General features: G+C 36.5%; 2 protein-coding genes across 4 annotated transcripts; one reads left to right on the top strand and one right to left on the bottom strand.

Annotated features, from left to right (window-relative positions):
* Positions 1-778: 778 nt before the first annotated feature.
* On the bottom strand, positions 779-12,793 carry ENY2 (ENY2 transcription and export complex 2 subunit). Of its 2 annotated transcripts, none has more exons than XM_032610301.1 (5): positions 12,643-12,793; positions 11,150-11,226; positions 7,305-7,375; positions 5,923-5,997; positions 779-3,348 (listed from the first exon to the last, which is right to left on the bottom strand). In XM_032610301.1, exons 1-5 carry the CDS (start codon positions 12,646-12,648, stop codon positions 3,272-3,274), a joined length of 306 nt encoding a protein of 101 aa, XP_032466192.1. In that variant the 5' UTR covers positions 12,649-12,793; the 3' UTR covers positions 779-3,271. The 2 variants fall into 2 exon arrangements, with proteins under 2 accessions (XP_032466192.1, XP_032466193.1); XM_032610302.1 differs by having other exon boundaries at positions 12,715-12,793.
* A 202-nt stretch (positions 12,794-12,995) lies between these two features.
* On the top strand, positions 12,996-102,174 carry NUDCD1 (NudC domain containing 1). 2 transcript variants are annotated; one of them, XM_032610400.1, is made up of 10 exons: positions 12,996-13,224; positions 24,442-24,596; positions 40,997-41,182; positions 45,007-45,187; positions 48,564-48,746; positions 52,583-52,787; positions 55,889-56,033; positions 60,655-60,780; positions 98,419-98,578; positions 100,803-102,174. In XM_032610400.1, exons 1-10 carry the CDS (start codon positions 13,107-13,109, stop codon positions 101,093-101,095), a joined length of 1,752 nt encoding a protein of 583 aa, XP_032466291.1. In that variant the 5' UTR covers positions 12,996-13,106; the 3' UTR covers positions 101,096-102,174. The 2 variants fall into 2 exon arrangements, with proteins under 2 accessions (XP_032466291.1, XP_032466292.1); XM_032610401.1 differs by lacking the exon at positions 60,655-60,780.
* Positions 102,175-121,896: the final 19,722 nt, after the last annotated feature.

The following is a 121,896-nucleotide window of genomic DNA, read 5'->3' as shown; positions in this document are numbered from 1 at the left end:
AGAAGACACATAGTAAATAATTACATGTTTTTAGTTTTTCCTAGGAGTAATGTGAATCCATATTGCTTTTTCTGATTACCCAGATTGCTTTTTATAATTATCCTAATAATATTTACAGTTTTAAAAATTATTTTCATTCTTTCCAGGTCAGCATTATCAGATCTGTTGAGCAGATGAGGAAACTGAGGCAGAAGAGTCAGCCTTACCTGATAATTCAGTATAATAGATGAGACCACAGTTCAAATTGTCTGATTGCACCTCTTAGTTTTCTTGGAAGATTCATCCAGTGACTTTTGTGTGGTTTCTAATGGTAAATATGAGGGGTTTTTATGGAGTCACTGAGTAACATGAGATAGCCATTTACAAGAAGGGTTAGCGTGCGCACACACACACACACACACACACTGGATCATTTCCAACATCAGCTACTGAGCAGCTGTTACAATTCTCTTGAGTTGGATGGAGTCTTTTTTCAAGTTATGAAATGTCCCATATCCAATTACCAATCCCCAGAAAACCCAGGCCCTGGCTTTGCACTGTGCAACCAAATGATACACTTGTGATGCCAGAGCAAAGTGATTACATAAATAATTTACTTAGGTCTTCTTTAATCGTATACAAGAGAAGCTTATGGTAATCTTAATTAGTATTTTACTCACCCAGCACAGTCATGTAACAGTAATCTTCTATTGAATTTCCAACACTGAGCACGAAAGGGTGCAAGATTTTTAAAGAATGTGTTCCTAGTTTACATAAATCAGTGATGTGAGTCAAAATATACACAAAGTCGGTTTATTTAAAAGGTATCAGTGTTCTAGATGCAAACTATAATTTCTAAGATGTCAAAAAAAACCCTAGAGGTGGTGGGGGAGTTCTCAGCATTATTATTTTAAATCTAGGCTCTTTAGTATTTTGAATTGCTATTACATATTTTCGATTCAGCTATTTTTGTTCCATTTCAAAATATTTTCATAATAACTTGTTTTCCATTTTCTCATATTTGCTTTTGAGCTATTAGAAGTTATTTCTATGAGCAATTTTTGATTCGCTTTCATATACAGTACTATGAAATAAAAACTCATTTTTAACATTTATGTACCATTTAAGATTGTTTCCTTTTTGATAATCGGTAGCAGAATGGTGAATATAACTATCATTACTTTGGATCATTGCTTTACAAGAGAGGCGAAACAAAAAATTCTTTGGGGTAGTTTTATGATTTTTTTTGTGTGTATCTTGGACTCAAAATTTACATAATTAAGTCTAGTTGGTTCAATGACTACACTTAAACTAGAAACTCATCGGAAATATAAAGTTGTATCTCTAGAACATGAACCAAAAATTAACATAAAGGCTTTCCTCAGCTACACTCAATTGTTACCTTCTTTGGTGCTCCTATAATGTTCATTCACTAGTGCATTCATATATTCCTTTGTCCATTCATCCACCAATGAGTATCATACAAAGTAAAAATTAGTCATGTTTCCTTCCCTCCAGGAGATGCATGTTGAAGTTGGAAAACCAGTGTTGAAATTAGGCACAGGTGCTTCTTACAGAAAAACAGTGGTGGGGAATCTAAACCAGAGCAAGAAACGTCAGAATATTTCGGCAATGACTCAAGCTGAATTTTGAAGGGCAAGTAGGAATGCCGTAAGTAGAAAGGCTTTCCATTTTCGTGGATTTTCCAATGTATTACAGATGTAACAACTTGGTACTTTTGGGGACTCTTTACCCAGAGAAATAAGTAAATGGCAGATCAAGAAGGGCCTAGGTGGTACGGCAGAGCTTGAATTTTACCTTGCAAACTAAGAAGTTATTGAGAAATTTCAAGTAGGGGAATAAAATGACCAGGCTTGAATTTTAGTAAGGTCACTTAGGCAATAATGTGGAAGATATATTGGAGGAAACATGGAGCAACTGGAGTGCGGAAATATTAAGAGCCGACTGAAGTAATCTGGGCTTGAACTAAGAGGGCCTAAGTTAAGCAGGCAGGGGGACAATTTAGTCTTGCTACACTCAAAATGGTCTGGATCAGCAACACGAGCATGTTTGAGAAGCTTGCCTGAAATACAGAATCTTGTGCCATATCCCTTACCTTCAGAATCAGTATTTTAACAAGCTCCTCAGGTAATCTGTATGTCTGGGAGGCACCACACAGTAGGGGCCGTTACTGGAGGAAAAAGAAAATCACTGTCAGGTGGGGTCAGTTTGAGGTGTTTATGGAACATTCAAGGAAGCTAATCCATAGCAGTTGAGTATATGGATCTGGAGGCTGCGTTGGAGATGCAATTTAACATTTATCAACCTGTTAGTATTTGAAGCCATGGTCCGACCCAACTTTCCTGGTATCTGCCCAGGAAATTATATCATTAGGCAGAGGGCCCAGAGGGAGCACTAAGAAACACCATTATTTAAAGTTCCATACAGCAAAAGGTATCCACAAGAAACAGAAGGAGCTTCCAGTGGTAGGTATAAACAACGTGAGCAGTGGGAAGAGTTCCAAGTGGCCGGATGGTCAACATTCTTGTTTTCCAGCAGAGGTCACACAAGAATAGACAAAAGTCCATGGATTTGCCAATCTTGATGTCAGAGTAAAGCTATGAGTGGAGATTATTTCCCATTAAGTTCTTTCTTGACCTTAGTAAGTGGGGATGCAATTTAGTTTCTGCTTTCGAAGTTCAGATGAGTAGAGTATGTGAGAGGAGCTTGATATGGAGCCAGTTTGCAAATGTTCTCTCTTCCAATAAGATGGTAAATTCTTTGAGGAATAAGGAAGGCACATAAAGATGAGTAAGACCCGGTCCTAACCCTCAGCGTTTATAACAAATAAGAAATAAGATATCTGTAGTACAAGGTGGGACATATATTATAAAATATTATAGGAATTCAAAAGAGGCATACACTACATCCAAACAATCAGAAGAGGCTGCTTACCTCTCCTCAACTGTTATTACAGAGATGTGCTTACTTAACATTTACATACTTAACACTTAAACTATATTCACTGCTTGACTTTTTCTCTTAACAAATCTGATGAATTATTAATAAAGTCCCATTTATTCCAAAATCCAAGGAAACTTCAAACTCATTCATGAGATATTTATTAAAATAACACATTTAGGGAAAAAAATCAATACAATTGTATACATCATTACTGAAAACTGTATACCATCATACAAAAAAGGATTTTATTTTGGGAAATCAATTCCTAATTTATGGCAAGTTTTACTTTCAGAAATAAAACCACAAAACAACACAATCTAATTCAATCTTAAAGGCTGGCATGCTGAGCAAGGAATGTTCTTATTCTTTGTAGGAGCTCCTTCTTTACACTGTCAGGTACCAGGGCTGAAATATAAAAATAATAACATAAGAGTAAAGAAGATCCCAATTAATATATGTCAATTTGAGATTTGGTATTTTATTCAGGACTACCAACAAAATAATTTCAAAAGTAACCCTTATGCTTCAATAAAAAAATAAAGACATTTGAGAAAATAAAGTATATTTGCAATTCATTATTTGAATGAATTATCCAATACCTAAAAATATATTGCACATGTGAAAATTCTCTAAACTAGGAATAGAAAAGGCCTTTTTTAAACAGAGGCTGTAAAAGATTGATGAATTTGATTCAAATGCAACAACTTAATAAGCTTGGTCAAAATTACCATAAACAAAAACAAAAACAAAAACTGAGAAAACACTGCTAATCTCTCTACTACACAATTTCTTCAATTTGATATGAAAAAGATCAGCAGGCTTACAGAAAAATGAGCAAAGGAGATGAAGAAAAGGAGAGGCATATAGTTCTTGAATGTAAAAGTTTAACCTCACAACAGAAATGAAAATTAAAACCACATTCAGATAGCATGTTTTACCAATGAGACTGGCTAAAATCCAAAGGTCAGTAATGTATGTATTGGCAAGACTGAGGGAAAACTGGCCCTCTCATATTAGCTGGTGGGAGAATAAACTGACAAAACATTTTGGGGAAGGTAATTTGGCAATACTGTATTGAAATAAATGCATATACTTGAATGAGCAAAGATGCAAAAGCTTCAACAGTAGCTGTATTTGTTATAGGATTATTTTAAAAATTTTGAACCATGTAACTGTATTATCTACTCAGAATATTAAACTAAAAATGGGAAAATGGGAGTTCTCTGGTGGCCTAGTGGCTAGGATCCCAGGCTTTCACTGTTGTGTGGCCCGAGTTCAATCCCTGGTTGGGAAACGGAGATCCTGCAAGCCGTGTGGCATGGGAAAAAAAAATAATAATAAAGGAAAAAAAGCCCTGCTCTTTGAAATTTAAATTAATATTAAATGTCAATAAATAAATCTACACTATTTCCCCCCTTTTTGGCTACTAAAAATAAGAACAATAGGGAATTAACTATACGGATACTCCTCTTTATAAATTTACTGTAAGCCTGCCTAGAAATAAAGACTGCATAATTAATTCAAGTCCACTGCAAATGTGATCACTATGTATGTTAAATATACTTTTAATCAAAATTATGGTGATGGAGAACAGATCAGCTGCCTTGGGGTTAGAGATGTGGTGTGACTATGAAGGAACAGCTTGAGGGAGTTTTTTAGAGTGAATCTATACATGTGTATAAAGTTCATAGAACTGACACTAAAAAAGGGTCAATTTTACTGTATGTTAATTTAAAAAATAAAAACAAATACCTCTCTTGACAATAAAAAGAGCACTATGAAAATAAAAGAAAAGATTTATTTTTACTTCTCTTTCCTTTTTTGCTCATTCTCTAGCAAGGGAGCTACAACGGATTGAAATGTCCAACACACAAGTATTGAAGGAGAAGCAAAGGATGATTTCTACCCTGTTAACAGATTAAGTTCTTAAATGTTAACAGATTAAGCATAAATTACAGAAGAAAAGTAGAAAAAGAAATTATAGAAGTTTATTTTAAAACATAAATCCATGGGGAGAACAATAAATACTTTTTCCCCCTCCTTTTCCTGAGACATGATTGACCAAAAAAGTCATGTTGTTTAGCTGTAAACAGCCCTAAAAAGATGGCTGGAAAGGACCACAAGATGTTGTCGCTCCTTCCACATGGTAGCAGTTCAGGGGACTAGTATTCCCTAGTAATAATTTTAAAATCATTTACTTTTCACACTTAAATTCTTTTTACTATTTCTGTGTGAGAAAATAACTAACAGGTCATCTAATTTACCTGCTTCCACTTATAATACAACTCTCCCTCCCCCCACTGATTTCCTCAAATGAAATGATGAAAATAATCTCGTTACACTTAATTATATGATGTAATTCCTGACTTAATACTTATTACATATAAATATTTTGTTAATAGTTTGTTAATATACTACTTCCTCTCTTTCCTTTGGCTTCTCTAAACAAGGTATTAAAGGGAGAAATTAAGAAGATAGTTGAAGTATGAGTCTTAAATATGAATTACCCTGACCATGAAGTTATGGAGCTACCAAATTCTTAATTAGACATTCAAGAAGACATTTTTGTTTATTTTTAATAAGGAAAGAGAGCAATGACTCAGGGGCTGGTGTAAAACTCTGAATTATTAAATATCAGGCTAAAGTTTACAAATCCTAGCTTCAGGTAATATTTGCCTCTACAAAATCCTGTATTATAAAAATGATCTGTTCTAACAACCACATCAACTTACATTTGTGTACTGTTTTAACAGTGCAAAAACGTTTTACACCTCTTAGTTGTTTGTTACTCAAGACCATGCACAAAAGTTGGTGAGGCAACTATAACTCTTCCCAAAGAGGAGATGCAAGTACCCACATAATTTTGGAAAGGGTGCTTTTCCTTGTAAAAAGAAAGAAAAGCTGCACCAGCAAAAGAGAGAAAAAAAAATCATGTCTTAGCCCACAATTCCTTTCACACAATTTGTATTCATTCCTTACCTCTGCCTTTTGGTGTGATTTCAGCCACCAAGTCATCAACAGTAACGTGTTCTAGTCCTTTTTCTTTAATTACCTCTTATGCAAAAGCAAAAAACAAATCATATCATTTAAAATCATTATCTGTAAGAAAGATTTTCATAGAGGAAGGGTTAAGATCATGTTTTTAGAGTACAGACTGGTCTTTAAAAAAAAAAAAGAGGACACTTCTTTTTTCTTTTCTAATGAAGGTTTATTTCAACCTTAAACACAGTATGTATTCACCAGATCCAAAACATAAAATAATTATAACACTTAGAATGAATCTGAACTGTAAATTCAAATCTAATATTTGTAAAAAACTGGAAACTTACAACTGCACAGATCTTATTTCACGATAATCATATCAGCTCTTGAATGTATGGAGGGGAAAAAACTATAATTTAAGTCTAACTTGTAATTTCACAGCCCCAAATTAAAATATAGAACTCCTTTGCTCCTTTCTCTTCTCTAAGCTGGGCCAAAAGAAGGAGAAGGAGTTTACACTTATTGGACCCCTATTATGTGCTGGGTGCTTTGCATCATTTAATATTCACGATAAGCTGACAGGCTGGGCATTTTTCCCACTTCAGAGGTGAGGCAAGTGAGGCTTAAAGATTAAATAACTCATTCAAACACGACTTGAAATCCAGCTCTAGTCTTACCAGTGAAGGTCTGTATGACCTCAAAGTCTATGCTTTTATTAATTTGGCACATTGCCTTCTTCCGGTTAATGATATAAATAGTTTCTATTATCATTTGTAGAAACCAATACGAGAATTCATTATAAATATCCAGAATTCCAGCATACCAAAAGCTGAGCCAGAAAGGAAGGAGGCTCATCTTAGTGACACTTGTAATTGTATCTAATGGCATAATCATCAATACCTAATTGCAATTTAACAAGCTCCCATTTTATAATTTTAAAAATACATGTAATTTTCTAAGAGCTTTTATAGATGATTTTTTCAAAAATAACACTGTTAAAGATAGGAGATATAATTCCTGTAAGTCTGCCAACCGTAAAGTGCTCAATGTGTTAAGAAAAACAGACTAGGAATAATTAATGTTTCACTTTGAGTAGGCACAGCAAAAAAGGTGGGATTCCATATTCCATGCCAAAGGAAATCTTGCCTCACTTGTTTTAAGAGAAACAAAGAAAATTTCTAAAAATTAAGGAATAGGTCTACATATTATCACTGAGAGGAGGTAATCTATTACCACAAGCTTCAATTTTCTATTTGTTTAAAATTATGCTTGAGCACTCAATATATCTTAAAATACTGACTATAATTTTTCTAATGCATTCCAAACCAACACAGCTGAGAGCTATGGAATTAGCTTATCTTCTAAATGAAACAGATTACCTTTACAGTGTGCCTTCAACTGATCCTTCCAGCCACATTCAATTAATTTAGCTCTCAGCAACTCTTTGAGGCTGTTGAAAAAGAAGTGTTTCCAAATTAAACTACAATAGTGTTCAAGTGTACAATATCTTAGATAGGAATGCTTGAAGCAAAGCTTCAACTGTTCAACTAAAAATCCCATCTTCCAGTTATAAAACTTTAACCATGGCCTAATCTTGGTTCTACCACTAAAAAGTTCTTTGGTCTTATGCAAGTCATTTAAATGCTGGGCCTCATTTTTGTCATCGGTAAAATTCAATGAAGTGGATGGGGTACAATTCTTAAGAAACCCTACCCTCTGGCCTTCTTACACACTTTCTACTTCCCTCCACCAACAGGAATATTGTAGGTTTTGTACAACTTCAGAAGGGTATTAGTTGAGTTTGAAGCAGCTGTACTTCTGAAATCTTCAAACTCCAAAATCCATTCTTTAACTACAAATTCTTACCCATTAGCTCTCTTATTGCCCCGTTATATATCTAATCTCAGACTTGCCCCTCCCTTTTTCTCATTGTCCTTCTAAATTACACATTAACTATGGTATTTCATTAATTCTAAGACTGTGTTTTCCCACATTTTAACAAGTCAGTAATTGGCATGCCTATCATAATTTAATTGGCAGTATTTTCTTTATTCTTAAAGGTTAAAAAAATATTGGTGGGTATTACAACTAATGGCATCATGGGTGCAATAAAATATTTTATCCTTCTGCAAAACCTAGTCTTATAAAACCTCAATCTTCAACCTAAATCACCTCATTTCTCAGCTTAAACATGTCAAGTCCCAAACCAAACTGCTTCTTTTTCAGTATTCCTAACATCCACTATGTGACATTTCCATCTAGATGTTTAAGTCATTTAATCGTAACAGGGACAAAACCCAACTCTTGCTTCTCTTCCATCTCAAGCTGTTCTCCTTGTCAGACTGGCAACTCCACTCTTCTGGATCCTCAGACTAGAAACCTTGGCAGCATCCTTCACTCAGCAATTTTTATTTATTTATTATTATTATTTTTTGCGGTACGTGGGCCTCTCACTGTTGTGGCCTCTCCCGCTGCGAAGCACAGGCTCCGGACACGCAGGCTCAGCGGCCATGGCTCACGGGCCCAGCTGCTCCGCGGCATGTGGGATCCTCCCGGACCGGGGCACAAACCTGCATCCCCTGCATCGGCAGGCGGACTCTCAACCACTGCGCCACCAGGGAAGCCCCACTCAGCAATTTTGATAACACTAACATCCAACCCATAAGCACATCCTATTGGTTCCAGTTTTAAAATATATACCTGAAATCCAAATGTTTCTCACCACCTCTGCCATTACTACCTAGTTGAAGCCACCATCTTCTCTTGACTGGACTGTTGCCAAAGCCTCCTAACTCGTCCCCCTGCTACTTCCCTTGTACACGTCCTTCTCCTCTCACTGCTCAAAACCCTCCAGTGGCTTCCCAATTTACTCAGAATACAATTTCAAGTCCTTACTACAACCTAAATGACACTGCAAGGTCTGTTCCCTCCGAAGCAATGCCTCTGACTTTACTGTTTCTCTCCTTCACCCAGCTGACTCACTCTTATTAGTTTCCATGGGTTCCTCAAAATGCCAGGCAAGGGAACTCCCTGGCTGTCCAGTGGTTAGGGCTTGGCGCTTTCACTGCTGGAGCCTCGGTTCCATCCCTGGTCCGGGAACTAAGGTCCCACAAGGCACACAAGGAAAAAAAAAAGTGCCAGGAAAGCTCCTGTGTCAGGACCATGGCTCTTAGGAGTCCCCTCACTCCCTCATATCCTTTTGATCTCAGTGGAGCCTACTTTTTTTTTCTTATCCAAAATAACACACCTGATTATTCTCTGCTTTATTTTTCCTCTAGAACTCATCACCATCTGACATATTACACATTATTTTCTGTCTCCTCCCATTAGAATGTAAGCTGTGTAAAAGAACAGGCTTCATTTTGTTCACTACTATATCTCCAGCACCTAACAGGACATGGCATATGGTAGAAACTCAGTAACTTTAAGCTGCATGAATGAAAACAGATAAAAAAACAGTAATACATAATACCCTACACCCATTATTGGCAATACTATCCTCTCAGTTTCCCAAGGCACTGTTCTAGAGGCTTTCTTCTTCCTCATTCCTCATGTCAAGGGTTGCTGATTTTACTTAAAAAAAAAAAAAAAACCTGTAAGTTCTCCTTTCCATTTTTGCTGTTTTCCACTTTTAACCTATTATCTTCTGCAATTTATCTCTAGCCCTTCAAGTCTATCCTCCATACTGCCAAAATAACATTCCTAAAGTGCAAATGTGATCTAGTCAGTCCCTTTCTTAGAATTTTTTAATGACTCCCACCACCCAAGGATAAAGTCAACAACAGATGTTTTTGCAAACTACCACCTATTTTCCTGCCATTTCTTTGACAGTAAAAACACTCCACAACTCTCGGTGTAAGAAATCCGGGTAGGGCTCTAGCAATGGAAATGTGACCTAGGCAACGCTGATTATGAATGGCCTATTACCTTAAGTAGGACGGTAATCTAGCTAGGTCCTTTGCTGAAACTACTAGGAGAACGGTAGTCTCAGGTGGAGAGATGTAAATTTTGAACCGCTAATTTCTGCCACCTTGTGGGTAGTGCCTTCTTGAGAATAAAGCCAACAGAGAGGAAAGCAGAGATGAGAGACGGAAAGACAGACATGTTGTTGGCAACAATTTTTGAGTGCCTGAAGCACCTTCAAGCCCTAGACCTTTAGTCACACGATCTTATATAGAAATTGGCTGAGCCAGTTACTGAGTTCAGTTTCTTATCATTGTGAATGGAAAGATTTCTGATTATACAAAAGCCACATTTCTCCTGTCCACTGTCTTTCACATTTTAACTGCACAGTTCCCCAGAATATTATCATATTGTAACAAATCTCTTTGACTTTGCATATTCGGTTCCATTTGCCTAGATTGTCCTTTCTCCTTTACTAGGTTGGGGAACTGCGAATCCTTCTTACCCAGCTGAAGTACCACTTCTACTATTCTGTGAGAGCTTTACTGATTACCTTAATCCCCAGGTAGAACTGAGAGATCCCTCTTGTTCCTTATATATATTTCTCTCATACAATTTATCACCCTGCTCCTGGAAGACTTTGATTCCTTAGACTCTCCTCTGTACTTCCAAACCTGTTCATTCTTCAAATATTTACCTGGCCAATTATGTGCTAGGCACGATGCTCGGTATACAGTAGTATTTCTGCTGTCAAGGAACTCAGATTCTATTGATACAAACTAGCAAAGGAGGTGATTATAATACAAAGTGATTAAATACTATGATGGAACAAGGTATTTGGGAGTTAACAGATTTCTAGAAGAGATGATACTTAAATTAAGACCTGATAATGAACTAGAATTAGTTAAAGATGGGGGGAAGGAAGAAGAATGTTTCAGAGAGTAGGAATAGCACACATTGCTCTGAGGTTAAGAGAGCCTGGTAACTGAAACTGGTTCCATCATGTTGTCTCCCTGTTAAAAAGTGGGTAACATTTTATCTTCAATTGTAGTTATCTGGGTATGTACTTTTCTTCTCCATTAGATTAGACATTTTTTGAGAGAGACTCACTTCCTGTTCATCTTTGTACATGATCCACTTCCCTCCAAGTCTTGCAATATTGAACAGACCTAAGCATTTTTAACAGATGTTAGGAATTGCTTTTGATAATCTCAATTTTCTGTAATTATTTCCACTGACATCAGTTTTGTTACTTTTTAGATTCTTATAACTGTAATTTAAAGATGTTAAATGTAATTAATTAACACAATCGATTACTTACCGTTCTCTTTCTCCAGTTTCTATCAACTTTTGGTTAATTGCTGCTCTCATCTGCGCATCTTTGTTCATCTTGCTAACCTGAACATCAACATGTATTTTCAGATATAGAACACTTACAAAGCATTTTCTTCTAAATCCTCTCAAGCACCTCAACACATTTAACAGTCTGTCTATCGACTGAAGGGGTGATAAATTTCAACAATGTGTTAACAAGGTCCTTACTCCTAATATTATTTACTGCATCCCAAGAAGTCATGATCATGACTTTACAATTTTCTTCCCCCATGTACCCTTTATTAATGAGTCTCTGGATAATGACAATTACTGTAACATTTATTAAACACTTATGTACCTGGAACTGAGCTAACGCACTGAGTTTTTAATCTCATTTAATTCCCAGATCTTATTCTTTTATGCAAGTACTATTAACATAGTTTGTATTTTACAGATGAGGAAACTGAGGCACCGAGATAGAAAAGTGGTGAAGGCAGGACTTGAACTCAGGTACTGTGACCCCAGAAGCCGCAAAATACTTTAACCGCACATAATAACTGACTGCTAATCATTTCTGCATCTTAATTAACTGTATTCAAAATTTGGGGGAAGCTATATAACCTAAATATCAATAGCAGAGTAAGCACAGTTTGTGAAAAATGAAATTCCTGGGTAAGGATCTGAAGTGCTTTACTTTACTTTCCACTAGTATGTACCCAGAATTACAACTGCCAAACTAGCTGTAAGTATGTGTGTGTGTATATGCTCTTTATCAAAGCTTGCTGGTTGGGTTAAGAAGAAAACAAGTATCAAACTAATTCCTAACTTAGAAAATTCTCAGTTTTCAGTAAAAACGGACAACCAAAACGGTGTAAAAAGGACAGGGAGGATAAACTGTAAAACTTGGAATAAGCTAACGTTACTCCACTTATCTGTCACCAACTTGAGACTACTTTTGTTGTCCCCAACCTCGCCGCCTCTATGAAGACTCAAGACTGGCAGTGAGTTTTCAGAGTTGTTTTTTTTTTTTTTTTTTTAATGGAACAGGAAAAAGGAGAGGTTGAGAAGTGACTAGGATATGTTTGCTTTTGCAGTTGGAGGCTAACATTTTCAAAATAATACTAAGGTCTAGTCCGTACCATTAGCAGAATACTGAACTTGATCTTGCCTTGGCCCCCAAAATACGGAGAGTGACCTTGGACAAGTCAGTTCTTAAAGGCCTCAGTTTTCTCACTGGTAAAACAAGGGCGCTAGGGGATCCCTCCCAGTTCAGACAGTCTTTGGGAAAACAGAATAGGGCGGAGACAGCGGGAGAGGCGGGAGGGGAGGAGCCAGAAAACAAAGCGAGGACTGGCTTCAGGCCAACTCCGGTAGCACGCCCTGTCGGAGAGCCCTACAGGCCCGCGAGCGCGGGTCGGGGAAGCTAACGAAAGACAGCACATCGAAAGGAGCCTGGGCTGGGCCCGGGTCCCGGCCCTGAGGACCACGGGCATAGCTCACCACCATCACCGCGGGCGAGGGCCGTCCCTTCCCAGCGACGAAATGACCCTTGCGCTGACGACCGTTACCTACCACACTCTTCGGCTGCCCGGACCTAGACCCTCAGTAGCTCGGGCACCTAAGCACACAGAAAGCTAGCACACGCATTTCCGGGGCGGGGTCTCGCCACCCTGCCTATAATGTGAGAATTTAACCAGCGCGGGCCGCCTCCTGGTCGCTCAGCCCTCTGGGTAAGAGAGTCCAGATCCTGCTGTCGCACGGGCATTAAGTTCACTAAAAACTACATATCCCAATATGCAACAGAGCTAACTTCCCCGTGGGCACTACATTACCCAGAAGGGATGTTACGCCGCAGTGTTTTCTGGGATGGGAAGCACGCCGCCTCCCAGCCACGGTAATATGCGTGAAGCGCGGACCTTTCAACCCGAACTTTATTAATTCTCACGCTAGGCCCCTGGAAGGCGATGGAGGTGGCCGCTAATTGCTCCCTGCGGGTGAAGAGACCTCTGTTGGATCCCCGCTTCGAGGGTTATAAGCTTTCCCTCGAGCCACTGCCCTGTTACCAGCTGGAGCTTGACGCAGGTGGGTAGCGGCGGTGCCCCCTAGCACTCTGTTCCTTTCTCCTTTTGGCTTCCGAAACTCGACGCTTCCCGCATTTTCTTCTTTTCTGACTCCGGGTAGCCAGGCGACCGTGGCCTTTCTCACGGCCTGCCGGGCAGGGGTGGACCAGAGTGGCTGGTTCTGGAGAATGATGCCCATCCCCAGCCCCCGAGGGAGCCGCCTTCGAGTGGCTCTGCCGTATCGGGACCCTGGGCCGGCTCTAGGCTCCGCTGCCCGTGCTCCGAGGTCCTGCATGCGGGTGCTTTCTGGGCTCCGCCCGCCTGTCGGTCCTGGCCTGGCCCCTGCTGCGGAGAGAGCTCAGGGCAGGCTTTCCTCCTGGAGCATTCCCTGTAAACGTGTGCGTTGAGAAGTCACACCTCTTTGGAGGACCTTCTGCTTCTGTTTCCTCTGGCCGAGACCCAGTTCTTAGAAGAGAAACTCCATTGCAGTTAGGAGCGTTTTCAATTACCTACGGGCCGTCAGATTAAGGACTTTATCGTAGATTACATCTCGAGAAATATTTGAGGAAAAGTTGGTTTAGTACCCACACTTCTACTATTTGTTTTGTTTATCTGTAGGTGGCGGGAATATTCATCCTTGTTTTTACAAGGTATGTCATTTTTGTTAATGATAAAGAGCTCAAAGATTGCATTTTTAATACACAGTCCTGCTGATTCTGATGCATGTTGTCAGTGGATCACACTTTGAGAAGTAATCTAGAGTTAATAAGTTTTATAGAATCAAATACGTGTTTATTCATTTAATATATAAATTATATAAGTTCAGAAATCTCTGTTGAGAGCCTGTTTTATGTTACATGTTGATACAATCAAGATGAATATGACACAGCCAGAAACATAAAAATGCTGTTGTCTAGTTAGGAAGAAAAGTGTAAGCAAATAATTATAAGACAGTAAGGCAGTGATAGGGATATGTACAAAACATATTGATAACGTTTCACTATCTTTCCCAAACCAGCCTGGGACATCTGGGAAAGCTTCCAAAAGAAGTTGATATCTAAGTTGAGCTTTAAAGACTAGGTAGTTGATCAGGGTAAGAGAAAATGAGCTTGATGTTTCTTTTCATTCCCTTCCTTTCTCTCTCCCACCCCATATAAATGAATGATACCACCATGTTAGTTAGCCTTGCATTAAAAACCACCCCAAAACTCAGTGGCTCAAAACAGTAAGCAGTTATTATTGCTTACAAGCCTACAGGTCAGCTAGGTGGTTCTAGTCATGACTGTACTTTCTCATGTTTGGGGTTTCTCTGGCTGTAGGCTGGTTTAAGATGATTTCAGATGGTCTTAATCCTTCAGCATGCTGGCACAGGGTTATTCCAAGAGTCTTGTCTTGAAGAGTTTTTCAAGCTCTGATTGCAGTAAGTGTGCTATTGTCCCGTTGGCCAAAGCAAGTCGTATAATCAAGCTTAGAGTCAATATGGGAAGCTCAAACCAAAGGGCATAATAGGTTCAGGGAAGCATAAAAAATTGGGACTACTAGTGCAGGTTGACATAATTGCTCATGCGAGAGTAACCTTTGGTGTATTTCTTCTCTTTTATCCCCTATTGTTTCTCAGCAAATCTAGTCAGCTCAAAATCTTGACTTCTCCATGCCTCTACCGTTGTGCAAATCCTTGTTATCTCTTACCTGAACTATAGTACCTTCCTGACTAGGCTTCCTGCCTTCGATTTTGGGCTCCTTCATTCCATTCTTTGGAAGGCAGTACTTATAGTTTTTATCGATAACTCTACATTTGTTTGATATCTGTTTCCTCCAGTAGACTGTGAGCTCCATGGATACAGTGGTGTTTCTCTTGTGCTTGGCATAGTGGGTACTCAATACAATGAGTGAATGAAGAAGAGAGGTTGTTGAGGTCATTCCATTCATGGGAAGCATGAGCAAACGGAAAAAATTAGATTGTGTGCAGGGCACTATTGCTGTATTGCCTGAGCAAAATATCTACTGGGAAAATGAGAGGACTTAGGTGAGGGCACGTTTTGTCTTTTGGACTTTATCCTGTGAGTCAGTGTTTCCCAGACTTTTCCATGGGCAATTACAATAAATAAAGTTCAGCTGTCATTGATTTATCAACTTTTTAATTTGCTAAGTGCAGGTGTTTCTTAAGAACTGTCACATACTCACCCACCCTTTCATAAACAAAAGGATATTTTGACACCAAAAAAGCAGGAAGCAAAATCTCACAATAAATAGTCCTCTTAATCGAATACATTAACTTTAAGAAAAACTGAGTTGTTCTTTTTCGCCCCTCATTTCACCGGTGTTGGTCTTAGATGCTGTTTGGGATGCACAGGTGGAGGTGATGAGGTGCGATTTAGGGTTTTAAGTGTGGAAGGGAAGTGGCAGGTTTGGGGATTCAATAGTTCACTCCTAGGCTCTGTGGAGATTGAGTTTGGAAGATGAGGGGAATGGAGATGGGGAGACCAGCTTGGAGGCTTTGCAACAGTTCACATGAGGAGCTTTCATTAAGAATTAATTACTTGAGAAGGAGGATGAAGAAGAGGTTAATTCTTTTAAAAACTGCCATTTCTAGAGGTATTGTGAGGTGTGATTGAGCTACTTCTCCTGACAGTTTGATTTCTTTTATAACCAACCTAAGGGGTTCATGTTAATTCAGCAGACTGTTGGTGGGCACCTGTGGTGTGTGAAGCTTCCCAATTGGGATGTGAGAATGAAGATGTGGTGTCTGGTCTCAAACTGCTTGGAGCTTTGAGTTTTATTCTCTTGTCTTAAATGTTATTAAGTTGTTCTGAAACCCCCTATGCTACATAAACAGTAAATGTCACTTTGTCTTTTTCTTTTCCAAAGAACTAAGCAAAAAAACCTTTTGTATAAAATTGTAACTGCCCTTTGAGCCAGCAGTTCCACTTCTGGACATTTATCTTATATTTTTTCCCTAGACTCTTCATTAAGTAAATGTATATATTTTCCTCCTATATTTCACCTAGCTAACTCATACTCTGTTCTTTCATCTTGGTTTACATGTTACTCAGATTCCTTTCTTGACTATCTAGTAAAAATCTATACTATAGAATCTATACAAATTACAATCTGTACTTTTCCACAGTACCTGATTCTTCATAGACTTTATCACACTTTAGCATTTGGTGTTTCTCTGCTATATCCATTTCTCTGCTAAGACTGCTAGTTCTGTATTGAGGGTCCTGTGTCCGTCTTTTTCAGTGTTTCATCTCTGGAGCTGCAGCATGACTGATGAATAATAGAAGATTTTATATCACAACCTAAACAGCTTTATTGAGCTATAACAATAATCTACACATATCTAAGTGTATAGGTTGATAAGTTTTGACATATGTTCATATACACTCATGAATTCATCACCACAATCAAGATATTAAACTTAGGGCTTCCCTGGTGGCGCAGTGGTTGAGAGTCCGCCTGCCGATGCAGGGGACACGGGTTCGTGCCCCGGTCCGGGAAGGAAGATTCCACAGGCCGCAGAGCGGCTGGGCCTGTAAGCCATGGCTGCTGAGCCTGCGCGTCCGGAGCCTCTGCTCCGCAAAGGGAGAGGCCATAACAGTGAGAGGCCCACCTACCGCAAAAAAAAAAAAAAAAAAAAAAGATTAAACTTAGCTACCATCCCCAAAAGTTCCCTTGTGCCTTTCTGTAACTGGCCCTCTGTTCCTCCCTCTCCCCTCTCAGTCCCTAAGCCACGACTGCTCTGTCACTGTAGATTCGTTTGTATTTTCTAAAGTATTATATACATAGAATTACACAGTATGTACTTTCTTGTCTGGCTTCTCTTACTCAGCATAATTACTTTGAATTTATTCTTGTTGCATGAGAGAGAGATTTTGAAATCTCTGGCTATAATTGTGGATTTTCTCTTCTTCCTTGCAGTTCTGTCAGTTTTTGCTTCATATATTTTATGTTGCATAAACATTATTGATTATTATGTTCTCTTGATAAATTGACCACTTTATCATTATGAAAGAACCTTTATATCCTTGGCGATAGTCTGCCCTGAATTCTCCTGTTTGATAGTAAAATAGTCACTTCGGCTTTCTTCTAATTAATGTTACCATAGTGTATACATATATATCTTCCATTCTTTTACTTTTAACCTATTTGTGTCTTAGTATTTAACATGCATTTCTTTCTTTTTTTAAAATTTATTTTATTGAAGTATAGTTGATTACAATGTTGTGTTGATAACATACATTTCTTTTTGGCAAAAATAGGTCTTTTTTATTCAAACTGATAGTCTTTATCTTGTGATAAGACTTTTACATTTAATGTGTTTATTGATTTTGTTAGGTTTGGGTCTTTCATCTTGCTGTTGGTAGTCTGTTGGTCCCATTTAGTCTTTGGGAGAATGGAAGTTTCCTGCTTTTCTGCCTTCTTTTGGATTGAGTATTTTTAAATGAATCCATTTTTATCACATTTGTTGGCTTATTAGCTATAGCTCTTTGTTTTGTTATGTTAGGGTTTATAGTATACATCTTTAAATTATTACATGGTGCATTCAAATGATATTGTACTGTTTCATGTGTAGTATAAGAACTTTACAAAAGTATACTTCCATTTCCTTTATGCTATTGTTGTGCATTTTACTTTTACATATTACTATAAACTTGTAATACGTTGTTATTATTTTTGTTTAAATAGTTAATTATCTCTTAAAGAGAAGTAAAAAGTAGAGAAAAAATCTTATATATTTACATTTCTGGTGCTCTTCATTCCTTTATGTAGATCCATATTTTTATCTGTATAATTTTCCTCCGCCTGAAGGACTTTTAACATTTCTTGCAGTGTGGGTCTTCTGGTGATTAAATATTTCAGCTTTTGTATGTCTGAAAACATTTTTATTTTGCTTGATTTTCAAGATACTTTTGCTATGTGCAGAATTCTAGGTTAACAGCTTTTTGCTTTCAGTACTTTAAAGATGTTACCCTTGTCTTATTACTTGTATTGTTTCTGATGAGAAATTGTATGTTAGCCTTTGTTCTTTTATGCATACTATCTTTTTCTTCTCTGGCTGCTTTTAAGACTTTTCTCTTTCATATTAGTTTAGAGCGGTTTGATTATGTTGTGTGTTGATGTGGTTTTCCTCATGATACTTGTGCTTGGGGTTTGTTGAACTTCCTAGATCCATGGGTTTATAGTTTTCATCAAGTTTGGAAAGTTTTCAGCCATTATTTCTTCCAGTTTTTTTTTTTTTTCCTCTGTTTTCTCCTTTGAGGAATCTAGTTACCCATTTTTGGATTACTGGAAGTTAACCCCAGCTCATCAATGTTCTTTTTATCTTTTTCTGTTTTTTTTTTTAAATCTTTCTTTGGGTTTTTTTGTTTGTTTTTTTGGCCCTGCTGCGCAGCATGCAGGATCTTCGTTCCCCGACCAGAGATTGAACCTGTGCCCCCTGCAGTGAAAGCATGGGGAGTTTTAATCAACTGGACCACCAGGGGAGTCCCTTAAATCTGTTTTATTTTGGATAGTTTCTATTTTCATGCCTTTAATTTCACTAATCTTTTTTTTGCAATGTCTATTCTGTCATTAATCCCATCTAGAGTATTTTTCATCTTAGCTATTGTAGTTTTCATCTCTAGAAGTTTGATTTAAATGATTTTTAATACCTTTCATGTCTCTGGTTGTCATTTGAACATTTGGAATGTACTTTAATAAATATTTTAATTTAAATGTTTCATTAAACATTTTAATGTTTTAAAACATTTTAATGTTTTGTTCTGCTAATTATAACTTCTGTGTCAGTTATGTGTTGGCTTCTGTCGATTGGGTATTCTCATTGTGGGTTTTGTTTTCTTTCCTCTTTGCATGCCTGGTAATCTTTGGATGCAAAAAGTTGTGGATTTTACCCTATTGAGTGTAAGACATTTTTGTATCCTTATAAATCTTCTTGAACTTTGTTCTGTGATGCAGTTGAGTTACTTGGATTAATTAGATTAATTCCACTAGGTCTTGCGTTTATGCTTTTTTAGCCTTGTCTGGAGCAATGCTCAGTCTATGGCTGATTATTCCTCACCACTGAGACAAGACTTTTCTGTGTACTCTGCCTATGAATTCGGAGTTTTCTCTGGTCTGCCTAGTGGGAACAGTGACAGCTCCTAGCCTTGTGTGAGTACCCAACACTGTTCCCTCTAATCCGTTCAGATGGTTCTTTCCCTAGTCTGGGGTTGTTTGCTCAGACATATGCCATTAGTTCTCTGCTGAATATTTGAGAGAGACTCTCTGCAGATCTCTGGAGTTCTCTCTCTCTATGGCTCTCTCTTCTCTGGTACTCGGTCCGATGAACTGTAGCTGTCTTGGTCTCCCCAGACTTTCAGCTCAGAATCTCAACCCAGGGAGCTGGTCTGGTTCTAGCCTCACTTTCCCCTCTTTGTGCTGTGGGCTGGAAACTCACTCATGGCACTAAGCTGGGGCAGTAGTAGAGCTCACCTCATTTGTTTCCTCATCTCCTAACGATCACTATCCTTAGTTGCCTGTTGCCTTGTGTCTTGAAAATTATTGTTTCATGTAATTTTGTCTGGTTCATTTTATTTGTCTTACTGGTTGTTTTCTGAGGGAGGGATAAATCTGATTACTATTATTCCATCTTGGCTGCTCAATGCATATTTTTAAGGGAAAAATAATTGTATAGAGTGGTAGAGCTAGAAACAGAATTAAAATGGGTTAATGAGGGTAATGAGAAAATGGGAGTGTAGACTCTTTTTTAGAGAAGTTTGAGAAGTACAGGGTGGGAGAGAGCTCTGCTTTGAGTGCAGAGCGAAGAAGAGGAAATCTTTTCATGTGTTTTGAGAGTGGGGAAGTTTTCAGCATATTTAAGTGGAGGAGAAGGGGCCAGTGGAGAGGAGATAACCTGAGGAGAGGCCTAGAAGAGGCAGGAGAGATGGAATCATAAACAGCTTGTGAGAATTAGCCTTGGGAGGGAGAAGAGGAACTGGAGATTAACAGTTACTCTTTTCTTAGGTGTCACATAGCAAATACTTCACATAATTTAAACTTGTCAATAATTTCACAGGATAAGTATTATTAACTTTTATTACTGTGAGGAATCAGGGTAGAAAGTTAGGTAACTTAACCTTAGCCATCAGTGGCTAACCTGACCCTACAGCTCGTGCTTTTTCTAATGCACTTTGTGGTCTCTGGGCTGTTTCTTCAGGCAGGGAGAATAAAAGCGGGCGAAGGTTTAGGCTATAATTGGAGTAAAGGGAGAGAAGAGCCATGTAACTTATTTATGTAAGTTTACTATAAAATTCATGCCTACTCTTCTGGAGGAAAATTTGGGGAAGAGAAGCTGTGTTATGGTGCAGAAGCATTGTATAGAAGAGTAGTGGGAGCAATGCTGCTAATTCTAGCCCTGCCTTGTTCTGTACATTTGCTTCAGAACTAATACAAACCTGTACTCTTGCTTTTTACATCTTTATATGCAAAGAGCAAACACAGTAACTAGGTGAACAGAAAACTGATCAGTTTTTAGAAGATAAATGGTCTAAGAAGTGACCTTTATGAGTTAACGTTCTTTGGCCCTTCTCCTCCTTTAAAAAAAATACTGTACTTTGCTTATGTAAGTATTAGATTGAATCATATTCAGTTGGTGTCAAAAGAGTTGAATATTGACAATTTCATGTGGTTCAACCTAACTGTGTATTTTGAAAGGACAAGAGCAGTAATTGTGACCATTGTTAGCCCGATTAGGACACAGGGATCATGTCTGTTTATTTACCAGTATTTGCCCAATGCCAAGCACCATGTCTGGCAACATAGTAGACATTCAATAAATAGTTTGTGAATGAAAAACTATAGGTTTTTGAGGTTCCATGCATGTTTTATAAGAAATATAGGTAAAGATTAAGGGAGATTCCTTTTTGTTAGGCCCTAAGTTCTTTTCATAGAATAAGAGAGAAGGCTTTTTCAGCAAAGCTGTTTTATTTCTAATGTAAGATAATGTTAATAAATATTTACTACAGTGGCTTCTTAGCCCTCTGTTTAAAGAGGTTCCTCTTCTTCAGTCATATCAAAGATCAAGCTGGATTGGAGACTCCCTGCTGTCCACCCCTCCCTTAGTCTTTACAAAAGAGCCCCATCAGTGGTTAAGCTCTGTCACATTCTGGACATTGCTTTTCTCCTTTCATTTTTCTCTGCCTGCCCTTTATACTCAAGTTGATTGATAGGGTAAATGCAATAACTTTTCCTTCTCATTTGGGGCCAGAGAGGTGGCCTTTTTCTGAGCACTGTCAGCTTTGCAAAATAGGCAAGTATGTATGTGCCCTTCATTTGTGTCCTAATAACCTACATAAATTAAATCTTGTCAGAATGCAGCAACCTAAGACTTAGAGTATTTCATGGTTTCCTAATAATGGTTTTCCAGAATCAATACAGTTACAGACAAGGTGTTGTACCAAGGCAAAGGGCTAAGAAGTCTCTGGCTTGTTCAGGTTTGGTCAGGGGTCTTTGGTACAAATATGAAGAAAATGTATTTGTTGTATCATTGCCTGATATTACTGCTTTGGAACATTCTGTTACCACGTACACTTCCTGCAGCGTCGAGTTGAAGCCACACAGTGGTGCTAGAAAAACAATTAATGATTGTTTCCCTTCTAATCAGTGAATATGTATTTTTAACTTCCTTATAAAATAAACACTTCCTTGAGTCATGTAATAATTTCCTCAGCCTCTATCAAATCCATCACAAAGTTATAATGATTTAACCTCTGATAGGTCTCCAAATTTCAACCATCCTTTACCTGGATGACTGCAGTAGCTTCCTGGTGGATCTTCCTGGGCTTACTTTGCTTTGCTCTGGTCTGTTTTCCATAGGTAGTTGTAAGTAACCTTTTTAAAATTTTTTTATTTTTGGCTGCGTTGGGTCTTTGTTGTTGCGCGTGGGCTTTCTCTAGTTGCGGCAAGCGGGGACTACTCTTCATTGCGGCGCATGGGCTTCTAATTGCAGTGGCTTCTCTTGTTGCAGAGCATGGGCTCTAGGCACGCGGGCTTCAGTAGTTGTGGCATGCAGGCTCAGTAGTTGTGGCTTGCGGGCTGTAGAGCACAGGCTCAGTAGTTGTGGCGGGTGGGCTTAGTTGCTCCGCGGCATGTGGGATCTTCCTGGACCAGGGCTCGAACCCGTGTCCCCTGCACTGGCAGGTGGATTCTTAACCACTGCGCCACCAGGGAAGTCCCTATAAGCAACCTTTTATACATTCGAATCTGGACTTTACTCTCCCGCTTAAAAGTTCTTAAATGAGCTCTTATTACATTGAGTTTATCAACAATGATAAATAAAGGCAAGGCCTTTTGTGATCCAGCTTCTGCCCAGTTCTCTAGCTTTATTCACCTGTTGCCTTTCCTTGTGCAGTTCTCCATGTTGCTCTGTATTTCAGCCAGTCTGGCTGACTTTTAATTTTTTGAACACAAGTGTTTCCTTCTACTTTTGCCTGCTCTCATTTTGCCTGTGATAAGTAGTTTGTGTGTGTGTGTGTGTGTAGGGATGTTTCTTAAGTTAACTCTACCTTGTCCTTTGTAGCTTGGCTCAAATTTTTTAAAGCCTTCTTTAATCTCCCCAAGTAGATCAGCTTCCAGTGTTATTTGTTCTCACAGTATCCAATACTTTTCCTTTATAACATTTATTACAGTTTAATTATATATTTATTTATTTGACTAACGTCCATTTCCCCACTGGATCATAAGTGTTAAGAAGGTAGATTCTGTGCTCTTTTCCCATCATTGTATCATTTGTGCCTATTAAAATATTTGCTAAATAAATGAATGAATAAATGTAAGTCAGCCAGGCCTCAAGGCAGGTAATAGAAGTACAAACAGGTGAGCATTTGGGGAAAAAAGATGAAAATACTTGCAATCAGAATACAGTAAGGTGAGCTTCATAATTAAGGTAAAATATTGGCCCAGCATAGTCTACTTATGTATCTCCTGTTGGAGCAGAAATTAATTCTAGGTCACTGGTAGCCCTGAACTATAAGTTTCTCTCTACATAGAAGGGAAGGAGGAGTGGGAGGCAGAGATCAGGCTTGGCAGATTTAAAATTACGGGAGCAGGACTTCCCTGGTGGCGCAGTGGTTAAGAATCTGCCAGGGTTTGAGCCCTGGTCCAGGAAGATCCCACATGCCACGGAGCAACTAAGCCCGTGCTCCACGACTACTGAGCCCGCATGCCACAACTACTGAGGCCTGCGCGCCTAGAGCCCGTGCTCTGCAACGAGAGAAGCCACCGCAGTGAGAAGCCCATGCACCGCCACGAAGAGTAGCCCCCACTCACCACAACTAGAGAAAGCCCGTGCGCAGCAGCGAAGACCCAATGCAGCCAAAAATAAAATAAATAAGCAAATAAATAAAAAGGAAACATAAAATTATGGAAGCAGCTAAGAGAGTAGATCTTAAAAGTTCTTATAACTAGAAGAACAGTTGTAACTATGAGGTGATGTCTGTGTTAAGTAAACTTATTTTGATAATCATTTCACAATAAATACATAAATCATTATGTTGTGTACCTTAAACTTATACAATGTCATATGCCAACTACATCTCAATAAAGCTGGAACAAGGTAAAATAAAGTTATAGAAGCTTCCAATGCCCTAGTGGAAAAAACACTGTTCTTTAAATAAGAAACCTTGTTTCTGTTCCAGATATGATCACTGTTTTGTTCTGTACTCTTGGGAAAGATGTGGTATAGCATTAGAGAAGTCACCATTTGCACTTACATTTATTTCCATAATTATTTTATGGGATAATAAAAACATTCTCTTTATTTCTTAATGTGTGGTAAAAAATGAATGAGGTGATAGAGGTAGAGCATTTTAAAAAGCACACACTTTATAAAGTGTACTTAATATTTGCCCAGAAAACAGGAAATCTTTCAATTTTATGATTTCTCTGTTCTTTTTATTTATAATTACAAGGAAGAGGTACCTAAAAGAAAAGAGTGTGGTATGAAGAGCTCTATCTCCTCTGGCCACTGTATTCTGAGTTCTGTAAGGGCAGGGGCCTTGTCAGTTTTACTCACTGTTTATCCTCTGCACACAGTGCCTAGTAGGGGCCCAGAAATTGTTTTTGAAATGAAAAATGTAGTGAATTGTCCTGAGGCCTTGGTAATTAGTATTCTGTGATTTTTTTGCCTTGTTGGCATTCTGCAGAAAATAACAATCTGAGGCAGTACTCTTGATGTTTGTTTATTTTTCTTATATTTCAGCTGTGGCAGAAGTAAAACTTCGAGATGATCAGTATACACTGGAACACATGCATGCTTTTGGAATGTATAATTACCTACACTGTGATTCATGGTATCAAGACAGTGTCTACTATGTTGATAACCTTGGAAGAATTATGAATTTAACAGTGATGCTGGTAAGAAAAAAATTTGTAATACTAGGATTTTCCAATAAATTTGTTACTTAATTTTCCCTTTTCATCTAATGTCTAGAGAATTGAGGTACACATACCTTTAATATACGGAATCCTATCATCAGTTTATGTAAGGCTTCATTTTGTTTAATTCAATTTTAATTTTTCCCCTTATTCCTGTTACTTAAATTTACTTATTCCCCTCCACTCTTACCAACAGGCAACTACTCTGATGTGTTGTATATCTCAATATTGATGTAACTGCTTTTTCTATGTGAGTAGTTAATCCTATGACAGTGGATTTATCTGTTTTTTCCTTTTAGTTAATTTTTGCTTTATGTATTTTTAAGTATGTTAATTGGGTGCAGACATTTTATCAATAGGATTGTTTTGTCTGTTATGCAACGTCCTTTTAACATTATAAAATACTCCTCTTTATCTCTGGGCTCTGGGAATAATTTGTCTTGAAGTCTTCTGATATTAATATAGCTGTCCTGGCTTTTTTTGTTTGTTTGTTTAATTAGTATTTGTCTTTTTCTTTCCGTTTTCTTTGAATTTGTCAGTGTTGTTATTTTTAAAGTGTGTCTCTTGTAAAGAGCATATAGTTGGGTCTTGTTTTTTATCCAGAATGACAATCTTTGTCCTTTAATTGGCTTAGTACATTTATATTTAATGTCATTACTGATATGGCTGGGTTTATGTTACCGTTTGCTAATTCTTTCCATTTTGTCCCATCTGCTCTTTGTTCCTTTGTGTCTCTCTTCCTATCTGTTTTTTTAATTCATCACAGTTTTTCTTTTTAAAAATTTTTTTTCTTAAAATTCCACTTAATTTTCTCTTTTAGCTTTTTATTTAAACCTGTTTGTATTATTATTTTTAATGGTTAATGTAGAGATTGTAGTACTCATCCTTAATTTATCCTACTTTGCCTCCAATTAATGTTATTCCACTTTAAAAAAAATGTAAAAATCTTATGGTATTATAATTCCTTTTACTTTTCCATCCTCTGAGCTATTGTCATACATTTTATACTTCTTCATATGTTGTAAGCTTCACAATACATTGTTAATGTATTTGCTTTAAGTAATCAGTAGTCTGTCAGTAGCTTCCTGACTATTCTGCTCCTTTCAGCTTTCCTTTGTGTTGCATCTACAGAATAATCTATCCAGTTTGCTTGTTTAATCTTATCACTTCTCATTTAAATTCCTAAAATATTTCCTTTATGACAAAATCCACACTTATTAATATGTAATTTTAGAATAGATAATGCATTCATGTGATTTAAAAAACAAGAAATTTAAAAAGGTATTTAGTAAAGTCTCTCTGACCCCAGTTTTATCTGTCCTGTGTTCAGTACCCCTTTTCTCTCCGTAACTTCTTCTTATTAGTTTCTTGTATATTCTTCCAGAGGTGGGGTTTTTTGTGTGTGTGTGTGTTTGTTTGATTCTGATTTTCCTAGCAAGTATAAGCATAAAGTGATGTATTTGTTTAAAAAATACAAACTCCTCACCTTGGCAAATGCAGCTTATAATGCCCTTTTCTCCAGCCTTGTCTTTCACCACTTTGTACACTACATTCTAACAATACTAAACTCTTGCAGTTACTGAAACATGCTCTGTATCCTTTTCCCTCCAGCCCTTTTCCCACATAATTTACTCTACCTGAAACATTCTCTCTTACTTGTGTGTCAGGTTGCTTCCCAGTCTTCACTTGAGTTTCAGCTAACTATTTCATCTAGGAGACTTGATGACGTCCTCCCTTTGTTCCCCCAGGGATATTCAAACCATTGGCTCTCAGATCTGCATGGACTTTGAATTCCTGCTAGGCCAGGGGTTGGCAAACTTCTTCTGCACGGGGCCAGATAATAAATGTTACAGGGTTTATGGACCAGTCTTATGTCACAGGTGCTCAGTTTTGCTGTAGTAATGTGAAAACAGCAGTTCACGATATGTAAACAGTGATTGTGGCTGTGTTCCAATAAAACTTTATTTGCAAAACCAACAGGCTAATTTGGCTCATGGGCTATAGTTTGCCAACACTTGGTCTAGGCTGTGGGTCTTTCTTATATTTCTGTCATCCTAGCAGCCAGCAGAAGCCTTAATCAGTATGTTTATACAATGGATAACAGTTGTTTAAAGCTTGTTCTTACTCTTTGGAGTTGGCTTTTCATTCTTTTTTTTTTTTTTTTTTTTTGTGTTACGCGGGCCTCTCACTGTTGTGCCCTCTCCCGTTGCGGAGCACAGGCTCCGGACGTGCAGGCTCAGCGGCCATGGCTCACAGGCCTAGCCGCTCTGTGGCATGTGGGATCTTTCCGGACTGGGGCACGAACCTGTGTCCCCTGCATTGGCAGGTGGACTCTCAACCACTGCGCCACCAGGGATGCCCGGCTTTACATTCTTGATAGGATCTTTTTATTCTTCAGGTACAAGTATGAGTCTGGTTTGTTGAGATAATTTTACTGAATAAGAAAGATTTATTTTTCTTCAACAAACATGTATTGAATACTGCTGCATGCTTTGTAGCCACACACACAAATAAATTGATAATGTCACAGCGGAAGTAAGGATAAGATACAGAAGTAGTATGGAGGAGGAAATAGTTTACTGCTATGCATGGCTAGGAGAGGGATGTGGATAGGGTCACATTTTAGAGCCAGAAGCTTGGTTTCATCAGTTCACTCATTGATAATCATGATTTGGGATACTAATTCCAACTTAAATCAAAAGATTGGAAATCTAGAATTAAAGTTCATGACTGCATTTGCGATACTGTAGATAAGCAGTGTGGACTGGTCAGTATATTTTTCTTCTATTGCAGAGTTTCCATAGGAAATAAAATTATTTTATTTATTTATTTATTTTGAGGAGACTATTTACAGCTTTCTTTTTTTTTAATTTTTAAATTTTATTTTATTTACTTTTTATACAGCAGGTTCTTATTACTCATCAGTTTTATACACATCAGTGTATACATGTCAGTCCCAATCGCCCAATTCATCACCCCCCCACCCCCACTCCATCCCCCTCCGGCTTCCCCCCTTGGTGTCCATACGTTTATTCTCTACATCTGTGTCTCAACTTTTGCCCCGCAAACCACTTCATCTGTACCATTTTTCTAGGTTCCACATACATGCATTAATATATGATATTTGTTTTTCTCTTCCTGACTTGCTTCACTCTGTATGACAGTCTCTAGATCCATCCACGTCTCAACAAATGACCCAATTTTGTTCCTTTTTATGGCTGAGTAATATTCCATAGTATATATATACCACATCTTCTTTATCCATTCGTCTGTCGATGGGCATTTAGGTTGCTTCCATGACCTGGCTATTGTAAATAGTGCTGCAGTGAACATTGGGGTACATGTGTCTTTTTGAATTATGGTTTTATCAGGGTATATGCCTAGTAGTGGGATTGCTGGATCATATGGTAATTCTATTTTTAGTTTTTTAAGGAACCTCCATACTGTTCTCCATAGTGGCTATGTCAATTTACATTCCCACCAACACTACAAGAGGGTTCCCTTTTCTCCACACCCTCTCCAGCATTTTTTGTTTGTAGATTTTCTGATGATGCCCATTCTAACTGGTGTGAGGTGATACCTCATTGTAGTTTTGATTTGCATTTCTGTAATAGTGATGTTGAGCAGCTTTTCATGTGCTTCTTGGCCATCTGTATGTCTTCTTTGGAGAAATGTCTGTTTAGGTCTTCTGCCAATTTTTGGATTGGGTTGTTTGTTTCTTTAAAATTGAGCTGCATGAGCTGTTTATATATTTTGGAGAGTAATCCTTTTGTCCGTTGATTTGTTTGCAAGTATTTTCTCCCATTCTGTGGGTTGTATTTTTGTCTTGTTTATGGTTTCCTTTGCTGTGCAAAAGCTTTGAAGTTTCATTAGGTCCCATTTGTTTATTTTTGGTTTTATTTCCATTACTCTAGGAGGCAGATCCAAAAAGATCTTGCTGTGATTTATGTCAAAGAGTGTTCTTCCTATGTTTTCCTCTAAGAGTTTTAGAGCATCAGTCTTACATTTAGGCCTCTGATCGATTTTGAGTCTATTTTTGTGTATGGTGTTAGGGACTGTCCTAATTTCATTCTTTTACATGTAGCTGTCCAGTTTTCCCAGCACCACTTATTGAAGAGACTGTCTTTTCTCCCTTGTATATCCTTGCCTCCTTTGTCTTAGATTAGTTGACCATAGGTGTGTGGGTTTATCTCTGGGCTTTCTGTCTTGTTCCATTGATCTATGTTTCTGTTTTTGTGCCAGTACCATACTGTCTTGAATACTGTAGCTTTGTAATATAGTCTGAAGTCAGGGAGTCTGATTCCTCCAGCTCCGTTTTTTTCCCTCAAGACTGCTTTGGCTATTCAGGGTCTTTTGTGTCTCCATACAAATTTTAAGGTTTTTTGTTCTAGTTCCATAAAAAATGCCATTGGTAATTTGATAGGGATTGCATTGAATCTGTAGATTGCTTTGGGTAGTATAGTCATTTTCACAGTATTGATTCTTCCAATCCAAGAACATGGTATATCTCTCCATCTGTTGGTATCATGTTTAATTTCTTTCATCAGTGTTTATAGTTTTCTGCATACAGGTCTTCTGTCTCCCTAGGTAAGTTTATTTTTATGTATTTTTTTTTTTTTTTTTTTTTTTTTTTTTTTTTTTTTTTTTTTTTGTTGCAATGGTAAATGGGAGTGTTTCCTTAATTTCCCTTTCAGATTTTTCATCATTAGTGTATAGGAATGCAAGAGATTTCTGTGCATTAATTTTGTATCCTACTACTTTACCAAATTCATTGATTAGCTCTAGTAGTTTTCTGGTGGCATCTTTAGGATTCTCTATATATAGTATCATGTCATGTGCAAACAGTGACAGTTTTACTTCTTCTTTTCCAATTTTATTCCTTTTATTTATTTTTCTTCTCTGATTGCCATGGCTAGGACTTCCACAACTATGTTGAATAATAGTGGTGAGAGTGGACATCCTTGTCTTGTTCCTGATCATAGAGGAAATGCTTTCAGTTTTTCACCATTGAGAATGATGTTTGCTGTGGGTTTGTCATATATGGCCTTTATTATGTTGAGGTACATTCCCTCTGTGCCCATTTTCTGGAGAGTTTTTATCATAAATGGGTGTTGAATTTTGTCAAAAGCTTTTTTCTGCATTCATTGAGTTGATTATATGGTTTTTCTTCTTCAATTTGTTGATATGGAGTATCACATTGATTGATTTGCATATATTGAAGAATCCTTGCATCCTTTGTCATGGTGTATGATCCTTTTAATGTGTTGTTGAATTCTGTTTGCTAGTCTTTTGTTGATGATTTTTGCATCTATATTCATCAGTGATACTGGTCCGTAAATTTCTTTTTTTGTAGTATATTTGTCTGGTTTTGGTATCAGGGTGATGGTGGCCTCATAGAATGTGTTTGGGAGTGTTCCTTCCTCTGCAATTTTTTTGACGAGTTTGAGAAGGATGGGTGTTAGCTCTTCTCTAAATGTTTGATAGAATTCACCTGTGAAGCCATTGTTTGTTCCAAGATTTTTAATCACAGTTCCAATTACATTACTTGTTATTGGTCTGTTCATATTTTCTGTTTCTTCCTGGTTCAGTCTTGGAAGGTTATACCTTTCTAAGAATCTGTCCATTTCTTCCAGTTTGTCCATTTTATTGGCATAGAGTTGCTTGTAGTAGTCTCTTAGGATGCTTTGTATTTTGACGGTGTCTGTTGTAACTTCTCCTTTTTCATTTCTAATCTTATTGATTTGAGTCCTCTCCCTCTTTTTTTTGATGAGTCTGGCTAATGGTTTATCAATTTTGTTTATCTTCTCAAAGAACCAGCTTTTAGTTTTATTGATCTTTGCTATTGTTTTCTTTGTTTCTATTTCATTTATTTCTGCTCTGATCTTTATGATTTCTTTCCTTCTGCTAACTTTGGGTTTTGTTTGTTCTTCTTTCTCTAGTTCCTTTAGGTGTAAGTTTAGATTGTTTATCTGAGATTTTTCTTGTTTCTTGAGGTAGGCTTGTATAGCTATAAACTTCCCTCTTAGAACTCCTTTTGCTGCATCCCATAGGTTTTGGATCGTCGTGTTTTCATTGTCATTTGTCTCTAGGTATGTTTTGATTTCCTCTTTGATTTCTTCAGTGATCCTGTTGGTTATTTAGTAACATATTGTTTAGCCTCCACGTCTTTGTGTTTTTTACCATTTTTTCCCTGTAATTCATTTCTAATCTCGTAGAGTTGTGGTCAGAAAAGATGCTTGATATGATTTCAATTTTCTTAAATTTACTGAGGCTTGATTTGTGACCCAAGATGTGATCTATCCTGGAGAATGTTATGTGCACACTTGAGAAGAAAGTGTAATCTGCTGTTTTTGGATGGAATGTCCTATAAATATCAATTAAATCTATGTGGTCTCTTGTGTCATTTAAAGTTTCTGTTTTCTTATTTATTTTCATTTTGGATGATCTGTTCATTGATGTAAGTGAGGTGTTAAAGTCCCCCACTATTATTGTGTTATTGTCAATTTCCTTTTATAGCTGTTAGCAGTTGCCTTATGTATTGAGGTGCTCCTATGTTGGGTGCATATGTATTTATAATTGTTACATCTTCTTGGATTGATCCCTTGATCATTATGTAGTGTCCTTCCTTGTCTCTTGTAACATTCTTTATTTTAAAGTGTATTTTGTCTGAGAATCGCTACTCCAGCTTTCTTTTGATTTCCATTTGCATGGAATATCTTTTTCCATCCCCTCACTTTCAGTCTGTACGTGTCCCTAGGTCTGAAGTGGGTCTCTTGTAGACAGCATCTATATGGGTCTTGTTTTTGTATCCATTCAGCAAGCTTGTGTCTTTTGGTTGGAGCATTTAATCCATTTACGTTTAAGGTAATTATCGATATGTATGTTCCTATGACCATGTTCTTAATTGTTTTGAGTTTGTTTTTGTAGGTCCTTTTCTTCTCTTGTGTTTCCCACTTAGAGAAGTTCCTTTATCATTTGTTGTAGAGCTGGTTTAGTGGTGCCGAATTCTCTTAGCTTTTGCTTGTCTGTAAAGCTTTTGATTTCTCCATCAAATCTGAATGAGATCCTTGTAGAGTAATCTTGGTTGTAGGTTCTTTCCTTTCATCACCTTAAGTATATCATGCCACTCCCTTGTGGCTTGTAGAGTTTCTGCTGAAAAATCAGCTGTTGACCTTATGGGAATTCCCTCATATGTTATTTGTCGTTTTTCCCTTGCTGCTTTCAGTAATTTTTCTTTGTCTTTAATTTTTGCCAGTTTGATTACTGTGTGTCTTGGTGTGTTTCTCCTTGGGTTTATCTTGTATGGGACTCGCTGTGCTTCCTGGACTTGGGTGGCTATTTCTTTTCCCCTGTTAGGGAAGTTTTCAACTATAATCTCTTCAAATATTTTCTCAGGTCCTCTCTCTCTCTCTCTTCTCCTTCTGGGACCCCTATAATGTGAATGTTGTTGCGTTTAATGTTGTCCCAGAGGTCTCTTAGGCTGTCTTCATTTCTTTTCATTCTTTTTTCTTTATTCTGTTCTGCAGCAGTGTATTCCACCCTTCTGTCTTCCAGGTCACTTATCCGTTCTTCTGCCTCAGTTACTCTGCTATTGATTCCTTCTAGTGTAGTTTTCATTTCATTTATTGTATTATTCATCTCTGTTTGTTTGTTCTTTAATTCTTCTAGGTCATTGTTAAACATTTCTTGCATCTTCTCGATCTTTGCCTCCAGTCCTTTTCTGAGGTCCTGGATCACCTTCACTATCATTATTCTGAATTCTTTTTCTGGAAGGTTGCCTATCTCCACTTCATTTAGTTGTTTTTCTGGGGTTTTATCTTGTTACTTCATCTGGTACATAGCCCTCTGCCTTTTCATCTTGTCTATCTTTCTGTGAATGTGGTTTTTGTTCCACAGGCTGCATGATTATAGTTCTTGCTTCTGCTGTCTGCCCTCTGGTGGGTGAGGCTATCTCAAAATAATTTTATTTGATAGCTTACTTGACATGAATCAGAGCAAAGACTAATATGTCTTTGATTCCTTTTCCTGTCCTATTGTCTAGCTTCTGTGGACACCTTAGAATAATTTGTTATAGTTCTTTATTTGGTTTAGTCTCTCTTTGCCTGTCTGTTGACTCATTAAAGACACTAAATACACACACACTCTATATACACTATATACTGGATAGTGTATGCACACAGCCAGATGCCCTGTAGACATACATGTGTGCTATATTGCTCATACATGATCATACACATCCATACTCTGCATATGCATAGTTAGCATTTTATTGTGTGTTTTAAATTTAAGGGCTTTTACTTTTTTTTTGAGATTCCGTTATATTTTGTTTAGAAAGACAGATCTAAAATCTGGATATTCTTTAAGAATATTTACTTATGGAGCCTAACTCAGTCACATAGTCTAATTTAATACTATTCATTCAACATTCAAAATGTTTATTGAATATTGCTATATGTTATGCATTATTGTAGGCACTGGGAATGCTGCAGTATACAAAGTAAAGTCTCTTCCAGTTTATTAATTTACAGTAGTATATGAACAGCTTCCTTCCCTCTCTTCCCCAATTTGAACTTAACATTGAAATAACAACCTCTTTTGTATGTTTGTACATGTTCAAAGCAATGTACATCTTCCTAATTATAGTGTACATTTAAATTTGTTTAGTTTCCTGGTAAAATTGGAAAGTTGTGTTTTTTTCTCCTCTTCAAAAGCAATAAGGAAACTATAATTTAGAATGCATGACTTCTGGGAAAGTTTCTACAAGGTGCATTCTTTCCTAGTTCTCAGTTGTCATTCTCATCCCTGAATTGTTTTAGCACTTCATATGTATTCTCTTTTTAGCAATTGGATTACAAAGTCCTTGAATTATTTAGTCAAAAAGATATAAGACCCACTCTAAAAATAGTTTATTAGACCCTCTATCAAAAAGACCTACCATATACCTATGTATACCTTTTTTGTTTTTTTCCCCAACTGTTAAGTGACAACTGTATGTTTGAGTGAGAATCCCCTGACCTGAATGTTAATTTTTGTAAGTTATATCTCCTGGGCTGGCAGGTGTCCTCAGAGAGGAGTCCTCTGGTTTCTTGTCTGAGAAGTATTAAGGCCTGATTTTGGCTTTCTGGGATCCAAAGGAAAGAAAAGAGTTTGTAGTCTCATCTTTTAATATGTGGGGATTTGCTGATTCCTCTGTTTTCTTTCATTGGTGTCCTTTACGCCTGTACTTAGCTAGGCCTGATGGCCAGAGTCAGTCTAGTTAAAACTTTCATTAGAGAAATCTCCAGTGTTTTGCTAGAGTGGGTAGTTTTTTTTGTTGGGGAGAATTGACTTTTTTTTTTTTACCCAAGAACATGGTATGTCCTTTCATTTATTTAGATCTTCTTTTATGTCCTTAAATAAGAGTTTATAGTTTTCCCTTGATCTTATGCTTATTAAGTTTATTCTTGAATATTTTATGGTTTCTGCCTCTCATTAATATAGTTTTTTCTGTTTTCTTTCCTAGATGCTTATTGATAAAGACTATTTGTTGTATAAGCAGTCACCTTATTTGACAATTGAGTAATTTTTACCTACTCCCATTTAGGTTTTCAAAGTACATAGACAGTTCTATCCTTAGCAAAAGGAAATGGTTTTATCTCTCCTTTTCCAGTATTTATGAAAGTAGAAATAACATTCCTGTGTCATTTTATTTTTGTCTTATTGAGGTTAGTAGACAGAACCTCTGAGACAATGTTGAATAATAATGTGGACTGCAAGTATCCCTGTTTAGCTTTTGATTTTAATTGTAATGGCTTTTAAATTAAGAGAATACTTAGTTTTAGATAAATAGCTTTTATTGTTCTAAAGTTGCTTCTTTGAGTTTCTGTTTCTGTTTAATGTTTTTATTATGCCTGCTGAATTTTATTGCATGCCTTTTCAGAACCCACCTATTAATGATTGTGTGCCTTTTATTAATTTGTCAATGTAGTGAATTAAATTGATATATTGTAGTTTTAAAATTCTTTAATTTCGTAATTCCTTAAGTTCCTGGAATAAATTATTTTTGGTTAGAGTGTGTTATTCTTTTGATACATTATTGGTTTCTATTTGCTGACATTTGTAATATTTGTATTTGTTTTCACAAGTTATATTGGTTTTTGGTTTTGATTTTGTTGATATCTGTCAGATTTTGATTAAAGTTTTTTGCTGGCTTCCTTGAATTGGAGAGCTTTTTGGAACTGGAATAGTTTCAGATTGGAATAATCTGTTGTTTTTCTGATCAGCAACAAAGGCAATTGACTTGCTCTTTGAACTGCGCTGGGGGCAGGTGGAGAGTATTGGCTGCTAGATACTTACTGACTTTTTTTAAAGCAGAAAACAGTTCTAAGATACATTTTATTGTCTGATTTTTTTTTTTTTTTGAGTCAAAGGCACACATGCACAAATCCCAGAGAGGTTCTTTTCTTGTGGCTGATTTACAAAAATGACCATCCATGTTAATCTGGGCTAAACACTATTGTGGTGAAGATGAAGGCTGTAGGGCCCAGGAAAGGAAATCCACAAGTTGCTTGACCGTTAGGTTTGTCAGGAGCCAGCAGGTGGCAGCAGTTCAACACACAGGTTTATAGAGGCATTACACTTCTAAGTCAGTCTAACTTGTGGTTTACAATTGTTAATTTTAGAGAAATGTCAATTGGGAGGAAGTACAGTTAGGAAGTAGAAAATTCCTTAGGAAAGAAAAATAAATTGTGTTTTAAAATTTGGTTCTTTATTATTTTGTCATTTTATTATGATATTAGGGCTTATGTTAAAGTAATGTGTTCTGTTTCTTAATATTTACGGAATTAATTTTGTCCTAATTTATTTTTCCGTTTATCTGAAAAACTCATGTTTTTGCTACTAAAGAAGAGCGTCATCTTGTGGTGTCTCTTTAAATTGCATGTAAAGATGGAGAGGAGAGTTACTGGATTCCATTTGAAGCATGCCTTTGTGAGGTTGCTTGTTAGTCCAGCTCAGTTGTATGCCAGTATGTTCTTATCTAGACCTGAATCTAGCTTATTTTCTACAGCTGAATTTATTAATAGGGAGCCAGTAATTTACCTGGTTAAAGAAAAACGAGTGGAGTAAGTTCTTGGAACTGTGTGTGCTTAATGCATTATTGAAAGCTTTGTGGTACATAAAGACGTTACTCAGTCAAATTGCAATTAATTTAAAACACCCTTCCTTAAAGCTTTAGCAAAAAAAAAAAAAAGGGTGGGGGCAGAAAAAGGAAGACTTTTTTTTTTCTTCCAAATAAAATTAATAGTTATTAGTGATAAAAGCCTTTCTCCAGAAAAAGATCACTCCCTTTTAAAAGGGCAAATTTTTAAATGTCAATGTCTAATAATACTAGTAAATGGCATCCTTATTTAATTTAGCTTGACCAGTTTTTTGAGTAGTGTTTTCTGTAAATGTACATGTATTAGAAAAATGCTTTGTTAGTTCAGAGCTTGTCTCCTTGTAGCTGTAACTAAGAGATCCCCAAATGGTTTTGAGATGTTTTCATAAATATGTACAGTTTATGAAAGCAGTACTTATTTACTGTTTAGTGTCATTTATATACAATATGTGGACATTGAGATTTTTGTATTATGTTTTGTTGACTCAGGAATCTAATTAAAATACTGCGTAATATATTAGCCTGAAAGAAAAACTGAATATGGTAGTTTCGTTCATATTAGGGTGTTTTTTTATGGCCGGATGGGGAGTTATTCTATAAGTTGCATTGAGTTCTGGGGTATCATTTGTTTAGAAAACCTCGAGAATTGGTTTCTTCTCAAGAAAGTGTGGAATACAGGAAAGACCAGCTTTTGGAGTGTGGTCAACCAAGATTTGACTATTGGCCCTGCCATTTTCTAGCAGTGGAATTCCAGGCAAATTATTTAATCTTTTTGAACAGAGTTCTTTTTTTTTTTTTTTTTTTTTTTAAATTTATTTATTCATTTATTTATTTTTGGCTGTGTTGGGTCTTCGTTTCTGTGCGAGGGCTTTCTCTAGTTGTGGCAAGCGGGGGCCACTCTTCATCGCGGTGCGCGGGCCTCTCACTGTCGCGGCCTCTCTTGCTGCAGAGCACAGGCTCCATACGCGCAGAGCTCAGTATTTGTAGCTCACGGGCCCAGCTGCTCCGTGGCACGTGGGATCTTCCCAGACCAGGGCTTGAACCCATGTCCCCTGCATTGGCAGGCAGACTCTCAACCACTGCGCCACCAGGGAAGCCCTGAACAGAGTTCTTTATCTTCTTAAAGTGGGATAATAATTTCAACTTCATAGGGTTTGGAAATAATTAAATGAGATGGCAAAAAGTCAAAGCACTTATTTAATACAATACTGTACATTGTAGTCATTCAATAAGTGCTCCATTTATCAATGAAATTTTAATTCTTTTGCAATTCACCTGTGAAATGTTAGAATGATTTTCAACAGCTTTGAACATAGTTACGTTAATTTTTTTTTTGACTGGAGGAAGAAAATGATTGGGTGGGACCAGGACATTATAGATGCACATTACATAAAGCTTTATTATTAGGACACTGTAAAACTGTTATTGAAGGTTATTCAGAAATAACTTAGTACTCTAATTTACACAAGAAAATCTTTTATTGGTACAGTCCATTTAAAATTAAAATGTACTCTTTGAGAATTAGGTTTCAAAAATCAGGAACATTTAGGTTCTTTCACATAAACTATCTTATAACTTTGAGATACTGTATGTTTTCTTTTGAATTTTAATTTAATTTTGGCTTCACATTTATAGACTTGAATATCTTAATCATTCTACTAGATATTGCACTCATTTATCTGATAATTAGATACCTAGCAATCTCAGTTATGTGGAACCTTGTATTTAAAAGAAGATGGCTTAAAGCCACCTTTATAATTGAATATGAAATGAAGAATAGTGGCTTCCTAATAATGCTTCCCTAGATTAGACATAGTGAAGAGCATGTAATGGAGGAGACCACTAGAAACTTTTACTTTGAAACAACTATTCTGAGGAAGGAGTTCCATTTTATTTTATCTTATTCACATCCTTTAATTATGTATATCACATGTAAATTATTCAATATGGAAAAAAAACAGTCAAGCAATGTATTTGAAGCAGTAATGGAAAATTCTTCTTCACCCCCAATCTCCCTTACCACCAGTTGCACTTTGATCTCATTTTCCTAATAGTCAACGCTATTAACAGAATAGCATGTGTCTGTCTACAGCTTACTCTGTGCTGTCATATCGCAGTGTTTGTTTCAACGTACATGGATTTATACATATTCTGCATCTTTTTTCCCAGTTATTATCTTGGTGATCTTTTTGATGTATTGTAAATCTACTTCAGTATATTTAACAGTTATTTGGTATTCCAAAGGATGATTATTCCACAGTTAACCATTCCTCTGCTAATGCTCTCCAGACAGTGATGCCAGGTACACATCTATAGTTGAACACATTGGATTTATTACTTTTTGCAGCAGAGGAGAATGCATACCATGCGGAACCATAGGGTATCTCAGAAGATGTTAGAAAGGACTTATTGTAGGATTGAGCTTATATTAGATGATTTGGGGGGAGGATTTAAGAGACGGGGGCTTTGCTCTGGATTGGATACTGTCAGGAAACTGGATAATTCCATGATGGATATCTTAATAAGTCTTATCCAGAAGGAGGGAAGAAGACTGGGCCAAGGCTCAAGCTGTGGTTAGTAATAGTGGCATGGATTAGGGTCCTGTTTGTAGCTTTGGCAATGTACATGTTTTATCTGTGTTCAGATACCATTACAGGGTGATGCTGTTTTTGTCTTGTTCTGTTATGGTGACAGAGGTCACACAGCGGTCTTGTCTGATGACAATGTTCTGTGAAGTTGTTTATATTCATCAGGAGAACATAGCTGTTAGTGTCACCAGCTCACAGCAAAACCAAGGCCTAGCTGATACTACCAGGCTAGCACTGGGATGCCAAGGGCTGCTATTTTCTTACTTACTGTTGATAAACAGCTAGGTTGTATCTTAGTTTTTATTGACACAGCTTTTCATTTTCATCGTTAAAATAAACATTCTCGTTATATGGACCTTAGTGTACATGTGCAAGTATTCTTATAATATAAATTCCTATAAGTGGAATTATATTAAATGGTATATAATGCATCATAAAATTTGATTTATAATCATTGCTGAAAGCCTATACTTATTTCTGTTCCCACCAACAGGGCACCTTAGCCAAGAATAGACATTAACAGTCTGAGATTTTTTTTTTCTGGCTAATAGAGGTATCTTATTATTTTAATCATATATTTTTTTTACTAGTGAGTTTGAGCATTTTGCTCATTTTTTTTAAAGCAATAGTTTTCCTGTTCATATTCTTTTCCCATTAAAAAATTTTTGATAACCTTGTCTTTCTTGTTGAGTTTTAAGGGTACTTCATATGTTATAGATATTAATACTGCTTTATATTTGTGGCAAGTATTCCTCTCCCTACCTCCTATATGTCTTTTATTTACATAGGAAGGCTTTCTCCACCTTGAGATTATTAAAACATTATTAATCTTCTAGCACAGTTATTTTACTTTTCCCTTAAGGCATTTATTTTATTAATCTATCTGGAGTAAGGAATATTTTTGTGTAATTTTTTCCCTAGAGATCCCTAGTGTTCCACTATCATTTGTTGACCAGTCCATTTCCTTCACAGTAATTGGAAATACCACATCATGTTCTAAATGCCTACGTAGACATCAGCCTGCAGGAAAATTTCTCTTACTTGCCCTTCACTTAACTAACTGGGTTAACTGATATTCTCTATTCTCTTTGAATAACATACTGACTGAAGACCACGGTAAGCTTAATGTTTATTGCCAGTAGGCTACTCAGTACTATGCTGTTACAATTCTGTTTCTGTTAGTTGAGATTTACATCACTAATACCCAGATTTTGTCATTCTAAAAACTTTATGCCAGCTGTGTTTGTCGTTGCATTTTCATTATTTAATGCAATATTATGTAAATCAGTAAAATATGAGTACAGAAAGAAGGAAAGTTGCTGTTTTAAAGAAAATTGCATGCTTTAGAAAGAAACAGTGGGTCACTAAAAAACTTGAGGCTAATAAGGACATAGTTTACTTAAATTTTTTTAATATGTACATATATTGATCTAAACAGTTCTAGGAGTAGAGAATGAAATACATGAATCAAGGATTATTTTTGTACTGCAGGAAAACCTGTTAACTAAAAACTAAAACAACAATAAAAAATTAATTGAGGGCTTCCCTGGTGGCGCAGTGGTTAAGAATCTGCCTGCCAATGCAGGGGACACGGGTTTGAGCCCTGCTGCGGGAAGATAGCACATGCTGTGGAGCAACTAGGCCCGTGAGCCACAACTACTGAGCCTGCGCGTCTGGAACCTGTGCTCCACAACGGGAGAGGCCGTGATAGTGAGGGACCCGCGATGAAGAGTGGACCCCGCTTGCCACAACTAGAGAGAGCCCTCACACAGAAACGAAGACCCAGCACAGCCAAAACTAAATGAATTAATTAATTAAAAAAAAATTAATTGAATTGAATACAGTTTGGTGTATGAGAGGAAGTTTATTTTCTCAGTTGTAGCCCTTTTTATATATTTTCTTGTAAAACATTTTAATGATGTGTAATCCATCTTACAACTTTATATTGTAAGGACATATACATGATAAAAATGTGTCAACAAAAACCCAAGCTGTTAATAACATAATACAGCATTTTCATACCACAGGAATGTCCGTGTAGGCATTTAGAACATGATGCAGTATTTCCAATTAATTAAAAATACTGATCATTAATTTTAAACTTAGAAGAATGAAGACTAGATTACTGCATTGTATTAGTTTTCTGCCATATTGCTATGTAACAACTTACTTCAGAGCTTAGTGACTTGAAACAAATGTTTGTCATCTCACAGTTTCAGTGAGAAATCAGAGTGGCTTAGCTGGGTGGTTCTGTTCCAGGGTTTCTCAAGAGAATGTAGCCAAGGTGTCAGCCAAGACTGCAGTGATCTGAAGGCTTTACTAGGGCTAAAGTGTACACTCCCAAAATGATTCACTCACAGGGTGCTGGTTTTTGTCAGGAGCCCTCACTTCCTCCTCATGTGTGTCTGCCGTGTGCAATCCAAGAGAAAGCAAGATAGAAGATGTAAAGTCTTTTATGACCGAGTCCAAGACGTCACATACCGTCACTTTTATTTCTTCGAAGTGAGTCAGTGGGACAGCTCACACTGAAAGGCAGGGAAATTAGGCACCTACTCTTGAAGAGAGCGTAACCAGTGCACTGAAGATATTTATTCTGTGTGTGTATGGGTCACGGAGAGGGCGGGATTCATTTATAATGTTCGGCTTCTTTTTAGGACACTGCCTTAGGAAAACCACGAGAGGTGTTTCGGCTTCCTACAGATTTGATAGCATATGACAATCGCCTTTGCGCATCCATGCATTTCACATCTTCTACTTGGGTTACCTTGTCAGATGGAACTGGAAGATTGTATCTCATTGGAACGGGTGAACGTGGAAATAGTGCTTCTGAAAAATGGGAGGTGAGTTTTTTTTTTTCTTCTTTAGACTTAGCAAAGTCTGGAAAGTATATTCAAATTAGATCTTAATGATTTTGAAATAACACTTTTTTAGGGATAGTTTACATGTGACCTCTTGACTTGTATAATATATAATGTTTTGGATATCTTTTTAGTTAAATTATAAAATGTATACCTTTTATGAAACTGATATATTAGCTATTCCTGTTTTGATCTGGGGTGCGTGCAGTTGTCAAGAATTGCATTTGCTTTTCAGCAAATACCTATTGAGTGTTTTATAAGTGTAAAGCAGTACACTAAGCAATGATGCTGCCATCTTCTTCTTCTTGAAGAGTTGGCCAGAAAATTGCATTGTCATGTCTTTTCTCCTCTACTCTTGTTTTATTTGCTGGTATGTTTAAGGGCCCAGCACACTGCTGCACCACTCTGCTAACTGTCTGGTATGTTTAAACTGGTCAAATAGTAACTATACCAGAGTATTCCCAACTTAGAAAAATATACTGTAGAATAAATAACTATAGTTACGTACCAGTCTCCAAGATGTCATTTTTACTTCAGTTTTTTAAAAACAATGTAACAGACTTAAATCTGAGGGGCAGGTGTTAGGATTTTAATAGTAATAAATATGGAATTATTTTCTCTAGAGCCACAGTTTTTGAAGGTAGAGAAGAATGACACTGAGTTGTGCTAATAAGTACAATGTGATATTGCCACTGTCTAAATCTCAGCAGGTGGCCTTTCGTTCTGGGTAGCTAAAGCGATATGAATTTAATATTTTACATCTTATAAAATATTTTTATCAGACCAATAGATGCCTACAAAGACCAGGCTTTAATTATTTGAGAAAAACCAAGAAGGCCTTAGTGGTTTACCTTTCTTACTAAGTTATACCAAATGCTATACTTCCAAATTGTAGTATGTTCAAAAAACTAAACAAAAAACACAGTAAATTATCAGAACAACAATAGCCTGTTTATAGGGGGCCTTTGTAGTCACAGTTTCAAATAGTTATTGGACATTGTGACATTTTCTGTTCTGGCCTCCAGTAATAACTTTTTTTTTTTTTTTTTTTCCTTGCTGAGGCAATGTGGTATATAGCACAGCTACCTGAAATAGTTGGAAGGAATTTGGAGAATGATGGGCAGGAGAGATATGAATGAGAATTTATCTGTTATCAAGCCGTGTGGATTCTGTTGGTTTTCAGTAGTAAGAAACACACTGACCTTGTTCACCTTCAGATTAAAAATAACACCACATATTCCACCAGAAGGAAATTCATATGGGTTTATATTTCATTTGGTTTTTGCTGTGTATATCTCCTTGGCACATATTAGGCCTTCAATAATATTTTGTAAATGAATTCAAAATTTAAATTCACTCCACATCCTCTTCAGTATTTGTACTATCATAATGAAATCAACACTCTCTGGGGAGGTGGGGGGAGTGGGAAAGGGATGGGGCTTGGGCATTACTGAGGTGGGAGGAATACTGAGGGATATTGGTCGCTTTGAGAGAAATAACTCAGTAGAGTTTTGAGACTTTGGGGGAATTCATGTAAGAGAGGAGGCTAAAAGTGAGCATGACGGGGGCATGGTAGGGCCTAAGGGGGCCAAGCAGGCGTGGTGGTGATGACTCAAATGTAGAAAGAGAAATAAAAGAAGGCAAGGAAGACTGCCTGTTTCCAAATGTGTGGCCTCTAATGTGATGGGGGTGCTATATATCAACAATATCACAGTTGATTTGCTAGGTTTGTTCAGAAGACTGGAAACTTCAGCCTAAGAATTTTTAAGGGTCCAGACATCTACTCCTCTGGTCTCATGAGAGAGAAAGAAGAGAAGGAAATAGTAAACTGGCTACTTGTGCTTGGTAGAACTTTCAATTTTTTCTCCCTGTGGTTTATTTCTTCTTTTCCCCCAAACAAAAGCAGAACCCAGTCAACCAACTATAAAAAACCATGTCTGTCATCTCTGTTTTGAGTATTTGAGGTGTTTTTGGTTTTTTATCCCTGCTTATGGAAGACTTTAGAATGGATTTCAAAGCTCTACTATTCGAATAATTTTGGCAGAGTTGCTCAAACACAAAGAGAAAATGATGACATTAAAGCACACTTTTTTTAAAATTTTCTTTTACTTTTTTTTTTGCGGTACGCGGGCCTCTCACTGCTGTGGCCTCTCCTGTTGCAGAGCACAGGCTCCGGACGTGCAGGCCCAGTGGCCATGGCTCATGGGCCCAGCCGCTCCGCAGCACGTGAGATCCTCCCGGACCAGGGCACGAGCCCGTGTCCCCTGCATCGGCAGGCGGACTCTCAACCACTGCACCACCAGGGAAGCCCTTCTTTTATTTTTTTATTGAAGTATAGTTAACTTACAATGTTTTGTTAGTTTCTGGTATACAGCAAAGTGATTCAGTTTTACATATATATATTCTTTTTCATATTCTTTTCCATTATAGTTTATTACAAGATACTGAATATGTTCCCTATGCTATACAGTAGGATCTTGTTGTTTATCTGTTTTATATATAGTTGTTTGAATCTGCTAATCCCAAACTCCTAATTTATCCCTCTTCCCCTTTGGTAGCCGAAAGTTTGTTTTCTGTGTCTGAGTCTGTTTCTGTTTTGTAAGTAAGTTCATCTGTATCATATTTTAGATTCCACATATAAGTGATGTCATATGGTATTTGTCTGACTTACTTCACTTAGTATGATATTCTCTAGGTCCATCCATGTTGCTGCAGATGGCATTATTTCATTCTTTTTTATGGCTGAGTAGTATTCCATTGTAGGTATACCACATCTTCTTTATCCATTCATCTGTCAATAGACATTTAGATTGCTTCCATGTCTTGGCTATTGTAAATAGTGCTGCTGTGAACATTGGGGTAAAGCACATTTTTCTTTATAAGGCTTTCAGGTAGGAGCTGATATGAGGGGATTCCAGATAATGGGTTTAAAAAGAATAAAAAAGCTAATTTTTGTCTCAGATTAGTATTCAGCTATTTATTTTTTCATTTATTTGAAAAGCTTGTTTAGAAATTAGTCTTAAAACCTCTCCTATTTGGTATTTAATAAAAACATAATAGTCTTTTAGATTATGTGTTTGTCTTATAAAAAGAATTTGATAAGATTTTGTGTGTCTTTGCATAATGCTTTGATTCGCTTTTTAAAAAGGAGCTTCAGTATTTAAATAGAGTTGGTGGAATTATACCTTTTAAATGTAAGTGGGCTCTTTTGTTTTTGAAGAACAAGAAAGTTTTTGTGATTTGTTCTCTAATTCCTTTGACTCTTACCTTTGTAAATTTCCAGAAAACAAAGACAAACAAACCAAACCAAAAACAAAAGGAAAAAAAGCATGCACACACCCACTCACAAATACTCACGAACTGTATTCAGAAACTAAGAGGAAGAAAGCAGAAATAAATCAGAGATGAGACAGGGGAAGAGATGCAGTAATGCATGTTGACTTGCTCATGTCCTGTACAGAACATTCTTTAAACTTGACAATTCTTTTCTAGAAGATTGCTTTTAATTCCCTTTCTCCTTTAGATGCTGTTTGGATGCCCTGTTGTTTTCTTTGTTTTTAAGCCAAGAGTACTGATCAGTTTTTTCTGTTAAACAATTAGATATTTTCCAAAAGTTCTTTCTTCAAGCAATATGATTTAAACTTGTAAGCTTTATTTAAGGGCTTTTTTCATTTTTGTATCCTTGTAGTAAATATGGATAGTATCCGAATTATTTGTTGGATTGTCAGAATTCTGTATATTTCCTCTGTGCCGTATACATTCATCTAATACATTTTTGTGAGTGTCATCTTTTTTCTTTTTTGTAGATTATGTTTAATGAAGAGCTTGGAAATCCTTTTATCATAATTCACAGTATCTCATTGCTGAAAGCTGAAGAACATTCGATAGCTACCCTGCTTCTTCGAATAGAGAAAGAGGAATTGGATATGAAAGGAAGTGGTTTCTATGTTTCCTTGGAGTGGGTCACTATTAATAAGAAAAGTAAAGGTAAAACAACAAAAATCTGATCTCTCTGTAGTGGTTGCCGTAATTTAGTAGGTTTTGAAATGCAAAGAAGTTCCTGTAAATGCTATTTGCTTTTTCTTAGGCACTGTGTTATGATTCTGGTACCTGCCACCCGGTGGAATGAATATTTATACATAGTTTCTCCTTAGGTGTGGATTATAAAAAAATAATAATGTGTTTCCATAGTCAGATGTGCCTTTTTGTGTAAAAGGAGACACTATTACATAATTTTGGAATAATTTAAGTGTATATTTTTAATATATACAAAAGTGTATGTTAGTATGTATACACACACACACACACACACACAGACACAGACACAGACACAAGATTTGTTCTTCGAAATATTTAATGTAGTTTGTTTTTTCTTTCCAGTGTTGTAGTTTTATCTCTGGAGGAACACAGTAACTGAAAACTTTAGATTACGTGTTAGAAAGTGTCTGTAAAGGGCTGGATGGTAACCATTTGACTTATATCATAACTACTCAACTATGATGTGTGGTGCAAGAGCAGCCATAGATGAATGCATAAATGAATGAGTAAGGCTGTATTCTGGTGTTTATGGACACTGACATTTGAATTTTATATAATTTTTACATGTATTTAAATATTCTTTTGATTTTTTGTGATTTAAAAATATAAAATTCATTCTTTGGCTCACAGCTTTCTTTTCTTAATATCTCAGTTCCTCTTGTCCCTGAATTACTAACATAATTGTGTTACTTTTTATTTTCCCTGAACATTACAGAGCAGTGTTATATTTCTAAACTCTTTTGAGTGGAACATTTGATAAGTTATATTTTATGGTCAGGTAAGTTTGAAAATATGGGCATACGATATCTCCATTTCACATTAAGCATATTCAAGTTTCTAGAAATTTTGAGTAGAAAAAATTTAATTTTGTCCCAGCATTTCCCAACTCATTTAGCCATGGAATAATTCACTTGAGACCTACTGTTTTCTGTCCCACACATGTTGGGAAAAACCATCCAGTAAAATATACAGTGTCTAAGTTTGGGTCTTTAGAGGAAGCTAGGACTCTTTGCTGTGCATGTACCTGTGGAGGAAAAATAGGAGTTTTTATTTCATTCATGAAATGAAAAGTCTATTCCTAAATATGTATGAAGTGAATGTGTGAATGTAGGTGAGGATTTAGAGAAAAAACACTGACAGATGTTTTAGAACAAATTGTATTATTATGTATGTATATGTGTTACTATGTGTAACTCATGACATTGAGTTATGATTTTTGACTGTTCATTATGAAGCTTACAAGCACTACCCACTGTAATAAAAATTTGTTACCCACAGTAACAATATAAGTAAAGGTACGGACTCAACTGAAATGTTTGGGTACTTTTTAAAGCAAAAAACAAAGACAAAAACCCCTTATTTTCATAGAATAAGTTCAGTTAATTTACCAGAAACTCAGAATACAGTTAATTGTTTATATCTTAAAAATTCCAAGTACAGTTATTTATATTTGGTTATAGTAGGCAGATAGATCTATATCTGAATGTGTATAAAAATCATTTCTGCCATAAACATATTTCATTTAAAAAAAAACCCTTATCAGTAGCTAGAATGGGAAGAAAATAGTCCACACCACACTTTTTCTGGTATCATCAGTTTGTAGCTTTTTTCAGAAGACACTTATCATATACTGGCTGAGAAAGTAGACAGGCTGTCGTCAAGGAACGGGTAGTTTTTTTCAGAGGTTGATGTTTCAGGTAAGGCAGTCACTTTTATGATTTAGAGCACTGCTCTCCAATAGAAATTTTTCCAAAATGGATGTGTTTATATGTGAGCCACTCAGTGTGATAGCAGGTAGCCATGTGTGGCTTTTGAGCACTTGAAGTGTGGCTAGTGTGACTGAGGCATTGAATTTCAAATTTTACTTAATTTTAATTAAATAGCTACTCTGGCCAGTGGCTACCACTTGGACACCACAATGTAGAACAAATTTCATCAGACCCAGTATTTTTTTTTTAACATCTTTATTGGAGTATAATTGTTTTACAATGGTGTGTTAATTTCTGCTTTATATCAAAGTGAATCAGCTATACATATACATATACATATATCCCCATATCTCCTCCCTCTTGCATCTCCCTCCCACCCTCTAGGTGGTCACAAAACACCAAGCTGATCTCCCTGTGCTACACGGCTGCTTGTAAAAGCTATCGGTTTTACATTTGGTATTATATATATGTCCATGCCACTCTCTAACTTCATCCCAGCTTACCCTTCGCCCTCCCCATGTCCTCAAGTCCAGTCTCTATGTCTGCATCTATTCCTGTCCTGCCCCTAGGTTCATGAGAACCATTTACTTTTTATTCCATATATATGTGTTAGCATACAATATTTTTCTCTTTCTGACTTACTTCACTCGGTATGACAGACTTTAGGTCCATCGACCTCACTACAAATAACTCAGTTTCGTTTCTTTTTATGGCTGAGTAATAGTGCATTGTATATATGTGCCACATCTTCTTTATCCATGCATCTGTCAGTGGACACTTAGGTTGCTTCCATGTCCTGGCTGTTGTAAACAGAGCTGCAGTGAACATTGTGGTACATGCCTCTTTTTGAATTATGGTTTTCTCAGGGTATATGCCCAGTAGTGGGATTGCTGGGTCGTATGGTAGTTCTATTTTTAGTTTTTTAAGGGACCTCCATACTGTTCTCCATTACAGTCCCACCAGCAGTGCAAGAGGGTTCCCTTTTCTCTACACCCTCTCCAGCATTTATTGTTTGTAGATTTTTTGATGATGGCCATTCTGACTGGTGTGAGGTGATACCTCATTGTAGCTTTGATTTGCATTTCTCTAATGATTAGTGATGTTGAGCATCCTTTCATATGTTTGTTGGCAGTCTGTATATCTTCTTTGGAAAAATGTCTGTTTAGGTCTTCTGCCCATTTTTTGATTGGGTTGTTTGTTTTTTTAATATTGAGCTGCATGAGCTGGTAAATTTTGGAGATTAATCCTTTGTCAGTTGTTTCATTAGCAAATATTTTCTCCCATTCTGAGGGTTGTCTTTTCATCTTGTTGATGGTTTCCTTTGCTGTGCAAAAGCTTTTAAGTTTCATTAGGTCCCATTTGTTTATTTTTGTTTTTATTTCCATTTCTCTAGGAGGTGCAGACCCAGTATTTTAAAATAGGGATTTATTTACAGAATATTAGGTTGTAAATTTTTTTATCCGTTTTATAAAAGGTACCTAATAGTGTGCTTTTTAATAGTACATTTAAAATATTTAGTTTAAATTAGAATTAATATACAAATATATTCAAATATTTTTATTATATAGTTTTTTATTTGTAATTTTTTTGTTCTAAAATGCTTTATTTTCTTACAGATAAAAAAAAATATGAAATTACTAAGCGTAATATTCTCCGTGGAAAGTCAGTGCCCCATTATGCCGCTATTGAGCCCAATGGGAATGGTCTAATGATTGTCTCTTACAAGTCCTTTACATTTGTTCAAGTTGGTCAAAATCTTGAAGAAAGTAAGGATGAAGACATGTCAGAGAAAATCAAAGGTAATTTTACTTCGAATATCCATAGAGCTCCTGTGTAAAATATATATGATTTGTCCTCCCAGCTAGGTTATGAGTTTTACCAGGTCAAAATAGGTGCTTAATTTTTCTTTATTTTCCTTTATATTTCCCAGAATGGTCTTTTATAAAATATACCACCTAAGTAGTGTGAACTGTTCAATTTAATACTTTTGTAATTACCAAAAATGTTTTTAAAACCTATATATTATCTTACCTGATTAGATATTTAATAAATACTTATTGAATGGATAAACAAATACTAATGTCTACTTGTTGTTGGTGTTTGAAAATCCAGCATATTAGTATTGTCAATAATAATTTTTAAAAATAAGCTAACCTCTGTTCATTATAGGTGTCCTAATTACATGTTCTTATCTTTCATACTAAACTGAAAGAAGGTTCCTTGGGGGTAGAATCACTAAGTTTTCTCAGTGTTGCATTCATTCATGAATGCATGAGTGAATGAATGAAGGTAATGTTTTAGAATGAAAAGAGTAAAAAGGTCTTTCAGGAGAAATTTATATTTGTATACAAAGAGTACATATTCTTTAAAAGTATTCCAGAGAACATTTTTCTATAATCATTACTGTTTATATTTCTGGTATTTATAGCCAGGGACTAGTATATTTTACTTAACAGAGATTTTCACAATATTTAACAATTATATATATTACTCTTTGAATCTACCCTTTTTATTACTTTAACAACTTAATTATTTAAAATAAAAATTAGTTTCACTATTTTTATAAGTATATTTTTATATATTTTTATAGCTTAAAAAATGAATCCTTCGAAAAGTATTTAAAAATACTTTTCAAGCACTTAATTTATATGTTATATAATATTTGAATATGAAATAAATATTTGAAAAATACTTTCTCCAGGTTTGTAAACATGTACAACTCCAATTATAAGGGTTGTGCTTGGTAGCGTTTTATTTAGCGTCTTGTGATGTTTTTATGTGAGATGCCTTTCTGAATAAATTCTACTATTTTGTCTTAATTATAATGTTAAACTCTCCTAAAGTCTAGCCAGAGCAGCTATCCATATCTCTAGACCACATGCGCTTTAGAACTCCTTTGGTGAGCGATTGTGGAAGAATGAAAGACTGCCTTAATCCTTAGAACCAGTCTGCCTAGTAGCTAGGACCATGTGGTTCCAAGACAGATTTGCAGGCTAGTTGGGACACATCATGTGTTTAAATCACTAGCCACTAGTCCAGTGTTTCTTTTGTTGACATCTCACACTATATTTTGCATTCCTCCTGAATTCGTTTTTCCCTTTTAGTGTAAACCACAAGTCCCTTCCATTTTTCTGTTGCCTTTCTAATAAATAGCCCTTTCTTGTACCCACTTTCTCTTGGGAAATTTCTTCTGTATTTATTTTATCATTGGACTTTCACAATAAGAAAGGAAAATTGTTCTAATTTTTAAAAATTATGCATAGTTTGTTAATTAGTATGCTTTCTTTTAAGCACTCTTTTGAGTATGTATACCGGTTTCATTTTCTATAAACTTCAAGAAGACTGATATTATCTATTACCTATTTGGTATTGTCATGATATTATAAATAATGATATTTTCTTTGAAGACCTAATACAGTCTATAGAGGTATAGAAAGGTACTCAAAGCAACCAATAATGGAAAAAATTATTTAGGTGTTTGTATAGTTTTGATGGAGAGGGCAGTAAGAAAATTCTGGCTTTCTCTTTAGTCTATGTCCATGGCCTTAATTTATACTAAAAGCTCATGTGATTTTGCAGGTTCCTCCCATCCCCATATCTGGCAGAAATGATATATTGCCTGATTATTATGTATAAACTGCCTTGTTAATGTTTGTGGGAGACGAGGGATGAGTAAAACATTTCTTAGAGAGCTTATAGTATGTCTTTTAAGCTATATTTCAAGCTTTTTCAGTAAGTTTTTATTAAAAGTACTTCTAAAGGCAAAAGATAGAGGATCTGAGACTTAAAGGAATGCGATGCAAGTTAGATATTACCCCGAAGTAACAATTTTATCCTAAAAATTCATGCTTTTTTTTTTTTTTTCCGGTACGTGGGCCTCTCACTGTTGTGGCCTTTCCCCTTGCGGAGCACAGGCTCCGGACACACAGGCTCAGCGGTCATGGCTCACAGGCCTAGCCGCTCGGCGGCACGTGGGGTCTTCCCGGACCGGGGCATGAACCTGTGTCCCCTGCATTGGCAGGGGGACTCTCAACCACTGCACCACCAGGGAAGCCCCCCATGCATTTTTTAAAAATTTATTTTATTTTTGGCTGCGTTGGGTCTTCTGTTGCTGCGTGTGGGTTTTTCTCTAGTTGTGGCGAGCAGGGGCCTCTTGTCTTTGCGGTGTGCGGGCTTCTCATTGCGGTGCTTTCTCCTGTTGCAGAGCATGGGCTCCAGGCACGTGAGCTTCAGCAGTTGTGGCTCGCAGGCCTCCAGAGTGCAGGCTCAGCAGTTGCGGTGCCTGGGCCCAGTTGCTCTGCAGCATGGGGGATCCTCCCAGACCAGGGCTCAAACTTGTGTCCCCTGCATTGGCAGGCAGATTCTTAACTGCTGCACCACCAGGGAAGCCCGCATGTTTTATATTTATTTCTATATTATCATATTTGTTAAAAGAAAAATTTTAATATCAGATAAAAGTGACCCTTCCAGGAGACACACCATGCTTATGCTATATCTTTCAGAATATCAAGTACCCCCCCAGGTTTTAACATAAAACCACACAAAAATAAAAAGAATAATAACCCACATTTAGTGAGAGTTTATAATATATTTAGCTAACAGAATTGATATTAAATGTTTTACATGCATTAACTCATTTAAATGTCACCAGTCAGTCCTAAGAGGTGTGTAATATTCTGTTACACTGTTTTACAGATTAGAAAAATGAGGATTAGAGGTATAGTTGTGTATCAGAATTATTAAATGGTTGAACCAGGATTCAGACCATGGACTAGCCAACTCTGGAGCACTAGTTCCTAACAGCCCTGTTATATTCCTTTCTGATGAGTGGATAGACAGATTAATGTTTATGGATGCCATTAAGCAAATATTTATTCATTTTGCATTTAAGCCCTATTTTCCTACTTCCATGGTGATAGTATGATGGGTCTCAAAGTCTCTTTAGTAGATAGCTTTTTATGAGACAAGCTGAGGAGTTAAGAGAAGGTGATGAAGGGAGGATTCTTTTATTGGGAACTTAGACAAAATATACTGACAGCCCTTGAATTTGCTATGAAATTGCTTTCATGTTGTGAATGAGGTAGAATAGCCAATACCTTTATAAGGAAAATATCTTTTATTTTTGTGTGGACATGTATCCCACCAAATAACAGTAGTCTCCTGTATCACAGAGTTACTATATTGCTCCAACATTGGCAAATCAAGGCTGTGGTGAAAGTTTCAGACAGGAGTTTTATGACATATTTGGTATTCTTTTGAACTCGGAATCCACTATGTGTGTGTGTGTGTGTGTGTGTGCGTGCGTGCCTGCGTGCGTGTATATAAGAGGAAGAGGGAGAAGTAGGGAAGTAGGGATACTGAGAGGCAGGGAGAGAAGGAATGGGGATGAAAGAGTTGCTATGATTTGTACTTTATGAATGTGTATCTCTTGGAGCATGAGGTAATCCTGGAACAGGAAAATGTCAAGTAAATTGCTACAACTCTTTAAGTGAAAATTCCCCATGGACATCTCTCTGTTTGTTCATAATTATTTTTTTGTGAGACGATCACTAGAAAATATGCTAAGATAGGTTTTCTTTTGTATGACCTAGTCTCAGCTTTTTAATTACATAATGCATTTTTCTTTTCCTAAAAGAACCTCTGTATTACTGGCAACAGACTGAAGATGATTTGACAGTAACAATATCGCTTCCAGAAGACTGTACTAAGGAAGACATTCAAATACAATTTTTGCCTGATCATGTCAACGTTGTGCTGAAGGGTCAGAGGTTTTTGGAAGGAAATCTCTATTCATCTATTGATCATGAAAGCAGTACATGGATAATTAAAGAGAATAATAGGTATTTTTATAGTTTTATTTATATTTAAAATTTTATTTTTTATTATTTCACTTTTTCCTTGTTTTCTTTTTATACTTTTTGCAGTGGTTACATCATAGGGGAATACTACAATAGGTCCATCATTATTGCTGATTATTTTTAAGATAGATTAAAAATGGAATTACTGTAGTTAAGATTAAAGATACTATTATTGTTTACATTATACTGCGTGCTTTTCATTACCAGCTCTGGATACAATAATAATAATAACAGAAACAATAATAATAATAAATAGGTGAAAGTGGTCATTTATTTAAATTTGTGCTTTTTAAACTTTTTGATAGAAATAATTTTTTTCTATTAACTTTAATTTGCTAATTAGTGGAATGCTACTCTGCAATATGAACCTCAAAAACGTTACGTGGACTGAAAGAAGCCAGAGACAAAAAGTATGCCCTGTGCAATTCCACATAAGTGAAGTTCTAGAACTGGCAGAACTAATCTATGGTGATACAAATCAGAACCGTGGTTACCTCTAGGGTGCAGGAGGATTGGCTGGAAAAATGCACAAGGGAACTTCCTGGATGTTTCACTATCTTTATTGGGTTATACGGGCGTATGCATTTGTCAAACAATGAATTCTACACTTAAAATCCATGAATTTCATCTATAAATTACACCTCAGTAAAAAGAATATGTAAATAAAAGGTAAACAAAGGTTGTGTCTTGTAAGACTCTAATCCTCTGTCCCAACTACCGTTCCTCTTTGTAAATCTATTGTTCCAGATACTTCATTCCCTAATCATTTGGATTAATAAAATTAGTCTCTTTCATTTTAGATCAAGTCTTAGTAATTATTGAATTCAGTGATGGTTAATGAATGGTATTAGGCACTTAATTTTTAAAATGGTCAAATTTTGTCAGAAGTGGGTTAAAATTAGATATTTTTATTAAATATAATTCTTGGTTAGTGGTATTTTACCCATCCATGTGAGTCTTGATGTGACTCTGAATTCTGCTAGTCTAAGAAATATATATCTAGTTCAAAATTGTTTTTAAATTAAGCAGATACCCTGAAATCATTTTATTAATGGAGAAATTTGGTGACTTCATTATACTTTTTAATGTATTATTTTAAAAACTCAATATCTGAGAGTTTCTTTCAAAAATATTTTATATTTCCATATATTCTATTTAAACATATCTTACTAGTGTGTGTGAGAGATGAGGATAGCATTTTTAAATTGGCAAACCAGCTGGAACATACTGCTAAATATAAGTCATCAAGCAGGAACCCAGCCAAGGTTTAGGAGAAGAGCTGGACCTTATGCAAATAGTTTCGGCATTTAACACATGAATATAGACCAGTGTTCTTTTTTCATTAAATTTGAGGTGCTTGATTACTATTTTATGTTACAAAAGATAATTACAGTGCTGTGTTGGTGGTATCATTGGTTTAAAAACACATGATTTTTTGGTACTTGATTATATTATTCATCTCATTTTCAGTAGTTAATGTTCCTTGTAGTTTTGGAAGGATTTGTTAACTAATCTGTAGTTTATTATGTATGGGGCTGTGTGTTCCTTTTTGCTTGGATGATAGGATGTGATTCTAGTTTTAAAATGTAGAAATGCATTTGTGCTAAAAGAGTAACATTGACTAGATATGCCAATTTAATGATGGTTCATAAATTCTTTATAACTAAAACTGTACGAATTCTAACTTCTTTAGCTAGCAACTAAGAACAGTATTTATGCATTCTGGTCACTAGGTACAAGTTCTTTAATAGTTATTTACATATATTTTTTCAGAGAGGCAGAATAGTGCAGTAGTGAAGAACATGGACTTGGAGCCAGACTGCTTTACTAGCTTGTGACCTTGGCAAGTTACTTAACCTCTCAGTGCTTTCTTTTCTTACTTGTAAAATGGAGATGATAATAGTGCTTACTTTATTTGTTTGTGGTGAGCAGTAAATGAGTTAAAACATGTAAAGTGCTTAAGATAGCACCTAGCTTACGGTAAGCATTAGGTAAGTATAAGCTGCTGTCATTATTTTTATTATCATCATTATCACCATTATCATCATCATTCAAGATTAGCTTTCTCCTTAGAAAATGTAACTAAATCTGGGCATTATTGACCATGGTGGTAGTTTTTAATGCTAATGATAGGAACTCATTACATAAGAAAGATATTATTTTGTATAGTCTCTTAAAATACAAGAAGTTTTAGAAAATTTTAAAGTACTGTAATTAATTCATGAGGTAGTGATAATAGCCTTGAAAAAGAATATCTGATAAGTTTGCATGTTCTATTTGATAATTACGATAATAGTTACTGTCGTGTTCTTGCAATTGTTTCCTTGCAATTGTGTTCCAGGGCATGGGTTAGTATGGCCCACGTGTACCAGAAATGGCACATGGAAAAGGTTGCTTTGCTGTGAAACAGCTACCACCAACATCACTTTTCTCTGTATTATAGCAACAGCCAGCTTACCTGGATTTCCTTTCCTATTCAAGAGGCACGTGGGCAACTCCCTATCCCATGTCCACAGTCTGCCCTGACTCAGCTCTCTCTCCCTTTTCTGCTGCATCAGTCCTTAATCTTTGTGTTCCCCGATGGGTCCTTCTTTATTGATTTAACTAACCTTCCTGATATTTAGGTTAATAATATATTATGGCTACTAGTTTGTGATAATGAAAGTAATTGTTGGCTCCACACAACAAAGAGGTACCTTTAGTTATAGGCCCTTTCCAGTTAACTTTATGTGCCCCCCCGACCATTCCCCAGTGAAATAGCTCATAGATTCATGCTGCTTGCATTTTTCTATTACTGAAGATTGGTAACACACAGCACACCTGAACTGCAGCAGTACTTTCTGAGTGGTGTTACTCTTCGCAGTCACTCCAGTGGTGCCTTCTTGTCTATTAAATCTATATTGTTTACCCTTGGATGATAGGTTTTCCATCATATGCAGAATGAAAATGAACATGATTTTTGGTAAAACATCCTCTGGACATCAGAGGGGTAATTTCTGTGGAAGATTCTTCTGTTTGGTATTGGCTGTATAACTTGTATAGTTGCTTAATGTAACATTACTTTTCTCATCTTAAACTTCTAGCTTGGAGATTTCCTTGATTAAGAAGAATGAAGGACTGACATGGCCAGAGCTAGTGGTCGGTGATAAACAGGGGGAATTTATTAGAGACTCAGCCCAATGTGCTGCAATAGCTGAACGTTTGATGCATTTGACCTCTGATGAACTGGTAAGCAATTGCAATAGCAGTGTGACTTCCCAAGGATCCAGAAGTATGTTATGTGAGGATTATACCATGTTTTTCAAACATTATTTTGCTTTTCCTAATGTAAGAGACAGATTAGGTATCACTGACTAGTGTTTGAATATGGCTTAAATTTCTAATATATATTCCTTATACTGTGTGAATATATATATGTGTGTGGGCATGTTGTACATATAGGGTGGGTGTGCATGTATGGTTGTATGTATATATGTATCTCTCGCTCTCTCAATATATGTACAGAGAGAAAAAAAGAGATATATAGTTGACACTTGAACAATGCAGTGGTTAGGGGACCAACCGTTGTGCACTCAAAAATCCAAGTATAACTTTACAGTTGGTCCTCTGTATCTCCTGCTCACATCCTCAGATTCAACCAGTTGGATATTATATATTTCTGTAGTATGTATTTTAAGTGGACCTTTCCAGTTCAGACCCATGTTGTTCAAGTGTCAACTCCATCTCTGTGTATATCTGTATTCTCTTTTAGAAGAATTGACTGACCAAAGCTGACAGGGACAAAAATTATGATTTTACCCCCTACCTTGCTAATAATCTACGTGTAGTCATTGAAATTTTCTGGGTGCTCTTAGAATATCACAAGGGGTGTTTGTGTGTGTGTGTGTGTGTGTGTGTGTGTGTGTGTGTGTATACATATAAAACATACAACTGTGAGATTTTTGTTGAGTATGTTCCTACTCCGATAACATTTAAGATAATGTTAAGAATTTGAACAAATTCAGCAATACACTAGAACTTCAGTTATGTTCCTTTACCAAAACATTATCAGCAAATTTAAAATGTCTGATTTATTGCCATCTGGAATTATAGCAATGAGGAAGATTATATAAAGAAGTATTTATACTGTGGGGTTAGTTGCATCCTAAGGTAGAAAGGAAAGATTAGAATATTGAAGGTAAATGTCTCTGACCAAAGAAAACATGACCAAAATGGAGAAACCAAGTTTCACATTTTCTAGCATAATGGAAAATTTCAAGAATCACTGGAATTCATATGTATGACTATAGAACTTTGATTTCATAGCCCTCTTGTTACAAGCCATGCAGACTGCCTTGCTCTGTGTTCATTCAATATTCAGCAAGTATTTATTGTGATAGGGCTCTGGGGATAATTATAGTGATAGTAGTGGGGGTTTGTTTTGAGATTGTAGATAATTGCTACTAACTGTCTTTTAAACTTGATGATTTCAAATGAATATTCATATATATGAGTAACTTATTTATGCCTAAACACTAGTGTGTTTGTTACTTTTAAAATAAAAAACAGAATCTTGTCATCTCTAACTGAAGGCAGTTTTGTGTTTTTCAAATCTTTATTCTTTTTCTTGCCTTACTGCCTTGATTAGAACCTCTAATCCACTGTAAAATAGGAATGGTGAATAGTGAAAGCAGATATTCTTGCTTTATTCATGATCTTGGGGAGAAGACTGAATTTTCACTATTAAGTATGATGGATTCTTTTTATCACTTTGAGGAAATTTCTTCTATTCCTAGTATGCTAAGAGTATTTATCATGATGGTCATGATGTATTATTATTCTTTTTTACATATCACTGGTTTGGTTTACTAATATGTTATTAAAGAGTTTTACATTTATGTTTGTGAGGAATATTGGGGCCTATGGTTATTGTTTTGTTTTGTCTTTTTACTGTCTTTATCTACTTTTGGTATCTGGGTAATGCTGAGTTCATAAAATGAGTAGCGAAGTGTTGCTATCTTCTATTTCTGGAAGAGATTGTGTAGACTTGGCATTATATGTTCTTTAATGTTTAATAGACGTTGCCAGTGAAACTATCTGGACAGGAGTTTTCTTTTTTGAAGGTTTTAAACCATGAATTTAATTTCTTTAATAGTTATAGGATTATTTGGGGCATCTATTTCTATTCACTTTATTTTTCCTTTTTTTTCAGTTTCCAATTTCATTCATTTCTGTTATTACATTTATTTCTCTCTTTTGCTTGCTTTAGATTTATTTTGCTCTTTTTTGAAGGTGAAAGCTTAGATGATTGATTTTTGACCTTTCTCCTTTTCTAATGAAAGCATGTAATGCTATACACTTCCTTTAAATACTACATTAGCTGCATCCCCAACATTTTCAGCCTGTTTTCTTAATCCCGTTACTGATTGATTTGATTTGATGCTGGATTTCAGTTTTTTGCATGGCTGGTTTATTCTTTGTTTGTTCTTAGTCCTAGGGTGGAACTTTTCATGAATCTCAACTGAAAGTCTGGAATGTTTACCAGGGTTTCTCCTCCTGTGTGGGCCCTGATCTCTAATTTTTGTCTCCCAAGCACCTTGATAATTATCAAAACTCAGCTTTTTAGCCCCTTATCCTCTGCTTTCCACTTGTCTTTTTCAGCTCAGCTTGAAATAACAGATAACTCTAGGAAAGCAGCACAGTCCTGGGTTCTCCTTGCTATTCCCTTTTCTCTATAATCTTGTCCTGTTAAATACTGGCTGCTTTGATAGTCCTTAGCTTTTAATTTTTGCCCTCCCATCTCTAACATATGGGTAACTGAAAGGAGAAGGGAGGGAGGAGTGGGGAGGGTGCTTTCTTTTCTGCTGGATGTATGTATCTTCTTGAGACACTGTGACAAAATGGCCCCAGCTAATTGCTGGAATTACCTTCTCAGCCAGCCACTGCAACCAGAATTGTTTCATTGGTACTTAGAAAGGAGAAGACAGCTACAGCTAGCTGGGTGCTTTCTTTTCTGCTGGATGTGTATATCTTCTTGAGATAGTGTGCCAAAATGGCCCCAGCTAATTGCTGGAATTACCTTCTCAGCCAGGCACTGCAACCAGAATTGTTTCCATTGATACTTAGAAAGGAGAAGACAACCACAGCTAGCTGGCTCCATATCCCAGCTGGAAAATGGACAGATTTGATAATGTCTGTAACTTCCAGACATTTAGTTTCACAGACTCTCTGGTCCTTTCATTAGGTTCTCAGTAACATGACTGCATTTTGGCAAACTAGTTGTGTGGACATTTTATCAGTTGTTATAGAATTGTATTTCTGTTATATGCATGTGAATGTATAACTTATCTTTTAAGTGATCCTTTTTTACTCTTTGAGGGATATAAGACCAAACAGTGATTTTTGCATTTCAAACAGTGAACATATTAAAATTACTTTAATGATTCCATTTATCTCTACTTTTGGCATATTTTTCACGATACCTCTGTGTTTTTGTTTGGGTGGACATTTGTGTGTGTGTTTAGTGGTTGTTCTAGAGTTTATAGTATAACATCTTCACCTTATCACCATCTATCCTCAAAATATATCACTTAACTCATAACTTAAAAACTTCACAGTATATTTCCATTCCATCCTTTGTATTATTTTTGTCATTTTATTTCTGTGTTATAAACTTCATGATATGTTATTATTTTAACTTTAGTCAGTCAGTTTTCTTTTAAAGAGATTAAAAATGCAGGGTGAAAAAGCCTTATATTGATCCAAATATTTGTCATTTCCTCTTTTTTACATTCCTTTGTGTTGATTTAGATTGCCATCTGGTGTCATTTTTTTCCTGGCTGAAGAACTTCTTTTGTCATTTCTTGCAATGTAGTTCTGCTGGATAAATTCTTTCAGCTTTTGTTTGTCTGCAGAAATACATCTTCCTTGTCTGCAAAAATACTTGAGTTCCTTTTTTTAAAGCTATTTGTTAAGCGTGTAAGTCAGTGCTGACAGGGTTTTTTTCCCTTTCAGAACTTCAAATATACTCCATTGTTTTCTGGCTTGTGTAGTTTCTGATGAGAAGTCAGCTGTCATTTGTAATTTTGTTCCTCTGTCAGTAATGTGATTTTTCCCTCCTGTAACCACTTTTAAGATTTTCTCTTTATTACTTGGAGAATAATTTCATTTTTCTCATTTTTAGCAATTTCATTGTAATGTGACTTGCTCTGTGTTTTTTTTTTTTCTCTTAATGTTTGTTATGCTTGGGGTTCTTTGACCTTCTTTAATCTGTAGGATTATAGTTTTCATCAAATTTGAAAAAAAATTGCCATTATTTCTTCAAAATTTTTTCCATTCCTCTTGCACTCTTCCAAATACTCATATGTTAGACCACTTGATATTGTTCCACAGGTCACTAGGGTTCTCATCTTTTGTGTGTGTTTTTATTTTTTGTCTTCTCTGCTTCATTTTTAGATAGACTCTATTACTATTTTAGATAGACTGTTACATTTTAGATGGACTCCAACTCACTGGTTGTCTTTTCTTCTGCAATGTCTAATCGGCTGTCAATCCCATCTAATATTGTGTTTTCCATTTCAGATACTGTATTTTCATATCTAGAATTTCAGTTTAGTTCTTTTTTATATCTTCCATATTTCTCAATGTGTTTGTTTTTGTTTACATCTCTGAGTATATAGAACAAGTTTATAATAGCTGTTTTCATATCTTTCTCTGCTGATTCCATCATTCTCTTTTTTTGTGTCTGTTTTTAAGTTTTTATTGGTCACGAGTCTAAAATTTAATATTTAATTATTGCTGTAATCTTAACATTGTTGAGTATGAAGAAATTCATTCTCTTGTTGTTATTTATTTTCTTTTATGGTCTAAGAATCCAAATCCAGATAAAGGTAAACCTCCTTGTAATGCTCAAGAGTTAGAAGAATGTGATATTTTCTTTGAAGAGAGCTCCAGTTTATGCAGATTTGATGGCAGTACATTAAAAACTACTCATGTGGTAAGTTCTTGATAATGATATTTCTAAAAATTTGTGAATAAATAAAAGTTATTCAGATGAGATGATAATTGATTGACTAAATACTATTTTGCAAAGACAGGTTGATTGTCAGTTACTGGCTGTGACGTAAATTTCTTCACTCCCTAAAGTAGCCATCACTTTATATCGTCATCCCTAATTAAACAATGTTGTATGTTTGGCACTACTGCATATTGATATCTTTCAGTGGGCTTTTTTTTGTGCAGTTTTTCTATGTGTAGTTTGTGCCTGTAATATATAACAACTTAATATCTAACTTTCCTCTCACTCACTGTCCTCTCCTAACTTTTTTTGGATACTTAACATTTTTTTAACTAATGGCTGGGTATTACAATACTCAAAGGTGTTATAAAAATGAGCATTTTTTGGATTATACCTATGTAGACAAATGAGGTGGAATGGCATAAGACCAGTGGGTAGAAAGAGGTGTATCATTCAAGCTTGTACCAAAATTACTTACTCTTACGATTAATTTCTGCATCTGCTTTGCTCTCCTATAACTAACTAACTCCAATAATTTCTAAAAAGCACAGAGATGACATTTTGCTTACCACAGTGTACCTAACACCCACCAAAGGTTCTGATTCTGATAACTGCTTAAAAACATTTTTAGACTGATCTCTTGGTGACAGTCATAGAAATAGAAATTGTTTCAGGTGCATCTTGGATCTCAAGAAATTTGCATACACTTTTATGTTTCCCTTCTTTGTCAATCACTCCTCTAACTGAAGAGTAAACAAAGTTCTTGGTCATATTATTTTATGCAATCTGGGCATTGATCCAAAGCCCAGATGATCAAAGTCGTTAGATTTTTTTAGGCGTTTTGCTTCTTAGATATTGTTTAGTTCTGACATAATCCCATAGATAACTCCCTTAATGGTGAGTGAAGAGCCATTACACAATTATTCTTACTTCCTTGGGTTAGATTTTAGAAAATCATTCTTAAGTGTGACTGATGAAAGACTCTTCAATCTGACTAACTGTAGATTATTTATTCTTGAAGAATCTGGCCTTTCTTCCTAAAGTTATAGTCTTAGGAGCTATAACTTTTAGGTACTGTTTCCTGCCTAACTTTTATAGAGAAGACACCTGATCTTAGATGTCGTAAAATGTTATTGTTTAAGCTTAGCTTCTCCAAGAATTTCATTTCATTTTAGTATAGCACTACTAAGTAGTACTGATCAAGTAGTTTAATGTTGGTCATTGAGAGGCATCTAGTTAATGATACCTCTCTTTATTTGCTATGTTTAAGCATACTAAAAATTAAAACCAAGGAGTAACAGAAGGGGACCAAAGTAAAACATTTATTATTTACAAATTAGGGTACAAAAGCCCCATCTGCTGACTAAATCCTAGAATTTAGCAAATTTAACCTTAGTCACAGGCAGTGCCAAACCAGATCTGGCTGACCCTGGTGGCGCGGTAGAAACATCTTATTCCCTGAGGCCTCTAGCTCCTTAGAGGAAGAAGTTGATACTACTACTTATATACTTATGTAAATATATACTCTCTTCTGTTTTTCTAAGCTTTGTTGAAGTTCTCACTTTGTTCATTCTTCTCCCAAGCTCAGTGGGCATCTTTATGACCATTATTTTGAACTCTTTATCAGTTAAATCACTTATCTGTTTCATTAAGGTCTCTTTCTGAGGTTTTATCTTATTGCTTCCTTTGAAAGATATTCCTCTGTTTCTTCATTTTCCTTGACTTGCTGTGTTGGTTTCTATCTGTTAAATAAAATAGCCATCTCTCCCAGTAAAGACGTGGTCTTATATAGGAGATGAGCCTTATTCTTCAACTCTGCCCCTAGTTCTTAGTTGCCTCTCAGACTTTGTGATTGTCTGAGCAGCTTTTTTTTTTTTGGCTCCCCGTAATTGAGGGTGTGCCAAGACCTGTTAGTGTCCCAAAACGGACGATCTCAGTCAGCACCTGAATTCAGGCTGGTTGGAAGCCAGACCCTCAGGCATCAGGTTTTGAAGTACACAAATGTGTACAGTCCTGTGGGATCTCAAACATAAGTCAGCCCCACTGTCCACCAGAGCCAGATGGTCTAGAGGTATACCCTGGGCGACAGTCGCAAAAATTGGGGCACCAGATGAGTATGCAAGCTCCTTTCCTGGAGATACCAGTGACTTAAGAGTAAGGCAGAAGGAATGTGCGAAGATGGCAGTCACTGGCCTCTGTCCACACAGAGCAGCAGCACCTCAGTAAGCCTCTAGGTGTGTGTCACACCAGAAACCTACCACTACTCTGAAGCTTTAGGACAAGCAGAGAGGGTTTTTTCACAGAAAGACTGGGGGTGTGTTTCGGTCTGCCATCTCCGTTGAGCCCTGTAGTTGTAGTCAGCCAGGAACTGTCTCTAATTGCTATAGTCCCATGGCACCAGGAATGCGAGCCTTACTGGCTACCAGAACCAGGCAATCAGTGAGCATCCCCTGGGCAGAAACCACAAAAATCAGAGCACCAGATGTGTGTACAGGGTTCCCTCTGGGAGATTACTGGTGCTCTGAAGTGAGGCAGAGGAAGAGTGCAAACGATGGCATTTACTTCCTCTCCCTGAAGTATATTTCAGATGTGTGTTGAATTAGATGCTTGCCCCTCCTTCATGGGAGGAGGTGAGTTCAGTATCTTTCTGTCTTGAACCAGTATCTCAATTGAGTTAAATTTGAGGCCAAAGTTTCTTTTTATAATGGTAAGCACTTTGATTTTTCTATCATTAGTCATTTTTTATGAATATAAGGCAAAGATTCAGTGAAGTAAAAATGCATAAACATTGATGTTTGGGAATAAGTGGAATGGTAATAACTGGAACAACAATTAAGTACTAAGTCCATCTTCTTTCTGAAGACAGATTTGGGGACTTCCCTGGAGGTCCAATGAAGGGGGTGCAGGTTCGATCCCTGGTCAGAGAACTAAGATCCCACGTGCTGTGCGGTGCGGCCAAAAAAATAATAATAATTAAAAAAGTAAAAATAAAAAATAAAGACAGATTTGGTAGGTCAGTGTATTGTATGAAAGTCAAGGTCTGTCTGGTCAAATGTAGCTTGTTCAAAAATAGTTTCTTGGTGTACCTAAGAGGATACCAGTTGGCATGTCATGGGGGAAGGGAATGAAGGAGGCGCCAATATTGTGGATATTCAGTGGTACATCCATTTTAGGCATCAGATAGTACTATATGGGTAATTCGTACTCCTTTCTGCAATGTTTACTTCAGATTTATCTTCTTGATATCATTTGTCATGACTTTGGACAATTTGAAATTACCTGTACATGGAAAGGTCAGTATATGTCCTTAATTTAGAAGAAAAAAAAATACTGTAACAAAAAGGTCAGAACTCTATATTGTAAATGACAGATTTTCCAAAATATAAAATTCCCTGAAAGAAATGTAAATTAGGGTTAGAATTTGGCATTTGGAAAGTAAAATGTTAAATGAATATATGCAGCAGCAGAATAAAAGAGAAATATTAAATTTCAGAAGTGAAGGAGAAAAGTAATAAGATGTGATCACTGGGGTGTAAAGCTCAAATCAGAATTTAGATACAGTTGAAGATGAATTATTTTTGCTTTTTTCTAGAGCTGTGTTATCCAAAATATTAGTCATTAGCCACATAGCTTTTGAGCACTTGAAATGTGGCTAGTTTGTTTGAGATATGCTGTAAGTGTAAAATACACAACCAGATTTTGAAAACTTAGCATGAAAAAAAGAATGTGAAATATATTATTAATAATGACTTTTATATGAATATTCATGTTGAAATGATAGTTGGTTATGTTTGGTTAAGTAAAATACATTTATTATAATGAATATATCCCATTTCTCTTTTTTTTTCTTTTAACATCTTTACTGCAGTATAATTGCTTTACAATGGTGTGTTAGTTTCTGCTTTATAACAAAGTGAATCAGTTATACATATACGTATGTTCCCATATCTCTTCCCTCTTGCGTCTCCCTCCCTCCCACCCTCCCTATCCCACCCCTCCAGGCGGTCACAAAGCACGGAGCTGATATCCCTGGGCCATGCGGCTGCTTCCCACTACCTATCTACCTTACGTTTGTTAGTGTGTATATGTCCATGACTCTCTCTCGCCCTGTCACAGCTCACCCTTCCCCCTCCCCATATCCACAAGTCTGTTCTCCAGTAGGTCTGTGTCTTTATTCCTGTCTTACCCCTAGGTTCTTCATGACATTTTTTTTTCTTCTTAAATTCCATATATATGTGTTAGCATACGGTATTTGTCTTTTTCCTTCTGACTTACTTCACTCTGTATGACAGACTCTAGGTCTATCCACCTCATTAAAAACAGCTCAATTTCGTTTCTTTTTATGGCTGAGTAATATTCCATTGTATATATGTGCCACATCTTCTTTATCCATTCATCTGATGATAGGCATTTAGGTTGTTTCCATCTCCGGGCTATTGTAAATAGAGCTGCAATACTTAAAATTATATATTTGCCTTGCATTTTATTACTGCCAGACAATACTGATTTATAGAGATCAAATTAAATATAGCCTGAACAATCAAAAGATGATAGGATGTTTTTAAAAAATTACAGTGAATTTTGCAGATCAGGTGTATTCATCATTTACTGCTTAAAACATGAGAATGAAACAGTTGAAAAGAATATTTGTAACTTATAAACTCACTGAGACAGTAAGCAGAGGAAGTACAAACAGGAAATAATTCTTTTAGGTTAATGTCACTAAGAAAGGTAGTAGAAATGGCATGTATTCAGTATACTAATTCCTTCAAAAAGATTAAGAATTAATATCAAAGGATCAAGTTTATAGAGAAGGAGGTACATTTAGAAAGTCTCTAAATCAGTGGTTCGCAAGCTTTTAAGCTCCTTGAGGTACTGAATTTATAATTTACTTGATTATATCAAACTTGACTATATTAGAAATGAAGCTATGTAATAATTTCCCCCTGCCTTCATGCTCAGAGTAGGTATATATCTCTGTAACAGTGCCTGAAAGTGGGAGGAGACAAATCCTAGTGCTAGTTGTTACTATGGGATGGACCTGAGGCTCACCATTAGGTTGGTGAGGAGGTATTCTCTTCTGGAAGAGTTAGAAACAACCCAGAGCACCCATTCAGGCAGCTGTCTATGAACCATATTCCCTGGAAGCAGTCTGCACCCCTCTCCCCAAGTCTTCCTAATTACCAGGCAGTAAAAATAGATGACCATTTGTTGCCTGAATGGCCATACAATTTGGTCAGAGGAATTTGCTACCAGTACCCACAGACTTACCTCAAATTGTATAAATTGAACCATAAGGCCCTCATATTTTTTCTTTAAGAGAGCCATGTCTCTATCAGCATCCCATCTTTCTCTCCAAAATCGCAGTGCGTTTGAGATTTTTAACTTTCCTATAAACTAGCAAGTTAGCCTGCCATAGTTTCATAGATGCTGGTAAAAGACATGAGACTCTTGGGTCAGAAACAAAGGACAGTTTATTACTGACAGCAGTAATATTAGCTAGAGTATCAACATTTGGACCAATTCCCAGTGCCCCAGTTCCCACAGTGTAATATGGGAGATGACAAGAAAGCTTGGCTGACCTTGCTCAGGAGAGAGATTATGTTCATGCCACTGGACAGTAAAAAAAGCCTGCCTTTTGCTCTGGAGGGAGGCAGTTTACCTTCCACAGTCGTTTGCTTTAAAAACACCTTGAAGTAGGGCTTCCCTGGTGGCGCAGTGGTTTGAGAGTCTGCCTGCTGATGCAGGGGACACGGGTTCGAGCCCTGGTCTGGGAAGATCCCACATGCCGCGGAGCGACTAGGCCCGTGAGCCACAACTACTGAGCCTGCGCATCTGGAGCCTGTGCTCCTCAACAAGAGAGGCCGCGACAGTGAGAGGCCCGCGCACCACAATGAAGAGTGGCCCCCACTTGCCGCAATTGGAAAAGCCCTCGCACAGAAACGAAGACCCAACACAGCCAAAAATAAATAAAAAAAAAAAAAAAAAAAAAAAAACACCTTGAAGTAGTAGTCTAGAACACATTAGTGCTTCTGCTAGAAAGATGTGCAGAAATGAAAGAGTCCTTAGGATAATTGTCTCCCTGCAAGTTAATGTTCAGGTATCACAGTAATACTGGTGTCATAATGAGTGTGATTCACCTGAAAGCACTTCAGTTTCTTTGAGGGTTATGAGAATTAATGGATAATGTCAATTATTTGTTGCCAGTGGTTATTATTGACATTACCTGTGACGGACCTATTTGAAGTAGTCTTCAATTCCATTTTTACCTTCTGTTCTCTGAAAGGAAAGATAATTTTAGTTGCATATCACATATTTCTTGATTCTTAAAGTTTCTACACAGTTATCAAGCCCTCAGTCCACTAGAATTTAGCCTTTCCCTTGAGATATCAATGAGATTGTTACTTGACTGACAGAATTTTTTCTTAGAATATGAGTTCATATATACTGAGCATCTCTACAGGAAGAAACTCTTCTTAGAAGTTTTTGTTTTAGATAGAATATTTAATAAACTTTCATCTAGAATCTTAAAGGACAAGGATATTTTCAGAAACTATCCTAAGTGACAATCCCAATTGGAAGACCTTTTATCAGACAACCTATGGCTCTTTTCTTTCTTTATTCAGCAGCCTTTTTCCCAGGATGATTGCCCCTCACACACCAGATAAGGGAAATTCCCTTATCTGGGAATTTATAGATACTTGACAATAAATGTAGTTTGTTTGTCATTATGGGCAATAAGCCTAACACAGGAATACAATTAGCCTGATTTGTGACAAGGATAATACTACAATATAGTGGGGAGAAAGATGGTCAAAATAAATGGCTCTTAGTCTGTTAGATATCCATAGGAAAAATAATTTATTGACATTTACATCACACCATATGCAAAAATCAATTACAGATGGATTGCATGTCTAAACATGAAACAGTAATTTAATAAAGCATATAGAGGAAAACAGACATTTTTGCGGCGCAGGTAGAGATTATTTGAACAGGACATGTAAAACACTAACTGTAAAAAAAAGATGTTCAGTTGGATCAAAATTAAAAACATTAAAAATATGTTTATCAAAAGATGCCATTATGAGAGTGAAAAGGAAAACTTGCAATGAGAAGATATTTGTAATACACATATTTGACAAATGGTTCATATCTGGAACAGGGTCAGTAACCGTACTGGTTACCTACAGCCACCTGATTGGTAAAAAAGTTTTATTGGAACACAACCATAGACATTTATTTGTATATTGTCTGTGGCTTCTAATATACTACATCAAGAGAGTTGAATAGTTTTAACAGAGACCATATGGCCTTTAGGCCTGAAATATTTACCATCTGGCCCTTTGAGTAAAAGTTTGCTGATCCCTTCTTTAGACAGTACTATACTGGCTTGATTCTGTAGCTATGTAGTGAGTCTTGATTTCAGATAGGGTTAGTCTTGATCTTTTTTTTATTTTCCTAAATTGGTTTTGTTTTTGTAAAAACTTTACAATCGGCTTTTCAATTTATACAAAAACATCTGCTGGGATTGTCACTGGGATTGTGTTTAATTTGTAGGTCAACTTGAGGAGAATTGATATCTTAATAATATTGAGTTGTGTCATTCATGAACATTGTATGTCTCTGTTTATTTACGTTTCCCTTAATGTTTCCTAGCAATATTTTGAAGCTTTTAGTGTTAAGTTTAACACCAGTATTTCATATTTTGGAAGCTGTTGTAATTAGTATATTTTTTTAATTCCCAATTTGTTTTGTCTTTTACACAGAAATAAGGTTGAGTGACTTTATATTGTAACTTATAAATTCTTGTTCCAGTGCTTTTTTGTAGATACGTCAGTATGTTTATGTACAGGATAATGCCTGTGAATTAAGATAGTTAACATTTCTTTTCAGTCAGTACACCTTTTATTTCTTTGTCTTGTCTTATTGTACTAGGTAGGACATCAGATGCAGCGTTGAATTTCATTGATGGGAGCAGAAATCCTTGTCTTATTCCTATTCTTAGGAAGAAGGATTGAGTGGTTTACCATCAAATATGACGTTAGTTCTAGGGCTTACATATGTTAGGTTGAGGAACTCACTTATAGTCTAGTTTGCTGAGATTTTTATCTTTTTAATCATGAATGTGTGTTGAATTTAAGTGCTTTTGGGGGCATTTGCTTGATTATATGGATTTTCTTTCTGTTAATATGTTCAGTTTTATCATTTAATTACAAAATTGTAACAGCATTATTTTAAGGATTTTTATTTCTATATTCATAAGGGATATTAATCTATGGTTTTCCTGTAATTTCTTCTTTAGATAACAGTAATGCTGTCCTCATACTATGAATTGAGAGGTTTATTTTCTGAAAGAGTTTGTATAGGGTAGATATTATTTGCTCCTTAAATGTTTGGTAAAATTTATCACTGAAATTACCTGTGCCTGGAGATTTTTTGTGGGAAGGGTTTTAGTTACGAATTTAGCTTTGTTAGTAGATACAGAGCCATTCCGATTTTCTCTTTCTTCTTTAGCTTGTGTTGATCGTTGTTGTCCTTCAAGATATTAATCCATTCCATCCAAGTTGTTGAATTATTGCAGAAGTCCTCCAGAATACTCTCTCATTGTCTTTTTAATGTTTGTAGGATTGTAGTAATGGCCCCTCTATTTACTAATTATGGGTTTAATTTACTCTTTTTCTAGTTTCTTAGGTGGAAACATAGGTAATTGATTTGTAGCACCTCTCCTCTGATAAATGCATCTAGAGCTATAGATTTCCATCAAAGTATCACTTAACCTTCATTCAATATATTTCATTTTATTTCAGCTTAACATATTTTCTAATATCCTTTGAGATTTCTTTGACCCATGTTTATTTATAAGGTGGTATTTTAATTTCCAACTATGTAGGGATTTTTGTGATGTGTGTGTATACAGGTTTTTTTTTTTTAAACTGATTTCTCCTTTAACTTCATTGTGGTTAGGGATAACCAGTCTTTTAAAATTTATGCAAACTTGTTTATAGCTGAGTATATACACGGTCTCTGTAGGTATTTTTTCCATATATACTTGAAAATATGTATATGCTGTGGTTGGGTGACTTCAATTTGTGTTTGGTCAAGTTGTATTAGGTTCAATAGCTGAGGTTTTTTTTTTTTAATTTTTATTTTATATTGGTGTATAGTTGATTTTCAGTGTTTTGTGTTAGTTTCAGGTGTACAGCAGAGTGATTCAGTTACACATATACATGTGTCTATTTTTCAAATTCTTTTCCCATTTAGGTTATTATAGAATATTGAGTACAGTTCCCTGTGCTATACAGTAGGTCCTTGTTGGTTATCTATTTTAAATATAGTAGTGTGTATATGTTAATCCCAAACTCCCAATTTATCCCTCCCCCCCCACTTTCCCCTTTGGTAAAGATAAGTTTGTGAGTCTGTTTCTGTTTTGTAAATAAGTTCACTTGTATCATTTTTTAGATTCCACATATAAGTGATATCATATGATATTTGTCTTTCTGTGTCTGACCTACTTCACTTAGTATGATAATCCCCAGGTCCATCCATGTTGCTGCAAATGGCATTTCATTCTTTTTAATGGGTGAGTAATATTCCGTTGTATATATGTACCACATTTTCTTTATCCATTCATCTGTCAGTGGACATTTAGGTTGCTTCCATATATTGGCTATTGTAAACAACGGTGCAATGAACATTAGGGTGCATGTATCCTTTTGAACCATGGTTTTCTCTGGATATACCCAGGAAAGTGGGATTGCTGGATCATACGATAGCTCTATTTTTAGTTTTTTAAGGAACTTCCATACTGTTCTTCATAGTGGCTATACCAACTTAAATTCCCACCAACAGTGTAGGAGGGCTCCCTTTTCTCCACACCCTCTACAGCATTTATTATTTGTAGACTTTTTGATGATGGCCATTCTGACTGGTGTGAGGTTGACACCTCATTGTAGTTTGATTTGTATTTCTCTAATAACTAGCAATGTTGAGCATCTTTTCATGTGCCTCTTAGCCATCTGGATGTCTTTTTTTTTTTTTTTTTTTTTTTGGCTGTACCGCATGGCTTGTGGGACCTTAGTTTCCTGACCACAGATTGAACCCAGGCCCCCAGCAGTGGAAGTGCCAAGTCCTAACCACTGTACCACCAGGGAATTCTCTGTATGTCTTCTTTGGAGAAATGTCTATTTAGATCCTCTGCCCATTTTTGATTGGGTTGTTTTTTGATATTGAGCCACATGAGCTGTTTGTAAATTTTGGAGATTAATCCCTTGTCGGTTGCATTGTTTGCAAATATTTTCTCCCATTCTCTGGGCTGTCGTTTCGTTTTGTTTATGGTTTCCTTTGCTGTGAAAAAGTTTTTGAGTTTAATTAGGTCCCGTTTGTTTATTTTTGTTTTTATTTCCATTACTCTAGGAGATGTATCAAAAAAGATACTGCTGCAATTTATGTCAAAGAGTGTTCTGCCTATGTTTTCCTCTAAGAGTTTATAGTATCTAGTCTTACATTTAGGTCTTCAATCCATTTTGAGTTTATTTTTGTGTATGGTGTTAAAGAATGTTCTGATTTCATTCTTTTACATGTAGCTGTCCAGTTTTCTCAGCACCACTTTTGAAGAGACTGTCTTTTCTCCATTGTATATTCTTGTCTCCTTTGTTGTGGATTAATTGACCATAGGTGCGTGGGTTTATTTCTGGGCTTTGGTATATCTTTCCATCTGTTTGTGTCATCTTCAGTTTCTTTCATCAGTGTCATAGTTTTCTGACTACAGGTCTTTTATCTCCTTAGGTAGGTATATTCCTAGGTATTTTATTCTTTTTGATGCCAAGGTAAGTGTTATTGTTTCTTTAATTTCTCTTTCCGATCTTTCTTTGTTAGTGTATAGAGATGCAACAGATTTCTGTGTATTAATTTTGTATCCTGCAACTTTACCAAATTCATGGATGAGCTCTAGTAGTTTTCTGGTAGCATCTTTAGAATTTTCTATGTATAGTATCATGTCATCTGCAAACAGTGACAATTTTACTTCTTCTTTTCCAATTTGGATTTCTTTTATTTCTTTTTCTTTTCTGATTGCCATGGCTAGGACTTGCAAAACTATGTTGAATAAAAGTGGAAAGAGTGGACATCCTTGTCTTGTTCCTGATCTTAGAGGAAATTCTTTCAGCTTTTCACCATTGGGTATTGATATTAACTGTAGGTTTGTCATTTATGGCCTTTATTATGTTGAGGCATGTTCCCTCTATGCCCACTTTCTGGAGAGATTTTATCATAAATGGGTGTTGAATTTTGTCAGAAGCTTTTTCTGCATCTACAGAGATGATCATATGGTTTTTTTTCTTCAATTTGTTATTTTGGTTTATCACACTGATTGATTTGCAGATATTGAAAACTCCTTGAATCCCTGGGATAAATCCCACTTGGTCATGGTGTATTATCCTATTAATCTATTGTTTCTAGTTGTGGCCTTTTCTTTTCCACCTAGAGAAGTTCCTTTAGCATTTGTTGCAAAGCTGGTCTGGTGGTCTTCACTTCTGTTAGCTTTTGCTTGTTTGTAAAGCTTTTGATATCTCTATCAAGTCTGAATGAGAGCCTTGCTGGGTAGAGTGTTCTTGGCTGTATGTTCTTCCCTTTCATCACTTTATCGTGGCACTCCCTTCTGGCCTGCAGAGTTTCTGCTGAGAAATCAGCTGATAACCTTATGGGACTTCTCTTTTACATTATTTGTTGCTTTTCCCTTGTTGCTTTTCTTCTTTTTTTCTTTGTCTTTAATTTTTGTCAGTTTGATTATTATGTGTCTCAGTATGTTCCTCCTTGGGTTTATCCTGCCTGGGACTCTCTGTGCTTCCTGGACTTGGGTGACTGTTTCCTTTCCCATGTTAGTGAAGTTTCCAGATATTATCTCTTCAAATATTTTCTCAGGTTCTTTTTCTCTCTTCTCCTTTTGGGACCCCTATAATGCGAATGTTTGTGAGTTTAATGTCCCATAGTTCTGTTCGACTGTCCTCAGTTTTTCTTTATTCTGGTCTATGGCAGTGATTTCCACTGTTCTGTCTTCAAGCTCACTTATCCGTTCTTCTGCCTCATTTATTCTGCTACAGATTATTTCTATTGTATTTTTAATTTCAGTTATTGTATTGTTCATCTCTGTTCTTTATATTTTTTAGCTCTTTGGTAAACATTTCTTGTATCTTCTTGGTCTGTGCCTCCATTCTTTTTCTGATATTTTGGATCATCTATATATAGATATAATATAGATATATCTATTTATAGATATAATGACATCTTTACTGTCATTATTCTGAATTCTTTTTTGGGTTGACTGTCTCCACTTCACTTAGTTGTTCTTCTGGGGTTTTATCTTGTTCCTTTGTCTGCGACATATTCCTCTGCCGTCTCATTTTATCTAAATTCTTGTGATTGTGGTTTCCATTCTGTAGGCTGCAGGGTTGTAGCTTTTCTTGCTTCTGCTGTCTGCCCGATCTCGTTGTGCCTTCTTCTTTGTCTTTGGATGTAGGATATCATTTTTGGTAGGTTCCAGTGGTTTTTTTGTTGATGGTTGTTCAGCAGTTATTTTGGTGTTTTTGTGAGAGGAGGTGAGCTTACATCCTCTACTCCGCCATCTTGTCTCCACCCAACATTTGACACTCTTGAGCCTCTGAGTTCACAGGGGCAGGTGGTCCTCATGGTTGCCACCGAGTCAGCAGAGTTTGTGGCTGCAGCTCTGCCTCCTCTCAGTTAGTTGAATTTTTAATATCCTTTTTGTCCTTCTCTCTACTTACTACAGTTTCCAGGTGAGGAGGGTTACAATCTTCAACTGTAATTGTGAATTTTAAAGTTTCTCCTTTTAATTTTTAGTCTTGTCAGTCTTAATTCAAGTATTTTGAAGCTGTATAATATTAGGAGCATACACATTTAAGATTTTTTTTTTTTGTTCTCTAGATGAACTGACCCTTTTATCATTATGAAATGCCTGTTTTTATCTCTGGCTAATACTCCTTGTCATGAAACATACTCTGTTTGATATTAGTGTAACCACAACAGCTTTCTTGTGATTACTGTTTATAGGATTAAATTTTTTCCATCCTTAACCCGCAACATGTGTCTTAATATTTAAAACATGTTTATTAGTTATCTGTTGCTATATAACCAGTTATCCCAAAACTTAGTGATTTAAAACAGAAACATTTATTATCTCATACTTTTGTGGGTCGGGAATTTGAAAGGCATTTAGCTTGGTGGTTTGGGTTCAGGATATTTCTTACGGTTGTACTCAAGGTGTTGGCCTGGGCTGCAGTCATCTGAAGCTTGACAGGGGCTTCAGGATCCACTTACAAGCTCACTCACGTGGTTGTTGGCAGGAAACCTCAGCTTCTAGCCATGTGAGCCCCTTCATAAGGTTGCTCATGACATGGCCACTGCCTTCCCTTAGAGTGAGTGATCTGAGTAGGGTTGTGGGGAGAACAGAAGTGACCAAGATGGAAATTGTAATGTTCTCTATAACTAGATCTTGGTAGTGATATACTGTTATTTCTTCTATATTCTGTTGGTCACACAGGCCCACTCTAGTACATTGTGAGTGGGGAAGACATAAGGCTGTGAATAAAAGAAGGCAGGGATCAAAGGGTGCCACTTTGGTAGCTGGCTATCATAGCCACTGATATGGGCATTGGGGGCACTGGCATACCCATTGTTGCCAGTGATTTATGGCCTTCTCACATGCAAAATAGGTACCCTACAAAGGTCTCTTAAAGTCATATTCTAATATCGCATTCAATCAAAGGCAAGTATATCATCACCTAAATCTTGTCCGGGTGTAGATGAGGATCCTTTAAGGACAGCTCCTTGGGTACAGTTGCTCTTGATCTGTAGCCCTGTGAACTAAAAGACTAGTTATCTGCTCCAGTATATCCAATATAACATGATGGGATAAGCATAGGATTATCACTGTACACATTTCTGTACAAAAGGGGGAATATGGAAGGTACACAGGGGTGACAGGTCCAAAGCAATTCCAAAATCTAGCCAGGCAAAATGTTGGAAGTTTCTCAAGTAAGACTCAACCCTACTCTTATTTGGAAGTGTTTCTCCCTGGCTCTTGGTTCTTTCTTCTGCCCTCTGGGCTCTTGATTCCACCCTTTAGGTCATCTTTCCTTATTCCTGAGAGATTACAGGCATACCTCTTTTATTGTGCTTTACTTCATTGCACTTCGCAGATACTGCAGTTTTTACAAATTGAAGGTTTATTGCAACCCTGTGTTGAGAAGTATCCTCTAGTTGACTCTTGGCTTTTTTTTTTAGTAACATGCTTAATTGAGGTGGTATTTTAGAACTGACAACTTAAGATTCAGCATCTGAATTCCTCAGTTTTGATATGCACATGCCTCTGGCCAGGGCAGTAACTATTCCTGGGTGAAGATTGGTGGTTGGGAAGAATATGGTAGCTATAGAAACTGGCACCTGGATCGAGCTTCCAACAGCACTGTACAAGCTACCACTATAGTATAAATCTAACCATGGCTGGTGTTCCAAAAAGCCTAAATTTGTCAATACAAGCATACCTCACTTTATTACACTTTGCCTTGTTGTAGTTCTCAGATATTGCATGTTTTTGTTTTTACAAGTTGTAGGTTTGTCACAAGTGTGTGTCAAGCAAGTCTATCAGCAACTTTTTTCCAACAGCATTTGCTCACCTTGTCTTTCTTTGTCACATTTTGGTGATTCTCACAGTATTTCAGATTTTTCATTATTATGTTTGTTATGGTGATGTGTGATCAGTGATCTTTAAAGTTAGCATCGTAATTGTTTTGGGGCACCCGCAAACCATGCCCATATCAGATGGCAAACTTAAAGAGATAAAGGTGTGTGTTCTGATTGCTCTGCTGATTAGCAGATTAGTGTTTACTGTTCCCCCATCTCTCCCTCTGCTTGGGCCTCCCTATTCTCTGAGACACAATAATAGTGAAATTAGGCCAATTAATAACCCTACAGCAGCATCTAAGTGTTCAAGTGTAAGGAAGAATTGCATGTCTATCACTTTAAATCAAAAGCTAGAAATGATTAAGCTAAGTAAGGAAGGCATGTCCAAAGCCATGATAATCTAAAAGCTGGGCCTCTTGTGCCAGTTAGCCAGTTGTGAATGCAACAAAAAGTTCTTGAGGAAATTAAAAAGTACTACTCCAAGTGAACACTGAAGGGAAGTCTAATTAAAGTCTAATGGAAGTCTGAATTCTCCAGTCCTAATTACATGGAGAAAGTTTTTAGTGGTCTGCCATAGAAGATCAGACCAGTGACAACATTCCCTTAAACCAAGGCCTAATCCAAAGCAAGGCCCTACTTTTCTTCAATTCCATAAAGAACTGAGAAAGATGAGGAAGGCTGCAGAAGAAAAGTTTGAAACTAGTAGAGATTAGTTCATTAGGTTTAAGGAAAGAAGCCATCTCCATAACATAAAAATGCAAGGTAAAGAAGCAAGTGCTGATGTAGAAGCTGTAGCAAGTCATCCAGCTAACATTATTACACAACAGATTTTCAATGTAGGTGAAACAGCCTTATATGGGAAGAAGATAGCTAGAGAGTAGTCAATGCCTAGGCTTCAAAGGATAGGCTGACTCTCTTGTTAGGGTGAATGCAGATGGTGACTTTAAGTTGAAGCCAGTGCTTATTTACCATTCCCCAAATTCTAGGGCCCTTGAGAATTACGCTAGATCTCCTCTGGCTGTAAATGAAGCAACAAAGCCTGGATGACAGCACGTCTGTTTACAGCTTGGTTCACTGAATATTTAAGCCCACTGTTGAGATCTACTGCTCATTGACATTGTACCTGGTCACTTAAGAGCTCCAGTTGAGATGCACGATGAGTGTTATGTTGTTTTCATGCCTGTTCACATAACATCCATTCTGCAGCCTGTGAATCAGGAGTTGTTTCAACTTTCAAGTCTTATTAAGGAATACACTTTGTAAGGCTGTAACTGCCGTAGATAGTGATTCCTCTGATGGATCTGGGCAAAGTAAATTGAAAACCTTTTAGAAAGAATAGCATCATTCTAGATGCCATTAAAAACATCATTATTTACGGAAAGAGATCAAAATATGAACATTAACAGGAGTTTGGAAGAAGTTGATTCCAACCCTCATGGGTAACTTTGAGGGGTTTAAGAATTCAGTGGAGGAAGTCACTACAGATATGGTGGAAATAGCAAGAGAACTCGAGCCTGAAGATGTAACTGAATTACTGCATCTCATGATAAAACTTTAATGGTGACAAGTCACTTACTCCTGGTGAAGATGCTGTCAAGACTGCTGAAATGGCAACAAAGGATGTAGAATATTACTTAGTTGATAAAGCAGTGGCAGGGTTTAAGAGGATTGATGCCAATTTTGAAAAGAAGTTCTGTAGGTAAACTGTCAAACAGCACTGCATGCTACAGAGAATCAGTCGTCCATGAAAGGAAGAGTCAGTTTTTGGCCAACCCAATATTTTTAAGTAGGTACATTTATTTTTTCAGACACAGTATTACTGTGTGCTTAACAGACTGTAGTATAGTGTAGACATAACTTTTATATTCACTGGGAAACCAAAAAACTCGCTTTATTTTGATATTCACTATGTTGCAGTGGTCTGAAACCGAACCTGCAATGTCTTCAAGGTAGGCTTATACGTGTTCGCACTTTAATAGTTTTCTCAGCCTGTGTTATGGGCTGAATTGTATACCCGCCAAATTCATATGTTGGAATCCTAGCCCCTAGTCCTATCCCAACCTTGAGAATGTGACTATATTTGGAGATAAGACCTTTAAAAGATAATTAAGTTAAAATGAGGCCATTATGGTGGGTCCTAATCCAGTACGGGTTGGTGTCTTTGTTAGTAGAGGAGATAAGGTCACTGATACACATAGGAAGGACCATGTGAAGATAAAGGGAGAGGAGAGCCATCTATAAGCCAAGGAGAAAAGCTTCAGAAGAAACGAACCATGCTAACACCTTGATCTCAGACTTCTAGCCTCCACAACTGTGAGAAAATAAATTTCTGTTGTTTAAGCCATCCAGTCTATAACTAAGTATAGTTATGGCAATGCTAGCAAACTAATACAGCCTACCTCCTGGAACTTAGTAGAAATTGCAAGCGTGGGGGGGGGGGGTGGCAATCTAAGGACCACTTTTCATTTTGTACTGTGTCCATTTCAGTCCAAACTGTTGTTATTCCTGCTGATTTAATTTTCTTAAAATTTTGTGGATATTCTGTTAATCTTACTAGGATTTACTCCGTTATACAAAAGCCACACCCACAATATCCTGTAGATAAGGCCTTTCTCTACCTTGAGCTTCTGTTGAGATTCAGCTGATGAACAATGTCCTTAAGCTATTTAGAAGCCCGTTGTTGGATTAGTGAGGCATACTCTTTAAGTCTTTAGGGAGCCTTTTGTCTGACTGAGTGGTGCTTTCTTTGCACTTTGAGTTTTTTGAGTAAAGAGTTTTACAGTTATACCCTTGCTTTCATCTTTCGATTATGCTTTCCTGAGAGTACCCTGGATGTGATCTTTGCAGAGAAGCCATTTCTTAATTTTAAATTTAATAGGTAGAACAGTATGTGTGTGATGACAGAGTCCACAATACATGTGACTTCCTGTAGTCAGCGTTGAATTCTGAGGTTAAACAATGACCAGTAGAAAAAAGACTTACTGGCAAATAATATTTGTTTCATTTTTGTAGTTTGTGTAGGATAGGATTGTCCATGTTACATCTCTGAAGGCAGTGAGTATCTGATGGGCAGCAGAAAGATTTGGTATACATTTAACACATGGAAGCATCAGTCTTAAACCTTTAACCTTAAATCTTAAACTCTAGAATAGGTGAGATTTCAAATTACTCTGCAAAATAGAGTATGTAACCCAGCCTCTGTCTAGCTAATTTTTCTTAAAGGTGTATCTTAATGTATAACTAACGTATTAATATAAACTGTTCATGTAACACTAGCATTGACACAGCTGCATTTAATCCTTATAATTCAGTCTTGGAAGTTTCCATTTTATTATTGTCCCACTTTACAGAGTGTGTTGACAATTGATTTTTTTTTTTTTTTTTTTTTTTTTTTTATGCGTTACGCGGGCCTCTCACTGTTGTGGCCTCTCCCGTTGCGGAGGACAGGCTCCGGACGCGCAGGCTCAGTGGCCATGGCTCACGGGCCCAGCCGCTCCGCGGCATGTGGGATCTTCCCGGACCGGGGCACGAACCCGTGTCCCCTGCATCGGCAGGCGGACTCTCAACCACTGCGCCACCAGGGAAGCCCGACAATTGATTTTTATAAGCCAATTTTATATTTAGTAGCCACAGTGACCCATTTTATTTTAAAATTTTGACTTTGTGTTTTCAAAAAAATTCAAATTTACAGAAAAGTTACAAAAATAACAAACTACTATGTACCTATATTAGTTTTCTGGGACTTGCCGTAACAAAGTACCACAGACTGGATGGCTACACAACAGAAATTTATTTTCTCACAGCTCTGAAGGCTAGAAGTCTGAGCAGGGTTGGCTTCTGGAGCCTCTCTTCTTGGCTTGTTAGATAGCTGTCTTCTGCATTTGTCTTCACATGGTCTTCCATCTGTGTATCTGTGTCCTAATCTCCTCTTTGGACACCAATCCTATTGGAATAGGACCTACCCCAATGACCTCATTTTAAATACCTTTTTGAAGGTCTTCTTTCCAAGTATAGTCACATTCTGAGGTGCTGAGGGTTGGAACTTCAACATATGAATTTGGGAGGGGATACACCTCAGCCCATAACAGTATCCTTCACTTAGATCTTAGTAACTATAATATTAACATTTGCCAAATTTTTTCTGTTTCTCCATTTCTTTTTGTCTAAACACTTAGGAGTAAGTTGAAGATGCCATGCTCTTTTACCCCCAGTACCTCACAATATATACTAAAAATGAAGACATTTTCTTGTAGAACCACAATATAATTCAGGAAATTTAACGTTGGTGTATATCAATACTTTCATCTCATATAGAGTCCATATTCAAATTTTACCAGTTGCTCAAATAATGTACTTCACAGCAATTTCTTTTCCTAATTCAGGGTCCAATCCCATGTCTCATATTGCATTGAGTTGTGGTGTCTGTAGTCTCCTTTAATTTGGAATATTCAATTATGCAGCCTTATGACATTGACTTTATTTTCTATAGACTATGTCCAGTATTTCCTCAAGATCAGATTCTGATTTTGCATTTTTGCCAGGAATAATATTACATAAATGATGTTTCCTTTCCAGTGTATCACATTAGGAGGTACTTGGTTGACATCTACTGTTTTCTTACTGTTGTGGTGTTAAATTTGATTACGTGGTGTCCACCAGATTTCCTTATTTTAAAGTTACCATCTTCCCCTTTGAATTAGTAAGTACTTTGTGTGAAGTTCAAAGTAATCGTCGTAAAGGGCTTAGATTTTGTCATTCCCGTTTCCTCCCTTTACTGGCTTCCTGTCACATTAGAATAATGCCTCACTGTGGTCTACAAGCAGCCTTATGACTCACTGTATTTTGTATATTTTAAATTGAGAGATCAGGATACACATATATCATGAACATATCTGAAGCAAAGATTTCACAAAACAGTACTATCCTTATTGTACAAGACATATTTGAGTACTCTACTCCATACTATTTTTAGTGAAGTAAAATAGAAAATTCTTTTCTTGATCTACTAAATTGATTTTGCTACCAATGTTGAAACCCATAGTTAAAAATCACTGCCCTCCAGTACTTATTGCCTCTCATTTTTTACCATTTTTTCCCCAGCTTACTTTTCTTAAACCACACTGGCCTTCATGCTGTTCCTTGTACTAAACATGCTTCTCCCTGAGGGTGTTTGCATTTGTTATTGTCTGAACCTGAAATGTTCTTCCTTTTCTTATTTGTTCCCATACTTTATTCACACCTCTGTTCACATGTTAGCTTCCATCCTTACTTAACCTATAGGAACCACAACCCCATTATCTACTCACCTGTTTGCTCTTTTTTTTCTCTCACGGCACCTTCTATTTTCTGGTATGTGTTTCTGTTATCTGTTACATTTATATATATATATATATATATATATATATATATATATATATATATATATCCTCCATTAGAATAGTCAGTGAAATTTGATATTAATTATGATACACACAGCTAAAGATCCAACTTGATAATTTTCAAAATGAAAAAAAAATCAGCTTTTTCTCATATTTCTAAGTAATATTTTCTTTCTACGGCTTTTATTTAAAAATGTAAGTGCATTTCCCCCCATTTCATTTACACCACTTAGCTAAGATCTGACATCTTCCTATGCTACAGTCTCTAGTCAGTATTAGGACGTCTTTAATTATATGGTTAACTTTATGGATGGATATTCAAACAGAAATGTAACTCAGGATTTTATAAGACTTTTCTGTAGTTTTCAGACATCAATTTTAGACATATCACACATGTACAACTTAATCAACACAACTGACCAAACAGAATATATACATATTATCAGCTTCTTAACCTAAATCTCTTAACCTCTTGAGTTTGAGTTTCTTCTTCCATAAAATGGGAATTCTCAGGTAGTGAAGATTCAATAGGATTAAGTAAGGTAGCTGTGAAAAAGTATATATTGATCTCTGTCCAGTTCCTGATACAGAGCTCCTAAAACCTTTATAATTTCCTAAGTGATAAGAGCAGTAGGACCAGGAGCATATTTTGGTGCTTGGTCTCTGATCCCAGTTCCTGACACAGCTCTTAAGTCCCTTGGAATTTCCTGGGTGATAGGAGTGTCCTTTATGCTAATGAGGCGGTACTCTTGGTGAGCTCCTGGATAGCTTCATGATGGGGGATGGTCACCAGAAAGACCACGTCATGATTACAAGATTGGAACTTTCAGCAGCAGCCCTCCTCTAACCTCCAGGAAGGGGAGAGGGACTGGAGACTGAGTTAATGATCATGCCTATGTGATGAAATGTCCATAAAAATCCCAAAAGGACAGAGTTTGTAGAACTTCTGGGTTGCTGAACACATGGAGGTACTAGGAGGGTGGCGTGCCTTGCAAGGGAATGGAAGCTCTGTTCCCCTTCCTCAGAAGCTTGCCCTATGCATCTCTTCCATCTGAATGTTCACAGTTATCCTTTATCATATACTTTTATGGTAAACTGGTAAATATAAGCGCTTCCCTGAATTCTGTGAGCCATTTTAGCAAATTACTGAACCCTAGGAGAGTCGTTGGAATTCTTGATTTATAGCAGTCAGTTGGAAGTACAGGTGACAACTTCGGATTTGTGATTGGCATCTGAAGTGGGGTGGTAGGGAGAGCAGGGGAGTGGTACTCAGTCTTGTGGGACTGAGCCCTTAACCTGTGTGATCTGATGCTATCTCCAGGTAGATCGTGTCAGAACTGAATTAATTGTAGGACACCCACCTGGTGTCAGAATTGCTGGATGTGTGGGAAACCTACGTATCTGGGGTCAGAAATTTTTTGAGTGTGGTGGTATTGTGAGTAAAGGAGAAACACCAGGGAGTGTTTTTCCTTATTCAGTAGTAGATGCAGATCAACTCAATACTTCATGCCTAGTAAGAATAGAGTAAATTTTAGTAATTTATTCTATGTACAGAATATGAATTTGGAGTTAAAGTTTCATGCCATTAACTTTTCAATCTGACCTCCAACAGATACGTTATTTATGAATAGATAAAACCTTTTTCTTAATACTACTTTTCAGTTCAGTTTGGTAATAGCAGTGATTAAAGGTTGTTTAAATGTCTTCACTTTGACATATAATCTTCAGAAGTCTTTAATTGCTAAGTGTTCTACAAAGAGAAGAAAAAGACAATCGACTACTTGAAATTCATGTTCCAAATTTTTCTCTACAGAATATTTTACTCTAATTGTGATCTTCACTGGTACTTGAAAGATAAACATGAGAATAGAAGAAATGTGGGGTTACATTTTATTTATCAAAGGGTTTATGAATTTAAGAGGTTTTTTTTAAGGCAGTAGGTTATTGTTTTTGAAATATATACATAATCATTTATTTTTTTTAACATCTTTATTGGGGTATAATTGTTTTACAATGGTGTGTTAGTTTCTGCTTTATAAGAAAGTGAATCAGTTATACATATGTTCCCATATCTCTTCCCTCTTGTGTCTCCCTCCCTCCCACCCTTCCTATCCAGGCGGTCACAAAGCACTGAGCTGATCTCCCTGTGCTATGCGGCTGCTTCCCACTAGCTATCTGCCTTACTTTTGGTAGTGTGTATATGTCCATGACTCTCTCTCGCCCTGTCACAGTTCACCCTTCCCCCTCCCCATATCCTCAAGTCCGTTCTCCAGTAGGTTTATGTCTTTATTCCTGTCTTACCCATAGGTTCTTCATGACTTTTTTCTTCTTAAATTCCATATATATGTGTTAGCATACAGTATTTGTCTTTCTCTTTCTGACTGACTTCACTCTATATGACAGACTCTAGGTCCATCCACCTCATTACAAATAGCTCAATTTTGTTTCTTTTTATGGCTGAGTAATATTCCATTGTATATATGTGCCACATCTTCTTTATCCATTCATCCGATGATGGGCACTTAGGTTGTCTCCATCTCCGGGCTATCGTAAATAGAGCTGCAATGAACATTTTGGTACATGACTCTTTTTGAATTATGGTTTTCTCAGGGTATATGCCCAGTAGTGGGATTGCTGGGTCATATGGTAGTTCTATTTGTAGTTTTTTAAGGAACCTCCATACTGTTCTCCATAGTGGCTGTACCAATTCACATTCCCACCAGCAGTGCAGGAATGTTCCCTTTTCTCCACACGTTCTCCAGCATTTATTGTTTTTATTTTTTGATGATGGCCATTCTGATTGGTGTGAGATGATATCTCATTGTAGTTTTGATTTGCATTTCTCTGATGATTAATGATGTTGAGCATTCTTTCATGTGTTTCTCGGCAGTCTGTATATCTTCTTTGGAGAAATGTCTATTTAGGTCTTCTGCCCATTTTTGGATTGGGTTGTTTGTTTTTTTGTTATTGAGCTGCATGAGCTGCTTGTAAATTTTGGAAATTAATCCTTTGTCAGTTTAATCCTTTGTCAGTTGCTTCATTTGCAAATATTTTCTCCCATTCTGAGTGTTGTCTTTTGGTCTTGTTTATGGTTTCCTTTGCTATGCAAAAGCTTTGAAGTTTCATTAGGTCCCATTTGTTTATTTTTTTTATTTCCATGTCTCTAGGAGGTGGGTCAAAAAGGATCTTGCTGTGGTTTATGTCATAGAGTGTTCTGCCTGTGTTTTCCTCTAAGAGTTTTATAGTGTCTGGCCTTACATTTAGGTCTTTAATCCATTTTGAGCTTATTTTTGTGTATGGTGTTAGGGAATGATCTAATCTCATATTTTTACATGTACCTGTCCAGTTTTCCCAGCACCACTTATTGAAGAGGCTGTCCTTTCTCCACTGTACATTCCTGCCTCCTTTATCAAAGATAAGGTGACCATATGTGCATGGGTTTATCTCTGGGCTTTCTATCCTGTTCCATTGATCTGTCTTTGTTTTTGTGCCAGTACCATACTGCCTTGATTACTGTGGCTTTGCAGTATAGTCTGAAGTTAGGGAGCCTGATTCCTCCAGCTCCGTTTTTCGTTCTCAAGATTGCTTTGGCTATTCGGGGCCTTTTGTGTTTCCACACAAATTGTGAAATTTTTTGTTCTAGTTCTGTGAAAAATGCCAGTGGTAGTTTGATAGGGATTGCATTGAATCTGTAGATTGCTTTGGGTAGTAGAGTCATTTTCACAATATTGATTCTTCCAATCCAAAAACATGGTATATATCTCCATCTATTTGTATCATCTTTAATTTCTTTCATCAGTGTCTTATAATTTTCTGCATACAGGTCTTTTGTCTCCTTAGGTAGGTTTATTCCTAGATCTTTTATTCTTTTTGTTGCAATGGTAAATGGGAGTGTTTTCTTGATTTCACTTTCAGATTTCTCATTATTAGTGTGTAGGAATGCAAGAGATTTCTGTGCATTAATTTTGTATCCTGCAACTTTACCAAATTCATTGATTAACTCTAGTAGTTTTCTGGTAGCATCTTTAGGATTCTCTATGTATAGTATCATGTCATCTGCAGACAGTGACAGCTTTACTTCTCCTTTTCCGATTTGGATTCCTTTCATTTCCTTTTCTTCTCTGATTGCTGTGGCTAAAACTTCCAAAACTATGTTGAATAAGAGTGGTGAGAGTGGGCAACCTTGTCTTGTTCCTGATCTTAGTGGAATTGCTTTCAGTTTTTCACCATTGAGGACGATGCTGGCTGTCGGCTTGTCATATATGGCCTTTATTATGTTAAGGAAAGTTCCCTCTATGCCTACTTTCTGGAGGGTTTTTAATCGTAAATGGGTGTTGAATTTTGTTGAAAGCTTTTTCTGCATCTATTGAGATGATCATATGGTTTTTCTCCTTCAATTTGTTAATATGGTTTATCACACTGATTGATTTGCATATATTGAAGAATCCTTGAATTCCTGGAATAAACCCCACTTGATCATGGTGTATGATCCTTTTAATGTGCTGTTGGATTCTGTTTGCTAGTATTTTGTTGAGGAATTTTGCATCTATGTTCATCAGTGATATTTTCTTTCTTTGGGACATCCTTGTCTGGTTTTGGTATCAAGGTGATGGTGGCCTTGTAGAAGGAATTTGGGAGTGTTCCTCCCTCTGCTATATTTTGGAAGAGTTTGAGAAAGATAGGTGTTAGCTCTTCTCTAAATGTTTGATAGAATTCGCCTGTGAAGCCATCTGGTCCTGGGCTTTTGTTTGTTGGAAGATTTTTAATCACAGTTTCAATTTCAGTGCTTGTGATTGGTCTGTTCATATTTTCTATTTCTTCCTGATTCAGTCTTGGCAGGTTGTGCATTTCTAAGAATTTGTCCATTTCTTCCAGGTTGTCCATTTTATTGGCATAGAGTTGCTTATAGTAATCTCTCATGATCTTTTGTATTTCTGCAGTGTCAGTTGTTACTTCTCTTTTTGCTATCATTTCCTTCATTTCTTTTTCATTTATTTCAGATTTGATTTTTATGATTTCTTTCCTTCTGCTTCTTGTTCTTCTTTCTCTAATTGCTTTAGGTGCAAGGTTAGGTTGTTTGAGATGTTTCCTTGTTTCTGAAGGTGGGCTTGTATTGCTATAAACTTCCCTCTTAGAACTGCTTTTGCTGCATCCCATAGGTTTTGGGTCGTCGTGCCTCCATTGTCATTTGTTTCTAGGTATTTTTAAATTTCCTCTTTGATTTCTTTAGTGATCACTTTGTCATTAAGTAGTGTATTGTTTAGCCTCCATGTGTTTGTATTTTTTACAGATCTTTTCCTGTAATTGATATCTATTCTCATGGCGTTGTGGTCGGAAAAGATACTTGATACAATTTCAATTTTCTTAAATTTACCAAGGCTTGATTTGTGACCCAAGATATGATCTCTCCTGGAGAATGTTCCATGAGCACTTGAGAAGAATGTGTATTCTGTTGTTTTTGGATGGAGTGTCCTATAAAGTTCAATTAAGTCCATCTTGTTTAATGTATCATTTAAAGCTTGTGTTTCCTTATTTATTTTCATTTTGGATGATCTGTCCATTGGTGAAAGTGGGGTGTTAAAGTCCCCTACTATGAACGTGTTACTGTCGATTTCCCCTTTTATGGCTGTATTTGCCTTATGTATTGAGGTGCTCCTGTGTTGGGTGCATATTTACAATTGTTACATCTTCTTGGATCGATCCCTTGATCATTATGTAGTGTCCTTTGTCTCTTCTAATAGTCTTTATTTTAAAGTTTATTTTGTCTGATAGGAGAATTGCTACTGCAGCTTTCTTTTGGTTTCCATTTGCATGGAATATCTTTTTCCATCCCCTTACTTTCAGTCTGTATGTGTCTCTAGGTCTGAAGTGGGTCTCTTGTAGACAGCAATTATATGGGTCTTGTTTTTGTATCCATTCAGCCAATCTGTGTCTTTTGGTGGGAGCATTTAGTCCATTTACATTTAAGGTAATTATCGATACATATGGCAATAGGTTATTTATTCGGCATTAACAAAGAATGAGTTTGCCAAATAAATTGTCTAGTATAAATTACTTCTTCTCATTTAAGTGCTAAAACTATATTTAGAGCTTTTTTTTAATGGAATCTTACTAAAATTTATTATTTGCCCCAAATCTAATGTAGAGCATTCCGAAGAGAAAGTAACATTTTATAGATTGTTGAATGTCATCAGAGTGAATATTAATTACAATTCTGTATATGTCTATAGTAAAGCCATTAGAAGCATTTGAAGTTAAGTTGGGTTCTTTACTCCCACACTAAGTAGTCTCAGTGTACTCCATTTAAAAATATCTTCTCTGGTTCTGCATGGTTTGTTTTTGTTCTTTCCACTGCTAATAAGCTATTGGGTACTATTCTTACCTTTGACAGTGTGTGCCCTAAACAATCATCCTTTTCTTTTCCATCTTTCTTATTTGCTGTTGCATTTTGCTTTTGGCTACCAAGTTGTGAACTCAGTCGGATTTTTGGCATCTGTTTTTTTTTTTTTTTGAAGCTGATTTCCACTGTTGTGTTAATTTCTGCTGTACAACAAAGTGAATCAGTTATATATATTCTTTTTTATTTTATTTTCTATTGTGGTTTATCCCAGGATGTTGAATATTATTCCCTGTACTATACAGTAGAACCTTGTTGTTTACCCATTCTATATGTAATAGTTTGCATCTACTAATCCCAAACTCCCAGTCCATCCCTCCCCCACCTGCCTTCCCTCTTGGCAACCACAAGTCTGTTCTCTATGTCTGTGAGTCTGTTTCTCTTCCGTAAATAGGATCATTTGTGCCATTTTTTGATTCCACATATAAGTGATATGGTATTTGTCTTGCTTTCTGACTTCACTTAGTATGATAATCTCTAGATGCATCCATGTTACTGCAAGTGACATTATTTCGTTTTTGTTTTGTTTTTTTTTTTTTTTGTGATACGCGGGCCTCTCACTATTGTGGCCTCTCCCATTGCAGAGCACAGGCTCCGGACGCGCAGGCTCAGCGGCCATGGCTTACTGGCCCAGCCACTCCGCGGCATCCTTCCGGACTGGAGCATGAACCCGTGTCCCCTGCATTGGCAGGCGGACTCTCAACCACTGCGCCACCAGGGAAGCCCCTATTTCGTCCTTTTTTATAGCTGAGTAGCATTCCATTGTATATATATACCACATCTTCTTTATCTATTCATCCGTTGATGGACATTTAGGTTGTTTCCATGTCTTGGCTATTGTGAACATTGCTTCTGTGAACATAGGGGTGCATGTATCTTTTTGAATTACAGTTTTATCTGGATATATGCCCAGGAGTGGGATTGCTGGATCATACGGTAATTGTACTTTAGTTTTCTGAGGAACCTCCATACTGTTTTCCGCAGTGGCTGCACCAACTTACATTCCCACCAACAGTGTAGGAGGGTTCCCTTTTCCCCACACTCTCTCCAGCATTTGTTATTTGTAGACTTTTTAATGATGGCCATTCTGAGAAGCATGTGGTGGTACCTCATTGTGGTTTTGATTTGCATTTCTCTAACTAATTAGCGATGTGCCTCATTTCATGTGTCTATTGGCCATCCGTATTTCTTCTTTGGAGAAATGTCTCTTTAGGTCTTCTGCCCATTTTTCAATTGGATTGTTTTCTTGTTGTCAAGTTGTATGAACTGCTTGTATACTTTGGAAATTAAGCACTTGTCGGTTGCATCGTTTGCAAATATTTTCTCCCATTCTGTAGGCTGTCTTTTCGTTTTGTTTATGGTATCCTTTGTTGTGCAAAAACTTATGTTTGATTAGGTCCCATTTGTTTATTTTTGTTCTTATTTCTATTGCTTTGGGAGTCTGACCTAAAAAACATTGGTACGATTTATGTCAGAGAATGTTTTGCCCGTGATCTCTTCTAGGAGTTTTACAGTGCCTTGTCTTATATTTAAGTCTTTAAGCCATTTTGAGTTTACTTTTGTGCATGGTGTAACGGTGTGTTATGACTTTATTGATTTACATGCAACTGTCGAGCTTTCCCAGCACCACTTGCTGAAGAGACTTCTTCCCATTTTATATTTTTGCCTCCTTTGTTGAAGATTAATTGGCCATAGGTATGTGGGTTTATTTCTGGGCTCTCTATTCTGTTCCATTGATTATAGGTCTGTTTTTAGTGCCAGTACCACACTGTTTTGATTACTGTAGCTTTGTAGTATTGTCTGAAGTCTGGGGGGGGTTATGCCTCCCGCTTTGTTTTTTTTCCTCAGGATTGCTTTGGCAATTCTGGGTATTTTATAGTTCCATATAAATATAAATTTTAGGATTATTTGATCTAGTTGTGTGAAAAATGTCATAGGTAATTTGATAGAGATTGCATTAAGTCTGTAGATTGCTTTGGGTAGTATGGCCATTTTAACAATATTAATTATTCCAATCCAAGAGCATGGGGTATCTTTCCATTTCTTTAAATATCTTCAGTTTCCTTTGTTAATGTTTTATCGTTCTCAACATATAAGTCTTTCACCTCCTTGGTGAGGTTTATTCCTAAGTATTTTATTTTGGGGTTGCTATTTTAAAAGGTTTTTTTTTCTTTTATTTTCCCTTTCTGATATTTCATTGTTGGTGTAAAGAAATGCAATCAGTTTCTGTATGTTCATCTTGTATCCTGCTACCTTGCTGAATTCATTTATCAGTTCTAGTAATTTTTTGTGTGGAGTCTTTAGGGTTTTCTATATATGGTATCATGTCATCTACATATGGTGACAATTTTCCCTCTTCCTATTTGGATACCTTTTATTTCTCTTGTCTGACTGCTGTGGCTAGAACTTCCAATACTATGTAGAATAGAAACGGTGAGAGTGAGCATCCTTGTCTTCCATATTTTTGTGGAATGCTTTCAGCTTTCACTGTTGAGTATTATTTTGACTGTGGGTTTGTTATAAATAATTTTTATTATGTTAAGATATATTCTCTCTGTACCCACTTTGGTAAGAGTCTTTATCATGAATGGATGTTGAATTTTGTCAAATGCTTTTCCTACATCTATTGAGATGATGGTGGTTTTTATCTTTTCTTTTGTCCATGTGGTATATCACATTGATTGATTTACATATTTTGAACATCCTTGTGAACTTGGGATGAACCCACTTGGTCATGGTGTATATCTCTTTTATGTGTTGTTAGATTTGGTTTGCTAGTATTTTGTTGAGAATTTTTGCATCTATATTCATCAAATAAATTGGCCTGTAATTTTCTTTTTTGGTGGTGTCTTTGCTTTTGCTATCAGAATGATGGTGGCTTTGGGAGTGTTCCCTCCTCTTCAGTCTTTTGGGAGAGTTTGAGAAGGATGGGTAAAAGTTCTTCTTTGTATGTTTGGTAGAGTTCGCCTGTGAAGCCATCTGGTCCTAGACTTTTGTTTGTAGGGAATTTTTTAAAATTACAGATTGTATTTCACTTCTAATGATTGGTCTGTTCAAATTGTCTGTTTCTTCTTGATTCAGTTTTGGTGGGCTGTTTCTAGAAAGTTGTCCATTTCTTCTAGGTTGTCGAATTTGTTGGCATATAATTGTTCATAGCACTCTTTTATGGTTTTTTTTGTATTTCTGCGGCATCAGTTGAGATTTCTCCTTTTTCATTTCTTATTTTACCTTTCAAAGAACCAGCTCTCGGTTTTATTGATTTTTTTTGTATTGTTTTTTAATCTCTTATTTATTTTCTCTCTGATCTTTATTATTTCTTTCCTTCTGCTGACTTTAGGTTTTGTTTGTTCTTTTTCTTTTAGGTGGTAGGTTCGGTTGTTTGAGATTTTCCTTGTGTTTTGAGAAAGGCCTGTATCGCTATGAACTCTAAGAACTGCTTTTGCTGCATCCCATAGATTTTGTATGGTTGTGTTTTCATTGTCATTTGTCTCCAGATATTTTTTAATTTCCTCATTGACCAGTTGCTTTTTTAGTATGTTGTTTGGTCTCCATGTAATCTTTTTTTTCTCATTTCTTTTTCCATGGTTGATTTCTGGTTTCGTGCCATTGTCAAAGATGCTTGAAATAATCTTTATACCAGATTTTGTTTTGTGCCGTTTGGTCAATCTTAGAGAATGTTCCATGTCCACTTGAAAAGAATGTGTGTTCTGTGTTTTTTGGATGTAATCCTGAAAATGTCAATTAACTCTAACTGTTCTGTTGTATCATTTAGGATATCTTTGCCTTCTTGATTTTCTGTCTAGAGTATCTGTCCATTGATGTGAGTGGGGTGTTAGTCTCCTACTATCATTGTATTCCCATCAGTTTCTCCCTTTATGTCTGTTTTTGTTTTATGTACTTGGGTGCTCCTATATTAGGTGCATATATGTTGACGAGTATAAAGAGTGTAAAATCCTCTTCTTTTTTTTAACATCTTTATTGGAGTATAATTGCTTTACAATGGTGTGTTAGTTTCTGCTTTATAACAAAGTGAATCAGTTATACATATACACGTTCCCATTTCTCTTCCCTCCTGCATCTCCCTCCCTCCCACCCTCCCTCTCCCACCCCTCTAGGTGGTCACAAACCACCTAGCTGATCTCCCTGTGCTATGCAGCTGCTTCCTACTAGCTATCCACTTTACGCTTGGTAGTGTATATATGTCCATGCCACTCTCTCACCTCATCACAGCCTACCCCTCCCCCTTCACATAGTCCATGCTCTAGTAGGTCTCTGTCCTCTTCTTGTATTGATCCTTTTATCATTATATAGTGTCCTTCTTTGTCTTTATGGCCTTTGTTTAAAGTCTGTTTTGTCTCATATGAGTATTGCAACTCCTGCTTTCCTGTCATTTCCGTTTGTGTGAAATATCTTTTTCCATCCCCTCACTTTCAATCTATGTGTGTCCTTTGCCCTAAAGTGGATCTTATGTATGCAGCATTATGTAAGGCTCTTGTTTTTTTATCCAGTCTGCCATACTGTGTCTTTTGATTGGAGCACTCAAGTCCATTGACATTTCAGATAATTATTGATAACTCTGTATTTATTGCCATTTAAACTTTGTTTTCCAATTGATTCTATGTTTCTTCTTTGTTTCTTTTTGTTGTTCTTTTTGTGGTTTGATGATTTCCTTTTATTTTATGCTTGTGTCCTTTATTTGGTTTTTGTGAATCTATTGTTATTGATTTGTGATTACCGTGTTTTTCAAGTATGTTAACCCCTTCCAATAGCTGCTTGCTTTAGACTGATAGTCATATAGGCTCAAACACATTCTAAAAAAAAAAACAATCTACATTTTCTTACTCTCCCCCACATTTTATGATTTTGATGTCCTCTTTTACATCTTTATGTTTAGTTTATCCTTTTGCTGTCCCTTGTGTTTATCATCACTTTCACAAATAGCTTTTTTTTTTTCTTTTTGATGTGTATACTGGCTTATTTAAGTGATTTACTTTCCAATTGTGAGCTTCTCTTTCCTATATCTTCTTGCTTCCGTTCTATTTAGAGAAGACCTTTCACTATTTCTTTTCAGGATAGGTTTAGTATTGCTTTAGTCTTTTGGTTTTTGCTTGACTGAGAAATTCTTTCTCTCTCCTATTCTAAATGATAATGTTGCTGCGTAGAGTATTCTAGGTTGCAGATTTTTCTATTTTAAGACTTTGAATTGAACATCTTGTTCTTGATTCTCACAGGTTGATTCTTACAGGTAACTGCCAGATAATGAATAACATCTTATTTCCCTGTTTTGTCTGCTTCAAATTAATGATGACATGTCTTTGTTGTTCTTCAAACATTTTCTTTCCCTTATTGAGTTTTTTTGTTTCTATAGCATCATACAAAAAGTGCACTTAATTTGAATTGTACTTTTTAATTTTTGCACTTTATTTTCATTCACTTAATTAACTTATTAGCAAAACTAGTTTGCTTCAGTTTGCAATCTTAATCCTGATTTTCTTTTTTGGACAAAATCCTTTCATCTGGACTTGCAAAGGTTGCAAAGAGCAGAGAAGACCTCTCGTTACCACAAGTCGTAGATATTTAGTGTGAACATATGTGGCGACTATAAGGAATAGTGGAAACAATCTCTTTAGATCTCATAGAGAAATAATAGAAGGTCATTCTGTAAACAAATGCATTTGCAAGTTCGACCTAAAAGAGAAGGGAAACATTGTTTAGAAAATAGCACATAGTTCTGATGACAAGGTAATCTCCTTGTCTCCTGAGAATCAAGTGTCCCTCGCTGTCTACTGTAGTGCTGTGCCATTATCATCACATCACCACTTCTTTACTTGCTTCTGCTGCTCATACCTCTGTGATTCACTTCCTACCTCATGATTTCTGCTTTCTGTAGTCTCTCTGGGTATGTCTTTTGCCTCTCTTTCTTATTGGCTGTATGTTTGTGTTAATTGTTCATTTCTGGCATTTCAGAAGAGGATTTACTGTTTTTGGCCAGCCACCATCCCCTATGGGAAGCACCTGTTCAAGAAAACACTTCAGTCTAACCATTTCATAAATCAATGGATAAAAGATGTTTGCCTTTAAGTTAGTTATCTACTCTGGTAGAAGCCAGGGTGTGGGAGCCTACTTGGGTATATGGAAGCTCTTGTGGATATTGAACTATCACCAGTCTGCTCATTATAAGTGGCTTGCTTTTTAGGCAAGTTTGTAAACAGTGAGCAGGGGACTTCTAGTTCAGTCTAGGGTCTGGAAAGCTGGAAAGAGTGTCTCTCCCAATGTAACAACAAGAGAAGCCTGGATAATCTGTAGAATCATTACTTTAAAAAAATTTTTCAGAGGTTAAAAAAAAATCTGAGGTTACAGCACAATCAACTAGCTTGAAATCCAAGGGAAAAACAGGTACCACCAAGGAGAGATTGGATAGGAGAGCTGGTTCATCTGAACATGGGAAGAAGAAAGGATTGCCATGTAAGTGGGTAAGGAAAATCCAACAAACTGCTAAAAGCGTAGTGGGGGCTAACAAGAAGGTATAGAACCCATGGGATTTACAAATCCTCTTTATGGACCTTGACCAGGGCCTGATGCGGAAGACGGGGAGCAGGGGAGGAGACAGACAGGGGGAAAGCCACCCTGGTGATGCAGCATTGGAGAAGGGAAGTATCTTCTGCTGTGAAAAGAAGAATGAAGTCCTGCCTGGTTTATTTTCCTTAAGTAGCAAAAGCCTTAAGCTGCTGAGGGAAGAGCATCAGATCTTATCCTAAGGGCTCAGAATAAGACCCACAGCAGCCAGGGGAAAATAAAAATAATTTTAAAACACCACCGCTATGCCTGGGGCAGGGGCAGGAAATCAAGGGTAGATTATTAGAATTCTCCTATGGCAGTATCACTAAAAAGGCCCAAACCCAAGGACACAAGGCCCAATACTGAGGCTGAACCAAGAGAACCCTCTGCCTATATCCTTCCATCCACCATCATCAAGGCTGAGAAGCACCAAGTAACAGGCAATAATAATCTACCACTAGGGAAGGAGTAAGAGCATAGGGAGACTCTCTGAAATGAGGATGTATGGTGAAGGCCTAAAGTTAGGGGTGGAACAGTACAGTTGGGGAAAATCCTCCAGCATCTCAGTCCCCACCGGAGTGCAAAGTAACACTGAAGGAATTTGAAGTTGGTGATGCACTGAAGGTAACCATAGCAACAACAGAATTCAAGCTCAGATCAGCCCTTTCTTAGCCCTTTCTCAACCTCCCTCTGTCATGACCACCCACACTTTTGCTTTGGCCTAGCAAAAGAAATGTGTCCATTACCAGGCATAAATACTGCTTACCTCAGTCTCTACAGTTTTTTACATCCAGTATTCAGTCAAAGGTTACAAGACACACAAAAAGAAGTAAAAAATATCCTGCTGTCAAGAAACAAGGGGAAACAAACCAGACCCAGAGATGACCCCTATTTTGGAACTACCAGACAAAGGATTTAAAGTAACTGTGGTTAATATGTTAAAGCCTCTAGCAGAAAAGTTGCAGAGAGAAACTGTAAGAGTCGATTAAAAATGCTTGAAGTTTAAAAAAAAAAAAAAACCCACAGCAACAAGAGAAGAATGCCTTCAACAAGCTCATCAGTATACTCAATACATCTGAGGGGAAAAAAAATCAGTAACCTGGAAGATTGATTTCAGTTCTGCTAATTTTTACTAACCTAAGAGGGTTGAAGTGGGGTGGGGTTAAAAACAAAAAAACAGAGCATCCAAGAGCTGTGGGGCAATATCAGATGGTCTACTATACATCTAGTTGGAATCCCAGAAGGGACATGGAACATTTGCCAAAATAGACCATATTCTGGGCCATAAAATAAATGTCAATAATTTAAAAGAATAAGAATCATGAACAGAATGTTCTCTGGCCATAACAATTAAATTAGAAATTAATAATAGAAACATCTGGAAAATCCACAAGTATCTGGAAATTAAATACATTTCTGAATAACCTATGAGTCATAGTGGAACTCACAAAGGAAGTAGGAAATATTTTGAATCGAACGAAAATGAAACAGCACATATGGGATGCAGCTAAAGCAGTGCTTAGAAGGAAATTTATGGCATTACATGTTATATTACAATAGAAAAAGTGTCTCAATTTTATAATTTAAGCTTCCATCTTAAACCAGGAAAAGAAGAGCAAACCAAGTCTAAAGTAGAGGAAGGAAACTTACAAAGCAGAAATGAGTGAAACTGAAAACTGAAAATAATAAAACCAATGAAAAGATCAAAATTGGTAAGTCTCTAGCCAGAGTAACCAAGGAAAAAGACAACACAAATTACCATATCAGAAATAAAAATGGACGTGTCAGGACAAGTCCAAAAGACAGTAAAGTGTAATAATGGGATGTTATAAACAACTCTATTTTCATATATTTGACAATTTAAGTGAAGCTAATTCCTTGAAAGACAAGCATTACCACAGTTCACTGAAAAAGAAATAGATAACCTTAATAGTCCTGTATCTGTTAAAGAGACTGAATTTATTGTTAGGAACCTTCTGTCAAATCTCCAGACCTAGGGTGCTTCACTGGTTTGCTCTACCAAATGAACAAACAATACCAATTCTATACTTCCAGAAAATAGAAGAGGAAGGAACACCTCCCACCTTGTTTTATAAGGCCAGCATTACCCTGATAGCAAAGACATGACAGAAAGGAAAACAGGAAAAAAATTAAAAACCACACCAGTATCCCTCATGAATATAGATCAAAAGTCCTCAGTAAAATATTAGTAAATGAAATCCAGCAGTAAGTACAAAGAATACATCATGACCAAGTAGTGTTTACCCAGGGAATTCAAGGCTGATTCATCAACATTCAAGTATCAATCAACATAATTCAGTGTATCATCAGACTAAAGAAGAAAAATATTTGACCGTTCTAGTAGATGCAGAAAAAGAATTGACAAAACTTAGTATCTGTTTATGATAAAAGTGCTTAGCAAACTAGGAGTTGAAGGTAACTGCCTCCTTGAAAAACCTAGTGTTAACATCGTATTTCATGGTAAAAATAGTAAAAATACTAGAATGCTTTCCCCTAAGATTGGTAACAGGCGGGCTTCCCTGGTGGCGCAGTGGTTGGGAGTCCGCCTGCCAATGGCAGGGGACACGGGTGGGAGGATCCCACATGCCGCGGAGCGGCTGGGCCTGTGCGCCGTGGCCGCTGAGCCTGTGCGTCCGGAGCCTGTGCAAAAGATAGGCAAGGGTGTTTGCCCTCATTACTCCTAGTCAGGATCATGCTGGAGCTCCTAGCTAGTGCAGTGAGGCAAGAAAAAGTAGTAAAAGGAATAAAGAATTATCAAGAGGTTTCAGTAACTACCATGAGAAAGATGAAACCATTTTTAGGTGTTATCTTAAAAGCAGTGTTTATCTGCAGTTCCTTTGTCTACTCTTAGCTTGCAACCTTTGAATGGAATTATAAATTTTCCTAACATGGCTGCTGACCAACCTAATAAGTATCATACATCTTAAGTGGTGTAATCTTTTTTATTTATCTGTATGGAATACTTGATTTTAAAATGAAGACTAGGAGGGCTAGAATTTATTAAATGAATATCACAGGTCTCTTACTACATAAAGAAAAAATTATCTCATGTAAAGGGAGTGTTTTATCTCACAGTAAATTATATTTGCAGTTAGTTCCATCAGACTAGTTTATTATAATTTGTTTGTAAAACTTACAGATAATTATATTTAAAACATCCACATCTTATTTGAGGAATAATGTGTTCACTTTCTGAGGGGCAGATCCACAAACTATTTGCTGAAACATGCATTAAGGAAAAGTATAAAACTGAAAGTAATGAGAACACAGTTCAAACTACAGAAAAACTGAATTTGACAATAAAACTTACCGTAATATAAAAGGCCAGTCAGTTGGCAGTGATTTTGAAAATAAACCTCACTTAGCCAGTGATTATCAGGAGCAAAGGGAGAGAAGAAATAGTCTGTGAACACTGTGTGCCAGCCTGTTCCTCTTCTGCAGAGAACAAGTACCGGCCCCACCCAAAAGCCCTATCCCTTGGCATTGTTGCAGCAACACAAATCAGGTTGCTCTGTCTCTGGATGCTCCTGTGACCAGTAGCCTGTGTGGGAGAGCCACTTCACAGCTTTCCCTGTTGAACATAGGTCAGGTCTCCACCTTTAATTTCAACCCAACATTTTATTCTCGTCTGCTCTAAAACTCATGGAAGCAATTCATTGTTTATTAAGTGCTATGCATATTTTATGTTTTCTGTATCTGATATGATTTTTGTTGGTATTTAGGCATTTTTAACTGATAAACAGCATTTGTAATGAAGAATGTCACTGCAACCTCTTTCCATTAAAAAAAAAAGTATTCCTATAGATGGAATCCAGTTATGAGCCTCAACCTAATGAGTCTGTAGTAAAATGAGTTCCTTTAGCCATCAATATTGCAATAAAGTTATTAACATAATGAACATTCTTGACATTTTATTGTAAATAGACAATACAAAGTCAATAATTTGTAAACAGATCTGCGTTTGAATCCTAGCATTGTGATTTTTCTGTGTAGCCTAGAATAAGTTACTCAAGCTCTCTCAAGTATATTCTTCCATCTATGAAGATAATAACAGCCTAGTGGGTTATTGACGTTAATATTTGTAACGTGTCTGGCACATAGATTGTGCTCATAAATCATAGTAGCTGTCGTTGATTCTTGGTAGTTATTATTACAAGTTAGCATTTGTAAACTTCATATTTGTATTCTGTGGTTTAAAAAATATTCTGCCTATAAAATTGGTGCTTTATAGCATGTTGTAAACTAGTTACTAACAGTTGACAAATACTATAGTGTAGTGGCTAAGAACACAGACTCCAGATTCAAATCTCAGCTGCACAACTTATTACCAGGCTGACCATGGGCAAGTTACTTACATCCTTTGTTGCATCACTTTCCTCGGCTTTAAGATAGACCTAACAGTAGCACATTTCTCCCAGGAGCGTTATGAAGATTTATTCATCAGTTTTAGGTGTGTAAAAAGTTTAGAACAGTTGTTGACATGTAGTTCTGTGTGTCAGCTGTCTTCCTTATTACTATTAGTTTGTTGTTGAGTAAATGATTTTTGGTCACTTTTTATTTTAGGTGAATCTTGGAAGCAACCAGTACCTTTTCTCTGTCATAGTGGATCCTGAAGAAATGCCCTGCTTCTGTCTGCGCCATGATGTTGATGCCCTTCTCTGGCAACCACACTCTGGCAACCAAGACGATATGTGGGAGCATATCGCAACTTTCAATGCTTTAGGTATAAGCAAGCTCTTTGACAACTTTTTCCTTTATATTGAAAATTAGTCAATTCTTTTTTTTTTTTTTTTAAGTTTTTGGGTTCATTTAAATTTGAGCTGTCCTAAGTATGCTTGGATTGATTTGTGCTATAATTTGGTTGCTTGCACATAGTTGATGAATGTTAGTACTTTTGGAACAGTAGGACTAATTTGTTTTTATGCTTGTGCAGAAGATCAGCACAGAATAGAAATCAAAGTGGTTTATCTAACTGCATGAATCATTCTAATCAGTTATTTGCTTATTCCAACTAAGCTATACAATATCAGAATATGAACAAGGGGCTTGACAGTACCCTACATGGAACTTGTATTCAGGTTTCTTCAGAGTAGTCTTCAGTAATCATGGAATTGCTCTAAGGTAAAGCACATTATGAGACATCTTTCATGGAACTTATGTGAAAAACAGCCATTATAATGAAAACACTTAGGGAAGATGATGATAAGCAGAAATGAAATTTATTCTGTAGGATAAAAGGGAAAATACTGGTTTTTTTTTTTTTTTGTGGTACACGGGCCTCTCACCGCTGTGGCCTCTCCCGCCGCAGAGCACAGGCTCCGGACGTGCAGGCTCAGCGGCCATGGCTCACGGGCCCAGCCGCTCTGCGGCATGTGGGATCCTCCCGGACCAGGGCATGAACCCGTGTCCCCTGCCTGACTCTCAACAACTGCGCCACCAGGGAAGCCCCGAAAATACTGGTTTTAAACCTAGAGCTTGAAACATTTTGAGCTACATAATTGTAGACTTACACAATGATAAAATACATTAGTATTGTGTGGGAGAAATTTTTTATATGAATTGACCACAGCTATTGCTTTATTGAAAGGTTATTTTAAACTGCCAGCAGGAAGTAAAATTATGCATTGTGATTGCTGTATATGTACAACCCTAATTGTAGAGGAGATTTTTTTCAATTATCCCTTATAGTTAATAATATGGGCTGTTAAACTGGTTAATTCAGACTCCAAATGGATTTTTATGACCTGAAATAAAGTTTGATTGAATAATTTAGCCACGTAATTTCTAGTTCTACTAAAATTCCGGATTTTTTATTCTCCTGTTTTTTTCAGTAAGAGGAAAGCTTTATCTTAATTTTCAGATATTCCTTTTGTATTCCTAAATCCCCTAGTATAATGGAATTCTATTATGCTTGAGTTTAAGTTAAATCAACATTACATTAGGTGTGTAGTCTTGAGATGTTATATACATTATTTGTCAAGATTAGCCTGGAGAGCTAAATCTAGGCTCTCAAATAGGTGTCTGTGTCCTCTCTAATTTTTCCTCCTCAAGCCCTGCTTAATATTAAAAAACCAGCATTGATCTGCCTGTGCTCAGTGGTTCCTTCGCTCATTCATTGTTTGATGAGGTCTCAGTTTACATTAGTGTTATATTTCCTCTCTCACATGTTATAATGTTCAGTAATCATGTCCCAATCTGAAAATTCTAATTTTTATTTCAGAACATAAATGCTCTTTTAGACTATAAAGATAATTTTTAAAAAGATTATTTCAAATTTTAATTAGTTTTCAAGGGACATCCCAGTGGAATTTTTTTAAAAAGATACTTGAATTTTCTTTGAATTTGTAGTGGTCTCAAGGCTCTGCTTATTCTGAGAGGTGAAGTACAAATCCTGTTACAGTGTTGGTATTTGTGTATAAAAATACCACTAACATTACAGAAATAATGGGAATGCATTGTGCATATTAGTACCTTTGGGCATGGGGTCTGCATTATGCACACACTCCTAAAATAACTTTATAATACATCCTATAAACATTTTCCCATTTATTTGATAAGAAAAAAGAAAAGCTGCAATGCCACATCTCTGATTGATGTACTCTATTATTTAAAGATATTTTGGCATGTTTTTAGTGTGTTAGATTTTTAATGTTTTAATTATTCATGGAAATTATATAGGAACTATACTGTGCTTTTTTTTGAAGGGATGAAACTATTTTCCTTAGGAATTAATGCTTTAATTTTGCACCATTTGGGAGAGATTGATTGTGGTTAGTCATTCATGGTTCAGAATTTAACAACTGTTGAGTATCTATGATATATATTTTTTATTTAATCCTTTCAATTTATAATAAGATTTATGAACTACTGAATGTTAAATCACTGTTTTTCCCTTCTGTTTAATATATACTTTTTCTTTTTTTTTTTTGTCTCATATTTCTTGGCAGGCTACGTCCAAGCATCAAAGAGAGACAAAAAATTTTTTGCCTGTGCTCCAAATTACTCTTATGCAGCCCTTTGCGAGTGCCTTCGACGAGTTTTCATCTATCGTCAGCCCACTCCCATGTCCACTGTACTTTACAATAGGAAGGAAGGCAGGCAAGTAGGGCAGGTTGCTAAGCAGCAAGTAGCAAGCCTAGAAACCAGTGATCCTATTTTAGGCTTTCAAGCAACAAATGAGAGATTATTTGTTCTCACTACCAAAAACCTCTTTTTAATAAAGGTAAATACAGAGAACTAATTACTCCAACATGTTGGCTTCTCTGTACTGAAAAGTATTCAGTGGTAGCTGGAAGGCTGGGCAGTTGTGCTGTAATCTGTTACGTTTTTATTGTGTTAAAATTATCTTGTATGAATTTATTTTTTAAAGGATATTGGAAATATATTCGAGATTATGAGTCTTTAAGAGCTATAGAATGAAGCTGCAAATTTAGAGAAAATTAGCTTCTGTAAAAAATGTAAAGATAGTATTAGCAAGTAAAATTAATTTTTTAAAAATAGGCTAGAATCTCATCTTTTATATGAAAGATGTACAATAAAACAGGCTAGAATCTCATCTTTTATATGAAAGATGTACAATTCATGTTTAAATAAAAATATTTATCATGTATTCTTTGTTCACTGATACAGTTTCTACTTCTTTACCTATAGAATGTATAGGATAATAGTTAAAGTGTTGATTCTTGTAAATACTTTTTAAATGGACTGAATAGCTGGGGTAGAGGGAGAAATATAACAGGTACAGCAGGTCTAGTACTGTTAAACTTTGCTGAGAGACCTTAAGTGTTTTTTCATATTAAATATAGCTTTATTTTATTTAAATTTTATCCATTTGGTCTTCCACAGACATAAATAAAGAGAGATGATAAGGTTCTATGAAGTGTAGCTCTTATCCATTGCCATATAACAAACCACTCCAAAACTCAGTGGTTTAAAACAGGATGTTTTATAATTTTTCATGGTTCATTGACTTGACTGTCTCTGGTCTGCATGGCCTTTCCTCCTCCAGTAAGCTAGACCGTGTTTCTTCCCATGACAGAAAAAAACATTACAAGAGGGCAAGCCCTAATGTACAAGAGTTTATCAAGCCTGCACTTGCATCATATTTGCTCATCTTCCATTGAACAAAGCAAGTCTAGAGTCAGTGTGAGAGTGGAGTACACGAGGATACAGATAGCAGGTGGTATGATTCACTGGGAGCCACTTATGTAACAGTCTACCATACAAATTATAATTCATCCTCGTAGTTCTCCTTACATTTCTACAGTTAAGAAAAAAGTAATCCTGTTTGTTTATACATTAAATATGGTTTGCCATGAATTTTAGCTTCTTATAGTATTTCCTTGGATTTCTTTTGGTGTGCATTTACCTGGAAAATTGTTTACTTCTATACCATTTTTGTATGCTTCTTATATATACTTCAAGTTAAACTTTATATTATAATAGGGGAATTGAGACTTTAATATAAGAGGCAGAAAATGAAGAAAAGAGTACAAGATAGGAAACATTTGTTCCTAACATATCTCTTGCCTATCTAGACTAGTGTTTGGCTGAACTAAATTTTAGTGAAAGAAGGAAAAATAAGTTTGAGAGACAGAAAAGGAGGAAAAAGATGGGGATTACATGCATGTTCTAAACACTATGTCAGAAAGCGGTTTCCTGGAGAGAAGTACTGGGACGCTAGATAAAAAGTTGGGAAAAGTCCTGAGAACTGGTAGTGACAGTGGAGTCCTAATGGTACTCTGTTAGTACTAGGAAAGAGGACTAGAGAGCTATCTAGCATCAAGAGATCATGACCACAGGAAAAAAAAAAAAAAAGTATGGCTGAACCAAAAAACAAAACAGTGATATTTGCAGAACTTTTTAGTGTCACTGTAAAATTTAATGAAACAAGACTATTTTGACAGTGAACTATTAAAAGCCTTTGTTATGTGACAGTACATTTAAATTTTCTTTAAAATTTACCTCAGAGATTATAAATACCCTCTTAGGGAATTTAAGAAAAATACAGATTAATGTGCTTAATTAACCATATGACAATATATATATGCAAATTTACATATGGTAATTTCTTTCCTTTGTATATGTGATTTTTAACATGATTAATGTTGAATTGAAACCTATCAGGATAACTAGTCCTAAATATTTTTGCATATTGATCTATGTTAAGAGAGTAACAGGTCTAGAGCAGTGATTCCAAGTCATGTTTTCTTGAAATGTTTCAAGGATTCCACAAATATTTAACTCAGTTTGAATAATGTTCTAAAGAGATATATACAACAAGTGCTATGAACGTAGTACCTTGTGTTTTGTTAATCTTTTTTACCATAAATTATAAATGGGAATTTATAAAATATTTATGATAGTAATAAAGTGGTATTTTGTGTTTTTCATATGGAGTCATTTAACAATATTCATTATATCAGTGTTTAGTAAGCATCAGCTATGTACCATAACATATTTTCAGGGCTAATGATAATACAGTGTTAACTTAAAGACGAATAGTCTAGTGGTTTCCAGGTGAATTTTCTCTTTGAGTAAAGAAGTAGGTGGGGGGTAGGTGGAGTTGCTCTATTAGAAAGACATTTAACCAGGTCTGGAACCCATATGAGAACAGACAAAAGAGTTGCCAGTGGGAAGGGTCAGGAAGAGGATAATAAAGTTCAAGAAATTAACCAAAGAAAAGCATCATAAGGGACTACTATGAAAAATTATATGCTAACAACTTTGTAACACAGAAAATGGATAAATTCCTAGAAACGTATAACCTATCAAGACTGAATCATGCAGAAATAGAAAATCTTAACAGACTGATTACTAGTAAGGAGTAATAAAAAATCTCCCAACAAACAAAAGACCAGGACCAGACGGCTTCACTGGTGAATTCTACCAAAATTTAAAGAATTAATACCAATTCTTCCCAAACTCTTCCAAAAATACAGAAGAGGGAACCCATCCAAACTCATTTGAGGTGACCAGCATTACCCTGATACCAAAACTATACCAGGAATGCCACAAGTAAAGAAACTTACAGGCCAATATCCCTGATGAACATAGATATTAAAATTCTCAATAAAATATTAGCAAACCAAATTCACAATATATCAAAAGGATTACACACCATGATCAAGTGGGATTTATTATAGGGATGTAAGGATGATTCAATATTTGCTAATCAATCAACGTGATACATCACATTAATTTAGATACAGAAAAAGCATTTGACAAATTTCAACATCCATTTATGATAAAAAGTCTCAACAAAGTGAGTATAGAGGGAACATACTGCAACATAATAAAGGCCGTATATGACAAGCCTACAGCTAACATCATACTCAATGATGAAAAGTGAAATCTTTCCCTCTAAGGTCAGGAACAAGACAAGGATGCCCGCTCTCGGCACTTTTATTCAACATAATATTGGAAGTCCCAGCCATAGTAATTAGATGAAACAAAAGGTGTCCAAGTTGGAAAGGAAGAAGTAAAACTCACTATTCACAGATGACATGACTATATATATTAAACACTAAAGACTCCACCAAAAAAACTTAGATCCAATGAATTAGGTAAAGTTGCAGATTAAAAAAATCAATATACAAAAACCTGTTGAGTTCCTATACACTAATAACAAACCATCAGAGAAATAAAGCAATCCCATTTACAATTGCATTAAAAAAGAACAAAATACTTACAAATAAATTTAGTCAAGGAGGTGAAAGAAACTGAAGATGACAAAATAAATACGAAGGCATCCCATGCTCACGGATTGGGAGCAAATGCTACTCAAAGCTATCTACAGCTCTAATGCAATCCCTGTTAAAATTCTAATGGGATTTTTCACAAAAATAGAACAAACCTGAAATTTATATGCAACCACAAAAGACTACAAAAATCCAAAGCAGTCTCTTAAGAAGAACAATGGTGGAGGCATCATGCTCCCTGATTTCAAACTGTATTACAGAGCTATGGTAATCAAAACAGTATGGTATTGGCATAAAAACAGACACAAAGATCATTGAAACAAAATAGCCCAGAAATAAACCCACCCATATATATGGTCAATTAATTTATGACAAGAGTCAATAATATACCAAGGGGAAAGGAAAATTTCTTCAATAAATGGTTTGGCAAAACTGGACATCCACACACAAACGAATGAAAATAGACCACTGTCTTACACTATACACAGTAACTCAAAATGGATTAAAGTCTTGAATAAGATCTGAAACCATAAAACTCCTAGAAGAAAACATAGGCAAGTAAGCTCCTTGACATCAGTCTTAGCAATGATTTTTCTTTTTTGTTTTTTTTGGATCTGACACCAAAAGCAAAGGCAACAAAAGCAAAAATAAACAAGTGGGATTGCATAAAACTAAAAAGCTGCACAGCAAAAGATACCATCAACACAATGAAAAGGCAACCTACTGAATGGGAGAGAATATTTGCAAATCATATCTGATAAAGGGTTAATATCCCAAATAAATAACTTACACAACTTAAAAGTAAAAAAAAATCCAATTAAAAAATGAGAAGATCTGAATATTTTTCAAAAGAAGACATAGAGATGGTCAACAGATACATGAAAAGTAGTGCAACGTCACTAATCAACAGGGAAATGCAAATCAAGACCACAATGAGATATCACCTCGCACCTATCAGAATGGCTATTATCAAAAAGACAGGAAATAACAAGTGTTGGTAAGGAGGCAGAGAAAAGGGAACCCTTGTGCACTGTTGGTGGAAATGTAAATTGGTGCAGCCACTATGAAAAACAGTATGGAGGCTCCTCAATTAAAAGTAGAACTACCATATGATCCATCAGTTCTACTTGTGGGTATTTATCTGAAGGAAACAAAAACACTAACTCAAAAAGGTATATGTGACCCCATGTTAACAACAGCCAAGATATAAAAACCTAAGTGCTCATTGATGGGTGAATAATGGCATATATATATAGTTCAGCAATAAAGGAAATCTGGCCATTTATGAAAACATGTATGGATTTTGAGGGCATCATGCTAAGCAATATAAGTCAGACAGAGAAAGACAAATGATCTCACTTTTATGTGGAATCTTAAAAACACACACACAAACCAAAACCGAACTCATAAAGAAACGGAGTGGTGGTTACCAGCGGTGGGGGTGGGATGGGGTGGGGTGGGGGATTTGAATGGGTGAAGGGAGTCAAAATGTACAAACTTCCATTTATAAAGTACATAAGTCATGGGGATGTAATGTACAGCATGGCAACTATAGTTAATACCACACTGCTTATTTGAAATCTGCTAAGAATAGAACTTAAAAGTTCTCATTATAAGAAAAAAAAATTGTAACTATGTATAGTAACATGTTAACTATCCTTACTATGGTGATCATTTTGCAATTTATATAAATATCAAATCATTATGTTGTACACCTGAAACTAATATAGTGTATGTCAATTTAAAAAATGAGCGTGAAAAATAATTACGGAAACAATCTGCAGAATATTTAATTGAGTCACAATTCAGTTGCCACATTAAGAAAAAAAACCAAAAAGGGCCTGAGGGATGATCCTAGGGCAGGCAGGGATAATGGCTGCTGGGGCAGGGCTCTCCAAGAGGTCTTTTCCAAATGGGATCCAGAGATCCCATTTCTTCTTGGCCCCAGCCCGCTAGGAAGACAGGTCAGCAATGCACTGTAGCACACGTAAGAACTACACTTGGTGGCGTGAAGTAAAGGAAGTTAAAGTGCTTAGGGAGCTACCTGTGGACTGGCAGCATTTGGGTCTAGTTCCCGCCTGCCCACCTCCTCATGGTCATATTCCCACCTTTCTTCACAAGCTGCTATCTAGTTCTGCCTTGTTCTTCCGGATAACCCCTAAAATTTCAAGTGTTGATTAAGGGAGCCCTTTTCACCATTTTATATCCAGGGTCCGATACAGGTCTTAATGTGTCATAAGTATTTAATATATGTGTTAAATAACTGATTTTTTAAAAATATATTAAGAATGGTTAACAATATTAAATAATGCTTTGAAATAATAAACTACCACATTTCTACACAGAATGGAAATTACAGGTTAAATTATCATTGCACAGGTATTTCTAACATTTGTGATTATAGAGATAAGAACAATGGTAAGTTTATGTGTGGCAAATAATAAATAAAATTGGTATTGTACTAGTCATTGATGATAATGAAGAATATTTTAATTGCTTAGTACTAAGTGTGTCTTACTGAACAAGTGATAGTAGTTGAGCTAGTAAAAATTAGGCCTAATGTTGGGATGTTGGAGTAATAAACGAGTGAGAAGTAAGCCCTTCTAAAATTAGTATGAAAGAAAAATAGGCAAAAACGGCCAAGCCAACTAGATACCCAGATATGTTATGAGGCAGTAATTAAATGAGGTGGTATCATTGAATCAGTAAACAAATACACATTTAGCTTCTATTTACTTACTAGAAGGAAATGTTTATAATCTCAAGGTTGAGAAGGCTTCTTTAAGACCCAGAAAGCAAAAATAAATTAAGGAAAAGATTAATGAATTTGATCATTACAAAATGTAAAATTTCTTTATGCCCTTTTCTACTAACAGTGGTAAAACATAAGCAACAGACTGCGAGAAGATCTTTGCCAGTGCATAGTATATGAGGGAACTACTATCAAAGAGAACTATTAATAATAAAAAAGGAAACAAATCACATGATAGAAAAGCATGCAAAAGAAAGAAAAGTCAATAGGAAAAGAAATAAAGATGGCCAATACAGTTTAAAATGCCTGGTCTTCCAGGTAATCAGAGAAATAGGTAAAAAATTTTAAGTTTTATAATAGTAAATATTGGTCAGGATATAGGAAAATGGGAACTCTCCTACCCCGTTGGGGGCGGGGGGCGGGTATAAATAGGTATATGTGAAGGACACTTGGCAGTATGTTTTTATATTAGAATTCTATGTATTAGTGTTTTTTAGGAGAATAGGTTAAATCCCTCTTAATGGGCCTGAAAACTTCCTGACACTCATATGTAAGTAATATTTTTTTCCTTTTCTCACTGAAGAAAGATGGAGTTAAACTGTAACATATTGGCAATTTACAACAAGATTTGTGTGTTTTCTAAGAAAATAGATACTCCTGCGAAAAGTCTTGGTTCATAAAAACATGTTTTCCTGCTCTTTAATGCATCTATTAGAAAATAAGAGGGAAACACCCCTTAGTGTCTCAAAGGAAATAAGAAAATTGAGATTTTCTTTGGGTTCCAAAGTTTCTGTTGTGGGAAGGAAATCAAAGGAGCCACCCTTTCACTTTGCTTTCAGCAAGTATTTTGGGTTTAAAAGCAGGCAAGTCATGTTTCAAGAGAAGCAACTTATGATGGATCCACTGCTAGCCACATCCATCCTGAGATTCTGTTCCACCTGTCTTTTTCTCCAGCAGACTAGCCCAAACATGTATTATGGCTATGTATCAGAATGCGAGAAGGCAAGATCAATTGCACAAGCATTTTTCAAGCTTCTGCTTGTGTCACATTTTTTGACATCATATTGGCCAAAGCAAATCACAGAGTTTATCCCAGAGTCAGAGTGGAGTACTCTGCAAAGTTATGTGGTAAAGACATGAAAATGGACGAGGTGAAAAATTGGAACCATCTTTGAAATCTACCACACATATCCATACTATTTCCCAGCAATATCATAGATTTCTAACCTTCCCCCACCCCGACTTCAGGGCACACAGAAAATTATATGGCAGAGTGGGGCAAAAAAATGAAGCTGCTCTTGGCCAGAAGTGACCTTGGCTATCCAAGGGCCTAAATATCTAGGCAGCTGGTAACCTATTTGCAGCACAATGATGTAAAGTCTATAAAGAGGTGTGTGCATACATTGAAAAGACTGCCAATTATAGTTAAGTGCTGTACTCAATTCTCAAAAAAAAAAAAAAATTATTGAAAAAAATTTAATTTAGAAAAATATACTGGGTCATTTAGATCTAAAATCTATAATTATTAATATTTCAAATGTACATATTATCACTATCAACGTTTAAAATAAATTTTATTGAGGTATAATTTACACACAATAAACTGCCCATTTAACATGTACAATTGGATCAGTTTTAATATATTTAATATATATTTTGATTTAAAAGTATTCATCTGTAATAATATGTACATTGTATGTATATTCATATATATGAAACCACCAGTATAAAATTAGTTGGAGTGGCCATATTAATATCACACAAAGTCAATTTCAGACCAAAGAATAATACCAGGGATAAAGAAGATTATGTCATGATAATACAGGGATTAGTCATTTAAGAGGACATAATTCTAAATGTTTATACACCTAAAATAACAAAGTTTCAAATACAAAAAGACTGATGAAACTGCAGCAATAAACAGGCAAATCAACAATTATAGCTGGAGATTTGAATACCCTTCTTTCAATTATTGATAAAATAGACAGAAAGTCAGCAAGGATATAGAAAATTCAAATAACACTATCAACAAAGTTGACCTGATTGACATTTACAGAAAACATTACCCAATAACAACAGAATCTATAGATTCAATGTGATCAGTCAATCCTAGCAGGGACCAAAAACAACAAACAGGTCTTACACCACCTGACTTTAAGGCTTATTGTAAAGCTACAGTAATCAAGTCAATGGACAATGTGGTATTGGCATCAAGATAGACAAATTGATGATCCACAGAACAGAATAGTCGAGATACAGATGCATATACGGACATACACGGTCAATTAATTTTAGACAAAAATGTGAAGACAATGCAGTGGAGAAAGGGTATCCATTTTTGCCTCTGGGGTAGACTGAATAATGGTTACCCAAAGATATTAAGTTCTAATCCCTATAACCTGTAAATGTTAACTTATAAAGAAAAAGGGTCTTTGCAGAAGTGATTACGTTAAGGATCTTTAGCTACACTGAGAGATTATTCTGGACTATCTAGGTAGACCCTAAATCCAATTACAGTATCTTTATAAGTGAGAAAGAGATTATAAACACACAGAAGAAGCCATGTGAAGACAGAGGCAGAGACTGGAGTGATAGGTCCACAACCCAATATGCTGACAGCCACCGGAAGTGAGAAGAAGCAAGGAATGGATCTCTCCCAGAACATGGAGAGAGAGGATGGCCCCACTGACACCTTGATTTTAGATTTATGTCCTGAGAACTATGAGGTAATATATTTCTGTTGTTTTAAGTCACAGATTTCATGGTACTTTATTAGAGTAGCCATATGAAACTAATAGCCTTATACCCAAAGGAACTCAAAATGGGTCACAGATCTAAATGTAAAGCCTGAAACTGTGACACTTCTAGAAGATAACATAAAAGGAAATCTTTGCAAAGATTTCCTTGCAAAGATTTCTTGCATGTAATAACAAATGTGAGATCCATTGAAGAGAAAGCTGATAAACTGAACTTTGTCAAAATTAAGAAATTATGTTCTTGGAAAGACAGTCTTAAGGAAATGAGAAACGAGCCACAGGCTGGGAGAAACTTCTGCACGCGTATGTCTAATAAAGGACTAGTATCCAGAATAAAGAACCCTCAAAACTCATAATAAGAAAATAATCAAATGAATAAACTTTTTTAAATGGGCCAAGGTATTAAACCCGACATCACATTAAAGAAGATATATGAACTGTAAGTAAGCCCACGAAAATATGCTCATCATTATTAGTTATCAGGAAATTGCAAAATGAAAGCACGAGATATCACTACACTTCTATTGAAATGCCTCAAATTTAAGACTGACTATACCAAGCTTTGGCAAGGATGTGGAGCATCTGAAATCCCATACACTGCTAGTGGGAGTGTAAAATGGTAGAACCACTTTGGAAAACAGCAAATAGCATTTTCTAAAACGTTAAACTTACATCTACCATATGACCCAGACTTTCCACTTACCCATATTGCTCCCTCATCTGCCATCTTTACTTTTTTCCAGGAAAAATGTAGTTAAGCATGCAACATTAATTCAGTCACTGGAGTCACAAAATGAAGAACTTTCAAGGAAACTATATTCTAAGGTCCTTTACTAAATAGAAAATATGTACTCAGTGTTTTTCTCTGCCTGCAAATATATACCTTACAAGAGGAAAAATGAGAAGGGTGAGGCTATCTTAGTGGAGGAACAGGGTAATAAAAGTATGAAGCATATTATTCTACAATGTTGGTAATAGTATGTTCTGCTGGGAGAATCAGGTGTGAGAAAAAATAACAGAAATCAAGAGCTATGAACAACAATGCAAGCTGCTTTGGAAAACAGTCTGACAGTTCCTCAAAAGGTTAAACATAGAGTTACCATACGACCCAGCAATCCCATGCCTAGGTATATACCCAAAAGAAAGAAAAACTGGTACACTTATGTTCATGGTAGCAACATTCATAATAGCCAAAAAGCATAAACAACCCAGATGGATGGATGGATAAATAATACGCAATATATCCACACAACAGAATATTATTCAGCCATAAAAAGAATGAAATACTGATACATGCTATAACATGTATGAACCTTATGCTAAGTGGAAAAAACCAGTCACAATGGGCTATACATTGTATAATTCCATTTCTACGAATAGGCAGATCTAGAGAGATAAAGGAGATTAGTGGTTGCCAAGGACTGGGGGGAAACAGGGAGCGGCTACTAGTGGGTATACATTTTGGGCAGGGGCGGGGGATGATGAAACTGTTCTAAAATGGATTGGGGTGACTGCACAACTCTGTGAGTACACTAAAAATCACTGACATATACTTTAAATAAATGGATTGTGTAGTACATCTCAATAAAAAGCTATCATAGAAACAACATCATGAGAGAAATGAACTAAAAGAAAGTCTGTAGTCATCTTCCATGCTAAATATGCATGGATTTTTAAAACAGTTTTGGTATTTTTGCCTTTGGCTTCTTGAAGTATCTTATTTTTAAAGAAATTTGAAAAGATTTTTGGTAGGGAAATTGTTAAAATCAAATTGTTCATGTAATTTTATTGGGGGAAACTGGGTAGATACAGTGGTGATCCCCTCTTGCCGAAAGCTCTCAGCTGGAATACTTTTCCTGTAATATTATGAGGAATTATTCGGATGAAAGCACCCTCTTTATTTTAGTGTTTTTGTTATATTCTACTGATATTTATATTTTATCTAAAACTAGTGCATCTATAAGAAATAATTTAAACCTATTAACATTTTTGTTCTTGATAACGTATACAGTCTATGAAAAACCACAAAGAATACTACATTTCTGGTTTAGGATCAGAGCCTCCAAAATTACAAGTATTTAACCCTTTATCCTAGAAACAGAACCTATCTCCTGACTTCAAGACTGCAAAAATACATGGACCATCTAAGTGGTTTTGTCCTTAGAGCAAACTTTGATATGTAAAGTTTTTCTGAACATGTTATAGTTTAATATTTCCATTTACTTTGAGTTTATCATTTATATATTTTTGGTAATGAATGACTTAGACCAATAATGAAAACAATCATTGCTTACATGTCCAGAGTCTAGTTGAAAGTCATTACAGGGGGCCTAGAAGAAATATCACAAATTATATGCAAGGGTATGAGACCTATGAAGGCCCTTTGGATAAGGGAAAAGCATTAGTGAAAACATCCATGCACTGGAGTTTCTCATGATCTAGAACTTCTGGCTTTCTTTCTCTTTTCTTCCTCCCCCTCTCTCTCTACCTACCTTCCTCCTTCCTTCTGCTTCTCCTCTTCCTTCTCATTTCTGTCCCTGTCTCTCTGTCTCTCCCCAACCTTCACCCCCCAATGGCAGCCACAGCCTCAGCAAAGTTTCCTCCCTTCTTCACTCACGTACTCACCTGCTGTACACCTGCCAGGAGAGACCCAATATCTAATAGAAAAATCTATCAGCACTAGCACAAAAAAATTAAGAGAATGCATTTGACTGCTGGTGTATTAAGTTGATCTCCTTAATACATAAAGACTTACCAGTCTATACACTTCTTTTTTATCAAAACATCCTATGTCAAAACCACTGTAAAAAACTAACACTCCTACAGCAGAGGGTGAAGGTCTTAGATAATGAGAGGTGCTTGACATCTGAGCAGAGTACCTGGAAAACTGTTTGAAAGAAGAGGTTGGTGACAAAAGGGCCTGATCTCATAATTACCTAGTCAGCTTTATTTTACACTATGTGTGGGAGGAAACTGCTTTCACACGATTTTTGTTGTGCATAATTATGAAGGTATCTGTATCTATAATCCATCTGTTAGTGGTAACGGCTAGAACCTGGCTGTGTTCAGTATCATAGCTATTCTATGTGGGAGATAATTAAATATTCTCCAAAGAGAGAGCCATTTCCCAAGTGTGAGCAAGCTTCAGGTACATCAGTTCATTGTTCAAATATTTCTCGTGTTGCAATTATATGTTTTTCGGGTAATTTTGCTAGGTGCTGAGGATGATCAAAATGTAAACACAGATCTTCAAGGAGTTTTGTTTGGTAAAACGAACATGATTTAGAGAGTCAGATTTTCCCCAATACCTACTGTGCAAAATGGAGACAATACATTCCCCAGAGTTGTGGTGAGGGTTATATGTTATGCAGAGTGTCTAGTTTTCAATGTGTGCTAGTTTCCTCAAAAGGTTTTATATCTTAAAGAATATACAAGAGATAAGAAATGACTTTGACAGCTTGATATTTGATGTTTAATGAGATTTTTTTTTTCCTGTCATTGACTACTGGAGGAGCTCCCAGAAGGAAAACAAAGGTTGCTTTGCTAAGCACCCTACCTGATAGGCCTGGGGGAGCACCTTCTATGAGAGTAGGAGGGCTTGCTGAGGCGTCAGTGTTCAGCAGAACCTCTGTTACCACCATGCACTTCTACTGTCTTCAGGGAATTGTAGAGGGAACTATAGGAAGTTTGGGGCTGGAGAGTAGTGAGATTCAAGTAGTGCTTACAAGTATGTCTAACATACTTCATCTGTAAAAGTATGTAGACAACGGAGAAACTGGAGGCCTGAGACCAGCATGAGGGCCACTATAACTGCAAGAGCTCATGAGAAACTGATCTGGAGTAATGACAGTGGCAGTCAAGAAGAGAGGACAGAGAGACCGTATCAGAGGACAAGAAAAAGTAGGAAGAATATACACATTTTCCTTTTATCACACATTCAGGATTAGGAGTAAGTTGTAGAAGGAATACACCATCTTTAGTTTGGGACATATTAAAAGTCCAACCTTTTGGAACCCTCCTACACTGTTGGTGGGAATGTAAATTGGTGCAGCCACTATGGAAAACAGTATGGAGGTTCCTCAAAAAACTAAAAATAGAGTTGCCACATGATCCTGCAATCTTACTCCTGGGCATATATCCAGAGAAAACTCTAATTTGAAAAGATACATGCACCCTAGTGTTCACTGCAGCACTATTCACAATAGCCGAGACATGGAAACAATTTAAATGTCAAATGACAGAAGAATGGATAAAGAAGATGTGTTACATATATATACACAATGGAATACTACTCAGCCATCAAAAAGAATGAAATAATGCCATCTGCAGAGCAACATGGATGGGCCTAGAGATTATCATACTCAGTGAAAGAAGTCAGAAAGAGACAAATACCATATGATATCACTTATATGTGGACTCTAAAATATAACACAAATGAACATATCTACAAAACAGAAACAGACTCACAGACATAGAGAACAGACTTGTGGTTGCCAAGGAGGTGGGGGTGGGCAGGGGAGGGACAGATTGGGAGTGTGGGATTAGCAGATGCAGACTATTATATAGAGAATAGATAAACAACAAGGTCCTACTCTACAGCACAGGGAACTGTATTCAATATCCTGTGATAAACCATAATGGAAAAGAATATGAAAAAGAATGTATATATGTGTATAACAATCATTTTGCTGTGCAGTAGAAATTAACACAACACTGTCAATCAACTGTACTTCAATAAAATACTTAAAAAAAATTTTTTAAGTCCAACCTTTTAAATTTCTTTGAATTTTTTCGCAAGTTAAGACAGAATTCTCCCTTCAAAAACAAAAATCAGGGGCTTCCCTGGTGGCGCAGTGGTTGAGAGTCTGCCTGCCAATGCAAGGGACACGGGTTCAAGCCCTGGTCTGGGAAGATCCCACGTGTCACGGAGCAGCTGGGCCCGTGAGCCACAAATACTGAGCCTGCGCGCCTGGAGCCTGTGCTCCGCAGCAAGAGAGGCCACGACAGTGAGAGGCCCGCGCACCGTGATGAAGAGTGGCCCCCGCTTGCCACAACTAGAGAAAGCCCTCGCACAGAAACGAAGACCCAACACAGCCAAAAATAAATAAATGAATAAATAAATTTATCAAAAAAAAAAAAACAAAAAAAAAAACAAAAATCAAAACTGTGGAATCTTGAAATAGAAGATGGATTAATAATACTGTCTTAAACTTACACATTTATCTAAATGACAGGTTGACATCTTTGTCTTAATGTTCATAGGAGCCACAGGCATTTCAAAATCCTACTTCTTAAAGGCAATAACAATTACAACTAGTACATAAATAGCACCTACTATGTACCAGCCACTGTTCTAGCACTTTACATGTTAACTCTTTTCTCACAACAACCCTATTATTATACCACAGAAGAGGAAACTGGGACACAGAAGTTAAGTAGCCTGCCTTAGTTACACATTAGTTCTTCAGCCAGTAAGTGGCAGAGACTGGATCTGAAACAAGGAAGTATAAACTCTAGTGAGCTTTTAGAAGCCACTTGTTAAATCTGCTTTGCACACACAGGTAGTGACTTGTCCACATACTTCTTGGTGATGTCTTAAGTCATATATGTCTTAAGTTTCTCAGATTTTAAGCAGATGGAGTTGGGACACAATTTATTTCTCAATCATTGTTTTTCTTTTGCTTTTTTTCTTGCTGTTGTCAGTATTCAATATCTTCAGAGACAGAGGCTTTGGGAAAGTAATTAAAAATATTCAAATCAATGGGAACATTTAGAAACTCGTGATCTCACCCCATGCTTGGTGGGGTGGGTCTAGAGAATTTCCACTGTGGTTTCCATAGCAGTGCTTTTGAACTCCTTCCAAATGCATGCTTTTTAATGGCTTCCCCAGTGATGATGAGTGACTGACCCCAGCTGTATGATAATTCCAAATTAGGCCTAAAAGGATTATCACAGTTTGGTACAATGAGAAGAAAAACTGCTATCCATTTGAACAACCTTCCTTCAGGCAATGCTGTTTTTCATAGTTTTTTTGACTTTCTTTTCTCCAAGTTTTGGCTCCTGTTTTTTTTTTTTTTTTTTTTTTAATGTCACTTGATCTGTTTTAGTTCTCAAGGTATCACTTCAACCTGTGTTGAATCCTGGGCTAAAAGTACTTGTTTACTTACCCAAAGACTTTGTTTTACAAAGATAGCAGCCAGCTAAGCTCCCCGATCCACCCGGTGTCCATGAGTCATTCTAACAAAGCAGGAAAGCCTGTTGACCTATTTACCAAGTGTCTGCTCTGGAGCCAGTTGCAGTGACAGATTTTTGAGATGCAAGAACTCCTCTGGTAGGGATTTAACTAGTGGTTTCCACTGCATTCCTAGTAAGACTCTGGAATAATGATTCATAAGAATTGAATCATTATAGAAAATTAAAGAAAGGAGTGGTACAGGCCATCTGTCCCTCAGCAAATGTTCTCACTTTGGTGATAACAAATATTGATACCAGGTCTGACAGCAGTATGAAGGCAAGTATGCCAACTTTTCAAACTAACGTGAAATTAGAAACCAAAGTCAGTTCGCAATCATCAAACACCAAATATAATGGGATGAGTAGGAAATGTTGCTTTTAATAAACAGGAGAATTCAACATTGCCATAAGCACTTTAAGTTGTTTGAAGAGAAGCTTTTGGCAATTGTATTCCCTAATTTCCTCTAAGAATTGTATTGAAAATCACATTAAAAAAGAACTATTATTCTTTTTTCACCCAGAAGGAAGTAATATGCTAAATGACAGCATTCTCTGACTAGTACTGCCAAGCTGGTTTTACCCATTCTGAACTCCAGAATCTTAATTGCAATAGGAATCCTAAAAAGATTCTTTAACTTGGTATATTTATTGTTGTATTAGGATACTAATTACTAATTAATTATCACAAACTTGGTGGCTTAAAACAATACAAACTTACATTAACAGCTCGGGGGGGTCAGAAGTCCCAAATGGGTCTCACTGGGCTAAAATCAAGATGTAGAGGAAGATTTGTTTCCTTGACCCTTCCAGCCTGTTGAGTCTGCCTGCTTTCCTTGACTCAGACCCTGTCTCATCTATAGAGCCAGCAATGGTGGTGCAGATTTTCTCATGCTGCCTTACTCTGACACTGAGTCTTCTTCTGCCTCCCTCTTCCACTTTTTGGTACCCTTTGGATTACACTGGGTCCACCCAGATAATCCAGGATAATCTCCCTATCTTAAAGTCAGCTGATTAAATAACCTTATTTCCATCTGCAGCCATAATGTCTTTGCCTTGCACTGTAACATATTCACAGGTTCTGGAGATGAAGATGTGGACATCTTTGGAGGTGGGAGGGGTGCTAATCTACTGACTATAGCTGTCTACAGTCTCCTACCTAGAGTACATAGATTTTTACATCAATATTTTTATTTTATTATTTATTTTTGTTATCTACACACACACACACACACACACACACACACATATATATAAAGCAATCTGTATCCTAAATCCTGTTTGAATGAGGCAATATATAAACAAAAAAATTAAAATGTAAAACTGGTAAAAATATTTCCTATAATTATGATAAAAACTCATATATAAAATGCTCATACACATGGATAATGAAAACCTAAAGATCACCCACAAATAAACAGGAAGATAGCGGATTAAGCACATTTTGAAACAATTTCTGGAAAACAGAATTGGAAGTGGGTTGATGATGAAACAGCTAGAGAAGATGATAATTGTAATATACCATAAGAACCCTGCCGAAGATATAGGAGCCAGTTTACCAAAAGAGAACCCCAGGCTGTGGGATCAGATTGGGCAGACTGGGCAGGTGGGACAGTGAATGAGACAAATCTGAGGGATTAATTACATGTCCCTGTATGGGTCAACCGTACCTGTAGGTGTCCCTATTCTCTATCCTGCTCATGGAGCAGAAGCAGATGGTATTTTCCAAGGCAAACCATTTGTTGCCTTATTTTAAGAAGGAAGAAAATAAAAACTGATTATCTAGAGACAATTAAGACTTCTGGTGAAGATTTTGGAGCTTGCAAGAAAAATATTTCTCATTCTAGAAATTGGACAGATTCGTAGCCTAACAACTGGTTTTCTGATGGCTCACAATGAGGTGTATCATACTAACTGACATACCCTGAATTTCCTCACTAGAGTTCCAGTCAAAACCTGGAAGACCTGGTCAGAAAAGGGAACAAAGACACCCAATATAGAACATCCACAGTAGCAATCTGCCTATCTGTTTTAAAGAAAAATGGACAACTTGCAGTGGCAAAAGTTGTGGCGAGAATCCATGGAACAATTATAGGAAAAAATTTTCCAGAACCGAAGAAGAGTCTTCAGGCCAAAGGACCCACCTGTATTCAGGAAAATAAGTGAAGAAAGACCCACACCTAGAGCGTATCATGAACTTTCAGAATACCAAGATTAAATGATGATCCTAAAAACTTCAACGACAAAAACCCACATCACTTACAAGGAATTAAAAGTCATACAGATACTTCCTCCCCGCCCCCGACCATACTAGAAAATAGAAAATAATGGCAAAACATCAAAAATTCTGTCATAAGGTTATTTTCAATCTAGAAATTTGTATCCAACAAATTATCAATTCAGTGTGAGGGCTGAATATACATATACTTTCTTGCATGTAAGTTCTCAGAAAGTTGAATATTTGCTTAGTACAAATGTAGTCCCACAAGATGAGAGAATAAACCAAGAGAGGGAAGCATATGAAATACTGAAAACAGTGGGCCCAACAAATAAAGCAATAAGAAGGGTGTCATGAGGTCAGTGTCTCTCAGAGTAAGAGCAAATAGTCCATTTAGGGAAAAAAAGACAGAGGGCACTGAGAGAAAGAGCTTCCTAAAATATAATCAGTTTGAACTTAGAAAAGGCTCAGAGTCACAGTATGCTAAATACAAATAATGCAAGAGAAAAACTTACGAATAGAATTCCTGAGCAAAATAAAAATTTGGAGAAGAAAGTCAAGGCTCATATGTGATGGTAAGTGATACATGGTAGGAGGTTAAGCATGTTAACTTTAATTTTCTCTTCACGTGGCTTAGGTCAAGCTATTGTATTCATGATGGAGGAAACACAATCCAAACACATTACTTGAGTTTTTAATGACAGTGTTTGTATAGAAATGTTGTTTATTGGGTCTCAATTTTTAGAGTCAATCTAAAGACAAAAAAGGCTTGACTGTGGTTGCCAGATACACGTAAATATTAACAACCTTGTTAAAGTGTAGCTGAAAGGGCTTCCCTGGTGGCGCAGTGGTTGAGAGTCCGCCTGCCGATGCAGGGGACACGGGTTCGTGCCCCAGTCCGGGAAGATCCCACATGCCATGGAGCGGCTGGGCCCGTGGGCCATGGTCGCTGAGCCTGCGCGTCCGGAGCCTGTGCTCCGCGACGGGAGAGGCCACAACAGTGAGAGGCCCGCGTACCGCAAAAAAAAAAAAAAAAAAAAGTGTGTAGCTGAAAGAGGGTGGGATAGAGAAAGAGGGAGGAAAAAGTTGAGAAATGGCTGAGCGGGGCATGGTGCTAATCTCCTTATCTCACAAAGCAGGGAGTCCATAAGAGATAATGTCAAAAGTATCTGGAGTGTCTATTTTAAATTATCAAGGTAACCAACAGAACTATCAAAAAATAATTGAAGCATGAATATCATACTTTAGGAGGAAGAATGTAACGGATGCTGTGGTGTCCTACCCAAATCCCTGTAGCCTACCCTGGAGGCCACCACAGCCAGGTCCTGCACACACTGACCTGGTGGTCTCCTATGTCTCTTTCTCTCTGCTGGAATGGGATTGGCCCGCAAGCTGGACAGGCCAGAAGTGCAGGGAAGATGGCACAGGAATAACCCTCAACCAATGAGGATGAGAATCTGTTTTCAATGAGACACCTTCGAGTGGTCCATTTTTAGAGGGTCCCCTGAGATACTGAGCCCAGTTGCCCAGGTAACTCATTAATCCACCTTTCATTGTTTTTTCTCCCTTCTGGGTTACACTTCTCACTCCTTCACTGTGCTTCCCAGAATTGCCTTCCCAAATAAACTACTTGTACATAAATTCTTGTCTCAGGGTCTGTTTTTAGTGGGAACAAAACTAAACTCTAAAATGTGATTCAAATCCTTTTTTTCATACTCAGGAGCTGATATATATTTTCTATAAGAAATGGCAGTTTGAGCATATTATACAGTTATGGTGAAAACCACCAGAACAAATTCAAACAGTAACATTAAAAGAGTTTTTCTAGAACTTCCCTGGTGGTGCAGTGGTTAGGAATCCCCCTGCCAATGCAGGAGACATGGGTTTGAGCCCTGGTCCAGGAAGATCCCACATGCCGTGGAGCAACTAAGCCCATGTGCCACAACTACTGAAGCCTGTGCTCTAGAGCCCACAAGCCACAACTACTAAAGCCTGTGCTCTAGAGGCCGTGAGCCACAACTACTGAGTCCGTGTGCCACAACTACTGAAGCCCGCGCACCTAGAGCCCGTGCTCTGCAACAAGAGAAGCCACCGCAATGAGAAGCCTGAACACCCCAACGAAGAGTAGCACCTGGTTGCCGCAACTAGAGAAAGCCCACGTGTAGCAACGAAGACCCAATGCAGCCAAAAATAAATAAATAAATAATAAATAAAATTTTTTTAAAGACAAGTTTTTCTCTGATGGACGGAGAGGTGGGATGGGAGACTCTGCTTTTTATTACGTAAGTGGCAAAGGACATGAACAGACCATTTACAAAAGAAAAAGCTAAAACGTGTATAAAAATTTCTCAGCTTCCCTACTTAATCAAAGAAATATAATGATGAATTATTTTTCACTTATCAATTAGAAAATCTTTAAACACCTGGTAACTAAGTTTACACAGGCAACAAGGGTGAAGCGAAAGGAACACATTTTTTATACAAGATGAAGTGAAACAAACACAAGGTAACAGGGATGAAGTGAAACAAGCACTTTTCGTACACTGCCAGAGAGATTTTAAACTTACATAATCTTCCTGAGAAAGCAACTGAGTGATTTGGTTAAGAGCTTTAATATTTTTCATAACCTCTAAGTCTGTAATTTCATTTCTTGGGAACAATTCCAGAAGATGAATAAAAAATACAAACATTCATGCATAAAGATGAACTGTCATTTACAGTAGTGAAAACTAGAGTTACCTAAATACTCAAAATTTAGGGGAATTATAAGTAAATTATCATATATTTATATAACAAAATACCAAGAAGACATTAAATTTGGTTTTGAAGAGTTTTTACTCACATAGGAAAATACATCTGGTCTCAAGTGAGGTGAAGAAAGTAGAATATAAAATTAGATGTACTGATAATTTATCTCAAATATCTAAAACTGTATCTAATTTTTAAAAAGATAAGAAAAAATGTTATGTAACATGGTAAAACTCGAGCTGGAATCAGACTTTAAAAGAGGACTTTATGAGGAAATTATCTTAAGACATTTGGGGTTGAACTGAAATATCAAGATGTGTAGGTAACAGATAATGGTTAGTAAATTTCTACATACCAGAAAAATGGACTAAAAATTTTTTTTGTATTGCTGAGAAGAGGCCAAGAGAGAATGAGGCCCTGAGGTATATGACATGGCTGTGCCTCAGGACACAGTCTCCACCAAACCTTTCGTACAGTTTCCTAAACTCACACAATATGATTTTTGTGAAGGCCGTCACATTGTGTGATTTGTTCACGGTGTGGTACAGGTAATACGCAAGGATGCTAGGTCCCAGTCACTGGTGTGGTGGGGATGATGTAAACTTCCCAGGAATAAGCTAATGTCTTTGGAAGGGT

This window comes from Phocoena sinus, chromosome 17 (genome assembly GCF_008692025.1).
Source record: "Phocoena sinus isolate mPhoSin1 chromosome 17, mPhoSin1.pri, whole genome shotgun sequence".
Classification (NCBI taxonomy): Eukaryota; Metazoa; Chordata; class Mammalia; order Artiodactyla; family Phocoenidae; genus Phocoena; species Phocoena sinus.
Note: the sequence above shows the minus strand (reverse complement) of the source record. Positions and strands in the feature narration are given on the sequence as shown.

What these genes read in the sequence shown, in the direction of transcription:
- ENY2 (XM_032610301.1), bottom strand. An exon ending in GTTGAAGGCACACTGTAAAG is followed by an intron (nt 5,998 to 7,304) that starts GTAATCTGTTTC and finishes CTTTTGCATAAG; the next exon opens with AGGTAATTAAAGAAAAAGGA. An exon ending in AATCACACCAAAAGGCAGAG is followed by an intron (nt 3,349 to 5,922) that starts GTAAGGAATGAA and finishes TTTATATTTCAG; the next exon opens with CCCTGGTACCTGACAGTGTA.
- NUDCD1 (XM_032610400.1), top strand. Translation starts at nt 13,107, where the DNA reads ATGGAGGTGGCCGCTAATTGCTCCCTGCGGGTGAAGAGACCTCTGTTG. An exon ending in ATTTGACCTCTGATGAACTG is followed by an intron (nt 56,034 to 60,654) that starts GTAAGCAATTGC and finishes TTATGGTCTAAG; the next exon opens with AATCCAAATCCAGATAAAGG. An exon ending in CGCAACTTTCAATGCTTTAG is followed by an intron (nt 98,579 to 100,802) that starts GTATAAGCAAGC and finishes ATTTCTTGGCAG; the next exon opens with GCTACGTCCAAGCATCAAAG.